Here is a 144,179-nt window from a genome sequence, read left to right as displayed (position 1 = left end):
CCTTTTTTAGCATAAAATTAATTATGCATAATTAAATTTTCTAATGATATAAATTTATCCATAGCTTCCTCACATTTTCTAAGAAATGATAATACTCAAAATTCCACTTTTGATATAAAAGTTATTTATGCATAAATTTCATTTTCTAATGATAAATATTTTACCATAACTTTCCCATATTTTCTATGCAACGAAAATGCTTAAAATTTCACTTTTAATATAAAATTAATTATCTATAATTTAATTTTTAATAATAAAAATTCTGCCATAGTTTCCTCGCATTTTCTATGAATTGAGAATGCCTAAAATTACACTTTTGGAAAAATAAAATTTATTATGCATAAACCTTCATTTTCTATTGATAAAATTTTACCATAACTTCGCTACATTTTCTATGAAATAATAATAATACTCAAAGTTCCTCTTTTAGAATAAAAATTATTTATGCCTAAACCTTCATTTTTTTGGATAAAATTTTACCATAACTTTGCTGCATTTTTTGAGAATACTCAAAAATTCTACTTTTAATATTTACTCCAAAAATTATCTAAAATATGGTGGGATTTCCTCTTTTAATCTAAAAATTCATTATGTATACCCAAGCTTACATTTAAACCTCTCGTTTATTTTAAAAAATACCCCATTATCATTCCCATATGAAAATAACTACAAAAATGTTAGCATAAACTTCAACTTAAAATAAATAATTCTAAATTTTCTAATCATAAAACAAGCTTGAATGAATTAATCCTTATTTTAATTACAATAAAAATCATAAAAATGCTTAATCTCTATCTCTAGTTTATTAAGCCTAGAGTTTTGGTTAAGAAAATGAGATTAATGCTAAGATTCATCCTTCCAAGAAGGATTCAACCATAAAGATGAGTAATCTTTCTAAAAGAGAGATTTACTAATCAAAAACTTATATTTAAGTATAAAATATTAGCATTAATCCATTTAAGCATAAAATATTAGCATTAATCCATTTAAACAACATGAATCACTAGAAGCTTGGTTTTAAGAAAAAACCATTGATTAAATTGCTTCCCAAGTATTAGAGAGGTTGGGAATAAGATTACCATTGAAAAAGATAGAAAAACACCATTGATTTAAGCTTACCCTTGGTTTTTGGCTTGATTCTTTAGAGAGAAGTGATGCCCATAGGAGAAAGCTTGGCCACCAAGATGAAGAGGGTACTCTCCAAGAGAGGATGAAGATTAGTGAAGCTCCAAAGCTTCCCAAAAAGAGGCAAAATAGAGGGATAATAAAATTATACTAATTTGAAGATTATAATGGCATTTAAATACACAAAGATGAAAATACAAAGGAATGAGGGTCAATTTAAAGGTGAGGGAGGCCACCAACCAAGTCCAACTAGGATCTAGAGGCTTCCATCTCCAGTTTGATCCATTTTGGACAAGTTTTAGACTAGTTTGGCTCACATTTTTTTATTTGGTTTGGAGGAGGAGAGATGACAATATCTCATTTTTTTGAATTAAAAATGCCCCCTTGATGTGATTTCTAGGCGCCTCCTTCATGAGCCCTTCTCCCCATTCTGAATGGTAAAAAATTCCATTTTTTTACTAAAAAAAATCCTAATTTTTTACTTAAAAAATCCTAAATTTTTACTTTAAAAATCCCATTTTTTACTAATAAACCCAATACTAGAGTAAACTCTTCATCTTATGTGAGAATTTACTCATTTTTGAGGGATTTTATTTTATTCTTTACCTTTTTCTTATTCCAATACTTGGATTAACCTTATTGGCCTTTTTTGAACACTATTTGGACCTTAATCAAAATTTTCTGAAATTATATACCCCTAGGCCAAGATGTCCAATACACATATTCAATTAAATTTCTAATGCACATTGGAAAATTCTTTTTAAGATTCTGTTTCAAGGGATCTCTTCCTATTGATTGGGAAAAAATACTTATCTAAAAATATTTCAAAACTGTATTATCTCTCTCTAGAATAATTTCTCTCTCTAGACCAAAAACAAAGGAAAACAATGATTTCTTGCATTCTAAATTAGGGGATGATTACAAATATTGAAGGAGATGATGTGAATGAATGTGGAATGATGTGAGATGATGTGAGTTGATGTGAATTGATGTGGGATGATGTGAATGAATGTGGGAATGATGTAGAATGACGTGAATGTATGTGAAATGATGTGGGATAATGTGAATGATGTGGGATGATGTGTGAATTGATGTGGGATGATGTGAATGAATGTGGGAATAATGTAGAATGACGTGAATGGATGTGAAATGATGTGAGATGATGTGAATGAATGTGGGAATGATGTAGGATGATGTGAATGGATGTAAATTGATGTGAGATGATGTGAACGAATGTGGGAATGATGTAGGATGATGTGAATGGATGTGAATCGATGTGAAATGATGTGATGTGAATTGATGTAGAAGAATGTGGGATAATGAGGAATGATATGGGATGATGAGAAATGATGAGGAATGATGAGAACTGATGAGGAAAGATGAGAACTGATGAGGAATAATGAGAACTGATGAGGAAAGATGAGAATTTTATTTGGAACTGTACTTGTATGTGAAACCTATTTTTTAAAGATTGTTTTATGCCAAGAATGCTGGGAAAGCATTTTGACTATCTTGTGGAATGAGGTCATGGGGACCTAAGTGAAAAGGTTGCAAAACGGTTGACGGAGAGTCAATGAAGGAAGTCTCACGTGGCAAGGTCGGCTGAGGTCTTGACCAGCCTCGGTTCGATTATAATGGTGAGCTTCCGATAATACGGTGGATGAGGGACCAAGGAAGCGTGAAGCGCTAGGTGACCTACGAAGGAGCCTAGAGGGTGCTGACCATACGGTGCTCGGGCTTGCCCTGAATACCCACGCGTGCGACGAGGAAGAAAAATGAGTTAGATTTGTTTTTGAACATGGGCATGGATCTGGTTGATTGGCCTTGTTGTTCCTCAACGGATGAGCTTATGGCTCTTTTGCATGGATCTTGTTGGTTGATCTAGTGATTGTAAACTGAGAGTCCATATGGATTTTATGTGATTATACTCCTAGGTACTATGGGCTAGGAACTATTGAAAAGGCCCCTGAATGAGCAGGTGGTGAGCGTTCCGGCTGTCGATGATGCCATAGGTACGTTGAGGAAGAAATGACTGAAATTTGGATTTTATAGTTGGAAAGTAGAAAAGTTGGAAATTGGACCTGGAAATGGAATACTGAGGATTATGATGGAAACACTGTGGTTTTATTTCAATGCTGTTCTGGACATAGTTGAATCTAAGAAAAGGCAATTTTGGGTGTGTAAGTGGTTTTATTTCAATGCTGTTCTGGACATAGTTGAATCTAAGAAAAGGCAATTTCATATTGGGTGTGTAAGTGGTATGTCTATTTAAGTTTTGCATGAGAGCCTACTAGGGGGCTTGGAAACTCTTTTCCCTGGTACACCTAGGACAAAACATAACCAAATTTTTATAATGGATCCTATTAATACAGTGGTTGGGCGGTTGGCTAACCCATGGGATTGGATGGGGTTATAGGCTGGACTGATGGGCGGTTGGCTAACCCATGGGATTGGATGGGGTTAGGCTGGACTGATGGATTCCTATAGTAAAATTCAATTCTGTTCAAGTTACGATAGTTGAAGTAAGTCATAGGATAATCCTTGTTATATGGAAAAGAATCAACATGATTGTGCCTCTTTGATGGGGAAAAAAGCGTTGGTCTCTATGAACCAAGTGCAAGTTCCTTCTTTGATTCGGCCATGTGACCCACGGGTTCAGTCAGAATACAAAGGTTAGTTAAGGCCCTTGACTATGTTAGAAGATTTTTCTTGGAGGAATTGCCTATGCTTTCTGGGCGAGGGAAGTTTTTTCCGGGTTTGGTTTTGGAAGAGCCGTCGGATTAGTCTCTTGTCCGGACATTCATGGGCAAGGCCTCGACTAGGAAGCTCTGCCCTGCGTGCAAGGTTGCTACTTCCACTGCCAGCACTCCAGAGTCAGAGGGGGCAGGGATCTCACACAGGTATATCACTAGAAGAGTCAAAGCCATCCTCACCTTAGCCCGAAGAAAGCATCCCCTCACCTACCAACATAAGGAGGCTGCAATAGCTTTTTGGAAGCACTGGAAGATTACTCCACGGCTCTCCACAAGCACTATGATCAACTCAAAAATCGGCTATTCACCATCATGATGTTCTCCAACGAATAGCAGAGCAACAACCAGCAAAAGAAAGGGATGACATCCACCACCAGCCAAACAGCATGGGAAGAAGCAAGTGCTACCTCAGGATCTTTCTTCCAGATGTCCGCTTTCGGGAATTAATCATTGGAATTCATCTCATGGAAGGTATCCTTCAATTTCCACCTTCTGGATCTCAAAGTCCAAGATGTACTGCCATGACCATGACCATGACCGAAACTCGCCTAGAGGATAAGAAGCAATTAACATTCTAGAATTTGTTAATAATTTTGGGTTTGAGTCATTGGATTGGGAATCTAACCCACCGAGCGTGCCAAGTGTTAGCCGTAGGCTAAGGCTTCCGCGGACTACGACTGCAGACGGCCGGTTAGCCGCCCTACCACAACTGCAAGTCTGTAGCACTGGTTAGCCGCCCTACAGTCATACAGTCAACTGCAAGTTGGCAAGCTAAAGGTCATTATTACTCAGCAACGCCTCCTGCACGCCTTGCTGGCACATCTTACCATCCAGAGAAAATCTTAGTATTGACAGATGCAGCAAAGTAAGTAGTATAAAAGGATGAGTCTTGAGCCTTGCAAAGGCTGGCTACCAATTTTGTATCATTGCTCCTCTTATAATATATATATATATATATATATATATATATATATATATATATATATATATATATATATTGCACGGTTGTTGTTCTTTTTTTTTTTCATTTTAAGCTTCATTGTACACGAGTCATCATGTTATATTTTTGAGTCTTGGATGTCTGTGTCCGGTTGTTAGTTCCCGAGCAATTTACTATGTAGTAGTCTGTGTTTTCTTTTTTGTTGTTGTTGAGTGAGTAGGCAGTCCAGTAGTTGTTCTAGTAACCCGTAAACTGTTTTTGTTGCATGATTCAATGCTACATTAGTCTGGTGTATGTTGCACGCATAACCAGTGAACTTCAGTAGGTTGCCGAGGAAATAAGCGATCAATTTCCTTGCTAACATAACCTTTTATCAATGCACCCTCCAACTAGACTTGTGTTTCTATCTACTAGCCACAGTCCTCCACACCCAAGCAAGCCCATCCAGGTGCACACCTTGCTTGTGCACCCCCACACCTTGCCGACTACAACCTATAGTCTCTGTGTCCACTGAAGTACTATGCGCGTCACCCCATCACCTACTAGCATGCATGTGCCACCTCACGTTGTTGTATGTGCCGCTTGTAATGAGCCTCATGCCCACGTGCCTTAGCCTCCTCATGCCTATGCCACGCCCCTTGCTCTTGTCTGTGCCTATATGCCTATATGCCTATATGCCTATAGCCACCTAGTTGGTGTTGCTTCTCCATAGCCGAGCCTCACGCCCATATGCAAGCGGCACACCAATAACCACCCATGAGTAGATGGAGAGCATCCAATAATGCAATGAATGCATAGCAAGCATATTCACACATGCACCAAGCAAAGGTAGTAAGTTCCTATCATATTGGAATTATGGGGTAATTCATTTAAACTCAAAGATGAATTTTTAGATAAATTTATTTATTTATGAGAAATAATTAAATGTTAAAAGAGGAATTCCTATTACATTTGGAATTCCATCATTTAGATGGACAAAGAGAAATTTCTAGCATATTGAAATAAGGGATATTTTAAAAGAATTTATTTTATAAGAAATATTTGATGGGAAAAAAGGAATTCCCATGGTAATTGGGATCCTAGAAATTAAATGGGAAGAAGAGGAATTTTTAGTAAAAATTTGATTTATGAATATTTTACCATAAGAGGAAATATGGGTAGAATTGATTTCTACAAATCCCATAAATTCTTTTATTCAAAAGAAGAATATTGAATATAATTCAATTGAGGAATTGAGAAGCTAGGAACTATCGAAAAGGCCCCTGAGTGGACAGGTGGTGAGCGTTCTGGTTGCCAATGATGCCATAGATATTTCGATGAAGGAATGATTAGAAATTAAGATTCAATCGGATATTTTGGAGGATTGTGATCAGTGATACTATGGCTTCATTAAATGATTGTTTTAAAGATAGTTGAATTTGTGAAGAAAGTAATTTCATATTGGGTGTGTAAGTGGTGTGACTAGCTTTAAGTTTGCATGAACATCCGGCTAGGGGGCCTGGGAACTCTTTTCCTCGGTACCCGGGACAAAACCTAACCAAATTCTTAATTGGATCCCATCACTACAGTGGTTGGGCGGTTGGCTAACCCATGGGACTTAGGCTGGACTGATGGATCCGTAAAATGAGACTCAATTCTATTATAATATGATAGATCAAGTAAATCTCGGATAGTAATTGTTCTATGGATAAGAATCAACGGCTGTGCCTCTCGATGGGAAAAAAAGCGTTGATCTCTATAATCCAAGTGCAAGTTTCTTTCTTGATCTGACCGAGTGTCTTTATAGGTTTGGTCGGATCAGTTTAGTCAGTAATGACTACGTTAGAGAAAAAAGATCCTGGAGGAATCGCCCGTGCTTTCCGAGCAAGGGAAGTTTTTTCGGGTTCGGTTTTGGAAGAACTGAGGGATTAGTCTCTTGTTCGGATATCCGTGGGGTGAGGCCCCGAGTGAGAGGACCCTGCACCGCGCAAGGAGTGCTACTTCCACTGCTAGCAACCTCGAATCCGTTGCGCGAAGGAGACAGGGATCTTGCAGCTGGTATCAGAGCAATAAAAATTTATGAAGTAACAGTAAAAGGTTGGAATTGTGTGATGAAATTCATACAAATTGGTATTCAGACTGAAATTCGTAAATTGGTAATTGGGTCTTTAGATGGAAGTACCGCAATTGTATGGAATCCGCCGTGACTTGCTTGAGGCCTAGACATGATGGTATTTACCTTATAGTTCCAAGGACCGTAACTACCCATATATACCGAGGATATAACTGCAACTCTTTACTGGTAGTATATATGAGTAAATCTAAGACCTTGAAATTATAAGCAAAAATGCTATCCAGATGATGAATTCGAATGTGGTTGATATGATTTTAAAATTCTGGTTGAGAATTGATGAGTTGATTTGGATTCTGATTGGAAAAAGATGATTCCTGAATTTTGGTTAAAAAGCGTTAAGTTGAGCAAAAACCACAATGAGGATGAATAGGACAAATCCGTGTGATAATGTTCGAACTGGAATGATGATAATGACTTTAGCAAATCACTATAAGATTAGTGGATTGTGCTGTCAGATTGCTATTGTCTAACTTGACCCGGTGGATCAAGTTAAGGGATGACAAATTGAGAACTTGCTTGACTGAAATTCCCGTGGAGGCATGTTCATCAGAAAGAAATTTTTCGGTCTAATGGACCATTATTGTGTTAAAAATATGAACGATATGATCCGAATGAATTGTTATTTAATGATGAGTTCTATATAAAGGATATTTATCCCAGGATTCTGTTGGGTTGACTTGAATATAAGGAACCCCAGAATAAGTTGGATCTTAAGGGAAAGAGTTGTCCTCTACTTTGCGAGATGAGGACATCTCGCGTTTTTTAAGTGGTGCAGGATGTAAGGTTCCTCCCCCCCAGCTTTTGAGGTATACATGAGTAAGAACCTCCCTTTTTGATCTTATAATTATTTCCCTCTCTGAAATAAAAGAAAGATTCTATTTTACCCTGTTTTTGACCTAGAGAGAGAAAATATTTAGAGAGAGATAGTCCAAAATTGAGATATTTTTGGATATAAAAATCCTCCTAGTGTCTAAAATGGGTTCCCCTGAAACAAAAATTCAAAGAACTTTCCAATGTGCACTTGGAATTAATTGGAAATAGGTATAAAGGACCTTAGCCTAAGGGTCTAGATTTTCAGAAATTTTTGGATTATGGTCCAATTAAGATTCCTATGGGCCAATAGGATCAATCCATGTGTGGAGAGGAGATAAATCCAATTTGTAAAAGAAGATACCCAAAAATGAGTGAATGCCTACATAAGATGAAGAGTTGACTATGTACAAGGTTTATTAGTAAAAGACTATGAGTATTATAAGATATTTTGGGTATAATGATTCGATGTTGACACATGTGTAAGGAAGGGGAGTCCATTCAAAGAGGCACCTACTTCACATGCTTGAATGAGTTTAAACTCAAAAAAATGTGATATTTTTATCTCTCCTCTCTCTTGGATCAAACCAAATCAAAAGGGAACGAAACTAGGTCCAAATTGTAAGATCCCTGTTCCCACCGAGCAACGGATTCAGGATACTGGCAGCGGAAGTAGCACTTCTCGTGCGGGACAGGGGTCCCACATTCGGGACCTCACCCACGGATATCCGAATAAGAGACTAATCCGTCGGTTGTTCCAAAACCGAACCCAGAAAAACTTCCTTTACCGGAAAGCACGGGTGATTCCACCAGGAAAACTTTTACTCTAACGTAGTCAAACCCTTACTGATCAAACAGATCCGACTGCATCTATAAAGATACTTGGTCAGATCAAGGAAGAAACTTGCACTTGGATCATTGGGATCAACGCTTTTTTCCCCATCAAAAGGCACAGCTGTTGATTCCTATCCATAGAACAATTACTATCCGGGATTTGCTTTATCTATCGTAGTAACAGAATTTGAGTCTCGATTTACGGATCCATCAGTCCAGCCTAACCCCATCCAGTCCCATGGGTTAGCCAACCACCCAACCACTGTAGTGATGGGATCCAATTAAGAATTTGGTTAGGTTTTGTCCCGGGTACCAAGGAAAAGAGTTCCAAGGCCCCCTAGCCGGAAGTTCATGCAAAATAAAACTAGTCACACTACTTACACACAAAATATGAAATTGCCTTTTCACAGATTCAACTAGTTTTAAAACAATCCTTTAATAAAACCATAGTATCACTGATCACCATCTTCCAAATTATCCGGTTGATTTAATTTCCCATCATTCCTTCATCAGAGTATCTATGGCATCATTGGCAACTAGAACGCTCACCACCTGTCTACAATAGCTCCTAGCCTATAATACTCGGCAATATAATCACTTATCAAGATGGACTCTCATTGAAGATCAGCAAGATCAACCAACAGATCCATATAAAGAGCCATGGACTCATCCTGAGGACCAGCAAGGTCAGTCAACCAGATCCATGCCCGGTTTCAGAAAACAACTCTTACTCCTTGTTCCAATATCTTCCTCGACGCACGCGTGGGTATCCTGGGCGACCCAGAGCCCGAGCACCGTATGGTCAGCACCCTCTAGGATCCTTCGCAGGTGACCTAGCGCTTCACTCACAGGCCGCTTCCTTGGCCCCTCATCCACCGTACCGGAAGCTCACCATTTTAATCGCACCGAGGCTGGTCAAGACCTCGGCCGACCTTGCTACGCGAGACGTCCTCCATTGACTCTCCGTCAGCAGTTGCAACTTTATCAGTTAGGTCTCCACGACCTTAATCACAAGATGGTCAAAATGCTTTCCCAGCATTCTTGACATAAAACAATCATTTACAAACAACATTTACAAACAGTCACAAAATACAGTTTCTATATCGAATTCCGTCTTTCCACATTATCATCAATCCACATTGCTTATTCCACATTCCAGTTATATGTGTACTCATCCCATCACATCATTTTTCCATCTCATCACTTCAGATTCCTTCACATCACATATCATATATTCACATCCATACATATATCCACATCCACATCCATACATCCACATCTACATCCATGCATCTATTTTCACATCCACACTTACATGCACATTCATGCATCCTCATCCATACATCCACATCTACATGCACATTCACATCCATACATCCACATCTATATGCTTACATTCACATCTACATGCATACATCCACATCCCATCCATGCATCTACATCGACATCCTCATTTACATCCATACATCCACATTCACACTCACATCTACATGCATACATCCATACATACACATCCACATTTACATCCATATTCTCACCCTATCACAACCCATATACATCTTATCCCATCACATACACTTCTTACCTCATCCCATACACATCCTATCACTTCTTAACTCATCTTATCACATCCTAACTCATCTCTTATGCATACCTCTATGCTAAAAGTAACTCTTTTATAATAAAATATTCATCTCTTATGCATACCTCTATGCATGAAATTCAATTATGCTAAAAGTAACTCTTTTATAATAAAATATTCATCTCTTATGCATACCTCTATGCATGAATTTCAATTATGCTAAAAGTAACTCTTTTATAATAAAATATTCATCTCTTATGCATACCTCTATGCATGAAATTCAATTATGCTAAAAGTAACTCTTTTATAATAAATTAATCATCTTCTATGCATACCTCTATGCATGAAAATCAATTATGCATAATATAAAAATTAATTTCTCTAGGATTACAATGTATATCTTTCAATTAATCTAGGATGATAATTCCTAGAATATGGTAGGAAATCCTCTTTTCATGCTTTGAATGAAATTATTTTATGTGTAAATTTTTATAAAATTTTGCCATAGCTCCGCTACTATAACTAATAAATCTCAATTATTTTAAAAGATAGGTTATCTTTAAGGGAATGATTAGAATGATCCCTAATTGGATCATTAACCCTTAATGGATTAAATAAAAAATAATCATAAACTAAAAGCATAGATAAAAAAAATCATTAATTTGTTCTGAAGTATAGATTAATCTTGGATTAAGGAAAAGCTTTATGAAAAACTTCATTTGGATTAAGAATGGGTCATGAGTAGGACTATTTCTTAAGTGAGAGAGAAAAAAAAACCATTAGAATTAAACATAAATGAAAATTTATGTAATTTCTTACTATCATTAATCAATTAACTTTAATAGCATTCAAAAACCATACCAATTAAGCTTCTCAAGCTTAAGAGGGGTTGAGAAGAGAGAAACATTGAGAAATTATAGAAAAGATCAAAATTCACCATACTTACCTTACAAATTGCTTGATTCTTTGTTCACGGTAGAGGTCCCCAACCAATCAATTGGTTTAGTATGTTGATGGAGCCACCAATGGGAATTGAAGAAAGAGAGAAGTGTCAAAAACTAGTGAATTATTAAAGAATTCATAGTTCTTGGCTTAGGTGGAGTAGAGTAACAATGCATAAGACACTATATATTTTCAACAAGGGGGAGGCTTCTATTTATAGGAAAAATTGAGCTCCTAACCAAACAAACTGATTCTAGAATTTTCCAAGTCAGTTTGGTCACTTTTTGACCATTTTTAGGTCAGTTAAGCTAACTTTTTGGAACTAGACTTGAATGAGGAGAGAGGAGAGATGAAATATCTCAATTTTTATGAGTTTAAAACTCATTCAAGCATGTGAAATATGTACCTTCTTTAAAGAACTCCCCTTCCTTACATATGTGTCAAAATGGAATCATTATACCCAAAATATCTCATATTTTTAATATTGCTCATAGTTTTTTACTAATAAACCTTGTACATTTTCAACTCTTCATCTTATGTGAAATATGCACCTCCTTTAAAGAACTCCCCTTCCTTACATATGTGTCAAAATGGAATCATTATACCCAAAATATCTCATATTTTTAATATTGCTCATAGTTTTTTACTAATAAACCTTGTACATTTTCAACTCTTCATCTTATGTGGGCATTTACTCATTTTTGGATACTCAATTTATCTCATTTTTTTGATATTACTCATAGTTTTTTACTAATAAACCTTGTACATTTTCAACTCTTCATCTTATGTGGGCATTTACTCATTTTTGGATACTCAATTTATCTCATTTTTTTGATATTACTCATAGTTTTTTACTAATAAGCCTTGTACATTTTCAACTCTTCATCTTATGTGAGCATTTACTCATTTTTGGGGTATCTTCTTTTATAAATAGGATTTATCTCCTCCCTACACATGGATTGATGCTATTGGCCCATAGGAACCTTAATTGGACCATAATCTAAAAATTTCTGAAAATCTAGACCCTTAGGCTAAGGTCCTTCATATCCATTTTCAATTAATTCCAATTGCACATTGGAAGTTCTTTTTGAATTTCTGTTTCAGGGGAATTCATTTTAATAAGGTGAGATAATTTTTTATCCAAAAATATTCAAAATCTGAATATTCTCTCTCTAGGTTAAAACAGTTAGAAACAAGGTCTTTATATTTCTGAAGAGGGATTGATTACAGGGGAAGATACTAGACATCAAAAAAGGATTGGGGGAGGACTCTTACATTCTACCCCACTTAAAAAATGCGAGATGTCCTCATCTCGCAAACTGGGATAATTTCGCAAGATGCACGAATATGATACTTAGAGAAAAATTTTAATCAAGATTAACCACCAAGAAAAGTCTTAAAGAGAGCAAGATTCAAAATAAGAACAAGATTTAAACTTTATTCATTCTCGGAACTTATACAGTAAAGATAGAAGAACTCTTTACACTTCCATAAGCCCGTCCATCATATGGTCACAAAAGCAGCACTCACAAGCTGCGCATGTATAAGGTAACTCATCTATGGGAATAATTCTGTTGGTTATTGCCGCACCTATCTCAGTGGTATGAGGTGATCTAACAAAAGGACCTCTGAGAGGCAAGCCAAAAACGGGGTAAAGACATATCTTCTGATGAGGAAGAAAACACGCCAGTAAGAAGACCCGCTCAGAAAACCCAAGATGTCTTGATCTCATGACGCAGTAGTATCGGGGACCCAAACCTAAGGCTTCAATAACCATGGCCAAGCGGACATTGTTACGAAAGTGCTGCTGACCCCAGGGTGTTACCCTAGTTATGTCTTGATAGGTCCGCCATTTGGTCTGAGCTACAGAAGTTCCTAGGTGAGGAAAAAGTGAGCGCTCATACTGTTCTATAAAATCCTTCTTCACAGACTCGCTTGCGTCTTGAAGGTGAGAAATCATCATGGATAAAACTAATTCTTGTTGCCAAGCCATGAAGGAGATTAAGAAAGAAGGAGATCGATGGGAGTAAGATTACTGTGAGCGACAAGTAAAAGTTACGACTTATATAAAGGAAGGAGCTAGCGTAACTTAGAAGCCAACGGTAACTTGCCACCACTGAAGTTTTACCGTCTTTCCATGATTTGGGTTTGGCACAATTTTCTATAGAAGGCATTAAGAACTTTGAGATGAGGAGATAAAAGAAGCTCGTAAGCTAAGTCACTTACTTTCTTTGAATTCAGATAAGGCTCACAATATCTGGGGGATAACTTCTTAAACTCCCCAATAGATAAAGAACTTTTTTTGGGCCGTACTCGAATGAAGACCAAAACCTTGGTATCCAAAACACCGATTTTTACTTCTGAACTCATTGTTCTGAATCCTTAAAACAGGTGGAACTCCTGAGAAGTATTCTAGGGAAAGGGTCTTCCTTTTTTAAACAGAATCTTTCTTTTATTTTAGAGAGGGAATAATTATAAGATCAAAAAGGGAGATTCTTACTCCTGTATACCTCGAAGGCTGGGGAGGAATCTTACATTCTATCCCACTTAAAAAAGTGCGAGATGTCCTCATCTCGCACGGTAGAGGACAACTCTTTTTCTTCAGATCCAATTTTATTCTGGGGTTCCTTATATTCTGGTCAACCCAACAGAATACTGGGATAAATATCCCTTATATAGAACTCATAATTAAATAACAATTCATTCAGATCTTATCATTCATATCTTTAACATGATAATGGTTCATTAGACCGAAAAATTTTCTTCTGAACATTCCTCCACGGGAATTTCAGTCAAGCAAGTTCTCAATTTGTCATCCCTTAACTTGATCTACCGATCAAGTGTTAACAGTAACAATTTGACAACACAACCCACTAATCTCATAGTGATTTGCTGAATTCATTATCATCATTCTAGTTATGAATATCATCACAGGGACTCGTCCCATTCCTCCTCATTGTGGTTTCATTATATTTTAACTAAATTTCAGAAATCATCATTTTTCAATCAGAATCCAAATCAATTCATCAATTCTCAAACATAATTAAAAATCATATCAACCACATTCGAAATCATCATCTGGATAGCATTAACGCTTATAATTTCAAGTCTTAGATTTACTCGTATATACTGTCAGTAAAGAGCTACAGTTATACTCTCGGTATATACGATAGTCACGACCCTTGGAATTATAAGGTAAATACCATCATGTCTAGGCCTCAAGCAAGTCAGGGATTCTATATAATTGCGGTACTTCCATCTGAAGACCCAATTACCAAATTACGAATTTTAGTTTGAATATCAAATTGTATGAATTATATCACACAATTATAACCTTTTTGTGTTTCTTGATAAATTTTTGACATATTTGTCTTCTCAGTTGATCTTTATTAACTAAATGCTCTGATACCAACTGTAAGATCCCTGTTTCCACCGAGCAACGGATTCAGGATAGTGGCAGCGGAAGTAGCACTTCTCGCGCGGGACAGGGGTCCCACATTCGGGGCCTCACCCACGGATATCTGGATAAGAGACTAATCCGTCGGTTGTTCCAAAACCGAACCCAGAAAAACTTCCTTTACCGGAAAGCACGGGTGATTCCACCAGGAAAACTTTTACTCTAACGTAGTCAAACCCTTACTGATCAAACAGAACTCCCCTTCCTTACATATGTGTCAAAATGGAATCACTATACCCAAAATATCTCATATTTTTAATATTGCTCATAGTTTTTTTACTAATAAACCTTGTACATTTTCAACTCTTCATCTTATGTGAAATATGCACCTCCTTTAAAGAACTCCCCTTCCTTACATATGTGTCAAAATGGAATCATTATACCCAAAATATCTTATATTTTTAATATTGCTCATAGTTTTTTACTAATAAACCTTGTACATTTTCAACTCTTCATCTTATGTGGGCATTTACTCATTTTTGGATACTCAATTTATCTCATTTTTTTTGATATTACTCATAGTTTTTTACTAATAAACCTTGTACATTTTCAACTCTTCATCTTATGTGGGTATTTACTCATTTTTGGATACTCAATTTATCTCATTTTTTTGATATTACTCATAGTTTTTTACTAATAAACCTTGTACATTTTCAACTCTTCATCTTATGTGAGCATTTACTCATTTTTGGGGTATCTTCTTTTACAAATAGGATTTATCTCCTCCCTACACATGGATTGATGCTATTGGCCCATAGGAACCTTAATTGGATCATAATCTAAAAATTTCTGAAAATCTAGACCCTTAGGCTAAGGTCCTTCATATCCATTTTCAATTAATTCCAATTGCACATTGGAAGTTCTTTTTGAATTTCTGTTTCAGGGGAATTCATTTTAATAAGGTGAGATAATTTTCTATCCAAAAATATTCAAAATCTGAATATTCTCTCTCTAGAATATTTTCTCTCTCTAGGTTAAAACAGTGAGAAACAAGGTCTTTATATTTCTGAAGAGGGATTGATTACAGGGGAAGATACTAGACATCAAAAAAGGGTTGGGGGAGGAATCTTACATAAATCTTGTCCAAATTCAACCAAACTGAACCTGAAAAATTCTAGAAATTAGTTGGACTTGGTTAGAGGCCTCCCTCTTCTATAAATAGATCCTTAGCCCTTTGTAAAAAAATATGAGAACTATACTATGCCAGTATTATGCTGAAATAATGATAATTTTTACTATTCTCTAAAATTCTCTCCAAATTGAAGAAATTGGAGCTTCCCTCTTTCTTCAATCTCCATTGGTGGCTCCATCAGCATACGAAACCAATTGATTGGTTGGGGGCCTCTACCGTGATCAAAGAATCAAGCAATTTGTAAGGTAAAGGGTGAATTTTGATCTTTTTCTATAATTTCTCAATGTTTCTCTCTTCTCAACCCCTCTCAAGCTTGAGAAGCTTAATTGGAATGGCTTTTTAATGCTATTGAAGTTAATTGACGAATGGTAGTAAGGAAATACATAAATTTCTATTTATGCTTAATTTTAATGGTTTTTATGTAATTTCTCTCTCTCACTCAAAGAATGGTCATTCCCATGACCTATTCTTAATCTAAATGAAGCTTCTCATGAAGCTTTTCCCTAATCCAAGAATAAATTCTATGCTTGTTTAATTGGAGGCCAAATTAATGGCTTTTTATGCTTTTAAGTTAGTTATTTCATGAAAATTTATGATTCAATCCATAATGGGTTAATGATCCAATTAGGGATCATTCTAATCATATCCATAATGTTAAAGTTCATTCTTTTAGAATAAATTGAGATTTATCAGTAATAGCAGCGGAGTTATGGTGAAATTTCTGTAAAAATTACACATAAAACATTTTCATTCAAAGTATGAAAAGAGGACTTCCTACCATATTCTAGGAATTATCATCCTAGATATACTGATTGATTCTCATTGTAATCATAGAAATATTGATTTTTAGGTTTATGCATAATTAATGAATTTTTAGATAAATTTTATCTATGAGAAATAATTAAATGTTAAAAGAGGAATTCCCATTACATTTGGAATTCCATGATTAGATGGGAGAAGAGAATTTTCTATCATATTGGAATTATGGGATAATTCATTTAATTTCAAAAATAAATTTTTAGAGAAATTTATTTATCTTTGAGAAATAATTAAATGTTAAAAGAGGAATTTCCATTACATTTGGAATTCCATCATTGAATGGGAAAAGAGAATTTCTTATCATATTGGAATTATGGAATAATTTATTTAATTTTAAATTTTAATTTTTTAAATAAATTTATTTATCTATGATGAGAAATAATTAAATGTTAAAAGAGGAATTCCCATTACATTTGGAATTCCATCATTGGATGGGAAAAAGAGAATTTCCTATTATATTGGAATTATGGGGTAATTCATTTAAACTCAAAGATGATTTTTTAGATAAATTTATTTATCTATGAGAAATAATTAAATGTTAAAAGAGGAATTCCTATTGCATTTGGAATTCCATCATTTAGATGGACAAAGAGAAATTTCTAACATATTGAAATAATGGATATTTTAAAAGAATTTATTTTATAAGAAATATTTGATGGGAAAAGAGGAATTCCCATGGTAATTGGGATCCTAGAAATTAAATGGGAAGAAGAGGAATTTTTAGTAAAAATTCGATTTATGATTATTTTACCATAAGAGGAAATATGGGTAGAATTGATTTCTACAAATCCCATAAATTCTTTTATTCAAAAGAAGAATATTGAATATAATTCAATTGAGGGGAATTGAGAAGGAATACGGAACGAGTTGTCAGAAAAAGAATCTTTAATTAGGCCAAGCAATTGGCTGAAATTTAGAAAAGGTCCTATTATCGACATCAATCTAGAAAAAGCAATTAAATGGTAATAGTATGTGACTGGATGTGATAAGAAGAAAATAGGATGTGATAAGATGTGTATGGACAGTGTGATAGGATTAGAATGGATGTGTGTATGGATGTAGATGTGGATGTGGATGTGGATGTATGAATGTGGATGTGGAAATGGATGTATGGATGTGGATGTGGAAATGGATGTATGAATGTGGATGTGGAAATGGATGTATGGATGTGGATGTGGATGTGGATGTGGATGTGGCAGTGATGTGTGTGAACACACTTAGGACCGCCGGGGCACTTTTTCCCTCTTTAGGAGGTTTTTTTCCCCCGGCTTGTATATACGCCCATCATTCTAGGGCTAACTTATCTTTTGTACATTGACACAATCTAATACACTTTGTGTTGTGTGCATTCTTGCTTCTTCTTCTCCAAGCTTTGTGTGCTTTCCTGTAACCCTAATTCCAACAATTGGTATCAGAGCAGGCATCGGCTCCCAGGGCTATGCCGCCAGCACCCTCCGACTCACGTTCTCTGATTGAGGTGAGCTTTCACGAGCACTTGCAGGTCCCTATACACATCTGAGGTCGTTTCGGGCTCCCTTTTTGCATTTCAAGTTCTGCACAGGTGTTTTCGTCATTTTCTGCAAAAATTTTGACAGTGCAGTTTTCTGCAAAACAGGCATATGTACTCTATTATGGACCGTGCTACATAGCACGAGTTGTTTTCTATTCAGTCTTTGCTTCATTACAGGTAACTTTTGCATCAGTTTCAGTCAGTGGCCATGGCTGATAACAACAATGATGTATTTCGCATGTTGTCTGCTACTGCTGAAGACAAACTGGATGGAGACAGCAACTACCCACTTTGGGCATACATGATGCAGCATGTTTTGGTTGCAAAAGGAGTGTGGAACATTGTGCAGGGTACGGATGTACGTCCAGGTTCTGTGGATGTAGGATCTGTTGAGGATGTTGCAGGTTCTAGCAGCTTTACTGTTTTGCTGCTGTTTTACCCACTGCTGAACAAGCTCGTTGGGATGGTAAAGATACGCAGGCTCATGCCTTGATTGCACTTTCTGCCAAACGTAACATCACCCCACATATTCGTTCAGCTAAAACAACAAAACAGGCTTGGGATATTCTAGCTGGTTTGTATGCAGGTCATAACGAGGCAAAAATCGCTTACCTGCGTAAAGAGCTAGAATTGAAGATTATGCAAGAAGATGATGACATGAATGTTTTTCTTGCTGAGATTAAAGATCTCAAAGAACAGTTGATTTCTACAGGTGAGATTATTCCTGATCATTCTCTTGTGCAGACTGTTCTTGATGCTTTACCTGAGACATATCAGACTTTTGCTTCCACGCTGATGCTGTCAAGTATGATACTTTAGTCAACAAGCTCTTGCAAGAAGCGCAGTCCAGGCAAAACAGGGCCAGGCAGCGTGCAGTTGATCAAGCATTTATTGCTGCCCAGTAGTAGAGAAGAAGTGGTAAGGCAGCCCCTTCCACTGTTTCTTCTCCTATTAGTAGGTCTGCAACTTCTTCTCCTTCCATAGGTAGCAACAATAAGTCTGAGAAGGCTCTTGATGATAAAGGCAAGAAAAAGACCAGGTGCAACTATTGTAAGGCAAATGATCATGTCATTAAGAATTGCCCTAAACTAAAGGCTAAAGAGGCAAAGAAGAAAGAGTCAAATGCAGCCACAATAGCGGATGCTTCTACAAATGTAGATTCTGCAAATGTTGTGCAGGATACAGAATGGGCGTTTAGCGTGTATTGCCAGTATGACCCATCTGTACATGATGCATGTTTGGCAGTTTCTGTTGACTCTCATGTTTGGTATTTTGACAGTGGTGCTACAAAGCACATTTGGTGGTTTCCTAGGCCTAATGTTTATATTGCAAGAACTTTAAAGTAGTGAAGTTCTTTAAAGTACTGTGAAGTACTTCACCACTTTAAAGTACTTCACCACTTTAAAGTACTTCACGACTTTGAAGTAATTTAAAGTGGTAAAGTTTTTTGAAGTACTTTGAAGTAGTAAAGTCCTATAAAGTATGTTTTGTTACTCTCAAGTACTTTCTGGTACACTTTAAAGTCTTTCAAGTGTTTTTTAGTATGGCAAGCACTTTTAAAAGTGCTTTTTGGCACTCCAAGTGCTTTCTGGTACTGGCAAGTACTTTCAAAAGTGCTCTCTAGTACTTTTTGAGCTCTTTCTAAAAGCACTACTCAAGAACTTTCAAGTACTCCAAGTGCTCCAAGTGCATTTTGGTACTATACATGCACTTTTCAAGCACTCTTCAAGTGTTTTTTAATATTCTTCAAGTCATAAGTTGTGTTATGTCATAAATGATATCCCACTTACATAGCTCTCTTCCCTAAACTGTGTAACTTCCGTTGGTGTTTGGTATGACAAGAAAAACATGATCTTGTAGAATCTGAAGTTGAGGAATTTTCAAACCACAGTGTATTTGTTGGAAACGACAATTCAGTTCATACAATGTGAGGAGGGGTCTCTCTTGGTACCCTCACCCACTGCGAGAAGCGCATCTGGTTACAAATCTGTCTATGTTGATGGCGACTATGTTGTGTGTGGGGAACCCTTGTCAAGTGATCACATGGCAGGACTTTTCATTCTGGCCTGTAGGACACAAGTACTATCCTTTTTGCTTTTTGGTACTATGTATAACAAAATTGACATGCGCTCACAGCAAGTGTAGAGAGCTCGTATGTGGTCATTGAGGGTGAGTTTTTTATTGCTAGTCTTTGTCTCTACGAAGTCACAATGAATTCGTACGTCATGTGAATTATGTGCACACATCCTTTAACTTGTGCCACATGCACGAATGCAAATGAAAATCCTCATGGAGGAATCGAGAACCACATCTGAGTTTATCCACGAACTACTAAAAGTGGAGGTGAGATACTCAAAGTGGATGAAGAGGTTGACAAGACTATAGAAGTTGGTCACGAACAACAGCACAAAGGTATATATTGAACACCTCAATGGCATTGATGTAGAATGATAACATGTTGAAAAATTGATTGTGTTATGTCAAAAAATGCCCCTAGACATGTGGAAACTACAAGCGTAGTGAAGGACAAAGACGATGGTCAAGTGGAAGAGACCATGTTTGACATTGCTATGCAACGTAAGAAGAAGCATAAGGGTGCACCTGGACAAGTTAAAGGATCGCAGCCAGTGAAAACCAAACAAAGTACATCTGTTGACCCTCCTAAACCCTGTGCATGCAAGAAGCTTTAACCTTCTTGCACAATGTACTCCTGGCTAGAATGAAGCTTGTGTTGTAACACTTTATGCATGAATATGAAAATTTTTTGCCAGACACTGTGTATGCCATTTGGTAAACCCTTTTATTCTCTGTTAGTACCTGCGTGTTGTACTATTTATGATTGTAATTTTTTTTCAAGGCATTTGACCAAGTGCCTTTGTTGTTGTAGTTAAAATTCGAGCGATTGGTAGCAAACGTGACCCACCCATCCAAGAACATATGCATATCGAAAGGGTGCTACCTAAACCTCAGCCTAAGAACCTTGCAGGAAATGTAGGAAAGCCAGGTCTTCCTGCGCTGATCTTGGATTTGAACAGTGTTTCACCCATGACATTCGCAAAAGCAAAGAGCCTCCCAACTTATCATATGCCGATTTCGATGTTGTGAGGCATGAATCCAATGTGGTTCAATATGTGAGGAAGGATGCCACATTCTTCATCTTGGCTCTTCAATCCAAATAGCAAAGGTGTTCATATGGAGTTGCTGCAAGCTGGCAAACTTGCAAAGAAGGATTGATTTGTGTTTACCAGCTATAAAGGACAGGTTGGCCGGGTGGGTGGGCCAAGAAATATGTGGGGTTTCTTACTTTGAGTACAAGGGGAAAACCAGTTTTTTTCAAGACCTTGAGGAGATTCTAGGCTTTGTTACTAGAGTTCAGCAACAAGAACACACTGCTGTTGGATGATAGCCACTATAAGTGCTATACAAACCAAGATGGAATATACGTTATCTTGCCTACTCTTGAGAAGCAGACAGAGTCACAGTGGATTAATTTTTTGAGAAGGGATGTTTTGGATTTTGTGCATAGGTGGGTGGAGTCAACTGAGCATAGGGCTCTTGTAGAAGAGGATGTTTCAATGCAAGATCACAACCTGATCAAGTTCAAGCGATGCAGTACATAGAAGAACACTTATGCTCTGGAGATCACATATTGTCCTATGGAGAGTGGATGCACAAGGGAGTTGTTAGACGGTGATAATGTGGTAGACCAAGTGCCATGGAATGTCAGTTCCCCTATATTGGCTTATACTTTTGTTGTACATGGATGTAGTGCTCTACAGCACTTAGTCACTGAATACTTTTGTTGTCATGGATGTATTGCTCTACAGCACTTTGTCACTGAACATATGTAAATTGTTTACATGGATGTAGCACTTTTTGTGCAGCATATTGTTGGTTTTCCTTTGTAGTCTCGGTGCAAGTCAAAAAATGGTTCTCCTTTATAGTATTCTTTGTACATGGATGCTGCACACAGTCCTCACATTCGTTTTCTTTACTAACTTCGAGACGTGGTTAGGATCTCTTCAGTGGGTGGATCTTGTTGTTTGCTTCTTAATCTCCCTTTGAATTACGATACAATTGATTTGCTTCCAGACGTGGTTAGGATCTCTTCAGTGGGTGGATCTTGTTGTTTGCTTCTTAACCTCCCTTTGAATTACAATACAATTGATTTTGTAGTAAACTTTTTGCGCTGATGGCAGGTAAACTTATTACGTTGATGACAAAGTAAACATACTGCCCTCGATACAAATGATTCCACTGCATCAATGACAAGTAAACTTAATAGGCACATGCAATTAATTACCTGCTCCCTTACACAACTAGAAGGTAGATTACATCTATGGCAAGTCTTCAAAAGTCATGCTATTGTATATGTTCTCGTATACCTCACTAGTTAATCTGTATATATTTGGCTCGCCCTCCACAGGATACAAGGGAAACTTAAGGCATCTAATCAAGTGTGAGTAAAGGATGTCAAGAGGTTTATTGTCGATTAGGATGTATAGATCACTATGACCCTCCATTCTATCATAGAAATGTCCTTCAACCACAAAGGAGTCCTTTTTTATGCGATTGTTCCATGCATCCTTCTCGGTCAACCGCTTGGTGCAGAGCACTTTAGAATGTAGAAGTCCATGCCCTCTTCCTCGGCATTGACTGCTGCAAAGTTATGCCCTATACGTAGGGCATTTCTCAGATAATTGTGGTGACCAGCATACATAGGCACATTAGCACCACCATCATCACTTGAAACATCATCTGCATCTTCATAATGTTCTTTTGGTTGTATCCTCAAGTACCACCACATTTCCACATATGCTTTGTTTTGGCATCTCCTCCACTGACCGTGCACACAAGCATCACAAAAATAAGACAAGTTTCTACATCTCAATACATGCCTATCTATACTTGAGTAACCATTCACACAACGTAAAGAGCATGATACACTCACACGCATGCAATCCCAATGTATATCTCTTTGTACATCACCAACCTTGATTTTCAAAAATACCTAGTTCATTCCTTTCGTGGATGACATGTGGTTTCCACTATTGCTCATTGCATTGAGAAATTCCACCACACTTGTTGCATTGTCTAATGTCCATCCATCTGGCTTCACAAGCATCTCTTTGAGTGGAATGCCGAATTCTCTAGTCATGTACATAGTAGGGACTCCCAAGGAGTTGTTAGGCTGTGAAATGTGGATTTTGCTTCTGCACATGTAATACCACCTATTTCGGGAACACAGATTTTACAATTATATTTACAAGCCAATCCATGCTGTCTAAAACTCCCTTGCCGCATTTGATTGAAGACATCTTTAAAATACACAACCTGCACATGATACTCAAGTATTTGGACCTTCAATTTGTGCACAAAATAAGGCTTGAGACCCTCAAAGCATCTAAGGCAAATCTTCACGTCAGGATGTTTGTCTTGAAATCTTCTATAGAATTCCACCTGTGCCAAGATACCAGTGTAAATTTATAGTTAAACAAAGAGATCACTCTACAAGAGTTGTTTGCAATTGTAATTACAACTTGCATCTAAGAGAACTCTGGATATTATGTGAGAGTACCCTAGAGTGTGCTTGGGAGTACTTGGAAGTGCTTTGGAAAGAACCTAAGAGTACTTCCAAAAGTACTTGGGAGTGCCTGAGCCCACTTGTAAAAGCACTCTAGAAAGTGCTTGAGACCTTTTGTTGAAAGTATTCCAAAAAGTACCTAAGAGTACTCCAAAAAGTGCTGGGAGTTTCTGAGAGTACTTGGAAGTACTTTAGAAAATACCTAAGAGTATTTGTAAGTACTCTAGAAAGAACCTAACAGTACTTGAAAGTACTTTAGAAAGTCCCTAAGAGTACTCTAAAAAGTGCTTGTTGGAAGTTCTTGAGAGCACATGGATATAGTTTAGAAAGTACCTAAGAGTACTTGGAAGTTCTTTAGAAAGTATCTAAGAGTACTTGTGAATACCTGAGTATAGTTGGGACCTGAGACCACTAGAAAGAATTCCAGGATGCACTTGACAGCACTCCAAAAAGTGTTTGGGAGTGGCTGTGAGACCACTCCAAAGTAGTCCAAAAAGTGCCTATGAGTACTCCAGATAGTGTTTGGGAGTGGCTGAGACCACTCCAAAGTAGTCCAAAAAGTGCCTATGAGTACTCTAGATAGTGTTTGGGAGTGCTTGAGAGTACTTAGAAGGAATTCAAACATTGATTGAGGATTCTTAGGGGTACTAGGTAGCACTTCAGGAAGTACATAGAAGTCCTTCAGACTAAGAGCACTCTAGAAAGTTCTTGGAAGTGAATGAGAGTACTTGTAAAGATTCTAAAAAGTACTTGAGAGCTACTAAGTGTACTTGAGACTTCCCACACATACTTAAAAGAACTCCAAAAAGTACTTAAGTGCTTAAATGGGAGAAAAAAGTGGATAAGAAAGCTGTACAAGCTTTGCAAAGTGCAAAGTAAAACACAATGCCACCTTAGCAAAGTGTTTGTTGAGAGGATTTCAAAGGTAACTGAGAGCACATTCAAGGATAGATTGCATACCTGAGGCAAGTCAAGTAGATGCACTGGCTGCATCATAAACAAGATGGTTTTTTTTAAATGAGGCATAAGGTTATAAGGTAGGGGTAAGGCCATGTATTTAGATGAATACTAAATCTTAAATTTAAGTTAGGGGGAGGGGGCCTTGGGGGGGTGATTTACAGTAATGATTTCCTAGTACTTAGCATCTATTTCTTAGTAGCATGCATGAAGTACTTATGTTCTCTCAATGAGGTTCAAAGTAACATACTTTAATCTAAGAAGAGGGGGTGCATAAATGCTAGAGAAAAAACATAGATATAAGGAAGGGGGGTGAGTCATTTTTAAAGGTATCCTTTATAAGCTTAAATAGGGGGAGTATTTTATCATCTTATAAGCATCATATATAGGGGGTTTTCTTGAGGTTCATGCACACAGGTGATATCCCCCTTTATTGTGAGTGAATCCCCTGAGATCAAAGCTCTCAAAGATAACAAGGCTACCTCAGTATCTAAATTCCCATATGAGATGATAATGAATAGATTTGGATGTCCAATTGAATTGGTCTGTTGATCAACGTAGACACTTCTTAAATGATATCATCCGGAGTCTTACAGAGATCATATGGTTATTCAACAAAATTCCACTATTTATTATCTGCAAGCATTAGACAAGGTGGATTCAAAAACCAAGTATTGCAAAAAAACTTAAAAAATAATTGTTAATCAAAATCGAACGGATTAAGATCAAAAGTTATATTTAGCACTATGGGCATTTTTATAGATAGCTCACAAGGACATGTTCCATACAATGGCCAAGATTTATGAGGTAAAATCGGAGTTCAAGATCAAATTCATGGTATAGAGGCTTGGGCACAGAGCTTCCGAAGAAACTGCTTCGCACTGTATCACATCTTTACGTTATGTGTAAGGGTAAGAAAATAGCATGTATATTTCTGCTTTGTGGAATTCTACAAACCCTTTGACTTTGTGCCTCACCATACTTATTTGGAAGATTGCAAGGTCTCCATTTTTCCATTGGACATGATATTGGGCATTGTGGCTTTATATGAGGCAATGGCTGGCAGAGTATGGGCACCTCAAACATGGTTGCCTACACTCTCCCACACTATTTGGTATGTGTATTGATTAGATCTCACCCATTTTGGACAATTGGATGCACTCCATAGGTTTTATGATGAGAGAGATCTCATTCATTGGAGTCTAAGTGGAGATTTTTTCATCTTATATGTATACCTTGGGGTTACTTCTTAGGCCCTAATTTTCCATGAGATCAACTATAGATGCATATTTCACGAGAGGAAATGCATCCTAGCTCGCTTAGAGAGGCAGTGATTCCAAGCCTATTTCCATGAACCCTTCACCAAATGTTCACTATTTGATACCTTGGTGCATCCAACAATGATTTATGGGCCCCCCTTCTAGGGACAAAATCTTAGTGAGGAAACCTGGAAGAGCATAGAGAGATTCTAGGTGATGATGCTCTCATGTATGATCAAGAGAGCCATCTATGCCATATGAGAGTGTGTTAGCAGAGTTTAGACCAATTCCTTTGGTCAAAAATGTCCTCTTTCACATTATACTTATATTCATCATGTAACATACCAATGTATTCTTTCTAATTGATGTAAAGTAGCTCCAATTATAGAATGACACTCAATGTGTAAAGTGATGAGACTCTATTGCCTTATTAATCTTTAAAATGAGTGATGATTAATAATTGGCATCCGGTTTTTTGAGTCTTTTGAAGCAAGCAAGGGTACACATGTTTTATTGTCTACTTAGTCCCTCAATCTATCACACTAGTTTCACAAATATTTATTGGTCGCTATGATCTCATGTGGTATTATAGAGAGAGAGAGAGAGAGAGAGAGAGAGAGAGAGAGAGAGAGAGAGAGAGAGAGAGAGAGAGAGAGAGAGAGAGAGAGAGAGAGAGAGAGAGAGAGAGGTTATCATCCACTCAAAGACTTAAAGGGTCTATGAGACCAAAAGGTTGTACATACCATATGCAAAAGAAAAATAAATGTATGTCCATGTCTCAATCACAACATATGCAGAATAAAATCATGTCTATCGAAAGAAACAAAATCCACATAGTAATGACATCCTCGAGAGCGAAGCACAGTGATCCTTTATGAGAGCCAAACACGTGTACACCATCGTAGACCTGCACTGGTCATGTTGTCATTCATGTCGTGCCACTATAGTTGGTAGTTATGACCACCTTGTTGGCTCTATCACTGTCTCTCAGAGTGCTACCTCATCAATATCTCTTTGTGTGACAAGGAAAGTGCATTAAATACATGCCTAAACAATCGTTGGTCCTCATATTACATGACCCTTGAGAGGGGGATGAATCCATCCTGGAAGAAACGATGAAATATCCCTTAGATTTTATAATAGGGTGGGCATCTCAACAAATATGTGCTCCTCGCCTTTCACCTCACTACTGGTGTGTACTCCATATATGCCCTCCTCTCTGGCAAACTCGACCCTAAGATGATGAGAAGATAATATCATGCGATGGCCAACCATTTTCCCCATGACATTCCACATGTACATCTCCAAGTTACATGGCCTTCAATAATGAACCCATCCTCTAAAAGCCTTTTCAAAAACTCTTTGTAAAACTGGGGCTTTTGTTGTGATGAGCGGTGGGGTGGCATCCGGCTTGTGTGGAACTCTAGCAAGTCCATCTAAATGAGACAGTGGATTTCTTGCCATGATAAGGGGAAAAGGCAATCCATTTGGAGCTCATGCCCATCAAACCAATAAACCACACTTTTACATGTCCATCGCGATGCATCTACTATCGACTGACTCCAGGGCCAATCTTTGGAGCCACTCAATCATCAATCAATCATGCTCATCAAACTATTCAACCACATGAGGAGGGCACCACAATTTGCTATGTCCATCACTCACAATGTATCTACTATTGATGACTCAAGGGTTGTTGACTCTTCCTCATACATGAGAGCATCATCACCTAGAATCTCTCTATGCTCTTCCAAGTTGCCTCACTAGGATCCCATCCCTAGAAGAAGGAGGGCCTATACATCGTTGTTGGATGAACCAAGGTATTGAGAATAGCCAACATTTTGGTGTGGGGTTCATGGAAATAGGTTCATGGGAATGGGCTTGGAAGAACTACCTCTCTACGCCACATCTCTAATAAGAAGCAAGCCTAGGATGCACATCCTCCCGCCAAACATGCATTGGTTGTTGATATCAAGGGTAGTCTAAATGAGCTAGGATGCACATCCTCTCACCAAACATGCATTGGCTATTGATCTCAAGTGTAGTCGGGCCTATAAAGTAAACTTTGACATACACATAAGATGAAACAATCTCCACGTGGGCTTCCATGAATGAGAATGATAAACTAGATGTAACCCAATATAATGAATTGGAGACCATGATCTTGGTTTTTTCGAGAAGGACCATGAGGTCTCCCACCCATTCTATTGTACATAGATGATGTTGTTCTGATCTCAACCTCTATAGAGAGGGATCACAAAGACATTTGCATGCACTCCAAAGGTTTTATTGATGAACCGAAACATAAGCTAGTGTTAATCCCATTTTGGATTAACAAACATGATCCTCAATTGAGGACATTAATAAGTGTCATGAAACGGCACTATAAAAGTTTTACATTATGAGATATTGGCCACCCAAGGCCTAGTAATTACCTTTTAGGCACCCAAGTGTGAATAAGGGCCAAATGTATATAAGGCATTTTCTCATAATAATGAAAAGACACAATTTCCTTTGTGCTATAGAGAGCTCTCCCTTGTGTCTTGAGAGAGATTGAAGGAGAGAGAGCACTCTAGCATTGTGCCTCTTTTATGCTTGTGTGATTCATGCTTGTCAGAGAAAGTGAGAGAGAGTGTGATTACCTTATGCTATGGTGCGAGCGACTCTACTGCGATGATCATGTGGAGGTGGAGCTTGGATCTTGGAGCTTAACAAGCGAGCTTGGAGGCCTCAAGGGACTCAAGTCTGAAGCATTGGTAAGTGCCCTACGACAGTTGTCATCTATTTCTCATCCTTTAGGTGAATGTGTACAGTTTCCTCTTGGAGGTGTGGTAGCCCATAACATTTTTGGCATCGTTGCCAAGGAAACACCTTTGTTTCTTCCATCCTCTTGGAGTTTCAGCTCCCATTGCATAGGATTCATTATTGCCCTTACATTTTGGTAGTGCATTGTGTGGAAAATGAGTGGATAAGATGTGTGTGGTGGGAAGAAATTATGATAAATTTGTTGTGATGTTGTGTATGTTTGTGGTGGAGTGGTTTTAGGATAGAGCTTCACTCTTTGTTCTTGTTAATTTTAATATTTGCATCATTGAAGCACCAACGTGAATGAGCAGGTTTGTGTTTGGTTTTTCTTCTTTGTCAAAAAATTCATAAAAATCAAAAACATAAGGAACCATTAAGTGTGCCAAGAACTTGCATTCCATTCCTTAGGAGTGGCACAATTGATTTGGTATCAATTGGATAAGTATTAAGCACCCAAGGTCATAACTTTCGATGTAGGAAGCTCCACGTGAAACTGCAGAAAAACATTCATGCCGTGAACCATTTCTTGCAATTTCATGCCGTGAATCGCTCATGAAATCAGTGCCGCAATTAATGCCAAAAATCACGGGATTTCCTTGCCAAAAATAGACAACCTTATCCTGACACCTCTGACACCATGAAGTCTGCCAAATTTTTTGAGCACGTGAAAGTTCAGCAAAGCGTTCACAACGTGAAACCTTCTGAAGTTTTTCACGGCATGAAACCCTTCCTAGTTCACGATGTGAAACCTTTTTGAAATTGTACATGGCGTGAAACCCTTTCTTATTCACGGTGTGAAACCTTCTCTGCAGATTCACGGGTTGGCCAAATCCAACGATTAGTCGACCAAGGCCACAAGGGTCGGTAAAGGAGAGCAGCCTATATCAAAAAGAGGGGATCTCACTCGAAAGGTAAATTTTTTTGAGCACGTGAAAGTGCAGGATAAAGTTCACGTTGTGAACCATTTCCTGTAATTTCATGCCGTGAACCATTCTCTGTAGTTTCACGGCTTCAACAAGCACAAGAAGAGGCTAAGTCTAGAGAGGCCAAAGCCAAACAATTACTGCACAAAATACTGATACATGTCAACATGTCTTCTATGACCCTTTTGGGACGAAGGGGAACTAAACATTGAGCTAGCACAACTCAAGGTGGGACTTTCTACAGCTAAAGGCCATGCAACAAGCATTGCATTAATAGATACAGGGTCAAGTCATAACTTGATCTCATATGAAACCTGGGTAGCATTAGATAAACCGTACCTTGAACCCATTGATGTGCAAGTTCGTAGCATTCACTTGATAACCACAAAAGCCGAGGGATTTTTAAATGTTAACATTTTCATCAAAAATAATCCCTTGGTCAGGAAGGTGTTTGTCATGCGCCTGCAGGTTTCATGGAAAAAGAGATGATTCTAGGACATTCTTGGATTTGTGCCAGTAAATGCAATATCCAATATCCAATGGGAAGAACGAACAGCATTGCTAAGCACATGCAAGAAGGTCATGTCCATACCCTTATGGAACTTGATAAACAAGGGGAAGCATATCATAACTGATGAACAAACAACGAGTGCAATGCAACACCTCAGAGGACAAAACCAGCAACCGTTCCGCGAAGCTTACCCACACAATATCCTACATCTAAGGGTACACAGAAGTGGGTGCCCAAGAATCAACTAACAGATCAACCAAACAAGATGGACACCATGAATGATATAAAGGACCTAAGAAGAACCTGCAAACAATTCAAAAGTCAGACCTTGTTGACTCAAACCAATTGGCAGGACTCCAAGCATCTGAATCTAAGACCTCAACGAGCCTGAACCGGAAGAACATATGCAGTTGGCACTGCTACACCAGACCAACCCAAGTTAATAGCTGAAGATGTACACGAAAGGAAAGCCATCTTGATGGAAACCAAGGATATAATAAAGCAGATGAAGAAAGATCACAAGAAGAGAACAGATAAAAAGATGAGGGGAGTGCTTACCAATGTTGCTGCTGAGTCACAAAGACTACAGGAGGAAGTGGCCATAGAAATCCGCACTTACCAAGAGGCACTAAAAGAAAATATTCTCAGCCATACCACACAAGAACCCCAGCAACAAATTACTCCTCCAACAAGCCCAGCCCAACTTATATTTACAGACTTATCTCCTCTCTCAAAGACTCAAGTCTGGTAGACACGCCAACAGAGATAGCTCCAAAACCAACAACGCTAATACAAGCTGAGGAAAGAAAAGATGTGGAAGAGGCCCAAGCCCCACAGTACAAGAACTAGAGGCCCCCATGGAAGCAAGTAAAAGACAGAACTCTAGAGCCATCAAGTATACAAGCAAGAGGAGAAGATTGGAAGATGAAGAAAGACTACCCCAGCTGGCCTCCCTGCAGAACATCGACTATCAACAATTCTTGCAGGAGACCGTGGGAGGCCTTGACGAGCTACTCAACCAACCACACAGATTGGGCTGGAGAGACAAAATCTAGCACCAATGCAATGTGGGAGCAGGAAAAAAGTTTGGCGATGCCACCTTGTGACAACACATGCTCCACAACCGTAACACTGCCCTTTGGAAGCAAGTAAAAGATACATCCACACAAGTACAAAGAGGCAAACTTGGAAGCAGCTAAGAGAACCCACAAAGAGGTCATTATAAAGAGTTTGAAAGCTACAGAGGAGCAAGAGAAAAGGTACAACGCATTGGAGAATATTAACATGGTATTAAGCTAAACAATAGTACAAAGGATCAAGGAGAATGATGATCTCAATGCCAAATTGGAACAAGCAAAGGAACAACTCCAGAAAGAAGTCAACAACACAAAGGAACTCACGACACTCTATGCACAACAACTACAAGACTTCCAAACCAATGCCAGGGCCAAGGAAGAAGCATTGCAACACCAAATCACGCATCTAACAGCACAACTCAAAGCAAAGGAGGAGAGGGCAAACCATCTACAACATGAAAGGGAACAGACCAACAAGTCTCATGCAGAGAAGATCAAAGCTCTTAATGAAACAATAAGTGCAAGCCAAGCAGAAGCACACAAAAATGAGTTGGCACACCAAGTGACAATGACACAGCTTACAAAAAAACTTCAAGACACTCAGAGGTTGGCGGCCCAAAGACTCCAGCAGATTACCGAAGTTCAGGCAAGGGAAGCGGTGAGCCCAACAAGAAGATGCAACATGAAGATTTGAAGATTTGGATGCGGCAAGGATGGTCAAAGAAACGTCTATTTCAAACCTGCTTAGCAACACAGATTCCTGCATACAAGAATTAGAGCGCTAGCTCATAATCTAAGAAAGAAGTCAATGGCCGAAACCCAGTGATGATCTTCGTCTCCTCATTGAGCGCGCCTCCCGAGTTGGGACAGCTACCAATAACTCCTTGGGCCCCTCCTCATTGAGCGCGCCTCCGAGTTGGGACAGCTACCAATAACTCCTTGGGCCCCTCCTCAAACTCTTTCTTTGTTTTTGTCTCTACACTAACCCTCTCTCTACTTTAATATGAATGCTAGTTAAAAGAAGATGGACACCGCTGGAATTTCAGGAAGCCAAAAGGTGTGACTTGCATGTGTGCTACAACTTCCCAATCTTTATACCAGCAACATTCGCACACATTCAGGAACAAAGACAACAGATACTTACATGGATCAAAGCATGGGCGGAATTCCAAACCCCGCTATTGTAGCTAGCGTCAGATTTTTTAAATTAGTGCTGGTGCTCATAGACCAACCAAAGGAGCCTTATGATGGCTATATGAAGTAGAACACCTGAGGTTTGACATGAACCAAGGGCCATCAGATAGGGAAATCATGCTTTATAAACCACCGTCTTCGATGTCTTCCAGGATACATTCATATCACTTTCGAAGACATGGTGGATATAGGATTCTGGAGATCCCATTCGTCGGCATTCCCACGTACACTCAAGAAACTCCAATCCAAGAGGAACTTCTACCGACATGAGTTCGGTGACCAGGTCTTAAGACCTCGGTAACAGGTTCTGCGGGGACAGAACCTACATCAAGAAAAGGGGGGATGTTAATCCCATTTTGGATTAACAAACATGATCCTCAATTGAGGACATTAATAAGTGTCATGAAATGGCACTATAAAAGTTGTACATTATGAGATATTGGCCACCCAAGGCCTGGTAAGTAAGTTTTGGGCGCCCAAGTGTGAATAAGGACCAAATGTATATAAAGCATTTTCTCATAATGAAAAGACACAATCCCCTTTGTGCTATAGAGAGCTCTTTCTTGTGTATTGAGAGAGATTGAAGGAGAAAGAGCATTCTAGCATTGTGCCTCTTTTATGCTTCCATCAGATTTGCACAAGAAGCCAAAGCTCCAATGAAGCTAGATTGTCACCCGGTGATCGCTCAAGCTTCCTTCGGGGAGTAGAAGTCAAAGTCTCTGGGATTATTGCACGTAAATCTGTCCACGAACCTATGTAAACGGGGTTAAAAGCGGTGGATAGTCCTAGCGTCCGTCTAGGAAGCTTAATCGGGGTAGAGCGCATCGTCAGTACGTCGTATCCACTTTGCTTGGCTCATCTAGGGTAGTGTGATTCATGCTTGTGTGAGAGAGTGTGACTGCCTTGTGCTATGGTGCGAGCGACTCTACGGTGACAGCGTGGAGGTGGAGCTTGGAGGTTGGAGTTTAACAAGCGAGCTTGGAGGCCTCAAGGGACTCAAATTCAAAGCATTGGTAAGTGCCCCTACGATAGTTGTGATCTATTGCTCCTCCTTTAGGTGAATGTGTAGAGTTCCCTCTTGGAGGTGTGGTAGCTCCCATAACAACTAGTAGTGAACATGCACCCCCAAATCTGTCGACAAAGAGTGAGATTTAAATATTCCAAATAGTGTGGGAGAGAGTAGGAAACCATGTTGGTGTTCAATCGTATTGCAAATATTCCCAAAGAACCCCCCTAGTGTACATACCCTGCCAACCATTACCTCATATAAAGCCAAAATGCCCAGTATCATGTTAGATGGAAGATGGAGATCTTGCAATCATCCTAACAAGCACGGCAAGGCATAGAGTCGAAGGGTTTGTAGAAATCCACAAAGCAACAATATACATGCTATTTTCTTGCCCTTGTCTCCTCTATGATAACCCGTAAACAAGATGTGATATAGTGTGAAACAGACTTGAGGTGTATAGGTTATCTAGACACACGTACACACACTTGTTGAACACTCTAAATTTGCATCAAGGAAAAGTGTCGAGATTGGCAATGCCAAATTGTTGAGGTTGAGAGGTGAGGTGTTTGGTCAAATTAGTTGGAGAGTTGTTTAGTATCACACATCTAATTTTACATTCAGGAGTTATGTTAAAATCTGCAATGTAAAATAAAGCTTGAGTTATTTGGTAGAGTGTGTGAATGTATCGTAGAGGTGCAAGTGTAGAGGTGCAAGATATTATCTTGTGTGTTGTGTGTGGAAAGATAAAAATGCCACATAAGATATTATGTTGTGTGTTGTGTGTGGAAAGATAAAAATTCCACATGAGATATTGTGTGAATGGTAAGAGCCACATAAAAGAATGTGAAAAAGGGATTGTCACATGGCATGATGATGTGTAAAGGAGATTAGGCTAGAGGCTATCTATATTAGAAGCCTTTCATTGTATGGTTAATAACATATTATAACAAAAGGTATTGCATGTGCCTATCTTGTCCACCTCTCATTAGTGTGCAATTAGCATTATGAAGTTTCTTGATTATTATAAGCCTCCTTAAGCATATGGTTTATATGTGATTAGTACTAAGCGTAGTATGATTCTTAGATTCTTAATACTCTTAATGGCACATTTTCTTCAATCAAGCATTAAATCACAAAAAATCAAGAATGTGCGCAAAAATTTAGAGTTCCTAATTGGCCTAATTAAGCAAAAATTGGGCAGAATTGAAACAATTGATGATGAAATTAGTACCTAGGGAGGTCATGGGACTTTCATCTATATACATGGAGGGTTTTACTTCCTTCTTCCATCACCCATCGATCAAAATCAAGAAATAAAAGAAAAGAAGAGAATTACAGTTAGCAAAAACCACACAAAACTCCTACTCTAATCACACTATCACCACACTTATCACTCCAAATCTCTACAGTTAGTCAATCTACCACACAAGTTTTGCAACTCATGGACAAAATAAATCAATATATTTGGATTAATAGAATGCTCAAAATCTACTCTAGCACTAGTTCTACTCCCTGACGGTGGTGCCTCGTGTTAAGGAGAAGTTGTAGTTTGTGTCAACAAAAGCATCATAGACCAAAAGTATCAACCTGTCTAAAGCATGAAAGTTCATTGATGGCAAGAAATGGAAGCTTCAAGGGTGTCAAACCCTTGAGCTCTATCAAACCCATTGATGGCAAGAAATGGAAGCTTCAAGGGTGTCAAACCCTTGAGCTCTATCAAACCCATTACTTAAGACGCCTTGTAATCCAACCATAAGATAGGGAAGCTAGAAAGCTATCTCTCCACGTACTCTCTCTCTCTCTCTCTCTCTCTCTCTCTCTTCACAACTAGCAATCACAAGACTTGAACAGTGGAAGCTCCAAGCTCCCAACATGCACTCACACACTCACCCAAGCATGTAAGCAAGTAAGCAAGATTCATAGCATGGACACGCAAGAAAAATGGAAGAAACAACAAGACACATGAATGTTGGAAAAGAAAACTGTGCCCTCCTCTGGTTGACACGCGGCAAGGCTAGATGGCTCGAATTATCCCAATGGCTTACCTTTATATGAGGCAATGGCTGGCAAAGTATGGGCACCTCAAACATGGCTACCTGCACCCCACACTATTTGATATGTGTATTGATTAGATCTTACCCATTCTGGACATTTGGATGCACTCCAGAGGTTTTACGATGAGAGAGACCTCACAGTCATTCTCAGAAAAACCAAGATCATGGTCTTTAAAAAAATACATCCTATAGGGTTACATTTAGCTTATCTTTCTCATTCATGGGAGTCTAAGTGGAGATTTTTTCATCTTATATGTATACCTTGGGGTTCATAGGCCCTAATTTTCCATGAGATCAACTATAGATGCATATTTGGTGAGAGGAAATGAATCCTAGCTCGCTTAGAGAGGCAGTGCTTCCAAAGCCTATTTCCATGAACCCTTCACCAAATGTTCACTATTTGATACCTTGGTGCATCCAAAAACGATGTATGGGCCCCCCTTCTAGAGACAAAATCTTAGTGAGGAAACCTGGAAGAGCATAGAGAGATTCTAGGTGATGATGCTCTCATGTATGATCAAGAGAGCCATCTATGCCATATGAGAGTGTGTTAGCAGAGTTTAGACCAATCCCTTTGCTCATAAATGCCCTCTTTCACATCATACTTATATTCATCATGTAATGTACCAATGCATTCTTGCTAATTGACGTGAAAGTAGATGGCTTCAATCCACTCTTTTCCAAACATCACGATATCTTGGAGGGTGCTCACATGTATCACAAAAAATCTACACTTCAACAAATAAAAACTATTGTAGATGATTTGCTCAAAAAATTAAAACACACAACAAACTAACTTCACATGCTAGATCAATATAGGATTCCCATCAAAAAGTGAGTGAAAGCTTGCATAAGGCTAAGGGCTATGAACAATTTGAGAAAAACACCATAATCTTTTGACTTTATGCTTATTGGTCACTCAGACACATAAGTATTTAATGACTCCGGAGTGGGTTGGCCTAGGAATACCCAATGTCACCCATGATAGAATGTTGTGGCTTGCTTCTATGATGATAGATGTTAATCTTGTTTCCTTGTTTATTCCAAGAGAAAAGTCAAGCTAGACTTTAACACGTTGAGTTTTGGGGATGAATTAGGCTCCGATTATAGAATGACACTCAATGTGTAAAGTCTTTAAAACCAGTGAGACGATTAATAATTGGCATCCAATTTTTTGAGTCTTTCAAAGCAGGCAAGGATACACATGCTTTATTGTCTACCATGTCCCTCAATCTATCACAGTAGTTTCACAAATATTTATTGGCCAATATCATCTCATGTGGTATTATAACGAGAGAGAGAGAGAGAGAGAGAGAGAGAGAGAGAGAGAGAGAGAGAGAGTATCATCCACTCAAAGACTCAAAGGGTCTATAAGACCAAAAGGTAGTACATACGATCCATGCCTCAAAAATCATACCATATGAAAAAAAAATGTATATCCATATGCAAAAGGAAACCATCTCTATCCAAACAAACCAAATCCACATAGTAATGCCATCCTCGGTTGCGTTCTCTATCAATTCGTAAAGACAAAAGATGTATGTGATCATCTAAAAGAGTGCATCAAGAACTAGTAATGCCATCCTCAAGTGGTGGTGGCAATCTCTATCCAATTCGTACAGATAGGAGATGTGTGTGGTCAAAAAGTAGCGGAGCATGCGTGATCCCTTCTGAGAGCGAGACACTTGTAGGCCATCGTAGACCTGGCTGGTCATGTTGTCACTCATGTCATGCCACTATAGTTGGTAGTTAAGATCTCTCAGAGTGCTACCTCATTAATACCTCTTTGTGACAAGGAAGGTGCAATAAATACATGCCTAAACAATCGTTGGTCCTCATATTACATGACCCTTGAGAGGGGATAAATCCATCCTAGAGGAAACAATGAAATATCCCTCAAACTTTATAGTAGGGTGGGCATCTCAACAAATATGTGCTCCTTGTCTTTCACCTCATTAGTGGTGTGTGTGGTGTGTGTGGTGTGTACTCCACATATGCCCTCCTCTCTGGCAAACTCGACCCTAAGACGATGACAAGATAATATCATGAGCTGGCCAACCACTTTCCCCATGACATTCCATATGAAATGCTCTAGACGTAGATCTTCACAATCTCGTGCCTTGCCATCGTGAGCTTTAATAGAGCCCTTTGACATTCAAAATGATATATGATGTGGGGCGTTGGAGCTATGACATATGAGCTGTGGGCTGACCTAGGACATCATAATGTTGTCGTGAATAAGCTTCTGAAAGGAAAGAATCGGTGATTGGTGTTAGGTTTTTCTTTATCCTCTTGCTAGGAATGCATACTGCTTCTTACGAGTCAAACAACGACAGATTTTATGCATCTCATATTTCCAGATCAACCTATGCTCTCTTTCCTATAGGAGCTGAAATCGTGTGTTCCTGCATTTGTCCTCATACCACCCATTTTGTGGCTACAATCCAATGAGGGGTTTGGCTGTGGAGAAGATGGTATAAAAGCTCACATGAGCAATCATGGATGATTGAGGAGAGCTATGATGTAGCCTGAGTATGGGCAATATAAGATCAAGTGCTCGAGTGTGGCAAGATGGATGGAGTCAAGTGCAAGAGGATAGATGGCAATGTACGATAAAGTGCTCAAGTGCGGCGGGATAGCCTCTTAAATGGAAAGCACGCAAGTTAAATGGGACATCTCTTTATATATGACTAGCTCATGCATGGCTCCTATGCCTCCCACACGTAGTAATATGTCCTACATCCTAGGATATATGCTGCACATCCAACTCTCCAAGATCCATCTTTGAGAGCAAAACAGTTTCTGCATGAAAATCATACATCTACACTAAGTACGAGAGACAATACATGAAATAGGCAGTTCAGGCATTGAAGCTCTGCACACTGTCAATCGGCATGAAAAATATAAATGGTAGAACCAATTAATGTTGGAAAAAACCACCTAAGGTAAAAGCCCCGATTCAAGTACACCTAATCACTCCTCTTCAGTATGTACAAGCAAACATCAAGATAAATGAAAAGGTGTTTTACAGTTGCATTTTCTAGAAGCTAGCATGTTTTCGGTAGGAGAACAGAATGTTTCTATTCGGCATTGGTGAGAGGGATGATCATGATGAACGAAAGAAAGCAAAAGAAAGCCAAGTTATGAGCATGTAAGTAGCAAATAAAATTGAGCCATGTCTCATTTGTCTTGAATCTATGTTGGATGTTATTTTTTTTGCATTTCAGCAAACTTAGGGCTGCATGTTGAATTTTTTTGTTAATGTTATGTACAACATTGAGGACAATGTGGTGAAAAAGCACTAGCCCAAAAAAATGGCCAGCAACACCCAGTATTAAGGAGTGCACTTGCAGACATGCATTGAAGACTTCAGTCCTCCCTAAGCTACCTTCATAAAAAAAATTTCGTAAGCGTAACTGTAGCTCGAGTCTTTACATGTCTTAGCATAATTGCACCGTCTGTATGTGAAGAGCCAATAACCTAGAAGTGTGAATTTCTTAAACTAAGCACTTCAATTACAAAAACACATTGAAGAGTGAAGTCGCTGCCTGCTAAATTTAGCTTAATGAAAATGAAGCCCACTTAAATTTTACAAGGGCCTAAAAGAAGTGATTTCTTTAGTATGCCTCAAGTTATGTTTCCTCTCTTTTTCACTACTGTCAACCATGGGACCCAGGTAAAACATTTGGAAGAATTTCTTAGACCGCATGAGCACCTTGGAGCTTGACAAATTCATTAGGCTGTATAAACAAAGCAGTCCCAAAGTTTTTTTGAGAAGAATTGTAGTGTTCACAAAGGTACAGATTGCAGCTCCCTAACCACTAAAAAAATATGTTCACGGCAACTGTATGTTGCAGCTTGCAGTTGTCTAATTGAGCTTCAAATCAGCTTAATGCAGAGATCCTGCAAGGGATGTGAACTCTCCTCCTCCAAATGGGACTACACACTACAGCCCCGTACTTTGTCAATGAACAAAGGTATCAGCAAGGAGTCACATCCCTTACAGAGATCCAGCAGGGATGTGAACTCTCCCTCCTCCAAATGGGACTACACACTACAGCCCCGTACTTTGTCAATAAACAAAGGTATCAGCAAGGAGTCACATATCTATTTCTTGACACAAAAGGAAGAGCAAAGAGCAGGGGGAAGAACACAAATCGAATGAGGCCCAGCAGGAGTGCTGGATATCCTGGTCTTATCGACAAAAGGCAGGCCCAGTGTGGGTGGCCTAACATATCCTGCAACTAATGGAATGCAGGCCATAGAGATCACCACTCTCCCTCCCGAATTCCATGGCATAAAGAAACAACCTTTTCTCCTTCCTGCAAGCATCCAGTGGTCAGGGTCGACATCGACCTCATAAAACAGCTCTTCCATATCATCCTGCCAAAAATGCCAGCAGTTACTATGCCTCTCTTACATAGCAGAATAAAAGGGAAAAAAGCCAAATTACTAACAACAAGAGAAGGGTTCTCAATAAGTCTGCCTTCAATTTGAAAGACATTAATTTAAATATTTTGAAAAATGCATGATCGAATAGAAATAAATGAATTATTAGTTATTTGTACTAACAAATTTTCTTGATTAAAACAAAGAATTTTATTTGAGGAATGTTAATTTATTGATACATACATTGCTTTTTCTTTTAATTAGCATAGACTCATCCAAAAATAAATAAATAGAATTTTATTACGTAGGTTGACATGATCATATGGCTTCTAAAAGACACACTAGCCTTGGCCCATTCTAGGTTTCATTTTCTAGGTGCCAGTAGTATCATCTTTATTTTTCATTTTCTGGTTTTTTATCCAGACATTGTATAAGATCCACCATGATGTAACTTTTTGGTCTCATAGGTCATTATGGCCTTTTGAAGACGTTAATATAACATTTCATTTCATTTCATTTCCACCCCCCCCCCCCCCTCCCTTAGAAATGAGGTGCATAAGAACAACAGCTCCGATGAGACCCAGACCAAAAAGCCCTAAGAGTGCTTGTATCAAACCATCCTGGAAATTTTCCATGTGGCAAAGCATGGAGAGGTTTGTTTCTTAATCCCTGCAAAGGTGATACCGTGCTCCAGATCTCTTCAGTGGTAAGAGGCTCCTTCGGAATAAACTGCATGTAAAGTCTACCCACACAGTACCAAGATAATACACCACCATCCATATGCTACTCAATAATTTAATTTTTGATGACCTTTTCTACTCTCGTCTGAGCATGGGACCTTCATACGTTATGTTTAAAAAAATAGAACACTAAGTCGTGCACCATAGTAAAGTAAGCATAAAGAGCAAGATTTGATAGTGATAGATTTCTTTAGAGTGCTGGTGCAGGTAAGTGTGTGCACCCAATATACAATCCATACTTCATAGCATTCTGAGGGTGGACCAGAATGTCTTCACAACTGAACCCCTGCCTTCTCCCTTCTTTCCCTCTAAAACTTCCTCCTAAGTTTCCTATAGGGCATCTCAACTTCTCTAAGGGATGTCCGCTTCGAGGTGAAGCATAAACTTGCATGGGTTGTACTAAAAACTATCCAATGCATCTCGTTTAAAAACTTCCCACTGCGTTACTTTAGAGTGCTTGTGCAGGTAAGTGTGTGCACCCAATAAACAATCCATGCTTCATAGCATTCAGAGGGTGGACCAGAATGCCTTCCCATCAAAACCCCTGCCTTCTCCCTTCCTTTCCTCTAAGCTTCCTCCTACGTTCCTGTCCCTCATAGGGCATCTCAGCTTCTCTAAGGGATGCCCGCTTCGAGGTGACAGCATAAATTTCCATGGGTTGTACTAACAACTATCCGGTGCATCTCGTTTATTAAAAACTTCCCACTGCGGTGAATTTTTCATCTGTGCTCGCTGAAGCTCCCGCACTCCCCCCCCCTGCTCGCGCTGCCTGCACATCTTTCCCCTCACCCACCCACGCGCCCCCCTCTCCCCCCCCGCCTGACCTTGCTTTTGCGCCACCCCTCCGCCTGGCTCTCTCGCGCTGAAGCCCGCCCCCATCATCTCGCCATCGCGTCCCCCTCCCCTCTTCAGCGCCCCGTCCCCCCCCTCCGCCAGCCCTCGCTTTCCCCCCTCCTCTCCTTTCGCCGCCCCCCACCCCCCCCCCAGGGTTTTTCCCCCCCTCCGCCAGCCCTCTCTTTCCCCCTTCCTCTCCTTTCTTCGCCGCCTTAACCCCCCCCCCCCCCCCCCCCCCTCCCCTTTCTCTTTTTCTGGTTTTTCCGCCCCCAAGGGGTTCTTTCTTTTTTGTTTAACCTTCCGTCTTCCCCCTCCGCCCTTTGTGTGCAGCTAGGTTCTTGCAGGTCCCTCCGCATTCGCTCCGCCTTCGCCATAGCTTCAGACTCTGATGGAGGCTCCTCCCGCCCCACCTCAAAGGGACTCTTCCGCGGCCCCCTCGACCGCCCTTGAGGATACCCCCATCAGGCTTTCTCTTTCGCCAGAAGACAAAGCGAGCCTCGCCGCAGAGGTGGAACGCCTCGAGGCACATTCCACCATCTGCCGTATAGTCGGCACTCGCCCCAGCAGAGGGAGATCCGGGATCTTCTCCAAGCCCGCCTTCTTGCAGATGTGGGCAAGATCCTGGACGTTCAGCTACTGGGCCGTGGACACTACCAGATCGAGTTCGAGACTGCCCAGAGCGTGGCCCAGGTCCTAGCCATGAGTCCCCTTGACATCAGGGGCGCTCGGGCATTCTTCAAACCTTGGCAACATGGCTTTGACCCAGCAGCGGCCGAGCAACGAGAGCGCCTTTTCCATGTTACAATTTGCTTCTCTGGATTCCGCCGCGAGTACCTTCCGCTCCTTTCGAGGCTAGGAGCACTGGTGGGCTCGGTGCTCGAGACTGGCCCCACTGCAGCTTCAGTGGTCGCTAGAGCAGCTGGGCTACCTTCGGTCAGAGTTTTGGTTCCTGACATCTCTTCCCTTCCGAAGGTCATTCAGCTACCTCGGATAGGGGGGGATGGATTGATCAGAGAGTGGAGTTCTCGGGGCTCCTGAAACCAGTGCTTTATTTGCAGACAGGTCGGCCACCTGGCCAAGGCCTGCCCTCACAGGAGACCCCGACCTGTACCGCAACAACAGGCCCCTGATGGCCCGCCCACAAATGCGGCTCGGCAGGCAGCCTCCGGGACACCTGCTCAGCCCACAGAGACCTCGGAGTGGCAGCCTGGACAGGGGCGCCGTCGAGGGAGACAGCCCCAGCAGCACGCCCAGAGACCGATGCAGCAGTAGCCACAGTCTCAGCATCACTGGGTTCCCGTGAGGAACAGCTTTGCTCCCCTACAGGAGGAGACCCCAGCGCCGACTGAGGACCAGGAGATTCCAGCACCCCCTCCTTCGCCCCCACCCCCCCTCCCCCGTCCCCCCCTTCCGCCTCGCTTCCACCTTTGCCTCCTCCCATCCCCGCTCCGGTTTCGGCAGCGGCTCCTCCCCCACCCCCTTCTCCCCCCCTCCTCCCCCCCCCGCTCGCCTCAGCTACTCGGGAGGCCCTGACAATCCCCTGGCGTTCACCTGCAGTCCGGAGGGCTCCAAGCACCGACCTTGCTCGAGCACCGCAGAGGAGACTTACCATGCCGATTCAGGCTTCACGGATATCCTCTATCCGCAGTCGGCTGAGTCGTCTCGACACTAGACAGCGCTCGGAGGCTTTTGATTACTCCTTACTTACCGATCCTAGTCTCGCTGAGGACATTGAGAGGATATGGCATGTAGTCAGAGCTCTGACCAGGATGCGGCAGGCCAGTGTGCCCAGGGACTCATCGAGCTCAGCTGTTTTTTTTACGCTGCAGCCTTGACACGGCTGGGAGAGGCTCACAAGCGAGAGCGTTGGCTGAGATGTAGCCTTGCTTCGCTTCAGCGCCTTCCAGAGCAGCAGCCTACATGTGAGTGGGTGGCGTTCCAGCTGAGCCAGGCACGCCAGGAGGTTAGAGAGGCAAAGGAGCAGAGACATGAGTTTTACTATCGCCGCCAGGCCTCTCAGTGGACGCAGCTTGGTGATAGAGTGACTGGGGAGTTTTTTGAGATTACTGGGCCCCGCCATGCTCGAGCAGGAGTCCGCCAGCTTGGGAGGCCGGACGGATCGATAGCTATTGAGCCCGAGGAGATCAGAGCCATTGCCACTGGGTTCTATAGAGAACTACTAGCAGCGGAGCCAGCCATTGAGGCTCGGGATGCTTGCAGACAAACTGTGTGGGCCCATGTGCAGAGGAGGGTCACAGATTGTATGCGTACAGTTCTGGGTGAGCCTCTCTCAGAGGTTGAGCTTGCTGAGGCCTTGAGGGCCCTTCTGCGCCATAGTTGCCCAGGGGAGGACGGATTGACGCCTGCCTTTTTTATGCGCTATTGGGACCTTTTGGGGCCAGGCCTTTGCCGGGGCTTTCAGTATGTTTTGGACACTGGGGTGATGCCACAGAGTTTTTCAGAGGGCTTGATCTTTCTTATCCCCAAGGGGGAGGGAGTATCAGATGATATTCGGCATTGGAGATCTATTACGATCCTCAATACTGTCTACAAGGTCTTAGCAAAGGCCTTGAGTTTGGGGATCCAGCCCTTCCTGGGGGAGTTGATTCATGCTACCCAGACAGGATTCGTCCAGGAGCGTAGTATCCTTGACAACATTTTCACCTTCTGGGAGGCGACGGCCCGAGCTAGATTTCTTGGTGAGGACTTGGTCGTGATGCTTCTCGATTTTGAGAAGGCATACAATAGAGTTGATTGGGGTTTCTTAGAGGGCACTATGCTTCACCTGGGCTTTGAGCCAGGTTGGATTCGAGGGGTGGCGGCTCTATATTCCACAGCTCGTAGCCAGGTGCTGATTGCAGGAGGACGGGGGCCGAGTTTTGAGTTGACCAGATCAGTCCGTCTCAGGGGTGTCCTCTCGCCCCGTTTCTTTTTCTCTTCTTTGCTGAGGCTATGAGCATGTATCTGACGGTAGAGGAGGTTGGTTTGAGAGGAGTCCAGCTCCCAGTCCGGGGGGAGGACTTGCTCGATGCTGAGTTTGCTGATGACACGGGTTTATTTTTGCATGGCCAGGAGGCCAATCTTCAGCGGGCCGAGCAATCGCTTTAGGTTTTTAGTGCAGCTTCGGGAGCATTGATCAATTGGCGCAAGACAATGGCCTTTTGGATCACTAGTGCTCCCACTCCGGCATGGAGCCCAGACCCGGGTTTTAGATGGATTCCTCCTGGCACAGTAGTGCGATATTTGGGATGCCAGATTGGACTAGATTTCTCACCTGAGCAGCAGATTGCCCCGCTTCTTCTGAGCATTCGGAGGAAGCTTTTGTATTGGAGTACAGCTCGGCTATCCTTGGCTGGGAGGGTGGTGGTGGCAAATCAGGTGTTATTAGCGACCATGTGGTACATTACGTCTTGCTGGATCTTCTCAAGCTCTTGTATCAGCCAGGTGTACAGAGGCTGATCAGGAACTTTCTTTGGTCTGGGCGGGATGGTCAGCCAGCCCGGGCAAAGGTTGCTTGGGCAGTTATTACACTTCCGTTGGCCCAGGGAGGCATGGGCATTATAGATCCAGTTGATCAGAGTAGAACCGTATTGGGGAAGCTTATTGTTCAGGGGCTGCTTCCACGCGGCGCTAAGCCTTGGAAAGAGCTTCTTTTGCAGCGACTACAGGCTCAGGCTCCCCCAGCAGGGGGCACTTGGGCACCAGAGATACGATGGATCTTCATAGAGATGAGGAGGACAGGCCTCAATAGAGGATGGGAGGACAGATTTGCCTTGAGCATCCTGAGAGCTTGGGAGTTGCTGAGACCGGGGCTCTCTCAGAGACCTCCTTCTTGTGATGAGGAGCGGGCCAGACAGCCGCTCATCTGGAGCCCAAGTGCCCCCTGCTGCATCCAGGTCATATGTTGGGTTCTCGACCTCGTCTAGCTTGGGGACCATTGGCGGCAGGCCCAGCACGTAGTTTTGGAGACTGGCAGGCCTTCTGCAGTCTCCCAGAGGAGATCCAGGTGGAGAGGCTGAGTCACTTCAGAGGGGGGTTGATTCTGAGGGATGACATTCAGGAGGCACTCACAGAGAAGTGGTTCACGCCTCTCGAGCCCGTGGCCCCACGGTGGATGGGAGCCTTTACTTAGTTGGAGATCCTGATTGCTGTCAGAGCTTGCACTGAGGATGGCAGATGCCTCTACTATGAGATCCAGGATGAGGGCACGCTTCAAAGAGTGGAGGTGGAGTCACCTTTGGTTGCAGAGTGCATCTTTCGGAGGATACGGGTGGTGGCCGCCGCTTCTCGGAGTGGCATATTGACCCAGACCCTGCAGATGTGGACTCTGATTGGCGCATATGGGCATATGCAGCGCGTCCCTTGGCCCGGCTCCAATGGGACCCAGGCGAGTACGAGTGGCATGATCCTTATGCATCCCTTGAGGCCACAGAGATCACCTTTTTCCAGTATACTGTTCGGTTGGGGCGACATATTTTGACGGCGAGGAGGATGGTCTCTCCAGCTGCATCAGGGGCACTGGCGGCTTCAGGGACTCTCTCAGGAGTTCCTGGAGGATTTTTGGACCAGGATCTGGACTAGTCGACAGGCACGCAGGATCTCGACTTTCCAGTGGCTGGTCGCCCACAGGGGCTCTGCAGTTGGCACCTGGCTGATCTACAGCGGTCTCCCGGCGGCCTGCGTCCAATGCGGCCACCCTAGGGAGACACAGAGACATTGCCTATGGGACTGCCCTCAGGCGCAGCAGATTTGGTTGCGGATGCTGCGCATTCTGGCCCCCCTTTCTCCAGAGGGTATGTATACGTGGGGTGCCGCTGCTTGGTCGACTTCGTCAGGGCCTGCTATGGGCTATGAGACGGAGCAGGATAGCCAGGCCATCAGATTCATTAGGGGCCAGCCTCACCTTGTTCCTTCACCGGACTTCTCGTCCGCCGGCTGGACACAAGAGAGGGATCTACGATGGGAGCTCCTCAGCAGCCGCACCATATGGTTCACCTGGAGGGCCCGGTGCTTCAGGGCCTTTGAGGGGAGACTGGAGCCACCAACAGAGACTGTTTAGGGGATTTGGCAGGAGTTGATCCACACCCTGCGAGGACAGTATGACCGCATCCAGGGCGATTCGGATGAGGCAATCTTGCGGCGCCAGGTCTTTCACACCACTTGGCGCTCTATACCCTACACGGGGGGTCCCCCCGTTGGCACTACAGGCCACCTGTTTGGCTTTTCCCCCCTCCTATTGTATGATATAGCCTCTCAGTTCTTTGTACTGATACTTGTACTTTTCAGCACCTAGGGAGAGTCTCCCTGGCTGCCTTGTTTTGTTCTCTGCTCTGTTTTCTTATGAGCAGAGAGGATCTTTTGTAGCCCTACGGGCGTTTTTTATATAACTAATGAAAGGATCTTTTCTCGGGAAAAAAAAAAAAACTTCCCACTGCGTAACTTTACCTTAAAACATGAACCCATTAAGACTAGCTCCGACAAACCAAGTTGCCAAATTTGGCATACTTCCTTTCAGAAGCTGCCAACCGTGAACGTCCGAACGTCCGAACTTTGCATGTTCTATTCCTTTATGCACACTTATGTGCATAGAAGAAAGGGCCAAGGATGGGACGCAGAATCACCTTGAATCAAGCTATGACAAAATCTTACCAGTAACTATTTCTTATTTCTTGAAAAAAGGCATGTTCATATGAATATAACTTTTCAAAACAGCTAATAAAAGTAGAACAAATACCAGCTTTTCTTCAGAGCTTGTGTGTACAAGCTTGCAGGTTCCTTGTTTGATCCTTTCCACCCTCCATTGTATAGATATCTGCTCCCCTACACATGGATTGTCACAGGGAAGAGGAAGCATTCCAACGGCAAGTAGTGGGTCTAGGATTGGCATTTGTAGAACCAGTGAGCTTCTGAACTCCAACACTATATCTTCCCGAGTGTCCGTAACAGCTCCATTGCTAAGACACTTGTTAGGGGAATGTGCACCCAATGTTCTATCCCCCATGATTCGATAGTGTATGATTAACGTACTTCCAGCATCTGATTGGCCTTGTAGCAGAGTGATTCCTGCAGTTCATGCCTTCAAACTTCAGTTGAGAACATGGAACCTACACATAGCGGTTGAACATATATAGGAACATTACCATCTTGTTTGTTGGCTGTCTCTAAGCAAGCTGTGAACAGCAATGCAGATTCTGAAGATGGAGCCATGACAAGTGGCAATATGCTGGAAGGATATGGCCTGCCGTTAGCACCCGCAATGTGTGCAAAACCAGGTTGCACCTCCAGCTGAGCATCTACTATTGTGATTGATGCATTTAACTGAGAAATAAGAGTCACCTGTATGGCCAGTAGATGATACAACACAAAATCTGAAATCAAGTAGCCATAGAGCCAGAGAGACAAAATATGAACAGCCAAGAAAATATAGTAGATATACATACAGTAGATGGACTTACCTTATTTTTCTTTAAATTCATCATGGAGATAGACTAGCCTTCAATACATTATTTGTGTTATGACCCTGTGTTTTCCTCTGGACAGTAAGCAGGTGGGCATGGGCAGGGGATGGACAGTGTGAACGCATCAACTTGGAATCGAGAAAAAACTCATGTGTGGCCAGCCAAAGTGTGAAGGGGACAAAAGGATTTTAAAGTTTATAAGGTTTTAAAACCTTTGATGATAAAATAATAATTTTTATTTGGAGGATGTGCTTTTGCTATTGCTTTTAGTTTTTGGAGAAAAGCAGGTTGAGGCACCTCCTTCTAAAGAGGGGTGGCGGAATTCGAAGAGGCGTGTGGTTGGTTCTCCTTGGACAGCTGGTCGCCAGAGAAGCACAAGCGATAGGTGTTGGCGCCGGCGCGAGAAGAGAGAAGTAGCATGGTAAAAAGCAAGGCGTTGGCCGGGGGTGCACGACAGTAGCCAGTCACGAGGGCTGAGAGGAGGCATCATGGGTGGGGGTGCACGGCAGCAGCCAGTCGCCAAAAAGCAAGTCAAAGCAGGCGTATCTCAGTTTTGGGAAGGCGGTGCAGGGGATGGGCACACAGCAGCGAACCAGCCGGGTGCTGGCGGACGTGGAGCAGGCCGCATGCTGGTGGCGGCTGACTGTGTGTGTGGAAGCAGCCAGGCGGGCGGTTTTCTGCAGCGTGAAACAGGCCGGCATCGTCATCATCACCTTCGCCCCCCCCTTTAGCATGTGCCTTCATCTACCTTGTGCTAGAGTTGCACCGGGCCTCGTGAGCTTGAGAGGCTGCTCGGCGTTCTCTGGATCTATGCTCTCGGGACTGTGACTGAGAAGGCGAGATGTGGCTAAGAGGCAGACTACAGAGTCCTGCAGCGTGAACCTTTATGGAGACAAAAATCTGTTCGTCTGGAGTGCTACAGTGTTTGGTTCAGAAAACACTTCATGGGAAGGCCACGATGGAAGCTGTCTTGAAAGCCCATTTCATCTCCTTACGAAGAGAGCAAGGGTGCTATGAAAAGTGTCTTGGCTAGCAAGTGGTAGGACTTGGGGTGTTGAAGTGTTTTGTGTGCGAGTGTTCGTTTCACCGCCCGTCAGATTTCTGAAGGCCAGTTTCATGGTTCCATCGCCAGGACATCGTCTACTTTCTTAAGGAGGTGAGCCCGTGGTTGTCACATCAAAAGCTTCAACCTGTGGAAAGTGAAAAGGAAGTGCAGGATTGTGTGTCTTTGCCAATATGAGGTAAAGAGCAAAAGCTAAAGATGAAGCTCAGGAGAAAAGACACCAAGGACAGGAAGTAGTTGGCCAAGAACAAGAAGCAGTTGAAGTGTTATGGTGCAAGAGATGGGTTGAAGGCTATGGCTTTCGACACTTTGTCACCAGTGGTATCTTCACGAAGACTTTATGAGATTCGGAAGGCAGCTTCTTTCTATGTTTAGCACTCGTGATCTACTATGCTTCATTAGGGACTTGTGCTTACCACTTGGATAGAGTGCAAGCAGGTTTTGGGTGCCTGAGGATGTATCAAATGAGGCTCAGATGGAAGTGGAGGAACTTGATGAGGTTCTTATTCCCGAGCAAGCACATAAGGAAAGAAAGGTACAAGGTAAAGTTTCCCGTCGCTATCTTGTGAAGTTCAAGAACTATTCACCGATGGATGCGAAGTGGATGGAGGAGGGTGACTTAGCAAATTCACCTTAGGTATTGCAGCTTTATCTTGATGCCATTAAGTTGGAGCCGACTCTTGTTACGGCTCATTCAGGTTCAGCAAAGCATGGGTCTGGAGCATTGCCTAATGCTCAAGAGGGGGGTAGCACCTCCGCTCCCTTGTTATACAGACAGGCTCAGTTTTCATCTAGGAGTCGCTTGGTAACATCTTTGTATTCACCCGAAGGTACTGAGGCTGACAGTACATCTGCTTATGGGACTTCTATGATATTGTGTACTAGTCACATGAGATGGAAAAGTTGGGTATGGTTCACAGTCGGCCGCACCTTGAACTATAACTGCAACTATGGATAACTCTTTCTACATCTATGGGTAACAGAGATGGTTTTTGCCTTTGGAACTAAGGTATGACTGAGGAAGATTGGGACATTGATCTTTGTCATATGGTTCTGGTTGTTCTTGACCACAGGATCGGTCAATTGGATATTGAGATGATGCTATTTGTGGAGTTGGTCTCCTTTGGAATGGCATGGTTTGGTTGAGCTCAAAGTCTCCAACAACCTGAGCTAACACTTCGAGACTCTATGAAGGGCATAAGTCTTGCGAGCAGTCCTAGAGTTGGTTTGGTTCATGGATATATGGATCGAACTCTATTTGTGCACGTATGTATACACTTTTTGAGGTATTATTGTATTCTGGTGCCATTGAATCCTGGTACCCTTGAGAATACATTGGGTAATACTCTGGATTGAGTGGTGTGATGCATGTATATTGATATGATACATTAAGTACTTTATTATGTTCATGGATGCATCACTGAGTGTGACTCCTGCGGGATAGCCATGAGACATACGTGGAACGTACTTCGTGGATGTATAGTTTAGATACATTGAGTGCTTTCATATGCTCATGTTGTAACATCAGTCATGGGTCCTGCAGGATATCCATGGCTGTAAGCATAGCAGCCAAGTACGGGACGGGACGTATAATACGGCAAAGTATAATACGCGTATTATACGTCTTTTTCGCGGGGCCAAAATAAAAAACGCCATTTTTTTTAAAATAAAAAACACTAGTTTAATTACATTTGGTCGAGACATGTCACATACATGTTTAAAGTTGAAACTTGAAGTGTTGAACTTTAAAAGACCAAAGAGTCAAGACTCAAGGATATTTAAGAGAGGGCGGCGTGTCATGGCCCTGTGAAAATGGAACAGCACAAGTGTGGGCATGGTGGTTGCTAAGTCAAAATATTGAATGATTCACATGTGGGGTGCCCGGACAAAGATAATGATGTGTGGACATCCCTAGGTGTGAAGGGGGGAACTAGAACATTAACATTCTAATGTTATATGTGTGGTTGCCCCTAGGCCTTAGTGGCCCCTAGGGAACTTTAATAACTATTAAAGTTGGGGCCCTAGGATTAATATGGGGAGGGGGCAACTCCACTTTTGGAGTGCATGCCTCTCTCTCTTCTCTCTCTCTCTTCTTTTTGGAAAGGCGTGTAGCATACGTGCTGGTTGCAAGCGTGGAGAGCAAGAGGGAACAAGTCGATTGCTGTTTTTGCTGATTCTTGCTGCTATTTACTATGCAGGCCTGCCCGTACAGTCCATGTGTGCATGTGTACGGCTGCTGCAGGACTGGCAGCTGTCTATTCTGCTGCAGGTTACACTGTTGGTGCACGCGGCGCTGATAGGCTGAGCAGGTACAGGCGGAACTGTGTGCTCTGACAGAGGCTGTACTGCAGGTACAACCGTACGGACAGCAGGTACATGAATCTGTACGACTGCTGCCAGGTGGCATTGCTGCAGGTACAGAACTGTACAGCAGGTACAGTCGGGTACAGCAGGAGCAGGCGCACCAGTACCCTCAGGCGACAGCAGAACTGTCCGTACAGTTCTGTACGGACAGATTCAGACACGTGTGCAAGGGCTGTACGGACTGGTACAGTGCAGCTTTTATGGTCTGAACAGTCAGGTACAACACTGAATTGGATGCAGAGAGGAAGGTACAGACAGGTACACCCACACGTGTGAAGCAAAGTTGTTGAAACAAGTGTGCAAGTACAGACTGGTACAACCACTTCCTCCGGTGCAGATCCACGAGCTGATTTTGGTAAGCTCTGAATTTGTTCATCTATCTCTCTTTCTATTGCCTTATGTCTGTTGCAGATTTGAGCTATCTGGCCCCTTGTGAGAGGAGGGGTATGGCAGATTGAAAAGGGTGGAGACAGAGATTGAACAGTGAATGTATGTTTGTGCTGAGATGTTGAATCATGTGCATGAGATATGCCAGATGTATGCTCATGGCTGCCCTGCTAAATGGTCTTGGCTGATCAGAGGGAGGCACATAGTGTTGCTATGAGACACAGATGTGTGTGTGTGAATCCTCTGTGCTAAGAGGTATTGTGGGCTGTCAGATTGGACATATAGGTGTATTCTCTTGGCTGATTTTGTTGTACTCAGCCTTTCATATTTTTGAAATTGAATAAAGAAATACCGCAAGGGGCGCCAAACTTTGGGGCCAACAGGTGTCGCTTTATTTTCAGATTTGGGACACTCTAGCTCCAATCTATTTTGTTTTCATATCTAGACTACAAGTGGACGGGTGACTGCTAGTCTACCGCACTTTGGTTTCTACCAGAGGCCGGTTTCAAGGTTCCATTGCTGGGGCCAATCATCAACTTTCTTAAGGGGGTGAGCTCGTGGTTGCCTCAAGGAAAGCCATTGCTGAAAAATTCAGCAACATGTCTGATACAGAAGATGAGTACTTCTATCATGAAGAGGTATGCATAACGGAATGTTTGGAAATATGGCTGGAATGTATGGCATGCCAGGTGTGGGAATGGGTAATGTTGACCCAATGATGGGCATGAATGTTGGGGGCAACAATCTTGCGAAGCCACTTCCATATGATAATCTAACGCCTATGGGTAAGGCGAAAGATTATAAGGAAGGGGGAGTTGCAGTGAAGTTTGATACATTCAGTGGAGCCAAAGATAAATTAAAAGCACTTACCTTTTTACAGCAGTTTGATGCTACTTTTTCTGGTGGGAATTACACAGAGTCCTCTAAGGTGAGGAAAGCTGCCACTTTTCTCAAGGGCAATGCTTTGCAGTGGTGGTCTACTCTTCTTTTGCAGGGCATAGCACCCACTACTTGGGTACAATTTAAACAGGTTTTCTCTTCCGTATGGCTCACATCTACATTTGAGGTGGATGTTATGACCGCATGGCACAAGTTGGATGCTTCAAAATGTGAAAATTTGGAAGATTATAACAAGAAGTTTTGGGAAGCTTTACTCCCAGTGACTTCTTACCGTGCAGTGCCTTTGTCTGAGCAGGTAGAGAAGTATTGTTGTGGGCTGCCCAAAGAGGTGCGTGATTATTGTATCAAGACTCGAGTAACGAACATGTCACAGATGATAGAGAATGCTATGACAGCTAATGCGTTACTCACTGGAGGATCATCTAGGTTTAAAGGAAGTAAGAACTCGAGCAAGAAAGCTGAAAAATCTAGGCATGCTTCTCGTGATGCTAAAGGGTCTTCAGAGACGAGATACAAGAAGTTGCCAATGCCCAAGAGAACTTCTGAGGAAAGACAGGCTTTGAGAGATGCTCGGAAGTGTTTTTTCTGTACAGAAGAGGGACATATGTCATTTAATTGTCCCAAGAGAAAGTCCCAAAAGGACTCTGACAATAAAGGAGAGCCCAAGTCAAAGAAACCAAAACCTTCTGCAAGGTTAGTTCCTGATCTTGTTGGGGAACAGCCAGGTGGTGAAGAGACAGAGTTGTGCAGGGCATGGGGCAAAGTGAGAGATCAGAATGCCTTGATATTCTTTGACACAGGTGCTAGAGCCAACTTCATTTCACCAGATTTGGCTGGCCGATTGGGGATTCGTGCAGAGGAGATGGGGCCGTTACATGAGGCTAACATGGCTTGTCCAAGGTATGCAGAACCCGTTACTCCTATCATTGGGAAGCTCCGGCTTCATTTGCAGGGTTATGTGGACAGTGAAGAGTTTTTCATCATGCCTCTGGATGGCTTTGTTGTTTTGTTGGGTATGCCATGGTGCCACAGAGTACATGCAGTGGTGGACACATACAATAGGAAAATCACTCTGACTCATAGAGGGAAAGAACATGTATTGGATGTGAAACTTAAAGAGGAATCTGTTCCTATTGTATCTACTTCGGCAATTTCATCAGTAATGAAAAAGCATCTTTCCGCGTACTTGATTTATGTAAAGGATGCACAAGATGATGAGTCTAAGTCTAATTTGTCTATGTTAGATAAGGACAGGACTGATTTCTTATGTGGGTTTCAAGATTGTTTTTCCGAGTCATTGCCAGGAGAACTTCCTCCTGAGAGGCCAAAAGATCATGCCATTGATCTAATTCCTGGTAGTACTCCACCGAATAGACCGCCGTACCGTGTTAGTGCAGCCCAACAGGAAGAGATTTTGAGTCAGGTGCAGGAGCTTTTGAATAAAGGGTTGATACAACCTAGCTCATCACCCTTTTGCTCACCTGTACTCCTAGTGCAAAAGAAGGATGGTTCTTGGTGCATGTGTATTGACTACAGGGCGCTGAACAAGAATACCATCAAGAATCGATTCCCCATACCGAGGATCGATGACATTTTGGACCGCTTACAGGGCTCCACAGTCTTTAGTCGTATTGACTTGAAAAGCGGGTATCATCAGATACGAATTAGACCCGAGGATGTGCATAAGACAGCGTTCCGAACCACGTTTGGGTTGAATGAGTTCTTGGTTATGCCCTTTGGTTTGACAAATACACCTGCCACATTTAACAGAATGATGGACAGGATTTTCAGGCCTCATAGAGCGTTTGTGGGCACATTCTTTGATGATATGATTGTGCATTCACAAACTGAGGAAGAGCATAGAAGGCATTTGGCCATTGTGTTTGCAGAACTCAGGAACCATAGGCTGGTTGTTAATGGCAAGAAGAGTGAGTTTTTCTTGCAAGAGATACATTTCTTGGAGCATATTGTGTCTAAGCATGGAGTCCGTATGGATCTAGCAAAGGTGGAAGCAATTCTTAATTGGCCAGATTTGAGGACCGTGCATGATGTACGCAGCTTTCTAGGATTGTGTTCCTATTACAGGCGGTACATACGGTATTTTGCTGAAATTGCTTCGCCTCTTCATGCCTTAACAAAGAAGGCAACTCCATTTAGATGGGCTGATTAGGAAATTACAGCATTCAAAAAGCTCAAAGAAAAGCTTACTTCGGATCCAGTATTGGTGCTACCGGACCTCCGAAAGGCTTTTATTGTCCAGTGTGATGCATGCGGAAGTAGCATTGGTGCAGTTCTCATGCAAGAGGGACATGTGATAGCCTATGAGAGTAGAATATTGCAAGATGCCGAGAAGCATTTATAGGTTTATGAGAAAGAGATGTAGGCTGTAATTCACGCTCTTTCTACATGGAAACACTACTTGCTTGGGGCTGATTTCACTGTGCAGACAGATCATCAGACCTTGTGTTATTTCCTCACACAGACTAAGCTTTCAGAGAAGCATATGCGTTGGGTAAACTTTTTGTCTATGTTTCACTTCCAGATTGTGCATGTGGAAGGCAAAAAGAATGTAGTGGCAGATGCTTTGTCACGCAAGCCACAGGTCTCTGCAATTTCACTTGCTTATCATCATGAGCTTGATGAAATGAAAGAGCAGTATGCCCATGATGAGGACTTTGAAAAGTTGTATGATCAGATGTCTGAGGGTCAGCGGCATGAGCATTACACTCTCAGAGATGGATTTTTATTGATGCATGGCAGACTGTGTGTTACCAGGCCATCGTGACTCAAGGTTATGATTGAAAGTCATGCTCCACCGTATGGAGGTCATCGGGGTATTGACGCCACGGTAAAAGCAGTGGAGACTTTCTTTTATTGGCCAACCTTGAGAGAGATGTTGATGCCTTTGTGAGGCAATGCATCATATGTCAGAAGGTAAAGTTTGACCGTCAAAAGACACCAGGGTTATTACAACCTTTACCTATTCCCGATAGACCTTGGGAGAGCATTGCCATGGATTTTATATTTGATCTTCCACGGACACAAACGGGCAATGATGGCATTTGGACTATTATATGCAAGTTCAGTAAGCAGGCCCATTTCATTCCCGTGCGAAAGACGATCAAAGTGCATCATATGGTGAAGTTGTTCATGGCGAACATCTTCAAGTATCATGGCTTGCCTACGTCTATCATTAGTGACCGTGATCCACGGATGACGAGTTTGTTCTGGAGAGGGTTGTTTGACAACATGGGTACAACTCTCAAGTTTTCATCGTCATTTCATCCACAAACAGATGGTCAGTCGGAAGAGGCTAACTCTACAGTGTTGGATCTTCTTAAGTGTTATGTGTCAGAGCACAAGCAACAATGGGAAAAATATCTTCCTTTGGTAGAGTTTGCATATAACAACACTGTTCATACCTCGACAGGCAAGGCGCCTTTTGAGATTGTGGAAGGAGGGAAGAAGGTACCACCCATTTTGCATACAAAGGATAAGATCTTTGAGGCTGATCAGTATGTGGAAAACATGGATGAAGCTTATCGGAGAGTTAAGTTGGCACTCCAGAAAACTCAGCAGAAGCAAAAGAAAGCCGCAGACCGTCACAGACGTGCTCTAGAGTTTGCATTGGGTGATTGGGTTCTTTTGCGCTTTGAAAAGGCTAGACTCAAGAAGATGAAGGGTAAAGAGCGCTTATTCCCTAAGTTGAGCATGCGTTATTATGGGCCTTTTCAGGTATTGGAAAAGATTGGTGAGGTAGCCTATCGCTTGAAGCTACCAAATCACTGGAGGATTCACAATGCTTTTCACGTGAGTCTCCTTAGACCTTTCCGTGGGGATGTGCCTGAGGATGTATCAGATGAGGCTCAGCCGGAAGTTGAGGAACTTGATGAGGTTCTGATTCCAAAGCAGATACTGGCACATAAGGAAAGAAAGGTACGAGGTAAAGTTTCCCGTCGCTATCTTGTGAAGTTCAAGAACTATTCACCGATGGATGCGAAGTGGATGGAGGAAGGTGACTTAACAGATTCACCTCAGGTTTTGCAGCTTTATCTCGATGCCTTTGAGTTAGAGCCGACTCTTGTTGTGGCTCATTCAGGTTCAGCAGAGCATGGGTCTGGAGTATTACCTGATGCTCAAGAGGGGGGTAGCACCTCCACTCCCTTGATACAGACAGGCTCAGATGACATCTAGAGGTCTGTTGGTGCAGTTTTTATCTCACCCGAAGGTACTGATGGCTGACAGTACATCTGTTTATGGGACTTCTATGATATATGTGTACTAGTCACATGGGATGTTGTGGTTATGTATGATTCACAGTGGTATACAACTTGGACTATTACTACGCCATTGGTTTGTAGTGAATGATGTTGATACATGTGCATGGCTTAGAGAGATTGGGACGCTAATCTTGCCATATTGTATATTTCACTTTGGATATTTTGCTGTATCACCAGAATGCAATCGAGGACGCTTGCCATTTCTCAAGAGGGGGGTATGTCATGGCCCTGTGAAAATGGAACAGCACAAGTGTGGGCATGGTGGTTGCTGAGTCAAAATATTGAATGATTCACATGTGGGGTGCTCGGACAGAGATAATGATGTGTGGACATCCCTAGGTGTGAAGGGGGGAACTAGAACATTAATATTCTAATGTTATATGTGTGGTTGCCCCTAGGCCTTAGTGGCCCCTAGGGAACTTTAATAACTATTAAAGTTGGGGCCCTAGGATTAATATGGGGAGGGGGCAACTCCACTTTTGGAGTGCATGCCTCTCTCTCTTCTCTCTCTCTCTTCTTTTTGGGAAGGCGTGTAGCATACGTGCTGGTTGCAAGCGTGGAGAGCAAGAGGGAACAAGTCGATTGCTATTTTTGCTGGTTCTTGCTGCTGTTTACTGTGCAGGCCTGTCCGTACAGTCCACTTGTGCATGTGTACGGCTGCTGGCGGCTGTCTATTCTGCTGCAGGTTACACTGTTGGTGCAGGCGACGCTGATAGGCTGAGTAGGTACAGGCGGAACTGTGGGCTCTGACAGAGGCTGTACTGCAGGTACAACCGTACGGACAACAGGTACAGGAATCTGTACGATTGCTGCTAGGTGGCAGTGCTGCAGGTACAGAACTGTACAGCAAGTACAGTCGGGTACAGCAAGAGCAAGCGCACTAGTACCCTCAGGCGACAGCAGAACTATCCGTACAGTTCTGTACGGACAGATTCAGACACGTGTGCAGAGGCTGTACGGACTGGTATAGTGCAGCTTTTATGGTCTGAACAGTCAGGTACAACACTGAAGTGGATGCAAAGAGGAAGGTACAGACAGGTACACCCACACGTGTGAAGCAAAGTTGTTGAAACAAGTGTGCAAGTACAGACTGGTACAACCACTTCCTCCGGTGCAGATCCACGAGCTGATTTTGGTAAGCTCTGAATTTGTTCATCTATCTCTCTTTCTATTGCCTTATGTCTGTTGCAGATTTGAGCTATCTGGCCCCTTGTGAGAGGAGGGGTATGGCAGATTGAAAAGGGTGGAGACAGAGATTGAACAGTGAATGTATGTTTGTGCTGAGATGTTGAATCATGTGCATGAGATATGCCAGATGTATGCTCATGGCTCCCCTGCTAAATGGTCTTGGCTGATCCGAGGGAGGCACAGAGTGTTGCTATGAGACACAGATCTGTGTGTGTGAATCCTCTGTGCTAAGAGGTATTGTGGGCTGTCAGATTGGACATACATGTGTATTCTCTTGGCTGATTTTGTTGTACTCAGCCTTTCATATTTTTGAAATTGAATAAAGAAATACTGCAAGGGGCGCCAAACTTTGGGGCCAACAGTTGTCGCTTTATTTTCAGATTTGGGGCACTCTAGCTCCAATCTATTTTGTTTTCATATCTAGACTACAAGTGGACGGGTGACTGCTAGTCTACCGCACTTTGGTTTCTACCAGAGGCCGGTTTCACGGCGTTTGGTGTCCGACCACCCATCACACATAATAGTACACCCATACCTTGCCCATGCCGCCCGTATTGGTGCTAGCTCCTTCTCAATGTCCATGACCTCTGCCTTCAATTCTTTGGTGCGAAGAATCTCATATGATGGAGGTTTGAATGGGGGCCCCGCATCCGCCACCGCACTAAGCATGTGTAGAAAAGCCGGCTTGCGAGCATGGTCAAAGGGCACATTGCACTCGAAGAAGTATTCCCGAACTCTTCGTCTTGCATTCTCATGGCACATTTGGAGGTGGAGGGCTTGTGGTGAAAGATGGATGTGCACCACCGCTATGTGGATGAGAAGAGGCTGGAGCTCGAGAAGAACCGGCAACTGATGATGCAGGAACATCCCGTTGTGGTGAAGTCTGGGAGGAATCTTTGATGGAAGGTGCCGTACCTTGAACCTGAACTCGGGCTCTCTTTCTGGCACGAACAACACTTGGATCTTCACCCAATTTCTGAATGACATCGTCGGGAATGTCGTCGGGACACACATCAATTCCCTGGCTAGTAATGTGGAGAAGGTGAGCTCTAACACGCGGTGCACTGCCGGTGTAGACAATGTTGCAATGCTTGCACCGCCAATTTTTGTCAGCCTTGTTCTCGATCACTTCATCCCATACCGCTAATTTCTTTCTCCCCATGTTGCGTCTCACACGAGTGCCGCCGCCCGCGTAGCCTGTAGGTAGTAATAAGTATGCGTGTGTGAGTGTGTGTGTAGATAGTATGTAATATGTATTGATCTTCAATCAAGAGAGAGAGAGAGAGAGAGAGAGAGAGAGAGAGAGAGAGAGAGTATGTAAGAGTCAAGACTCAAGACAGAGAGAATCTTCAATCGAGAGAGAGAGAGAGAGAGAGAGAGAGAGAGAGAGAGTGTACTATAATCCGAGGCATCTCTGATCCTGGTATCTCATGACTCTAGAAAGTGGTCCGAAACCCTCTCTAAACAGGCAGTGAAAACGGCCTCGTATCTCATAATATACTGGACAGTGACATATGTAATGTAACTCTGTCTCTGGCTCCATCTGGCATAGCTGACAAATCCTGGCCTCAGCTGGTACTCCTCTGAATCTGCCAGTCTCAATCTCTAGCTGGTGTGAGGATGTGCGCATCTGATCAATAACACACCGTACCCCATGAGAAAGATGAGTATCCATGTACCTGGGTCTAATCACAAACCCATCCTGCGTGAGCTGGAGAAGATAATCTCTATAGAAAGCCATCTTCGTACCAAGCTCCTGTGTCGGCTGTATCCATGTTCTCCTAGTGTCCAGCTGAATCAAGTCCTGCCTGATAAGTCTGGTAATTTCTGCCCATGTGAGAGAGAGGGAGGGTGCATCCAGGGAGTACTGAAATGGAGGTAGCCTTTCCATACTAAAGCCATGCAACTGGAACCAAGCTGTCATCTGTGCATACCAACATGATCCGTCTCCCTGTGATGCCAACTGTCGTGAAAACTCCAGGGCTAAGCGAGCATATCTGTCTCTAGGGAGAGCCCAAGTGCTATGTATAAAGGAGACTGATCGAGTGAGTGCCTCTACCACCAATGGGGGGGCAGCCATCTCTGCACGGATAATATCATGTGGTACGGAGGCCTTGGCCCTAATCATCCGGGAAATCATAGCAACCGAGGGCCTCTCCATATGTCTCCATCCATAAGTGCTACCAGCTCGGCTGTGGTGATCCACTGAGGGTCCCCATATCTCCACTCCATACAACATGGCTGAAGTGACCAAAGTGTCAAAGAGCCAGAGCTTTGTTCGAGGTTCCTGAAACTGAACCTGCGAACACATCCTCTCTAGTCTCCCCAATGCTGCATAAGCTCTGGTCAATCTGGTCTCCGCTGCTCTCCTCAAGGAAAATAGTGGGCCACTGAAAACCACACCAAGGTAAGTATATGCATCTGTATACTCCACTGTCTCCTGACCATATGTAAAGGTGGGTACTGACCTCCTAACCCACTGTGCTGTGGTGTTAAACACCATCACCTTGGTTTTACCAAGGTTAACAGACAATCCACTGTCCTGTGCAAATGTGTGCAATGCATCCAAATGACGCTGCATCCCCTCAAGAGAATCTGAGATCAGCACAATATCATCAGCATACAATAACAGCGGAATCCATGTCCCTGCTAGCTGTGCTCCTCTGTCACCCTCCCGCTCTACATAGTCTGAAACCTCATCCACGTACATCCCAAATAAGGTGGGAGAAAGGGGGCAGCCCTGTTTCACTCCAATAGTGGAGTGAACCATCTCATATATACCCTGAGTAGTACGTACCTGTCCCACAACTGTCCTGTATAAAGCCATGATTCCCCAAATCAGCTCTGTGGGCACTCCCATCTCCTGTAGTCTGCGCATCAGTCTGGCTCTCGGTACTGTGTCAAAAGCTTTGCGGAAATCCACAAAGCAACAATAAATCCTCCTGCCATATAATCTGCCCTCCTGAATAATAGCTCTGAGTGTCAAGATATGGTCAAGAGTGGAGAAACCTCTCCTGAACCCTGCCTGCCCTGATGCACGTATGCCCTCTCTCTTTGCCCATCTACTCAACTCCTGCTCAAGAATAGATGCATATAATCTAGCCAATGTGTGACCAATCATGATGGTACGATAATTCCCAAGAAGCATGGGATCCCCTGACTTGAAGATAGGCACAATCGTGGACATATTCCAAGTCTCAGGAAAACCCTCACACATGGCTCGGTTAAACATCATAGCAATAAGCTCTGCAAGCATATCTCTGGCATGAATAAAGTGCTCTGCTACCAAACCATCATGATCATATGCTCTCCCAGTCCTCATGACCATCCCGCCCAGACCAAAGAAAGTTCCTGATCAGCCTCTGTAGCTGGCTGATGCAAGAGCTCGAGAAGATCCAGCAAGACGTAATGTACCACATGGTCGCTAAAAGCACCTGATTTGCTACCACCACCCTCCCAGCCAAGGATAGCCGAGCTGTACTCCAATACAAAAGCTTCTTCCGACTGTTCAGAAGAAGCGGGGCAATCTGCTGCTCAGGTGACAAATCTAGTCCAATCTGGCATCCCAAATATCGCACTACTGTGCCAGGAGGAATCCATCTAAAACCCGGGTCTGGGCTCCATGCCGGAGTGGGAGTGCTACTGATCCAAAAGGCCACTTTCTTGCACCAATTGATCAATGCTCTCGAAGCTGCACTAAAAACCTGGAGCGACTGCTCTGCCCAATGAAGATTGGCCTCCTGGCCATGCAAAAAATAAGCCCGTGTCATCAGCAAACTCAGCATCGAGCAGGTCCTCCCCCCGGACTCGGAGCTGGAGTCCTCTCAAACCAACCTCCTCTGCCGTTAGATACATGCTCATAGCCTCAGCAAAGAAGAGAAAAAGAAACAGGGCCAGAGGACACCCCTGACGGACTGATCTGGTCAGCTCAAAACTCGGCCCCTGCAATCAGCACCACCTGGCTACGAGCTGTGGAATACAGACCCGCCACCCCTCGAATCCAACCTGGCTCAAAGCCCAGGCGAAGCATAGTGGCCTCTAAGAAACCCCAATCGACTCTATCGTATGCCTTCTCAAAATCGAGAAGCATCACGACCAAGTCCTCACCAAGAAATCTAGCTCGGGCCGTCGCCTCCCAGAAGGTGAAAATGTTGTCAAGGATACTACGCTCCTCGACGAATCCTGTCTGGGTAGCATGAATCAACTCCCCCAGGAAGGGCTGGATCCTCAAACTCAAGGCCTTTGCTAAGACCTTGTAGACAGTATTGAGGATCGTAATAGGTCTCCAATGCCGAATATCATCTGATACTCCCTCCCCCTCGGGGATAAGAAAGATCAAGCCCTCTGAAAAGCTCTGTGGCATCGCCCTAGTGTCCAAAACATACTGAAAGCCCCTGCGGAAGCCTGGCCCCAAAAGGTCCCAATAGCGCACAAAAAAAGGCAGGCGTCAATCCGTCCTCCCCTGGGCAACTATGGCGCGGAAGGACCCTCAAGGCCTCAGCAAGCTCAACCTCTGAAAGAGGCTCACCCAGAACTGTACGCATACGATCTGTGACCCTCCTCTGCACATGGGCCCACACACTCTGTCTGCAAGCATCCCGAGCCTCAGTGGCTGGCTCCGCTGAAAGCAAGTCTCTATAGAACCCAGTGGCAATGGCTCTCATCTCCTCGGGCTCAGTAGCTACCGATCCATCCGGCCTCCCAAGCTGGCGGACTTCTGCTCGAGCATGGCGGGGTCCAGTAATCTCAAAAAACTCCCCAGTCACTCTATCACCAAGCTGCGTCCACCACTGAGAGGCCTGGCGACGATAGTAAAACTCATGTCTCTGCTCCTCTGCCTCTCTAACCTCCTGGCATGCCAGCCGATGCTCCCGCTCGCGAGTCTCTCCCAGCCGTGTCAAGGCTGCAACGTGCAAAAAAGAGCTAAGCTCGATGAGTCCCTGGGCACACTGGCCTGCTCCATCCTGGTCGGAGCTCTGACTATCATGCCATATCCTCTCAATGTCCTCAGCGAGACTAGGATATGTAAGAACCCTCTCTGGGATCCTCAACTGCAAGCTGGTCTCCCGTGTCCTCTCCTCAAGTGTCAAAATAACTCGCGCATGGTCTGAAAAAGAGGTGCCAACGAGAATGCCAACGGAGCCCCCTCGCTCCCCTAACCTGTCGCCCACATAGAAGCGATCAATCCGTGATAGATTAGTCCCTCCCTGCCGGCGATCCGAACGAGAGAAACTAAGACTGTCCTGAGAGCAGGAGAAGGCCCCATGCTGCCATGCATCAGTGATCCTCAGTGACATGCAAAATCGCTCCCAAGCTGCAAGCTCCGTGCCGTGCACAGTAACATGACTGCCTCCCACCCTATCGGCCAGGTCCTCAAGCATGTTGAAGTCTCCCCCGACACACCAATGTGCGGCCTCTGGCAATGCATCCGTAACCTTAGTCCAGAACTCTGCTCTGGCACTAGCATGGTTGGGCGCATAGACATTGAGCATGCCAAAGAGCTCATCATGCGTCCTCAGAATGACATACTGTGCTCTACCAGGCACAATGATCCCGCGATCCACAATGGCCTGCTGCCATACATCCGCAATGACCAGCATACTCCTCCCTGCCCACCCAAAGGGCCAAACCCTGCAGACCAAAAGGTGTCCCATCTACCAGGCATCACCGAACCATATCTCCAGATCCTGCTCTCACCCAAGTGGTGCTCCTGCATCATCAAAATATCAATACTGCCCCCAACCAGGCATCTCTGAAGCTCCTGCCTCAAGCAACCACGATAACGTATATAATGTGCTCCGCCAAGGCCCTGTACATTCCATGAGATGATCCTCATGGATGACCTGCTCAGGTGGATGCTGTCTCAGCCGTACGGCGGGCCTTTGCTAGCGGCTTGGATGGAGAATAGTCCCCATCCGAGCGGCTACAAATCTGCCCACCCGGTGTGCTGCAAGAATCACGGATCAGGCGCCAGTGGCTGTGTCCCATGGCGACTGCCTCCTGCTCAGACAGAGCAACCTCGTGTATGCATACATATCCAGGGTCGCGTGCTAAGTCTGCCACTATGCGAACGACCAAATGCCGAATCCCTGAGGCATCCACACTCCCGGGATCCAAGAAAAAATGAGCCAACTCCCATAGTCGGCCTATCACATCTGTCACCTCCAGATCGCTCACATGGTGAGAAAACTCAACTGCCTGAGTCTTCAAAGTGCTAAGAGCGAGCTCCAGAGTCCACTCCCGGTCGCATGGGCCACAAAGAGGGAATGAGAAGGCCATTGCTGAATCAAGTGCCTCCTCCCCGCGGGCCGGAGGTATCACTACATGCACTCTGATGGGTGCTGGCTCATGGGGGCCCTCTGCTCCAAAAAGCCGTGTGAAGGAGTAATCAAAAGCCTCCGAGCGCTATCTAGTGCCGAGACGACTTAGCCGACTACGGATAGATGATATCCGTGAAGCCCGAATCGGCATGGTAAGTCTCCTCTGCGGTGCTCGAGCAAGGTCGGTGCTCAGAGCCCTCCGGACTGCAGGTAAACGCCAGGGGACTGCCAGGGCCTCCCGGGGAGCTCAGGCGGGCGGGGGGGGAGGAGGGGGTGGAGAAGGAGCCGCTGCTGAAACCGGAGCGGGGACAGGAGGAGGCAAAGGTGGAAGCGAGGCGGGAGGGGGGGACGGGGGAGGGGGGGTGGGGGCTAAGGAGGGGGTGCTGGCATCTCCTGGTCCTCAGTCGGCGCAGGGGTCTCCTCTTGGAGGAGAGCAAAGCTGTTCCTCACGGGAACCCAGTGATGCTGAGACTGTGGCTGCTGCTGCATCGGTCTCTGGGCGTGCTGCTGTGGCTGTCTCCCTCCACGGCGCCCCTGTCCAGGCTGCCAATCCGAGGTCTCTATGGGCTGAGCAGGTGTCCCGGAGGCTGCCTGCCGAGCCGCATCTGTGGGCGGGCCATTAGGGGCCTGCTGCTGCGGTGAAGGTCGGAGTCTCCTGCGAGGGCAGGTCTTGGCCAGGTGGCTGACTTGCCTGCAAATAAAGCACTGGTTCGGGAGCCCCGAGAACTCCACTCTCTGATCAATCCATCCCCCCCCTATCCTAGGTAGCTGAATGACCTTCGGAAGGGAGGAGATGTCAGGAACCAAAACTCTGACCGAAGGTAGCCCAGCTGCTCTAGCCACCACTGAAGCTGCTGTGGGGCCAGTCTCGAGCACCGAGCCCACCAATGCTCCTAGCCTCGAAAGGAGCGGAAGGTACTCGCGGCGAAGTCCAGGAAAGCAAACTGTAACATGGAAAAGGCGCTCCCCTTGCTCGGCCCCGCTGCTGGGTCAAAGCCATGCTGCCAAGGTCTGAAGAATGCCCGAGCGCCCCTGATGTCAAGGGGACTCATGGCAAGGACCTGGGCCACGCTCTGGGCTGTCTCGAACTCGATCTGGTAGTGTCCACGGCCCAGTAGCTGAACGTCCAGGATCTTGCCCACATCTGCAAGCAGGTGGGCCTGGAGAAGATCCCGGATCTCCCCTCTGCTGGGGCGAGTGCCGACTATACGGCAGATGGTGGAATGTGCCTGGAGGCGTTCCACCTCTGCGACGAGGCTCGCTTCCTCTTCTGGCGAAAGAGAAAGCCTGATGGGGGTATCCTCAGGGGCGGGTGAGGGGGCTGCGGAAGAGTCCCTCTGAGGTGGGGCAGGAGGAGCCTCCATTAGAGTCCGAAGCTATGGCGAAGGCGGAGCGAATGCGGAGAGACCTCCAAGAACCGAGCTGCACACGAAGGGCGCAGGGAGAAGGCGGAAGGTTAAAAAAAAAAAGAAAAAACCCCCAGGGGGCGGAAAAAACCAGAAAGACGGGGAGGGAGGGGTAAGGCGGCGAAGAAAAAACCCGGGGGGGGGGGGGGGGAGCAGATCGAAAGGAGGGGCGGTAGGAATGAGAGGGTTGGCGAAGGAGGGGACGGGGCGCTGAAGAGGGGACGGGGGGCGTGAAGGCAAGGAGATGGGGGCGGGCGCTTCAGCGAAAGAGGGCCAGGCGGAGAGGAGGCGCATAAGCGAGGGCAGGCAGGAGGGAGAGGGCGCGTGGGAGGGAAGGGGGGAAGGGCGTGCAGGCAGCGCGAGCAGGGGGGGGGGAGCAGGAGCTTAAGCGAGCGTCTCTAGGAGAGTTTTAAGTTCAACATCTCTTGTTAGCCTCGAGACGAGACATCATACTACTTACAGAGACACACTAGAGCCCAGAGAAGGGGCTACCCAAAGTAGAGGGTTATCAGTGGGAGTCTACACACAAGGGGACCACACAACAGAGCACATCGAGAGGATCTGGAGGTATAGCGGTACTCTTCAGGCGAGAGCTACATGAGCGCCTACGGGTGGTAGCACGTGACCAGGAGGCTAGATACATGTGGATCAGACTGCAGCTCTCGACAGAGAGGGTGTTATACATTGCTCTATGCTACTTCTCTCCTAGAGGATCGAGATATGCCATGACAGCAGAGGAGGAGAGTAGAGAGGAGAAGGACACAGAGCCATTGGGAGAGTCACCATATGCAGCCCTTTCAGATGAGATCATACACTACTACACAGAGCCGACAATGCGACATTTATGATTTCGAGCACCCCGAGGTGATGCACACACTAGAGGTGGAGGACACGGGAGCTTGCAGGGTGTCAGAGGACATGGGGCTGGATAACACGAGATATGGTCATCACCTACTTGAGTTGGGAGCCCGACACCATCTCGTTATTTATAACGGGATGAGACAGTGGCAGGATTCAGGAGCACTAACATGCTTTCCACGATCAGGGGGGTAGCACAGTGGACTACATCATGGGGTCCATGGAGACCACACAGGCAGTGACATCTTTCACCATCCCCCCTGTCCTATCGGTGCGGATCACACGTACCTCTTGCTATCACTGGCGACCACACAGGCAGTGACATCTTTCACCATCCCCCCTGTCCTATCGGTGCGGATCACACGTACCTCTTGCTATCACTGGCGAGCTCCACACCAACACCCATAGAGCCCACACAAGCATCGCATACCACTTTCTACTTCACCCATGACATGGCAGACATATATGAGCATCATGTATATCACAGGCTACTCCAGATGGATCCCCTATCACCCCTAGACACACTCACCACTCAAATGTCATCTCTACTACATACGACCGCCACCCGCAGCTTCCCCCATCATACACACATTGCACACACAGATACATCTGGGAGCATGCCCTAGAATCGGTGGTATGATGATGAGTGCAAAAAGCTATACAAACACCTCCGTGCCTAGAGAGCACTGCGGACCATTACACAGAGACAGGCGAGCCGATAGATACGGACCCTCACACGCCGTAAGAGGTGTGCATATGAGGAGGCACAGTACCAGGATATGTACCACCTTCTCATGAGCAGAGATACAGCCACTACATGGCGCAGGATGAGAGAGCCTCGCCCTCGTACCCTGATTGAGGATCCACACACATGGCACACATATGCAAAGAGCCTCTACCATATCCCTCAGCAACCGCCCATACCATAGTCACAGGAGCCCCGCCCTACCACCACCTCTACTTTCTTTACCGCCTCGATGGTAGAGAGAGCTATCCGCCGGTTACAGCATGGGAGATCGACTGACCACACAGGTATACAGAGTGAGCATCTTATTTATGCAGCTGACACACTGGCACCCTTTGTTGCTCACCTCTTTAATAGGGCACTAGTGGAGGGCCTACCAGCTGAGTGGACTATGCACACCATCGTGCCTCTCCACAAAGCGGGAGACATGCTAGATCCCAGCAACTACAGGACTATCATGATTGGTCATACATTGGCCAAACTTTATGGCGCAGTGCTCGAGGCAGAGTTGAGCTCATATGCAGAGAAGGAGGGACTGCGAGCACCAGGGCAGGCTGGATTCCGACGAGCTTTCTCCACTATTGACCATATATTCACTCTGAGATGTCTGATTGATCAGGCTAGGGCGCGAGAGAGGAGATTATATTGCTGCTTTGTGGATTTCCGCAAAGCATTTTACACGGTGCCACTGGAGAGACTCTTCCAGCACCTTCAGTCAGTGGGGATCCCATCAGAGATGGTCTGGGGCATCTATGCTTTATATGAGCAGGTCCTCGAACGCATACGATGCCCCGGGGGGCAATCTGATGTTATTGCTAGCACCATAGGTGTGAAGCAAGGATGCCCACTCTCTCCTACACTATTTGGGCTATACATTGATGAGGTGGCTGACTTCATTGTTCACGGTGGTGGGGACGGGGTAGACATCTCAAGTACCACAGTCCACATTATGCTATATGCAGATGATATTATTTTGGTCTCTGAGTCGCAGATAGGACTACAACATCATCTCCATGCACTCGATGACTTCTGCACACAGACGACAGGACTTACAATGAACCTTGGGAAAACCAAGGTCATGATTTTCCACACCTTAGGGCCGGTTCGGCGACAGGCGCACAGGCCATCTTCACACTAGCACGAGGATAGGTAGAGGCGGTAGACTCATATGTGTACTTGGGGATTACATTTGCGACTCCGCCAGGAAGATTTACTATGGCACAGGCAGCCAAGGAGAGACTCACACAAGGGTATGTAGCTCTGGCCATGCTAGAGAGACAATGTCACCAGGCACACTTCTAGGAGCCCCGCACGAAGGGGTGGTTGTTTGACACACTAGTCACCCCTCCTTTGATGTATGCTGCAGCAGTATGGGCACCTGGGCTCGCCACCTCCACATGTTCTCAGATAGAGAGGCCTCAGATTCTCATGCTCTCACGGATGATCCGCAACAAACCCTCTGTCCCACATGACATTGTCCGAGCGGAGTTTGTTGCACCTCCTATGCTAGTAGAGGGCCTCTTCCAGACGATCTGCTTCATACAGAGGATCAGAGATATGCCATCAGATCAACTCTCACATAGAGCTTTTGAGGCGTCCAAGAAGTTTACAGAGAGTGGAGATAGGAGATCATGGTATTCACAGATGATACAGTGGCTCACTCAGCATGGTCTCAGCATAGATCACCTGCCACATTTCCAGTATGATATACATGCACCACACATGCAGCTCTCTCACAGTGAGAGGAACAGAGTCCTTCGGCAGGATTTATGGCAACGATACACTCAGGAGACTTGGATTACACCCCGTCAGCCTCTACCGCCGAAGATGCTATACTACATAGATCAGTTTATGCATATCTCAACGCATGGATTCATTCAACGACCCGGATATATGGATGTGTACACGCCTCACAGTGCCCGAGTGGCGATTGGCCAGCTCAAAGTGTCATCACACCAACTTGAGATTGAGGCAAGTAGGGCAGCACATATCCCCAGAGCAGAGAGGATATGCAGACTATGCCAGAAGGAGGTTGAGAGTGAGGAGCATTATGTATGCAGATGCAAAGCATATAAGGTCATTAGAGAGAGATACACCACCATCTTCAGCGGACATCCCTCACTCCACAAGATCATGGAGTCCGCAGACCAACGCAGATTTGGCCAGTTCTTGCTAGAGACAGCACCACAGAGACAGTGCTACGGACTCATACCACAAGGAGAGGTGGGCAACAGCTCCAGCTCACTGTTTTCTTCCAGAGATCTATCCCAGTGCCTACCTTGACACAGGAGGGGGTTACACTTCAGCGCGCTGTGGACCTCTGAGCCAGACGGAGATCGAGAGCACCAGGCTACCAGATTCCCAGACTACATCAGAGGGAGATCACAGAGATACGGGCTCGACATCAACACCATATCCAAGAGCGGCTCGCTCAATTACACACAGTACTCCCTCGCTTTGCCCTCACCGACAATAACAGCAAATACATCACCCTCTGGTAGCAAATCTGTCAGGTCATCATAGCTGGCCACGAACGCGGGACCTGTGTGCTCATCGGACAACACTAGATGTGAAGGATGCTCGGGGGAGAGGAATGTCTGTATCCATGCATCTACTCATCCTTTCGAGGCACAATGTGACCAATCGCCATCCATACATGCTCCACAGAAGCATGCAAACCAACATGTGTAAATTGTGGGGGCCGCCATGCACGTGCTCCTAATGTGGAATGTAAGCCCAAGGTGCCAGGTATTCGTAGACTACGCAATGGGCGAGCCCAAGATCATGAGGGACTCACTGCCGAGTACATCTCGCATGCCCATGATACCCTAGCGCCCCTACTAGCCTACATGTTCAATAGAGCCCTTTGTGAAGGATTTCCACCCACTTGGTCCACCAACACCATCACCCCCATCCTCAAAGCCGGAGATCCACTTGATCCTTATAACTACAGGACGATCATGATTGGCCACACATTGGCCAAGCTCTATGGATTAGTGCTAGAAGCGGAGCTCAATTCATTTGCAGAGAACCAGGGATGCAGAGCCTCAGGACAGGCTGGCTTTCGGAGGAGCTACTCTACCCTTGACCACATCTTCACCCTCCGTGCCTTCATCGAGGAGGGTAGAGCACGACACCAGAGGATTTACTGCTACTTTGTGGATTTCCGCAAAGCTTTTGATACTGTACCCCGAGCCCGCCTCTTACGCCGTCTATAGGAGATCAGAGTCCCATCTGACATGGTTTGGAGCATCATCGCCCTCTATGAGTCCATCACCGGACGAGTGAGAGTCCCAGGAGGTACATCACAGGAGATTTCCAACACCATTGGGGTGAAACAAGGCTGCCCTCTTATCACCCACTCTTTTCGGCCTCTACATTGATGAGATCTCGAGCTTCATTGATGGATTAGGCGGGGCTAGTCCCACACTGGCAGGCATATTGATCCCCATACTATTTATGCATATTACATCGTCCTCCTCTCAGACTCAGCCGAAGGGCTTCAGAGACAGTTGGATGCCTTACATGACTTTTGCACTCAATGGGACCTCTCCGTTAACCTTGGTAAAACCAAGGTAATGGTCTTCAATACCTCTCGCCCAGTCACATCCAGATTGAGCTTCACATATAGAGGGGATCCTGTGGAGATTGTCTCATCCTATGTCTACCTTAGTGTCACTTTCAATGGCCAACGCTTTACCATGCTTCCCTCAGCACATGCCAGAATGACCCGGGGATATGCAACCTTGAGCTTACTTGAGCGGCAGTGCTTCCAAGCACATTATTCCGGGAGCCCAGGACAAAGGGCTAGCTTTTTGACACCCTCATCACACCAGAATTGATGTATGGAGCAGCTTTTTGGGGGGCAGATTTATCCGATGAGGATTGGCAGCGAGTTCAGAGGCCCCAGGTCATGATGTTTTCCCGTATGATCCGCAGCAAACCATCAGTCCCACACCAGATTATCCAGGCAGAGTTTGCTGCAGCCCCGATGGTAGTGGAGGCACTCTTCCAGACAGTCACGTACCTTCATCGCATCAGTCACATGGATCCCCATAGGTACCCGAGGCTTGCCCTGGAGTCCTCCAGACAGCTAGCAGTCGAGGGGCACTCTAGAGTATGGTATGCACTGGTTTCCACTTGGTTCTCAATATACGGGCTCTCCATGGACCGCCTACCCCCCCTTCAGTACAGTTTGGACTCCCCTTTTTTCCGGCTGTCTCACGAGGATACCAACCGGGTTATCCGGTCAAATCTTCTCAGCCTCTACACACATTGCACATGGATCACACCCCCGGAGCTCCCCACAAGTATGCACTTTTACAGAGACCACTTCCTCACACTCACTGAGGATGGATTCATCCAGCAGCAGCCGGGCTACTTGAGTGTTTACATGTCCCATGCCATGCGGATTGCGATTGGCCAGAGACGGGTTTCTTCCCATTGCCTCAAAGTGGAGACAGGTAGAGCTAAGCGCATCTTCAGAGCCGGGAAGCTCGTACGAACACCCAGAGAGGAGAGGATCTGCCGACTATGCCACACAGAGGTTGAGACGCACGAGCATTACATATGCCGCTGCCCAGTATACTATGAGATCCGCAGGAGGTTTCACTGTCTATTTCGTGAGGGATTCGGTCCACTCTCCAAGATCATTGACTTCCTGGACCAACGTTACCTGGGTCTCTTCCTGCTTGAGCTCCGCAAACACAGGGACACCTTCTTGAGACACAGGCCCCAACCACCCCGCCCCCTCCCTCAACAGCCAACCATCACAAGTTTCTTCCGGTCCCAGGAGGTGGAGAACACCGACATAGTGGATCTTGTGGACCCTCCACGAGCTGCTCTCAGCCTACCTCGCCCAAGAGGAGTTACCTCGGACCGAACCTCTACACTCCAGAGTGCCCGACGCCCTCGACCCCCCCGTCGGCCACGATCACCTCATCAGCTCCAGATCCAGGACATGCTCCACCACCATCGAGCTACCTTTCCACGTGACATAGCTGAGGGAGACCTCTCGGCCATACTCTCGTCAACCCCATGCTTGACATTTTGGAGAGTGGTATACTTGGAGCTAATGTTGCTCCCATGTTTTTATGTTCTTAGTATTCCATGACGAGTTTCCATGGACAGTTTTGTATCACCCCAGTGAGAGAGCTATATTTATGTTTTCATTCTGTTTTATTTTCCATTCCATGATGAGATATGCCATGGACATTATTGTACCACTTTGGTCTCATAGGCCCATTGGGTCTTTAGTAGACGCTTAATATATCTTTCTTTCTTTCTTTCTCTCTCTCTCACCCCGCCATTTCAGATCTGCAATCTCTCTCTCTCTCTCTCTCTCTCTCTCTCTCTCTCTCTCGCTTCTTCCATGGCTTCCCCCTTGCGCAACCCGACGAAGGCGACCTTTATGGTCACAAACAAGAGGATAACAAATGTGGAAAAGGAGATGAAGGAATGGAAGGCGGAGATGGAGGGATGGTGGAAGGAGAGAGCCAACTTTCTCCAAATGGTATTCAATGAGGGTAAGCGGTGGAAAGAGGAGAAGGAGGACCTCATAGCAGAAGTCAAAGGCCTTCACGGGGAAGTCAACACGCTCAAAGGTATAATTTCAGCTCTTTAGAGGGAGCTTGCAGAGGCTAAGGCACATGGTGGACTTGAAGAAGGTGAAATTCAGCCATCCATGATAGAAGAGCTCAAGGTTATCAAGGAACAAGTACGGGCAATTAAGGAAGAAGAGAAGCAACACGAAGCAAAGACTTCTTCATGGGTGGAAGTCATCACCAAGACTCAAAGGAAGATGGATGAAGCGGAGAAGTGGATAGAGGTCGCCAAGAAGGGTAAAGGTAAGGAGATAACAACCCCTACACCTACAATCATTAACATGACTTTGGAAGGGAAACAACAAAGACGTACACGTGCTTTGCATGTGAGGATTACCGGCCTTAAAGACGGGGATAAAGTTGAAGAGGAGGTGAAAGAGCTTATGGTGTTGATGGGGATTGACAGTCCGGCACACGCAAAAAGCCTGGAGAGTGAGCAAAAAAAGCGGAGGCAACGGGGAAACATCAAAGGAAACAGCTCTCATACTTCGCTCCCCCTCTATTGAGGCGAAGAAGGGAGTTCTTGAAGAGGCGACCCACTTTAAAGAATACAGGCATTTTTCTTGGTATTATTCGAGCAGAGCTGGCGGCTGCCCCTCTGGTGATTGAGGCTCTTACGAGATCAGTCTCCTACATACATGGCTTGTGGGATCTCCCCCGAGACAGATATGCACGCCTCGCCCTTGAGTCCTCCCGACAGTTAGCTTTACAGGGAGACACGGCTTGTTGGTATGGACAAATGACATCTTGGTTCCAGGCACATGGTTTTAGCATGGACAGATTGCCTCCCTTCCAATATTCTCTAGAGGCACCCTCTCTCACTCTCACACGGACAAAGATTACCAGACTCATCCGTCAGGATTTAGTTCAGCTGGACATTAGGAGGACATGGATACAGCCGACTGAGGAGCTGGGCACGAAGATGGCTTTCTACAGAGAGCATTTTCTTCAGCTCACAGCAGATGGTTTTGTGATCAGACCCAATTACATGGATGTACACTTGTCTCATGCAGTACGATGTGCTATTGGTCAGATTCGCACATCCTCACACTAGCTTGAGATTGAGATTGGCCGATATAGAGGTATACCAACTGAGGCCAGGATATGTCGAGTATGTCATGGGGAGCCAGAGACAGAGCTGCATTATATATGCCATTGCACTGCATACTATGAGATACGTGGTCGTTTCCACTGTTTATTCAGAGAGGGTTTTGGACCACTTTCCAAAGTCATGGGGCACTAGGACAAGAGGTGTTTGGGATTGTTCTTGCTTGAGCTGCGGAGATATAGAGATAGCCTGCTTAGGCGCACAGAGAGCTAGACTCAGAGGCACATTAGAGACTTCTTTAGTCCAGCCATCACTGCGCCAGATGGACCACAGCAGCAGCAGGACATGGATACCGCCCACACCAGCGGTACACTGATTGATCGTGCGATTGAGCTTGGGTGGTCCAGACGCCCACGACTACGAAGAAGGGCATCCCAACATAGACGGAGGTTGCAGCGGTGGATTCGGATTCTTCTTGCGAGACATGCGGGACACCCAGTCAGGGTGCTGACCACAGAGGATATTGAGGAGATCCACCAGCGTCCGATGCGGCACATATTATGAGATGGAGGCACCTCCATAGTGTAGGCCCCCCGTGCCACATGATATTGTATCCTCTCACTGTACTCCACTCACCTCCATAGCGTACCCCCCCCCCTCACTATATTCACACCCTATAAGGGTTTATGTTTACCTTCCAGTTCCAGTTTCATTTTCTAGGTGCCAGTAGTATCATCTTTATTTTTCATTTTCTGGTTTTTTATCCAGACATTGTATCAGATCCACCATGATGTAACTTTTTGGTCTCATAGGTCATTATGGCCTTTTGAAGACGTTAATATAACATTTCATTTCATTTCATTTCTCATCCACTAAATAGCATGGATATCTTCGATCCCCCATAGCTGTTGCTTCAATTATGTGCTAACCCTAATTCCAACAGTTAGGGTTCTCTCACCCACGATGGGCAACCATAGGTGAAAGGAAAGTTGTTTGAGTATATACCGAGAAGTAGAATTCTCGATAGTTTCTTGATTTGTATGGGCTCGTAATGCCTTAGTTGAACAACTTGGACCAAAATTCTCCTTGATTACTCGGACTCGTGGTAGAACAATTTGAAGGAGTAGATCCAGACCATTGCAAGGGTGATCTGAGAGAGGGGACCCAAGAGTGGTTGATCTCTTGGAAGGTTCAAATGGAGAGACACACCTTGGAGACATAGACCTTGGTGTCACATCTGGTACATGATATTTGATAAATTATTGTTCTGGATATTTGAGTGGATCTAGTTGTAGATGGGTGATTTCCTTTTGGGTAAAATCCCCAACCTATAGAGACAAATTTAGTGTAGACCATTGACCCAGCTGACCATAGAATCTTAACCTTGAATGAACTTTTGGATGCAGATATACTTTGGTGTTTATTCTGTGACCCATGTGTTGCAAAGTGGGAACCCACGTCTTTTGTGGGGATCCTAGTGATCGAAGGATACTTGGTGTGAACCAAGAGAGGATGTATCGATAGCATGACTTCGATAGTGCTATGTATACTATGCACTTATCTAATCTCATTTTGCCGACGGAGTTCCTTTGTGCATCCAGGAATAACATTGGTTAGTCATGGATAGATAGATGCCAATCAGGAAGCCCCGACAAAGGAAGTTTGTCAGGCCTTTGCTTCAATTGCAATCCGTGTGTGTCACAACCGAGTGTTAGTCACTAGATTTGTGACTACTTGTAATTACTTATTATATTCCTTCACGATCATTGAGCTTACCTGTTTTGAGTTACCAACAGTAACCATAGATCATGTATTTGATCGAGCGCATTTCTTGGATGTAGTGCACAAGATCTCATGGGACGACTTATTCACTCATCTTTTGACATAGTTTCCAAGCTTTAAGCTAGGGATTCATTGTAGCTTCATGTTGGTAGTTATTTTTTATGAGTTTTGACTCATGAGGGAAGCATGTCTTGACTTTTGTCGAGAAGATTATACACATGAGGTTTCTCTGTGTCCATGGATAACTTATTATTGTCAACATGGTGAGGATGGGCCATTGTGCCATATTTTCCTTGAGATGCACTAGGTTTACTGGTGATTATACTTCTACTTTTACAATGTGTAGATTTGGGTTCTCAAAAGTAGAGATCCCTTTATAGATCTACCCAAGGGAGACAATGGACATGATGTGCACATGTGTGATATACACAGCATTTATGGTATGACCTATACTTGATTTTCTAGATGCCTTTGGCTCACATACATACTCTAGCCTAGGCTCATGGCATTTTTTGTGGAGCTCTTGCATGCTATAATGGTAGCAAGTTTCCTTAGGACGCATTTTGGATGTACCTTTGTTTCGTCTCAGATTTCGAGATGAGCTCTCCGAGGTAGCTCTCCCTCCTCAATGATGTGTTAATGCGTGTGCATGGCATCTAATAAAGAGGCATTCCAGGTCATTAATAAGGAGATAGCATAGTGAGGTGGCATGCCATGTCATCAATGATGAGGTAGCATAGTGAGATGTCATAGTGACGTGGCATGCCATGACATTAACGATGAGGTGGCATATAATGAAGTGGCACATTGTGGTTGGATGCATGCTATGTGTTCACATGGGCACATGCATGGACACTTTAGGGATCTCCACCTGGGCTTGGTACATTACCTAACCTAGGTTACCAAGCCTAGTTAGGCTTGGAAGGGAAAAGATAGGGTTCTTGGATAGAACTTGATTATCCGGCGTTCTTGGATAGAACTTGATTATCCGGCAGAGAGGGCCTAGGCATCATCAACCCAACCATTCAGAGTTGTGCCCTGTTGGACAAGTTGATTGTTAAAGGACTTCTTCCAGGCGGTGAGCCATGGAAGGAATTCCTCTTGGCCAGGATTTCAGCCTGTACACTGAGCCTGGAGGACCCTTGGCCACAGAACACTAGATGGATTTTTACGGAGATGCGGGCCTGTGGCTTTAGCCCATCTTTTGAGGAAAGATTTGCTTCCAGCCTATTACGAGCTTGGGATCACGTCAAGCCGGCTCTCCAGCACTTAGTTCCGGTAGCCTCCGAAGAGGTCTTCAACAACCCTTGATTTGGAACCCCCTGATCTGTTTACCTAGTGGCCCCATGCTCGGGGCTCGGCCTCATGTATCTTGGGGAGTGTTGAGCACGGGACAAGCTAGGTCCCTTGGAGATTGGCTTGCATCAAGACAACTTCCACTAGTGACTCAGGAGAGAGGCCTGACTGGGATCCAAGGAAGAGACAGACTCAGCCTCAAGATCAACTCTGCCATTCTTCCAAAGTGGCTTACCCCTATCCCTGACCCTATTCCCCCACAATGGAGGTCTTCAACAGCCCTTGATTTGGAACCCCCTGATCTGTTTACCTATTGGCGGGGCTCTGCCTCATGTATCTTGGGGAGTGTTGACCATAGGACAAGCTAGGTCCCTTGCAGATTGGCTTGCATCAAGACAACTTCCGCTAGTGGCTCGGGAGAGTGGCCTGACTGGGATCCGGGGAAGAGACAAACTCAGCCTCGAGATCGACTCTGCCATTCCTCCAGAGTGGCTAACCCCTATCCCTGACCCTATTCCCCCACAATGGAGGTCTTCGACAGCCCTTGATTTGGAACCCCCTGATCTGTTTACCTAGTAGCCCCATGCTCGGGGCTCGGCCTCATGTATCTTGGGGAGTGTTGAGCACCGGACAGGCTAGGTCCCTTGGAGATTGGCTTGCATCAAGACAACTTCCGCTAGTGGCTCAAGACAGAGGCCTGACTGGGATCCGGGGAAGAGACAGACTCAGCTCGAGATCGACTCTGCCATTCCTCCAGAGTGGCTGACCCCTATCCCTGACCCTATTCCCCCACAATGGTTGGGAGTGTTTACCAAGCACGATATTCTCCTAGAAGTTCATGGCACGGATGAGAGCTCCGCCTTGCTCACTTTTTCGATTGGACCTCAAGGTAGATTAGAGAGATCAGAGTCCCCCTTGGAGGACTTCAGTGAATGCACGTTGTAGAGGGTGAGGATGATCAGATTCCATGCATATGAGTGGCACATTGGCCCACCTCCGACCAAGGTGGCCAAGGAGAGATTCTGGCGTTTATGGATCTGGGAGAGCAGATCCACCCACTCCCCCCGACCTTCAGGCGGATGCATAAGCCCAACTGAGAGGAGTGACATTAGATAGAGCCACCGAGCTATGCAAAGCCCAACGCCCCCGACATAGTAGCCGCCACCCACGCTCACAACACCTCAGGAGGATCAGAACCATCATTTCCCACAACCAGAGGACTTTCTCCCGCCCTGTCAGCCTCACTACATTGGGTACCATGTTGCAACGCCATATGCGAGATATTCTTGGCTTTGTTTCTTTCACGGATATTTTCTTTTAGTTTTACTTTCAGTAACATGATGATGTATTCCATGGACATGATGTAACATTTTGGTCTCATAGGTCATTTTGATGTGTATGATGCTTACCTTTGTTGCTGGAGTTTTCCTCCCAGATGTTATCCATTAGGAGCTCCTAGTATCGTACTTTTCCTCATAGTTGTTTCAGTTTCAGTTAGTTGTTTAGTTGTTTTTAGCTTTTCTTCCATAGACATTGTATCAGATCCACCAATTGTTGTAACCTTTTTGGTCTCATAGGTCATTTTGGCCTTCTAAAGACGTTAATATATCATTTCATTTCATTTCTCTCTCTCTCTCTCTCTCTCTCTCTCTCTCTCTCTCTCTCTCTCTCTCTCTCTCTCTCTCTCTCTCTCTCTCTCTCTCTAGTGACATCATAGTGACATCAGCTATGCTTTATGGAGTGCAAATATGGGGACCTTCAGTGGGCCATCATAGCGCAGGCGGGTGGAGAGGTATGGAGAGGCCTTTGGTATCTATGATTACTAGGATTATAAGAGCCAAGGCCGTGGTACCTCATGAGATTATTCGAGCAGAGCTGGCGGCTGCCCCTCTGGTGATTGAGGCTCTTACGAGATCAGTCTCCTACATACATGGCTTGTGGGATCTCCCCCGAGACAAATATGCACGCCTCGCCCTGGAGTCCTCCCGACAGTTAGCTTTACAGGGAGACACGGCTTGTTGGTATGGACAGATGACATCTTGGTTCCAGGCACATGGTTTTAGCATGGACAGATTGCCTCCCTTCCAATATTCTCTGGAGGCACCCTCTCTCACTCTCACACGGACAGAGATTACCAGACTCATCCGTCAGGATTTAGTTCAGCTGGACATTAGGAGGACATGGATACAGCCGACTGAGGAGCTGGGCACGAAGATGGCTTTCTACAGAGAGCATTTTCTTCAGCTCACAGCAGATGGTTTTGTGATCAGACCCAGTTACATGGATGTACACTTGTCTCATGCAGTACGATGTGCTATTGGTCAGATTCGCACATCCTCACACCAGCTTGAGATTGAGATTGGCCGATATAGAGGTATACCAGCTGAGGCCAGGATATGCCGAGTATGCCATGGGGAGCCAGAGACAGAGCTGCATTATATATGCCATTGTACTGCATACTATGAGATACGTGGTCGTTTCCACTGTTTATTCAGAGAGGGTTTTGGACCACTTTCCAGAGTCATGGGGTACCAGGACCAGAGGTGTTTGGGATTGTTCTTGCTTGAGCTGCGGAGACATAGAGATAGCCTGCTTAGGCACACAGAGAGCCAGACTCAGAGGCACATTACAGATTTCTTTAGTCCAGCCATCACTGTGCCAGATGGACCACAACAGCAGCAGGACATGGATACCGCCCACACCAGGGGTACACTGATTGATCATGCGATTGAGCTTGGGTGGTCCAGACGCCCACGACTACGGAGGGGGGCATCCCAGCATAGACGGAGGTTGCAGCGGCAGATTCGGATTATTCTTGCGAGGCATGCGGGACACCCAGTCAGGGTGCTGACCACAGAGGATATTGAGGAGATCCGCCAGTGTCCGATGCGGCACATACTATGAGATGGAGGCACCTCCATAGTGTACCCCTCCGTCCCACATGATATTGTATCCCTTCACTATATTCCACTCACCTCCATAGCGTACCCCCCCCCTCTCGCTATATTCCAGTTCCAGTTTCATTTTCTAGGTACCAGTAGTATCATCTTTATTTTTCATTTTTCTGGGTTTTTTTATCCAGACATTGTATCAGATCCACCATGATGTAACTTTTGGTCTCATAGGTCATTATGGCCTTTTGAAGACGTTAATATAACATTTCATTTCATTTCATTTCTCTCTCTCCCAGTATAGACGGAGGTTGCAGCGGCAGATTCGGATTATTCTTGCGAGGCATGCGGGACACCCAGTCAGGGTGCTGACCACAAAGGATATTGAGGAGATCCGCCAGTGTCCGATGCGGCACATATTATGAGATGGAGGCACCTCCATAGTGTACCCCTCCGTCCCACATGATATTGTATCCTCTCACTATATTCCACTCACCTCCATAGCATACCCCCCCTCGCTATATTCCAGTTCCAGTTTCATTTTCTAGGTGCCAGTAGTATCATCTTTATTTTTCATTTTCTGGGTTTTTTTATCCAGACATTGTATCAGATCCACCATGATATAACTTTTGGTCTCATAGGTCATTATGGCCTTTTGAAGATGTTAATATAACATTTCATTTCATTTCTCTCTCTCTCTCTCTCGGAGGAACTACGGTGGAGGTGGTGAAGAAGCACAAACCCCCACATAGCATCATACATGAGACTCTCGAGGAGCAGAAACGCAGGACGGATAGGCCCCTCCATGTGCAAGTGCAGGGGCTACAGGCGGGGGCTTCCCCCAAGGAGGATGCCATGACGCTTTGCCAGATGATAGGAGTGGACGGGATAACCCCCACCTTTGTAGATACATGGAGGGTAGGCAAGGATATGACACAAGAGCGGGCCCTCATCATTAGATTCCTTGATGCCACCAACAAACATGCCATCTTAGATAGACGTGTTTCCCTCAAGGGCACACAGGTGTACATGGGAGATGATCTCACCCCAGCACAGGCGGCACAACGGCATGAGGCGATGGTGACAGTTCATGAGGCCCATAGAGCAAGCAAGTGGGCTATCTACAAAGATGGTAGGGTCATTATCATTGAGCGCCGTCCCAAATAGGGACACGGTGTCTATGAGACCAGACACTTGAGGTTACAGAGCCAATAGTCATTACATTACAAGAAAATACTGAATAAAATAATCTTTTCCAGCTTTAGTTAGAAACCAATAAAAGAAGAATAAAACTATTTCGATAACCAATCTCGACGATCAACATGCAAACCTCTTTGAGTTGAATTTAACATACTTGCAAAAGAAGTGTGCAATCATTGCCCCTTGCAACCACCCGAGAAACAGTTCGCAGGGGATCCAAAAATTGAACCGTTAATGTTCTGCAAAAAAACAACCCACACATGCACTATAAATTCAACCAAAGAATGGAAATAGAGCTTTAACATTGTCCATAAGCAAGCACATTGAAATCGATCTTTAACATTGTCCATAAGCAAGCACATTGAAATCGATCTTTAACATTGTCCATAAGCTAGCACATTGAAAAAATTCATCAAAGCTAGCACATAGTTAAAATTATGAAAATCAAATTTTAGTATTTATGGGGCAGTTTGGTATATTGTAGGTTTAATTATGATGGATTGCATGAAAATTGGGCTCAAGTGTTTTTCTTAAAGGTCGTAAGGTCACATGGCCAAGGTTACATGAAAAACCTTAGAAGCTTCAAGGTCCCACCATGTATGTGGTTGTTTTAGGAAAGGAAAGGGAGACTGTTTTTTCCCAAGGCTAACCAAGGTTGAGACCTTCAAGTTAGGTTAACCATAGCCTAGGGGTAAGGCATCTTAGGTGGGGGTAAGTAGCTATTATGAGACGTGCTATATTTGGCTCTTAGTTTATTGAAGGCCTATATAAGTGACTTTATGAGTCATTTTGGGGGAGAGTTCCTCCAACCTGGACTTGCGGCCTTGAGACTACTCCATGCTAGCATCCAATGGGTGTGATGCTACTATCCCACTGTGGTCGGGGGTGAGCCTAAATGGCTCTATGGTTGGGTGGTTAGTTAGATGCTTGAGTCTTTATGTATTTTTTCTATTTGTTTATGCTTAATCGCAGGGTCTATTAAGCTGGGGGCTTGACATTGGTATCAGAGCTAGACCTGCTGGAATTAAGGGGAGGGGAACACTCCGGGAGGAAAGAAGAAAATACATCGCGCGGATCTTCCAGGTTCTAATCTGTGGGCTGATTTTTGTCTTCCAAGGGCCGGTGGTATGGGGCACTTTGGGTGGAGGATGGAGCAGAGTTAGAGGTGAATGAGGAAGACGCTGTGGTTAGATGTGCGTAGACAGTTCTTGGAATCGATGCATATCTATGGAAAAAGAAAGAGCTTTTGTCACATTTGGGTGTGCTTTCCCTGACAGTCCTCATATTTATGTGTTTAGAGGTGAAACCGTAAGTCTGAGTCATGTTAATGCTTAAGAGAGTTTGTGACTGTTTGCTGAAACAAACAGAGAGCTGGTCGAGTTCTGGAGAAGGCTATAACTTGTGTGCCTCTTAGTTGTGTTGGGTGTTTATGCTTTTTGGGACTCTTCTGCATGCTTTCCCTGTATACAGCTGTGAACAGCCCCGACTGTGGGCTGCCGACTGAAAGCAGAGGGGAGAAAACCCTAACATGGCTAGTTTACAGAAGATGCAGGGCTGAGAAATCTAGCCTGCCAAAATCTGCCATCCAGCGCTGATTGCTGAGACACATGGAAAGGGCTAACTGTGACACGTGGATACACAGTTCAGGTCCACGTGGCAATCTACAGAGTGGACAGCAGGGCTGAATAATGGGTGCACTACAGGGATGACTCGCCACCTAAAAAAGGTATGTGTGGTTGCTACGTTTGTAAGAGGACCTCCCATGAGAAAAGCAACCTTTTCTTTCTTGTGATGCTGCTTCAATACATCCTCAATGACCTCTTGTGCTATTGGCTGCTGTAGTTCTGGATGGTCCGTGTTCCTTGGTGCACCAAATTGAGCAGAACTTTCAGCAGTGTATCTGAAAGAGAAGACTTGATCAGTCGAGTGCCTTGTGATAAACAAGTGCTTTCTCACATTTCAAAGCAAAAAGAAGCTTTTGAACCTTCTTGGACTGCAGAGTACGTCCCTTGCCAAACCAAACAGTGTGTCCAAATCAATGAATACGCCTGCACCGTTGGGAGTCCATTGCCTATATTTGCAATCTCCTGTACTCTCTGATGGTAGATAGGGTTGGCATACAGAAAAAACTCCCCTAATAACTCAAGGTGAGTCGGTCCAGGAACTTGGAAGAGAGTCATGACTCAACGAGTTCCCCGTACTGTAGCGCGCCTCTCTGTGCCTGCGCACCTGTGCGCTGCCCACCTTCCCTATGCTACCATTCACCTCGCTCCCCTCCTGCCACCTTCCCTGCGCACCTGTGCCCTGCCCACCTATAACTTGGTTGAACACAATGCTAATCAATACACTTAAATACACTAAGATTTGATGGAGACTTGTTCAAATACAAGAAGTTTGCTGAATTGACAAGAGACACACAATGAGCCGGAACGACCGACCCTTCTGTCAAATAAAGTATATTGATCTTGGGAGAATCAAGTACATAGTGTCAAGGGCATTTCTGACCAGATTTCCATACCAATGCATATGAATACAGTATTGCAAACAAGTGGTTGTCGATGTAGACTTGCAACCTACACTACCCTCTCAAGTGCCCATGTTGTTCCACCAACACATGGTAGCAACAATCTGCAAGAGAGCACGTAGGACAAGATAACACTACACAGGATATGTGATCTTGTAATCCGGTTCCTCCCTCCTGCTACTTGCTTCCATATTCAAGCATAAAAGCTTACTAATTGCAAGTAGAGTCGATGACAGCGGAAGTCTTCGCGATGGAAGTCCTTGGAGTGATGAGATCTTCGATTTGTCGCATTTCTTTGCCACAAAAGCCTTCAAGAGGATGAAGGGAACCTTGGGAAAGCTTTCCCTATGGTTCAACTTGAGAAAGGAGGACTGAAATTAGGGTTTTCAGCAAAAAGACCAGAAATTACAACAATAAAGAGAGCTGTTTTGCTGAATTTCAGTCATTGATAGTGTGTAGCAGAGTGATTAGCATCCGGAAACACACTTGGAAGCTTGTGAAACACCTTAGCAAGCTTGGAAATGGAGTTGGGAAGGAGAAAGTGCAGAAAATGCAGCCCAACAGCCCTCATGAAGGAGGCGCCAATCTCTAGAGAGAGTAGGAGGAGTGAGGTGGTGAGTTGTCCAATGTAGGTCGATGCCTCTCTGTATCGGAAGCTCATTGGTTCATTGATTTGGTTGCTAAACACCAAATTGGACTTGAGCTTTCCCGTGGGGTTGTTGAGCTCGTTCATGCAGACACCTTTGAAGACTCATTGGGACGCAAGATTGAGAATCTTGCGGTATCTACAGGGTACGAAGGATCTTGGACTCTTCTATGACACTGGAGGGGAAACGAAGGACCGAGTCCGACTCCAAGGCTCGAGTGACTCGGATTGGGGAGGAGATCCAGACACGAGGAGATCTACATCAGGCTATGGTTTTACCCTCGGCTCAGGAGCTATTTCATGGAGCAACAAGAGGCAGCCAACTATTGCCTTGTCGTCTATAGAGGCAAAGTATTGGGTTGCTTGTGGTGCTGCTTGCGAGGTTGTGTGGCTGCGGCGGTTGCTTGGCAAGATTGGGTTTCCATAGAAGGAGCCCACAGTCATCCAATACGATAACCAAAGCTGTATCGCTATTGCTCGGAACCCGGTCTTCCATGCTCGGACCAAGCACATAGAGTATCACTTTGTGAGAAGATTTTGGCTAGTGACATCTTGCTTGTTTATTGTTCCACGGAGAACAATGCACCGGATCTCTTCACAAAGTGTCTACCTCAAGCCATGCTCCGGCGGCACTCCAGCTCACTGGGGTTGGTTCAACATCCCAGAGCTGAGAGGGGGTGTTAGTAGTCATCTCCTGTCTGTACATTACACACTAGGGCCTCTCTTGTCGGTGTGCCCGCCCAGTTAGGTGTATCTCATTTTTTCCCTATTTTTCATGTATTTTCCCGTATTTTTGTGTGGACATGAGATTGCAATGCTACCCGACTTGCTCCTCTCTGCTAGCCGACTGGACATCTGTCTCACGACCTGCTCCTCAGTGCTGGCCGACTGAGTTTGTTCTGGCCGACTATGTTTTTCAGGTCGTGAGCAGATAGGGTTGTTGTTGGCTTGTTTTGGGCTACCCGACCAACAGCCCAGGGCCATATATATTGAGGGCCTGCCCCGCACACCTTTTTGTATCACATTCCGGGATTTTCTAGTGTATATAGCAGACTACAACAGAGGATTAGGACCATACTAGCACGGCATGGGAGACGTCCAGTCAAAGTACTCACCATGGAGGACATTGAGGATATCTACGATCGACCGATGAGAGACATCTTTGGATAGTGATGTATATGATGCTTACCTTTGTTGCTGGAGTTTTCCTTCCTAGATGTTATCCATTAGGAGCTCCTAGTACCTTACTTTTCCTCACAGTTGTTGTTTCAGTTTCAGTTAGTTGTTTAGTTGTTTTAGCTTTTCTTACACAGACATTGTATCAGATCAACCAATTGTTGTAACCTTTTTGGTCTCATAGGTCATTTTGGCCTTCTGAAGACGTTAATATATAATTTCACTCACTCACTCACTCACTCACTCACACACACACACACACACACACTCTCTCTCTCTCTCTCTCTCTCTCTCTCTCTCTCTCTCTCTCTCTCAGGCCGGTTTCAGGAGAAGATTCTCTACTTTGGATCATATCTTTACCCTCAGGGCTATCATTCAGGAGGGCAGAGCACATGGGAGGAGGATCTACTGTGGCTTTGTGGATTTCCGCAAGGCCTTTGACACAGTGCCCAGAGCTAGACTGATGCGCAGGCTGCAAGACTTGGGGGTTCCATGTGAGCTCATTTGGGGTATTATGGCACTTTATGAGACAGTAGTTGGGCAGGTGCGGACTTCAGAGGGTCTCTCCCAGCCAGTACACTCCACTATAGGGGTGAAACACGGCTGCCCGCTCTCTCCGACTCTATTTGGACTATACATTGATGAGATCTCTGATTATATTGGGACACGAGGGGACAGAGGAGCCCAGTTGACTGGCACTTGGATACCTCTGCTCTTATATGCTGATGATATTGTGCTTATAGCAGACTCACCAGAGGGTTTGCAGAGGCACTTGGATACTTTACATGCTTATGCACAGGACAGTGGGCTCTCAGTTAACCTTGGTAAGACCAAGGTTATGGTATTTAACACTACAGCTCGGTGGGTTTGGAGATCAGCGCCTATTTTCACATATGGGCAGGAGACAGTGGAGTATGTTGACTCATACACATATCTTGGAGTGGTGTTCACTGGGCCCACATTTTCCATGAGGGGGGCAGCAGAGGCGAGATTGACTAGAGGATATGTAGCACTAGGAGGTCTAGAGAGGATGTGCTCACAGGTACAGTTTCAGGAGCCGCGCACTAAGCTGTGGCTTTTTGACACACTAGTCACATCGGCTATGCTATATGGAGTACACATCTGGGGGCCTAGCCTAGATCGTCACAGTCGATCAAGATGCACATACGATGGATGGAGATTGATGGAGAGACCACTTGTGTCCATGATCTCCAGGATGATTCGGGCTAAGGCCTCGGTACCCCATGAGATTATTAGAGCCGAGATGGGAGCACCACTGATCGTAGTCGAGGCTCTTGCCAGATCAGTGTCCTTCATTCATAGCACCTGGGAGCTTCCCCGACACCGGTATGCACGACTTGCTTTAGAGTCCTCTCATCAGCTAGCCATGGAGGGAGACACTTCATGTTGGTATGCGCAGATAGCATCCTGGTTTGAGCTCCACGGGTTCAGTTTAGACAGACTTCCACCCTTCCAGTACTCTCTGGAGGCACCCTCTCTCACCTTGACACATTCTGAGATTAGTAGAGTCATCGTACAGGACCTCATTCAGTTGGACACTAGGAGGACATGGCTAGAGCCCTCACAGGAGTTGGGGACGAAGATGGCTTTCTATAGAGACCATCTTCTCCGCACCACTGAGAATGGCTTTATACTTGGACCGAGCTACATGGATACCCATCTGTCTCATGGATTGAGGTGCGCCATTGGGCACATCCGCACCTCCTCACATCAGTTAGAGATAGAGACAGGCAGATTTAGAGGCATACCTCCAGGGGACAGGATTTGTCAGATTTGTTGGATAGAGCCAGAGACGGAGGAGCACTACATCTGTCGCTGCACAGCATATTATGAGATTCGAGGGCCCTACCATTGCCTTTTCAGAGAGGGATTTGGACCACTGGCTAGAGTCATGGACTATTGTGATCAGCGATGCTTGGGTTTTTATCTCTTGGAGATCCGCAGGCTCAGAGAGTCCATTATCAGGAGCAGATGCCCGACTGGCAGGGAGTCCACACAGAGACAGATTACTGACTTCTTTAGAGGGACTACCCGAGGGGACACATAGCCGACAGCCCGGCAGTGGACACCCCGTGGGACTCTAGTTGAGAGAGCTATCCAGTTGGGCAGATCTAGACGCCCGAGGGTTCGCGGATCCTCACATCGGAGACGGTGTCTACACCGGAGGATTCAGAGCAGCATTGCAAGGCATCGGGCTCGTCCGACCAGGCATCTTACTATGGCAAATATCCAGGCCATCCGGCAGAGACCCATGCTAGAGCTCCTAGGATGATTACAACTATAGCCATATACTGTTGTACTCACTATCACTTTTGTACTCCCCCATATTCATGTGTTCATGTATCCATGTACTCATGTACCCCATTTTGACTAGTAGCATTAGCTTCCCACTCTCCCTAGTTGCTGCTTCCGGATGCCCCCTATTGATGTATTGTGGGGCTAGATACTTACCTTCAGTTCTTTCTTTTCTTTTCCAGACAGTGTATCAGATGTCACATGGTTGTAACTTTGGTCTCATAGGTCACTTTGGCCTTTTGAAGACGTTAATATAACATTTCATTTCATTTCATTTCTCTCTCTCTCTCTCTCTCTCTCTCTCTCGCTCTCTCTCTCTCTCTCTCTCAGGATATCCGCCATCGACCGATGAGAGACATCTTTGGATAGTGATGTATATGATGCTTACCTTTGTTGCTGGGGTTTTCCTCCCCAGATGTTATCCATTAGGAACTCCTAGTACCTTACTTTTCCTCATAGTTATTGTTTCAGTTTCAGTTAGTTGTTTAGTTGTTTTAGCTTTTCTTACACAAACATTGTATCAGATCCACCAATTGTTGTAACCTTTTTGGTCTCATAGGTCATTTTGGCCTTTTGAGGACGTTAATATATCATTTCATTTCATTTCTCTCTCTTTTCTGCGTTTTGCTCTCTACAACAGTTGTCTTCATTTCCGCTATGCACTCTGACAGGACACACAATATCAAGCTTTAAGAGGCTATTCACACACCTAAGCACACTAACTATTCTAACAGGTGGTTCACACACATAAGAGTCCGAATATCAAACAATCCCCCCTTCGGAGAGCAAAGGAGGTGAGACCCAACACGAACCTTCTAACCCATCACATGCCTTGTCACAGCCAACTCATCATGCACACCTCCCATGTCATGATAGCCCTCCATCACATAATGCAATCGAGGTAGCAAGGCCAACACTTTAGTCACCCCTTAGCTTCTAACTAGGACACAAAGCCTTTTATAACTGAAGGCACACACAGAGACATAAGTACAATCAGATTTTAGGGGGACTCCCCAGGGCAGAGAACCCTTATTGACTCTCACACACATAGAAGTAGCTAGAATGCCCAATCATAGTCACTTGGGCTGTTTCAATGGTTATTTCTTCATCTTCAACTGGCACCACTCTGTGACTTGCTGTCATCCTAGCAAGGTGGTCTTTACTCCTGTAGATTTTGAGCGTGAATTTAAAAAACAGTGGTGTATGTCTCGCAGGACATGGGTGGTTTAGACATTCAGGTGCCGAGCAATACTGATGGATACAAATTCGGTGCAACGTTTCTGAGTATTATTCTTGGTTCTACTTTCTTCCTTTAGGGAGCATTGGAGCCGATGCAAGCACTTCTTGTGCTCCATCTGAGCCAATACATTAGTGGTTGGAGTTTGGATAGCGGAGTTTTGCTCAGCCATTCTATGGAGTGTTCTTCTTGTGGGCTTGCAAAGGATACTCAGTGGTTTGCAATGTTTTTTCTTGGACAGTTGGACAAACGGTAAGTGCTCTATCGGTGAAATTTGATCATCAGCAGGCTTCTTTGTAGATCTTTATGCTAACAAGGCAAGGACAGAATGTGGGCCTTTGCACTAGATGCAAAGTGGTCTCGCAATGTTCGAGAACTTGGGTATCTTGTATGAGCTCTATATGGACATCGTGCAGCTAAGGACAACTGCAATATGCAAGTAGGGAAGAATGTGACACACCTACGAATATGGAGGGTTGAGCCAGACATCAAATAGCAACCACGGGCAAAGTCAGACAATGCAGATGACACATGGCACTACCACATGGCAATCATGACGTGGAGGTGGTGATGTGGCAATCGGGTACAACTTGCCAACAGCAATACCATTGGCCAACTACGAGCATTGGTGCATATATATACGTGGGTAGCCAGATCGTCATATTGATCTACTTTCCTAAATGTTGGACTTGACAAACCGTTTCACTGTAGAGGCGAAGTGCTAGCCAGGAGTGTACATTAGTACATAGAGCTGTGACTTGACATCTTCATTTTCAGCATTGGTACACATATATACGTGGGTAGCCAAATCATCATATTTATCTGCTTTCCTCAGTGTTGGACTGCATAAAGCGTTTCTATGTAGGCGAAGTGCTAGCCGGAAGTGTACACTAGGCCATAGAGCTGGGATTTGACGTCTTCATTCTAACCACATCTTGTACTTGAATTCCAATCCTATTACTTCTTTCTTGTACATAATACAAAGAAGTAGTTTAGGACTTGTGTGTTCCGTATGTGTGATTCCACTGCACTCTTCTTTTTATCTCTGGAAAACCCTACCACATAGGTGCAAGTGTTCTACACTCGAGACCCGGGAGAGTCCCAAGACTTGGACTTAGCAAAAAGTCTAGTAATATAATGGGAAGGAGATTCCTAAAGATGGAGATGTTCATGCCATAGAGGATAAAACCAATTCCAGTGCGGGAGTGTCACGAACACAACTACACAACTCTCTCAAGAGGAGTTCCAAGAGCCAAGCAGCCTCGCCGGTCAATGTTTCAAGTGCACATTGCGAAGGATTATCCTAGAACCTTGGAGGAGCAGTCCAAGAAGGTAGCTTCTTTAGAACCAAGTGTGAAGGAGATGCATGTCAGCTTTTTTCATCTCTTTGGTTGAGCACACACCCCAAGGTGGAGCATGCATTAGGCCACAAGCACATGAGAAGAAAGCTTCCATCAGGGAAAGTCTTCACAATTGCTGATTGCAGAAGGTGGAGAATCTTTGGCTTTAGTGACGCTTCAATTTCAGGGCTAGTACAGGACTCTTCTCACTTGCCGATTGCATTGGGTGGAGTATTCTCAATGTATGTGTCACAGAGGCACCACATATGAGGACACGTCACCGGGTAAGTCTTCACCTCGGGGGGTTATGCCAATATGCATGTCTTCACACTGCACGAGACTGTACCAACAACAATCGGAGTTTTTTCTTCGGTGTATCGGCAGATGTATTACTTGGAGTATGCTCCACAAGACTGGTGGTTTAGACACCAGCACCTTAGTGCATATATATACGTGCATAGCAAAATCATCAAAGTCGTCTGTATTTTCTCAGCACAAGTTTTCAGCAGAGCGTTTCTCTACATACATGGGCTGGCCAAGGAGATTTTCAGCAGGTGTTGGCTGCGAGTTGTCGTGTACAATCTCAGCAATCTATTGTACCAGAAATTCAGTTGTATTACTTCTTTCTTGTACATAATATAGAACAATAGTTTAAGGACTCTTGTCTGTGTTGTTGAGTGTGTTTGATTCCACTGATCTTTTCTCTCTCTCAGTTTCACTTACTAGGTTTCCGGTTTCAGTTTAAGTTTTGTTTCAGTTTTCCATGACGATGATATTCCATGGATACTTGTAATCATCTTTTGTCTCGTAGGCCCATGAGGCCTTTTGTAAGACATAAATATAACTTTCTTTCTTTCTTTCTCTTCTCTCAAACTCTAGCACATAGGTGTGAGTGTTCTGCAGGAAAAAATGATGTCAAAATTTTCAGAAATTACATTAGTGTATGCTTTCCAAGCTAGAGAGCCACGTGTAGAGCCACCCATGATATGCGACAAAGTGGGCATCACATACTTTGAATCCCAAGAGAAGGGCCATGTACAGGCTGATTTTCCAAGGCTAACCCAAAAGAAAGCAGAGGAGAAACCAAGGGCTGATGTCTCTGCAGGAGAGAAAGAGAAAGAGAAGATATATTAACGTCTACAGAAGGCCAGATTGACCTATGAGACAAATCTGTATACAACAAGTCCATGTCCTGAGTATCATGGAAAGAAAAACTGAAATGAAAAGCTAATCCTAGTCATATGCAGCTCACTATGCAGTCACTGTCTAGCATGCTATAGATGTACAATCATGATAGGTGGTATACTACTAATTCCACCCAGTGGAGATGGTGGAGAGAGGATTCACAAGGAGAATGGAGAAGTCGTGAAAACTTTTACATTGGAGTAAAACTAGTGTGTAGAGTGGCATGTATACTGTGATAGCTAAAAGGAAGCATAGATGCCTGACTTTAAAAAATAGAAGCAAAGCATGTGTACTCATGAGATACTATTGCCAACACAAACACCAAACTGGAGAACGCATACAACTATATTTAGCACACAAAAGCGTAAGCCAGTCAGAGCAGCATCATCACTCATAGGGAGCATCCTTTCCAAACATCAATCCAGAAAAGACTTTTAATAAGATCTAATACACTGTGCAAGGTGCTCACACAAAGAAATCAGACCTCTCATAAAATCTGCTAAGGGCTGCTCCATACTCTAGCTTCAAATCCAGCTTTCTTACTCCGACAGACTGACTATCCTTCAGCGAAATGGAGCCTTGTTTCTTACTATCTTGTGAAATCAAAAGACCTGCTGCCTTTTCATGGGCCACAGAATGTTCTACCATGGTGCCATTTGTACTATAACTGCCAAAAGTCTTTGCAGGAGATGAAGGTGGTGAAGGAGTGTGTAAACCAACTCTGGACCTATCCTGAACAGCTTTAACCCTTAGCCACACCACCGATGCCTGCTCACTAACCCAGTCAGGAAGCGATAATTTTCCAGCTTTCATGTCCAAAAGCTGCTTGTCCTTCCCCTTGACACCGTAGCCATTTTCTAGAGCATTCTGAGTGTGGCTGGTCTCCTTTGAAGAATGTTTTTGAGTGCTTCCTTTAAGTAGCTTGGCCGCTTCTTCAAGTTCACAAAGCTGTGGATCATCAATATGCAAACCAGCTCCTGATGATAGGTGTAAAACAGAACCCTTAAGGGAATAGTCTATCGGCCTGATGATCAAGCCAAGCCATTGAGGCTCATTCATCAGCAATCCCCATGACACTACACATGTGATCTCTAAAAGAGGCCGTGGCTCTGACACCTGTTTTGCAATGGGCATAAACATGACTGTTTAGCATATAAGCACTTGAGTTTAGCATAAAGCAGATGATTGGAACCCCAAGAGGCAACAAAACTATGATGTGAAGCATGACAAACTGTAGATTAGCATATCATCATTGTGCATTTACCTGTAAGACAGGTCTCAGAGGCCTTTCCAAGCTCAGAAAATCATCACTCTCAGGAGACCCACCCTTCGAGCTAAGTGCACTTGTCATACAGTAAGTATGTGACCGAAGTCTCACTTGTCCCAACTGGCCTGTCAGGACACCTAAGACATAAGACCCTGGCCGTTGTGGAGGCAAGACCATCAGCACATTGTTTTTGCCTGGTTTTAGACAAGGACCCTGTGCACTCTTCACAACCTGAAAAGAAGTGTTTAAAACTAGTTAAATGGTGATCGCACAGACCAAGCCAGTAGTACTTGGGGAGGACAAAATAAACAGCAGCATACCTTCACACCTTCTTCTGGAGTGAATGTTGCGATCAGAGTGGCACTGAGGGCATCCAGCGTCACCTCTCCAGGAAAGCCACTCCACACAGAGATTGATAGGTTTCCAGGATCCCCTTCACAAAGCTTAAGCGGTGATCCACCCCTTCCTGAGAAGGTGATAAGGGTAGACACATCCAAGGAAACTGGATTCTTCAATGCACTGTGCGCCAATCTGAGCACTTCTGACTGTATGGTGTGCCGTTCATGATCTCGCAACAGGTCCCTGTCCAAAGACAGTAATTTAATACAAGAGAGTAGGTACCCAGCCAGGTCTCCAAGCTGTTTCTGGCACTCTGCAAGATTTGGGAGAACTTCTGCTAGTAGTGCATGCCACCCATCGCCGGCATACATTGCACAGACTTTTTCATACAGCTTTGCAGCCGAGTCATAGTTGCCATGCAGGTAGTGGAAGGCGGCTACCTCACCATCTAGCACAACACCATGCCTTTTGCGCCAAGAACGATGATAGTTATCTGCTGCTGCTCTTGTAAGCTCCATGTAGAGGTCCTGTCAAACGCACAACAACATTAAGTTCTCAAATTCCCGAGTCCAATAACAGTTCTCAATGTTGAGCATACCTCAAACTTCTCAACAGAAGAAAGTCCGGCACTGAGCTTCTCATCAGTGATAGTGTTTTGAATAGCAACCTCAGCGGCAGCACATATCTCAGGCAATCGCATAGGTCGATCAATACGACCCGAGCTTGTACCTGCATTTCCAGGACTCAAAGGTCCAAATGACACTGATCGAGCCGGAGTAGTTGCTACAGCACGGGGTGGAGAGGTTAAAGAAGCAGCACCATCCAGAGTAGTTGCTACAGCACGGGGTGGAGAGGTTAAAGAAGCAGCACCATCTCCAGCTGGGCTGCCACACATGCTAATATCAGCATAAAAACATCCTTGCCAGCACTTTCTGACACATCAAACCCCACCCTTGACAGCGATTTAGCATCAAATAAGCGGCATTAAATGCAAAGAGACGAACCACAGAGAGTTTCCACACCTCTCTTTGATACTTAAGCGTGAATCTACCAGCTCCGAGAGGTTACCAACAGAGAGTGCAGCCCTTCTTCTATTGGCATCCCTAAGAAGCAGTGAAGGAGCAAGAGGGAGCGCCTTTCTTAAGATCCCAAATGGTCTTGGCTTTTCATCTGAAACCTGTACGAGCAGAGAGAGTACACAGTTTTTCAAACGAGGGCATTCAGCCTCTTATAGAGGGTTGTTGTCGAGGGATTGAGCATACACTCCACCTGCTCTTTCAGTGCAATTCGAGCAGCTGCATCAGCAGGGATAGAGGGCCAAACTACTGGCTTGGGCCAAGGAAGCATGCTTAGAGTTGCACTGCTCATGGTCACAAATGGTACACTTTAAGACCAAACAAGTGAGCAAAAAACTGAATGACAAGAACAAGGAATAAATTTTCAAGCTTCAAACACCCCCCGACCCCACCACCAGGGTGCCCAATACCTGTTGCAAGGGCTCCTCTCTATACTTCTCCCATAACCTATAAGATCTGCAAGCCTCATCAGCTGTTTCATTCATCAAAGAATAAAGAGAATATTAGGAAAATATGAAAAGGACTCTCTCAACAAAAGCAAAATGTAGAGAAAAACCTTATTCACCTCGCAAAAAACAACCACAATACCGTATCCATATTTATGTTCATGGAGAGAGAACCCTTCATGCCTAGCATGACGCCGGAAACTACATCCAGCCCCCAGTTCCACAGCAGAACTGGCTCCAGGCCTACCAAGCAGTTCCTGCTGGGATTTAGGGAGCTGGAGGTTGTTCCCTACTCCATGAAGTCGAGTGGTTAGTGTATATTCAGGTACAAAAGGCAATCCGAACCTTCACTCTTGCTAACGAATACAGATCCGCTTGAAGTCGGTAAAACTCTTTCTCCACTTCTGCTGTGATCAACCTTGGGGTGAGTCTTTTTCCTGTCTCTTTCACCAACACCATGCATGCTGTGATCACCCATACTTCTCTGAGACAGAAGGGCAGATTTTTCTGGCTCCATGGCACCTCATGTAAGTGGCCCAGCAACTTTGCCTTATGAAACTCTTCAGAGAACACAAATCAAGCGAAAAAAGTAATGCATAATTTTGAGCTTCTAAGCAGAACTGATCTCACCTCATGCTCAGACAAAACCTTTGAGAATGAGATAATAAAAGAGAATCCTCTGGCAGCAACATCTACTGGGCGACCCAAAATGAATAGCAACTGCAAATTTAAGGTTCAACTTTTTTGAGTTTATAATGAAGGTCTGGACAAACAAATGTGAATGCCATAATGCTGCATCTATAACCTCTTGTAGAAGACAAACATTGCATAGCACAATATGACTTGTTTGGCACACACAAGGCTATGTGCTCTCAATGCTAGGCAGGCTAGTTTTCTGTCCTCCTTCGAGAAGGCTCTAACGATTGGCTGATCTTGTGCTGAGTTTGAAATTGATTCTGGCTGAATGGAATGGAGCAACTGGGGGGGGGGGGGGGGGGGGTAGGCCACTTTATACCCTCCCCTGCTGCTGGTGGTCAAACAGGTCAACAATCAGCAAAAGTTGGAAGAAATCCCCCTTTCTCCCCTATTACAGACTGTTTCCCCTGGCCGGGACTTGGGCACCTGGTCAGGGCTGTTTTGATCTCCTGAAGAATGGCCCAAACCTGCCCAAAGACTGCCAATCAGCACCCTCTTGCTGTACATGGTGTCTGAGCTGAGTTTGTTATCCTTAACTTCTCCTCTTGTTCCCAACCTGTCACTCTCATAGGCCAACTGCCTCAGGGCCATGGAAACCCATCACGGGTGTGCACCATGCACCTATTCTATCTTTGTGCATCCCTGATCCTCACCTTCACTCAAGGCTTATGTTCTTGTAGAATAGGGCTCACAAATGGTAACTTTCCGCTAAACCCTAACCATAGTCCCCAGTAGTATGATACACAACAAAAACTTTGTCATTTATAGCAAAAACCTAAAGTTGCACATCTCCATCATTAGAAGTTGTCTCAGACAACTAAACATTACCTGTGCCTGGCGCGCAAAAAGATATTGTCTGAAATCAAACTCTCGGAATGTATCATCTTCAATGACTTGATTCAGAGGTTTTCGATGCGGATCCAATACAGCAGCTGAATCATCACCTGGGTCTTGTCCACCAAATTTCCTTTGTTTCATTGTTGATGCATTGACTGCAAAACAATTATGCTAATCACAGATTAGAAAGGGATTAAAAATGTGATTGGCATCTAAATTGAATGCATGAATTGTCTTTCAATCAAAACTCTTTCCATTCTGTGAAAAGCATGATATGTACAAGCAGAATTGCAACCTACTGGTTATATCTAAAAGCTTTTTTACAAGAAAGCTAATTATATTAATCAGAAAAAGCGAGCCTCAGAAGAGGAACAGGCTACAAGGAAAGGGGGCTCCGTTGAACGGTCCCATGTTTTTTTGCCGGGATGTCGCACAGCCCAGACTCCGTAGGGAGGCAGCAGTCACTACCATACCGAAAACAAAGAATTCTTCAAACCTTCAAAAAAGAATGCAGATCCGTGATCTCGAGTTAAACTTTCAGAAGGCATACAAAACTGTCCATGGAAACTCATCATGGAATACTAGGAACATAGAAAAATGAGAGGAGCATCAACGGCCAGTACATGGTATTGAAGGCGTCTTTCAGATCTTACAGATTAGTAGTGCTATGTGTGAACATGGGCTAACCAAGGGCACTTCCCCCTCGACATCTAGTGTGAAAAGATACTACTCTTTATACCTTGTACTTGTACTTCATTTTCTTATCACTTAATATACGTGCAACTACTTCTCCCACTCCTGCTCCCAATCGTGTTGCTTCCTATGCGTGTATGTGTGTGTGCTTCATTGCTATTCATACCCTAACTCTAGCATCGAAAAGGGCCAACATTTGGTATCAGATCTTCTGAATCTGCTCATTTTAGGGTTTCAGCAGTTTAGGGTTTTTCAGCCTGTTCTAGGGTTTTTTCTCTAAATCTGACCAAACCCTTCATGTAGGAGACTCATAAGACCATCCCGAATCCGATTCTACAGGTGCTCTCAAAAAACCCTAATTTTTCAGTTGTACAAACAGCCCATACAGTTGTACGACCAGCCCTAAAATCAGATCTAGCTTCACAGTTCCAGGCATGAGCCTCCCTATGGAGTGACAGTCCCATAGGCAAAACACGGCACGAATACTGGCTCTTCCATGGCGTGACAATCCCATGGGTCGAACACAGTCCAGGTCATACACAGGTGGCACCAGTCTGGCTCCCGTCCATGTCAGCAAAATACTGGCCTCTTCACATGAGACACCGGCCTGGCCTCAACAAGTGAACGAGAGACAAAAAACTGGAGATGGACCAAATGGTCGGCCAATTGGTGACATCCCCCCGGGCTTCTAAAGAGTTGTCCTCAACTGAAAAGCCTCAAGATATGCCTGCAACAACTGTGGGTAGTCAACAAAATAGTCCTAATTTACCCATTTTGCATCAATAACGAGGAGAAAGCTTAGGATATGATCCTTCTCGTCCTGGCCTCTTCCGAAGCCTAGCCTTCTCAAATTTGAGCAAAACCCAATCACCTTCTTTGACTTGCATGTCTCTTCTATGCTTGTCAGCAACCATTTTATGCTTATCTTGTGACCTTGCAATGGCTGTCCGTACCTGACCAAAGGCTACATCCAAGTCACGAACATATTCATCAGCTGCAAAAATCTCATCCTTTGTACGAAGGATGGGTGGCAATACCACTCTGCCATAAATAATCTCAAACGGAGCCTTTCCCGTGGAGGCATGGATTGTATTGTTGTAGGCAAACTCAACAAGTGGAAGATACTTCTCCCATGCAGTCTTTTGATCTGCCACATAACACTTCAATAAATCCAACACTGCTGAATTTGCAGCTTCACTTTGGCCATCCGTTTGGGGATGATAAGCTGATGAAAACTCAAGTTTAGTACCCATATTATCAAATAAAGCCCTCCAAAAGAGGCTTGTAGTTCTGGGATCTCTATCCCCAACAATGGATTTAGGCATACCATGATGCTGGAAAATATTAGCAAGAAAAAGCTTTACCATATGATCAGCTTTAATGGTTTTCTTGACGGGCAAGAAATGAGCTTGCTTGCTAAACCTATCCACAATGGTCCAAATAGCATCATTCCCATGCTGGGATCTAGGCAAATCCATAATAAAATCCATAGTAATACTTTCCCAAGGTTGCGAGAGAATAGGCAATGGCTGAAGCAAACCTGGAGGTTTTTGCCCGTCAAATTTCACCTTTTGGCAAGTAATACATGCATGTACATAAGCCTCAATGTCTTTACGCATGTTTGGCCAAAAGAAATATCTCTGAATCATGCGTGTAGTAGGCATGATACCTCTATGACCAGCATAAGGTGGAGCGTGATATTCGTCCATAACCTTTGGACGCAAATCCTTCACCACACATAGGCAATTATCCTTCATAAGATAACCCTCATTGATAACATAAGAGGCATGTGAATGACCAGCCATCAAATCAGTCTATATATGCCAAAAATCAGCATCCAAATGATACAAATCTCTCATAGCAGATAAGTCTCCATGAGAGGCCACTGAGACTACAGCTACATAAGGCCTCCTCGATAATGCATCGGCCACCACATTTTTCTTTCCTAGAGTATGCACAATCTGAAAATGAAACATGGAAAGAAAATTTGCCATTCTCATCTGCTTCTCCGAAAGCTTTGTTTGAGATAGAAAGTATCTCAAGCTTTGATGATCTGTCTTGACTACAAATTCAGCCCCAAGAAGATAATGTTTCCATATCTTTAAGGCATGAATTACAGCCAAGAGTTCTTTCTCATAGATATCTATATGAAGCTCAGCATCATGCAAACAACGGCTCTCGTATGCAACTGCATGCCCTTCTTGATTTAGGACAGCTCCTATACAATCACCACAAGCATCACATTCAACTACGAATGACTTGTGCAAGTCAGGAACAATCAATACTGGACCACATATAATAGCTTGCTTGAGCTGCAAGAAAGCATTCTGTTCTTTTGAAGTCCATTTGAAAGTGATTTTCTTCTTTGTGAGATCATGTAGAGGAGTGGCAATTATAGCAAAATGCCTTATGAAACGCCTATAATACGAACATAATCCCAAAAAACTACGTACTTGATGTAAGTTTTGCAATTCGGGCCAATTCCGAATGGTCTCTATCTTTGCAGGATCCATTGTAACTCCATCCTTGGATACGATGTGTCCCAAATAATGAATCTCTGAAAGGAAGAACTCACTTTTCTTGGCATTAATGAAAAGTTTATGCTTCCGCAACTCTTCGAACACTATGACCAGATGAGTTCTGTGTTCTTCCTGTAAATTTGCGATGGGATCGGAATATCCTATCCATCATACGATTAAACGTAGCAGGAGCATTGGTGAGACCAAAAGGCATTACCAAAAATTCATATAGTCCAAAGGCTGTCTTGAATGCAATTTTATGGACATCTAGTGGCACCACTCGTATTTGGTGATAACCACTCTTCAAATCAAGTCTGCTAAAACAAGCCGAGCCATCAAGCTTATCCAAAATATCATCAATTCGCGGAATTGGAAATCTGTTCTTGATGGTAAGCTTGTTTAAAGCTCTATAGTCCACACACATGCGGAATGAGCCGTCCTTCTTTTGAACAAGAAGCACAGGAGAGCAATAAGGTGAGGAACTGGGCTGAACCAAACCTTTCTCTAAAAGCTCGTTTACCTGCTTCATGATCTCTTCTTGTTGTGCAGCACTCACTCGGTATGCGGGTTTGTTTGGTGGAGAACTGCCTGGCACAAGATCTATGCGATGAATCAGCAAAACAGTCGTTGAATGGCCTTTGGGGAGGTAATTCATCTGGCAATGAATCAGCAAAACAGTCGTTGAATGCATGAAGAAAATTCAGCCTATCATTAGACATAGCATCCACATTTTGATGATTCGGTACAAGGCTATCACGAACAAAAACCAAGTACGCAGAAAGACTCTTTTTCATTGCTTTATTAATTTGGATGTGTGATACAAGTGGGATGGAATCCCCTTCTTTGCCAGCATCAATAAAATGCATGTGGCCTTTATGCATAAAAGAAATCATATTGGTCTTGTACTCTTTGCGGAGCTCAAGCCTATGATGCCATGGCTTGCCCAACAATACATCACATCCATTTAGTGGAGCAACTAGGAAATGTTCATTATCAAGGTAGCCCTGAATATGGATGCGCAACTTCCCTATCAATGGGGTAACCTGCACCTCTTTACCAACAAATGCAGCTTCGGCTTCAATCTAAGGTCCCATGTTCTCAACCTTAATACCCAATGCAACTGCCGTTTGCATAGAGATAAAGTTATCGGTTGCACAGTCATCAAACATGAATAGGGCGGGCTGATCCTTGATTTGCCCCCAAGCCTTGCATACCATTCGCTCTTTTGCATCATGACTTGTATTTCCTTGCACATCAAGAACTGCATGTACAGTAACCTTGGTGTGCTTATCCTCGTGCTCAGGTTTGCGATCTGGACATTGTCGAAACATGTGGTCTTTGCTACCACAAGAAAAACATTTTCCCTCCTTGGCATATTGCTGTCTTTGCTCCGGGGTTAAGCCGAATTTGTTCTTCCTTGGGCCCTCATCTTTAGATGTGGTATTTTCAGCTTTACCACCCTTGTGGCTCTCCCGGGGCGGATGGAAGTCCAATACCCATGGTGTCTGTCTGTGTGCAGCTACTAGTGGAGGATACCAGGGATGCAGCCGCCTAGCTGTAGGAGCACACACGCAATCGCCTGGCTGTAGATGAACACCTTGGTTGCAAAGAGGAGATGGAGCAGTTCAGTAACGCCTGGGTGCAGTTCAGTAACACTTGCAGGAGAGCAGGTGGTGTACACTGTAGGCGCTTGTAGTGAGCAGGTGCAGCCTGCTGGACAAAAGTGAAACAGCCGCTTGCAGGGCAAAAAGAGCAGCCGCCTCTGTGTTGCTGTATCGCTTGGCTGCAGTGCACAGCCACCTGGCTGTAGCCTGAAGAGGAGATGGCCTGGAGGAGCAGCCGGCTGTAGAAGAGCAGAAGCGTAGCCTTCAGGTGGTGGCAGCCGCCTGCTGAGTAGGCAGAGCAGCCTGCAGGAAAACAGGCGCAACCACCTGTATGGGAGGAAGTGCAGCCGCTGTGCAGGGGAGGCAACCGCCTGTTGGAGAAGAAAAGAAGCAGCTTGCTGGAGAATACGTGCAGCCTGATGAACACCGCCTGGTTGCCTTGGTTGGTTAAGGCTCAGCTGCCGCCTGTAGGCTGAAACGCAGCCTGCTGAATGTGGCAAGCGCAGCCTGTAGAGAAGCAAAAGAAGTCACCTGCTGGAGATAGCATGCGCAGAGATGGTCGCCTAGTTGTCCTCTCTTACGAAGATGGTGGAAACGTTCGCCGGTGTCTCCATGAAGGGTGGTCGCCTTTTTTTTATGGGTGTTGGAGAGGAGTAAACAAATAGATTTGGCTGGCTCCCCCACGTTTGCATGTGGGCGGCCAGTTCCATGGGGGTGTGGGTAGGTGACCATGCACCCACCCCCACACACACACAAGTCAAGTGTGGCTCCCCACCTTGGCCCCTAAGTGCTTAGTGGGTGCCCACTTTTAAGTGTATGTGAACATACTACCTTATAAATCAAAAGGTTAGAGATTAAAGTATTAAACTAACATGTGCAATATACTTACCACCTGTTCACATGCAACAAAACTCGTCAGAAGACAGAGCAGACTTCACGACTCACTGGCAGGCGTCCCCGCTAAGTAAGTAACACGTCAAACAGGCAAACACAAAAATGCAAGTCATGCGAAAACAGTTTAAAACATGCAGAACATGAGTGCATGTGCAAATAGTATCATGGACATATCTCCCGTTCATGGAACAAGTACAAAATATCTGTCGGCATAAAAATGGCACGACGTAAAACATAAATCCTGGTCTTGACAGTCCCATAGGTAAGACACAGTTCCAGGCACAAGCCTCCCTATGGAGTGATAATCCCATAGGCAAAAACACGGCACGAATACTGGCTCTTCCATGGCGTGACAATCCCATGGGTCGAACACAGTCCAGGTTATACACGGGTGGCACCAGTCTGGCTCCCGTCCATACGACACAGTCTGGCTCCCGTCCATGTCAGCAAAATACTGGCCTCTTCACATGAGACACCGGCTTGGCCTCAAGTGAACGAGACACAAAAAACTGGAGATGGACCAAATGGTTGGCCAATTGGTGACATCGCCCATGATAAGGGCAAGGGAAAAGCAAAGAGTGGCTATCAGCCCAAAGCTGATTCTGGATAGCCATCAAACAAAGGCAAAAGTGATGCAAATCAGCCCAAGAAGGGCAAGTGTCACTACTACAAGAAACTAGGGCACTACATTAGTGAGTGCAAGAAGAGACAAGCTAAAGAGAAGAAAAGAAATTAGGTTTGTTTGTGGACTCTTTCAGTATGCCTATAGCAAAGGCTGAGGATTCAGCTCACTTTGTGCAGGATGATTGGGCATTCTTGGTATGTAGCTATGATGCATCACAGGAGCACTTGTCTTTCAATGTGAATGAGAAACAAGTCATTTAGTACTTTGACAGTGGGGCTTCTAGACACATTACATCAAAGAAGGATTTGTTCATGTCATTGAGGGCTTCACCAGAAGGGAAGAAGGTCACATGTGCAAACAATTCTTCATATCCAATACTAGGCATTGGTGAGATTATGCTCATAGTTGCAGATGGTTCAGACCTATGCATTTCAGATGTGTTGTATGTGCCTGGAATCAAGAAGAATTTGCTGTCAGTCTCCTCTTTTGCTCAAAGAGGCTATGCTGTGAACTTTGAGGATGACAAATATACATTGAGGGATATTGAGGAAGACTATGCAATAGTCACTTTTGGCACATTGTACCAAGGCTTGTATCATTTGGACACATATGAGAAGAATGGATACAATGCATGATTGGCCACCACTTAGACTTCTACCATACAAGAGGCAGAGTTATGGCATGCCAGGTTTGGGCATGTAAATTTTGGGAATTTGATGTTGCTCCAGTGGCATAAAATGGTGCAAAGTATGCCATATGTTGAGCTGCCACCTAAACATGTATGTGAAGGGTGCATTTTGGGCAAGATGCACAGAAATGCCTTCCCCAAGGATGGATCTATAAGGGCTGTCCGGAAATTACAGCTCATACACACTAATGTGTGTGGTCCCATGTGGACACCATCATTTGGGAAGCATCTATACTTTGTACCATTCAATGATGACTATTCTTGGGTTTACCCTTTGAGGGCAAAGTCTAAAGTTTTCATATGTTTTCAGCATTTTGTTGCTAAAGCTGAAAATGAGATAGGTTGCAAAGTACAAACCCTCCACTCAAATCCAAGGGGGGAATACATGTCAAATGCAATCAAGGAATATTTGGCAAAAAAAGGCATAAAGCATCAATGTACTTTGCCTTACACACCACAGCAAAATGGTGTAGCAGAAAGGAAGAACAGGTCATTGATAGAGATGGCAAGATGTGTGGTCAAGAGCAAGAATTTATATACCTAGATGAATCCAAGAACATGCCCAAATTCACCTTTTAGGAACGTGCATGTTATATACTCATGGTAATACTACGACATCCCCACTAACGTCATCAATGCCCAATAGTGGGTGTAGAACTCTGTATCAAGATATGCTCTCACACACGCTTTGTGGAATCATAAGTATATTAGATTTACAAGATGACTATCCAAAGTAGATAGTCTCAAAGTACATCAACTAAAGATGTCAATATAAGACAAATATACATCATGATCTATTTGGTCAACCTGCATGCAATCGAAGAAAGATTGATGCAGGGAGTACCGAAAGAAAGAAAAAGCAGAAAAAGCCGCATTACCGAAAACTCCATGGTTGCGAACTTTCCATAGTGTCCATAAAGCCCAGTAGCGCACCCATGAGAAGAAAAGAGTGAATTCTGGTCTGGGCAAATGAAGACCAAATAGCCAGAAAAACTTTCCAAATTTCATATTTGGAAATCTAGCCCGCAGAAGCTCGATGATAGGAAGAAAAAACTGACGAGAAGAAGGACAGTTCCAGAAAATATGAATGACTCTCCCTGGAAGCAGAGCATCTATGGCAAGTGGATGAGGATATATGTCTGCGTGCCAGAAACTGTCCTGAGGGAATAACAGCCAAAAGAACGCGCCACAAAAAAAGCTGTTGTCGAAGAGGAAGCTTCGAATGCCAAAGAGATCGCAATCGTCTTTTCCACCACAAAGACGACCGATGCATATGCCAGAAGAGATTTGCCCGTTCAGAAACCCAAGGCAATGGCAACAAATGTTTATACAGACCAGCAACTGTAATATTAGATAGCCTCAAAGGATGGCATGAAGAATCAAAAGAGGAGATAGTCCAATCCTGTAGGCGATCTCGAATTTCCAACAGTGGAATCGGCAAAAAAGGCTGAAGCATCTCAATTATATCACGCCAAAGACGACGATAGTGAGGTCCCAAGCCATAATGTGCAGCAGCCTGTGGAAAAGAAAGAGGGGAGCCATCAGGATGGATGACATCTCCCACAGAGGTAACACCCTTTGAGTGGAGAAAATATGAACGCCGGGGTTCTTGCACCGCCAGGGGAACTGAAAATGCTTTGGACCAATGGATGCTCTCAGCGCGGAGAGAGTTGCCTTGTAAGGAGTCACGACCATTCCATTTTAAATTTGAAAGGACAAGCTTCCAATCAGCAAGTAAGCCAGAAATGAAAGGACAGCCCTTAATTTTGCCAGTAATGTAACCAAGAATAAATTCCCAATGAGTAGGTTGCCAATGGCCAAAAGCCGAAGTCGTCAGATGAAGTAATAAATGACGGATCATCGCTGTCCAAGGCTGAGTGCCTTCCAGAAATTGAAGCATTAGTTTACCTCTGTGGGCAAGAATATGCACCTGTAAATTAAGGATATTCAAGCCTCCATGCATTTTAGGGGTACACAAACGATTTGCCGAAAGCAAACGTACACTCTTTTTCCCCTGCTTCGATCTCCAGAATATCTCCAAGATGGTGGACATAAAGAATTTCAGCTCCCCCTGAGAAAACCTAATGAGAGGAAGGTAGAACTGAATATAGGCAACCAAGATGGATTGGAGAATCCGTAAACGAACATGCAAAGGCCATGTTGCAAGTTTCCCGTATTCCAACTTTTTCTTGAGCTTTGCCAAGACCCAATCTGTTTGTTGACGGCGAGTGACTGTCCATCCCAAAGGATATTCCAAATGCCGAATTAAATGAGTGGAGTGAACTATTTCCCCTGGCCATAGCAAATTATGCCACTGTTTTGAATGCAAAGGCAGCAATTTAGATTTCTGAAAATTGATTTGTAGGCCAGCCGCAAGTGCAAACAAAGAAAGAGCCTGCATCAAAGTAGAGAGATCCTGATGTGTATTGCGAGGAAGAAAAAAAGAATCGTCAGCATAAGCTTAAGCAACCAACTGACGTCTATTCTGAATGTCCAATCCATGAAGACTGCCAGTATCAACCAAATGATCCATATAAAGAAGCATGGGATGCGTCGCTATAGCATACAAAAGAGCACTTAAAGGGCATCCCTGCCTAACTGAACGATGCAAAGTCCATGATTCTGAGAGATCTCCTGACAATATACAAGCCGCCTGACTATCAACATAAAGCCAGTAAATGATATTCTGCATTTTTTCTCCAAATCCCAGAGCACGCATGGTTTCTTGAATGAACCCCCATTTAATAGTATCAAAAGCCTTAGCAATATCCACTTGCAATAATAAGACCTGCTGCGTGTATTTGGCATATTCAATGCCGATATAAGCATTTGCAATGTTATCTGTAATGTGCCTGCGAGGAATAAATCCATACTGTGCAGAATGAAGTCCATCATTCAAGTAACCCTTAATGCGATCGACAACCATTTTACTGATAATCTTGTATATCACCGGCATAAGGGTAATTGGTCTCCAGTCTGCCAAAGACTGACATAAGTGTTTTTTAGGCAACAGCTTCACTAATCCTTTTTTCCAGGAAGCTGGCATTTGCCTTGTCTCCCAGGCAATGTTTACCATACACAGCAAAGGTAATTTGAGGGTGTCCCAATATGCAAGAAAAAATTCAACTGTAAGGCCATCCCATCCTGGAGCTTTCCATCGGCCACAAGATCTGATTGCATCATACAGTTCTTGTTCAGAGAATTTTGTTTCTAGTTGTTGCGCTTGAGTAGCAGAAAGGATGGGGGATACATGCTGTAATAACCGATGACGTGCATCATACACTTCCATGGCGTGAGAATCATCCTCATCAAATTGAGAGGAGAAATGGGCAACACAAGTCGCAGCTAATTGTGCTCGGGTGGAGGTCCACGTGTCATCTGAAATTAAAGTGCGACATATAGATGTAGCTTGTTTTCTGGAATGTAAACTCTTGAAAAAAATTTTGGAAGAGCAGTCTTTGTCCAAAAGCGCCTTTTGTCGTGCCCGTATCTCCCATTTGACAAGCTTTCGATGATCATTTACCTGAATACAGTGACGAGCTTGACATAAAGAAGTGGCTTCAGCCAAAGTTCGAGAGCGAAGATGACTAAGCTCAATTAACGATTGGCATGTTTGCTTAGCATAAGCAACAGTCTGTCTCCAACCTTTCAGATACTGTTTACCATAATCACGGATGACTAATTGCATGCGAGCAATAAAAGCTGTCCATGCATAATCCAAGTCAATGAAAGATTGAGGAAAGAGTGGCTGACAGGCCTCAAGTATCAGTGCTTTGAATGCATCATGCTCCAAGTAACTATTATTGATGATAAGCAACCTTCGAAGTGGCAATCTGTCAGCGGGCATGTCATGCAGATGAACTTTGAGCCATAAGGGTACATGATCTGAATATGTAAATGTATAATCTAGCCACAATTTGGTTGTGAGAGTATCATAATGAAACGGATCAAGCTGATACCATCGATCCAATCGAGCTTTGTAAGTGGATTGAGCATTATGTTGGAAGGTATACCCAGGCATCAGAGGCTGAGATTCTTTCCAAATATCAATCAGATTAAGCGTTGCTACAAAATCTGCCCACGAAGACCTCTCAGTAGCAAGCATATGTGTACGACCGGATGTATTATCACCAGGTTGAGGGGCATTATTGAAATCTCCACATATGAATGCTTTCTCTCTCCAAGGGTACAATTTCATTTGTTGCCATATCTGTCCTCTAGCCTGAGAGGATTGAGGTGCATATACCGATGCAAATTCAAAGATTTCACCCTGAATAAAGCACTGCATAACCATCCATCTGCCTTGGAAGTCATTAAATGCCATGACTGGCTGCAAATGATGTTTCACAAGAAAAAGTACACCCGAAAAGGCATGGTGGCCTGCATAAAAAATATCATAACCGGCATAATGGCCTTGCTGTCCAGCATAGTGATGTTAATTGTGTTCCTGAAGAGCAACGATATCTGGCTGCATATGCTTCAAATATGCCCAAACCATCTTCCACTTTTTAGGGTCACACAAACCCTGTACATTGAGAGTCAAAACTGTGATATATGACATCATATTTATAGTGTATGTATAGCATGAACAAAAAAGTAGCTCAAGCTTGCATTTCCTCCACAGGGTCTGCACCTCGATCAGGAGGAGGAATATCTGTGAGACGGGTGGCTAGCAAGCTAGCAGCCTCTTCTTCGGGAAACAGAGTACGACCTGCAGTTACAGTAGCCCAGGTGATGCCAATTCCAGAATTTTCTTCCGGGATATGTCCACTGGAGGAGGCTCCATTCCAAGTTCTAGAAGGTAAAGGACGCCTGGGGATAATTGTCATGCGTGGTGGCTGAGAGGTTTCTTGAAGTATCTTTTCTTTTCCTTTTGGTGAAGAAGTAGAGGGATTAGCCACAGCTACATTCATATCAGAAGAGACTGGCACTTTGCCTTTTTCTTGAGGCATAACAGGAGTCTTCATACTTTTGTTTTTAATCCCTGAAGGACCAGGAGTGTCCTTAATTTGCATTGGGATGGGCAAGGCATCAGGCGGCATCTTATGAAGGACCAGAGGGCATTGAGATGCCATATGTCCAAACTTTTTGCACTCAAAGCATGCACCTGCAAAAAGACCCCATTTGAGTCTGAAAAATGCACTCCCCATGGAAACGTTATTTATGGTAACAGCATAAGATTCCGAAGTGGGCTGATCTGTGTCCCATAAAATACAGAATCAATTTGAGTTGCCATTTGGTCTAGGAGGGCATACAACCTTTCCTAGAGATGCTGCAATTTTAGGTAACAAGGAGGCCAAACATTGGGGGAAGTCCACCACTTCTACCCAAACAGGACAGCGATGCTTAATCAAAGCCTGATAGTCTCTGGTGGGGGACCATGGCAATACATGAACCATCTGTTGTCCATAGAAGAGAGGGGAGTGTTCTAAAAGCGTTTGTTTATGGTGCTCATCCACCATAATGACCTCAAAGAAACCTCTTGCCACATAGTGGACTTTGCGAACAAAACAACCACCCAATGTCCGTGTTAACCAATTCCCGACATCAACAGCAACGGGCATCCTGCCTGGAAAAAAGATAATCACAGCATGCTTCGCATATTCTCGAATGGGATCTATGATTTCATCCACATCCACTGCAAGCCCCACCATAGGAACAGGATCTTTCCAATTCTTGCGTACACACGCACTCCACACACACACACACACACACATAAGAGCATATATTCACACAAAGGCCTTCGTACTCGAGTTTCTGTCAAACCTCCAGAGATGCAGAGCAAACTCAACCATAATGAAGCCTCGCACTAAGGGAAGTAGCAAATAGAAAGAATTAGTATTTGCCTCACAAATTCTGGATGGAGTCAACAATGTGTGACACACACACACATAAGAGCATATATTCACACAAAGGCCTTCGTACTCGAGTTTCTGTCAAACCTCCAGAGATGCAGAGCAAACTCAACCATAATGAAGCCTCGCACTAAGGGAAGTAGCAAATAGAAAGAATTAGTATTTGCCTCACAAATTCTAGATGGAGCCAACAATGTGTGCTACACATGTTTTGATCTGGATGGAGGCAACAATGTGTGCTACACATGTTTTGAACAGGTGCCCTACGAAGGCTTTGAAGAACATCACTCCTTTTGAGGCCTAGTATGATAGGAAACCTACGATTAACTCTCTCAGAATTTTTGGTTGCCTTGCATATGCTCATGTGCCTTCACAGCTTGGAGGCAATTTAGATGACAAGGTAGTCAAATGCATATTTGTGGGCTACAGCAGTGGTAGCAAGGGATACCATCTCTACAATCCATGCAGTCAAAGGATTTTTGAAAGTAGAGATGATGTATTTGCTGAAAATTCAGCATGGCCACTTACAGAGTTTAGCAAAATGGTCCACAGGATATGTTTGAAGGGCTGATCCCATTTGGCATAGATGGAACATCAACCAACCGCAAGAATAGCATATTGGACAGCATATGGGTACTGAAAACCAGCCCCCAAATCAGCCTATTACTCCTCATGTTGTACAGGAAGATGTTCAACAAGAGCGGACAGCCGTGCAAGAAGCTAGAAAAGTGCCTTGTTGGCTGGTTCATACTTTGCAAGAGAGCAAAATTTCAACTCCTCTACCTGGGAGGACACGGGCTGGCTCTAGAAGTGCTCAAGAACACGAAAATGTATTATGCATCAGTACTATTTGTGATGTAGATGAGCCATATTCATTTGAAGAGGCTCAAGAGAATGAGCATTGGATGGAAGCCATGCAATCAGAGATCAAGACTCTCCGTAAGAACAACACTTGGGATTTGGTTGGCTTGCCTCCACGCAAGAAACCCATTGGCACAAAATGGGTATACAAAGTCAAACGAAAATATGATGGTACTATTGAGAGGTACAAGGCCCGTCTTGTGACCAAAGATTATGCCCAACAAAAAGGCATAGACTATTATGAGACTTTTGCACCTACTTCTCGGCCTCAACTATTGGATATGTTGTTGCGTTGGCTGCCCATCATGGATGTAAAGTGCATCAATTGTGTAACGGAAAGGCACCTGTAACACGGAAATCTTATCAACCTTGAAAACTGATCAAACACATGAACATGCCAAAGAAGAGAGAGAACATAGTTGCGAGGAAACGCGTTTCCTTCAAGGTAGGAAACTTAGAAACGTTTCTAAAACGTTTCCTTGTAGGAAACGCGTTTCTTTCATGCATTTTTTTTTAACTTGTTTTTTTTTGCCCCAAATCCAATGTCTGAAAATTGCAACCATTTTGATAAAGACATTACTCTCTTTGTAAATTGTTACAACTTACATGTAGGCTTCAAATTGATGTTTCCATGTATTCTATGCATTCAATGTTATTTTTACATATTTTATACAGTATATATTTGAAATTTTGTACATGCAAAAACCTGTAGGTAGGAAACTTTGGGCTGATTTTATGACACCCATTTGAAACGCGTTTGAAACTTTTAGAAAATCCGTTTCAAACAACCCCCTAACTACTATGAGAGAGAAGAAGACAACTCTTGCATAGTACACCACACTAGTGGACGGCCCCGCCCCCCCCCCCCCCAAAGGTTAGATTACCAAAAAGGAATCTTCTTCAAAGACAACCTTGCGGGTGCCCAGGGATTCTCCGCTAGCTAGCACCTAATTCTTCAAGTACAAAATGAAAACATATGCTGAATTCGGCGTTCCTTCATAAAACAAGAGAGCTTTCCCGACTTAGAGCACATGCAAGACAACCATGGACAGCGCACAACATTCCCACATCAGCCCGGGAGAGCCCTGTAAAGTCATCTCCAACCTTGCCAAGCCAACAGAGCAAATCTACCAGCCTCAAGGAGGCTGAGCCAGCAGGCGATCAGCCCTCAAAGCTCCGTGCAATAGTCGACCAACTGTCAGGAGTCTCAAAGGAAGTTGGCCAGCAGAGATTTACATGCCAGAAGACAACCAGCAAAGAGAATTCCCCACACAAATCGACCAGCCTTCTGCTCCAAAAAGATGAGTCAACCAGCAGCTTTTCAGGTCGGCCAGCACAAGGGAAGCCTCTCGTTAACCAGCCACCTGGATGAAACAGATCTTGACGACCAGCAGTAGACAGCTCAAGATCAGGTCGGCCAGCTTCACCATCCACCAGTAAAACAAGCAATCAGCCCAAATTCGACTTCTCTCCAGTATTAGAGCTTGTCCGCCAGAAATATCTAGGCGTGTGCTTTTAAGGTCCAAAAGGAGGCGCCTACAAGCAATTCAGCCCATAAACTGCTTGATGCCCAACCTTTAGCCGCCACATCTATTAAAATAGTCCTGCCCATTGTGTACAACTTATAAGTTTGCTCAGTCGCTTACAAGTAAGTGTGGACCTACATCCATCTGCTCAGTTGTATGAAGTATAGTGTTCAAGGATCTAAAATCCTTCCAGAATCTTCCCAAAACATAAGTACAGATAATCACTAGGATAGCTAGTCCTGGGAAAACACATCATGTCAACCTCAATCAGCCATACATGTATTGTCACGTCACGCTCCATATGCCACACAAACACATGCACAATATTTTAACACCCCCTCTGCAGCTCATAGTGTGCAAAAGTTTGTAAAAGGTAAGCTGATGAAGATGTAATGCCCTATTAAACAGGTGTGCAAGAAAAGGAGCTAAAGAATCTACTGCATATATGAAATGCTCACCCTGCAAGCCCATATGGTCAGCGGCCCGTCCATGCTGTAGGCGGCGGATAGCTTCCTGTACCATCGAGTGGGTAAAGAAGCTAGCTGTGGTAGGTCGAGGCTCCTGTGGTGGCTGAGGTATAGGTGGCTGCTGTGGGGCATGGTATAGACCCTCTACATATGTGTGCCATGTCTGTGGGTCTGCAATAGGTGTCGGGGTCTGGGGCTCTCTGAAGTGCCGCCATGAGACAGGGCTATCTCTACTCATGAAGAAATGAAAGATCTCTAGCTCCTGTGTCTCTGCGAAGGCCCGCCTTTTGCGGCGAGTAAGTCTCCTCATCTCTCTCCTCGACTCCTGCTCTGTGAGTGATGGCTCCCAAGGCTCTCTGTATGCAGAGCCGTGAGTATAGGGCTCTGCACTCGTCATCATACCATCTGTTCTGGGGCATAGTCCCAGGTCTCGCAGGCTCTCCTGAGTGTACACGATGTGGGAAGCTCTGTAATGCAGCCGTGTGTAGGAGTGATGCGAGCTGGGCTGTAATGGTATCCATAGATGCCAGGGGATCCATGAGTGGGAGCCCATCCTCTACTCTGCCAGTGTATATGTCTGCCATGTCGTGTGAAGTAGATGGTAGTGTGTGGCGTCGGTATGTGGGGGGCTGGTGATACTGGTGATCCGGCTAGTGAAAATGCCAAGTATGTATGATCTGCCCCAATAGGACGAGGTGGAATGGAGAATGAGGTGACAAGCTGTGATGCCTCCAAAGACCCCATAATGTAGTCTACCACCGTGCCTCCGGTCCGTGTGAGCCCTCTCTCTGGGCTCTGATGTGTCTCTGTCAGAAGTATGATGTCTCTCCCCACCATAACATGCTCCAGTCGTCTAGGCTGCACCCATAGTGAACCATTACAGTTCCATACTGCTATGTGTATCTCTGTCAGTGGCTTGGTCTGTGTCCCATAGGCCCCAAACCGCTAATCCATGGGCCGGCCATCAATGATGACCCGACCATCTCGATAGAAGGCCTTCTTGCCTTCTCTCCTCGCGTGTAAGACTCGTGGCATGCAAGTTCTCCTATGCTCAAGCTGCATCCTCGAGAGATTTGTGGGGATAAGCCAACTCATGATGATATGAGTGTGTGACTCCCCTATCACACATGTATATTGCACTAGTACACATAGTGCACTTAGTACATTAATGTACTAAGTGTACTATGTACTATCACTTATGGGCTTGTACACACTATAAGGGTGGGCATAACGCCTTTACCCCAACAACCTCCCACTTAAAGGCAAAGTGCCCTTAAATGAAGGAAAAGAAAAATCAGCATGTACATGATAATATACAAGGCCATATCAAGGCTGAAACTGGCCTCATCCAATGCCCATCAAGTGTCTGCAATGAGCAAACCGCTCCGGAGGCAAACTCTTCGTCAACAGATCAGCCGGGTTGTCATCCGTATGAATCTTAACAAGCTGAATTTGCTCGTTCTCTATCACCTCTCTGATGAAGTGATACTTCACATCCACATGCTTCGTCTTTGCATGAAAACAGGGTTCTTTGCCAACTGAATGGCACTCTGACTGTCACAATGCAACAATGAAATATCCCCTGTATAACCCAAATCAACCACTAACCGAGATAGCCATAATGCCTCCTTGCAAGCCTCTGTGGCTCCAATATACTCGGTCTCTGTAGTAGATAAGGCTGTGCACTTCTGCATCTTGGATATCCATGACACAGCACCTCCTGTGAATGTAAATACATAACCGGTAGTAGACTTCCGGTTATCTGGATGACCGGCATAATCCGAATCCATGTAACCATGCACTAATGCATCCTGTTTGCCAAAACATATGCACATATCCTGTGTGCCCTTCAAGTATCTCATGACACCTTTCACTGCTTCCCAATGCTTCTTGCCAGGGTTGGCCATGTATCTAGAAACCACTCCCACTGCAAATGCAATGTCCGGCCTAGTAGCAACCATGGCATACATGAGACTGCCACAAGCTAAAGCATACGGAACCTTGGCCATGTCAGCCCTGTCTCTATCCGACTGTGGGCTGTCCATAGCACTGAGTTTCACATATGGAGGCAAAGGAGTACTAGTCTTCTTCCCCCCGTCCATATTGAACCTCTGCAAGACTTTGCCAATGTATTCCTTCTGAGACAAATACAACACATGCTGGTTTCTGTCCCGAAGTATCCGCATACCCAAAATGTGATTTGCATCACCCAAATCCTTCATATCAAAGGTTTGATGCAGCCTCTGCTTCAAGGTATCCATCTCCTTACGAGATTTCCCGGCAATCAACCATAAAGACTCTTTTTCAGCTTGCATACAAGCTTCTCCTTTCCACTCACTGCATAACCCTCTGGCTGCTGCATATATATCTCCTCATGGAGATCACCGTGAAGAAAAGCAGTCTTCACATCCATTTGAATCAAGTCCAGATCATCATGCGCAACCAAAGCTAACACAGCTCTAAGTGTGGTCATTTTGACCACTGGACAGAAGATCTCCTCAAAGTCCACACCATATTCCTGCTTAAAGCCCTTAGCCACTAACCTGGCTTTGTATCTTGGCTTTGCATCAGGTGCAACTTTGAGCCTGTAAACCCACTTGCATGGCAAAACCTTCTTGCCTGCAGGCAAATGCACCAACTTCCATGTTCCATTTTTGTGCAGAGAATCCATCTCTGACTTCATGGCACGCTCCCAAAGAGCCTTGTCTGCCCTCTATAAAGCCTCCTTATAACATGAGGGCTCCCCACAGTCAGTGAGCATCAAGTAGTCAACCCCTGGAACAAACCTGTCAGGGGCTCTGGAGGGTCTAGTGGACCTCCGTACCCAATGACCATCATTTGCAGGTTGCTGTCCAACCTGCATATCACCCATTGGTGGCTCCTGTTCCATGCCATAAGGCTGAAATATCATGCCCGGTATCTCCTCTAACTGTGGTATATCCATAGGGATATCTTCTGCCATCTCTGGCTGTCCATTTGGACCATTTTCAGCACCATTTAAGGGCTGGTTTTCCTGCTGTAATGGCTGATTTACAGCCCTTTGTTGTTATCCATGATGTCCATCATCATCAAAGATGACTCTGCTAGGCTCCTGTTGCCTTGCAGGCTCCTTATACATGCATGTTTCATCAAAAATGACATCATTGCTGCGTATGATCTTTCTATTCACGGGATCCCAAAGTCTATACCCCATTTCACCTCTGTCACCATATCCTAGGAATATGCATTTGTGAGACTTAGGATCAAGTTTGGTGCGCATTTCCCTGCGTATGTGCACGTACGCAACGCAACCAAACACTCTCAAGTGCTTGTATGACGGAGGCTTCCCTGTCCATACTTCCTCTGGCACTTTCCCACCAAGCCTCGTGTTAGGTGACCTATTTATAAGGTGAACGGCTGTCATAACAGCTTCAGCCCAAAAACCATGAGGTAATACAGCATGTGACAACATAGAACGGACCTTCTCCTGAATGGTCCTGTTCATCCTCTCTGCTGTCCCGTTTTGTGGAGGATCATAAGGAGTAGAGAGCTCCCTCTTGATGCCTTTAGCATCACAAAAGTCCTGAAACTGTTTGGACATGTACTCTCCACCATTGTCGGAACGCAAAGCTTTCAGTGTTTTGCCAGTTTGATTCTCAACAAGAGCAACAAACTTCTCAAACACTGAGAATGTATCACTCTTCAAACGAAGAGGATAAACCCACACCTTGCGTGTGGCATCATCTATAAAAGACACAAAGTATTTTGCCCCTCCCAAAGAAAGCTGAGGCATCTCACATACATCTGAATGCACAAGCTCTAACTGAGCATCTTTCTGTCCAAGAGCTTTCTTGTGGGGGCACTGTAGTTGCCTACCATATATACAATGCTCACAAAACTGAAAACTTGAAAACTTTAGAGAAGGCAAGTAACCCAAACGAGACAATTGCTCCATTCCTTTGACACTCATGTGTCCCAACCGGCTATGCCACATAGAGATTTCCGGTAGCTCGGTTGCATTTACATTAGCATGGTAACAAACACCTGCATGCATAAAGTAAAGAGTGTCCACCTTAGAGCCTCTGGCAACAACCAGTGAGCCCTTACTAATCTTCCACTTTCCACAACCAAATGTGGTAACATAATCAGCATCATCAAGCTGTCCAGTAGAAAGCAGATTCTTCTTGATCTCAGGCACATGCCTGACATCATGGAGCATAAGCTGTGAGCCATCTAAAAACACAAGCCTCACATCACCTCTGCCAAGAATCTTGCATGCATGGTTATCACCCAAATAAACCACTCCTTCATTGCCAGCAGTATACCTGACAAACAAGTCTCTGCAACCTGTGACATGAAAGAAGGCACCTGAATCAATGATCCATGAGTGCATACCATGACCACCAGTAAGAAGTGAATGGGCATCAAGTGAAGACGTAAATAGGACCTCATCCTCACTGCCACCTGCATGTGACACATTGATTTCTTCAATCTTGACTCCACTTTTGCCCTTTGGCTTTACATCTTTGGCTTCATCTTTCTCTTTGTCTTTGCCTTTTCCCTTTTCCTTTTGATCATTTTTCCATTTGTAGCATTGCTTTTTAATGTGTCCCTTCTTGCCACAATAATGGCATTCCAAATCCTTTTTGGAGCGAGACTTGCTCCTTTCCCTTTCTTGGCTTTTTCCCCTTTGCTGGGATCTCCCACGTGCATTCATTGCATTGGACTTTCCAACAGAGTTGTTTTTCCTGTTCATCTCTTCTTGAAGAAGAGCACCCTCAACATCTGCATATGACAGCATAGCATGCGAATTGCTAGTGGCTGTCCTGAATGTGTCCCAACTCTCTGGCAAAGTGCATAACAGAAAAGTGGCTTTGAACTCATCGTCCATTGCCAACTTTTGATTAATGACCTGGCTGACAATACCATTAAACTCATTTAGATGGGCTGTCATAGACGCCCCTTCCTTCACCTGAAGACCTATGAGTTTCTTCAACCAATACACTTTGCTTGAGGCACTTTGTTGGGCATACAAGTCCTGCAATCTATGCCACATTCCCCAAGCTGTCTTCTCTTCACGAATGCTGAAAAGTAAAGAATCTGACACAGATAACATGATAATAGATCTTGCCAGCTCATCCATATCTTCCCACTCTTCAGCAGTAAGAGAAGCGGGCATTACACCCCTTTCTTTGATAGGCTTGTGCTGCTTCTTCTGGAGCAACACATTATAGCACTGGGTTTGCCAAATATCATAGTTATGTGAGCCTTCAAGCTTCTTGATGTGAAGCAATGAAGAGCTCTCACCTGTGGTTGCCATAGCAATATGCAACCTGTCAATGCCTGACTCCCTGCAAAATGTGCAAACACTGCACCAAAAGCACACACAGTGCTCACAGTTGTTCTCCCAAGCTTTATCTCCCACTACGGAAGCAAGAATGCAACTTTTCTCCCACTGTTTGTGATGAAATCACCAAAATCTGGTTGCTGCAGATTTTGGACAGCACCTTAAATGTGCTCTGTTGCCCTTCCAAAGTACTGTACAGCAGTACCAAGTGCTCACCAATGATGTACCGAACCTGTACCGGCAAGTACAGCAGCTAAAATTGAACCTTTTTCTTACTCAAATCAGTGTACAGCCATGCCAAAACTTGCACAAAGCTGTGCCAAATCTGTACCAGCAGGTACAGTAGCAATAAATGCTCTTCTGGCTGTCCAAATGAGTGAAAATCAGACTTTTACAGTCCCGAACACTGCATACAACAGTCCCGAACAGAAATTGGGCAAAAGCCCCTTGACTGCAAGCTGATTTCTGAGGATTCAAGGCATAAATGTCTTGCCTGTTGTTTTGCCAAGCTCAACAAGCATAAAATCTTGAAAAGCCCCTTGAATTCAGATCAATTGCTAATCATACATGGTACATTGACGTACATGAAGGCATCCAAAGTCTTCACGATGCTTCCCCCTGGCATATATACATCCAAATAATGAAAGCCCCTTGATTTACAGGCACATTGAGTGCTTGTAAGGCATCAACACATTATCCACAGCATCAACTGCGAGTGCCTGCATGCAAATCAACCCAATCGGCACAAAAGCCCCTTGATTTGCACTGCAATTTGCTGCAATTTTGCCCGAATGTGCGATTTTTCACATCATACAGCATGTATGCCTGCTTAATTGCACAATTACATCAAAAGCCCCAAATTTTGACATCCAATTTCCTGCAAATTGATCCTGATTGTGACCAATGTCACCCAATTTTGCCAATTTTGCTCAAAATTGAGCAATTCGGCACTTGTACCTGCTCAATTGATGATTGTACTTGCTCAATTGCAAATCCCAAAAAAAAATTGAAGCAGAATACCTTGTAATTTCTGATTTTTTTTTCTTTGTTGCAGAAGGGTTGATGAATTTGGTGCTGATGCTTATGCAGTTGCTGCGCCGTCTGTACCATGCTGCTCGTCCAGCCCCGTACTAAACATGCTGTATACCAGCTCGCCCAGCTTCGTACAGTACTCTGCTGAGTACTGTAGCCGTACAGTCATCCATACGGAGAAGTGTCAAAGAAATTGATGCCGTTGCGAGCTGCTTCGTGGACAGAAGCTATTGCGTCTTCCTCCTTCACTTTCCCGAAAACGTTACCAAGGGGGGAGGCACCAAAGCCAAGCTTGCTGACAAGTAGCCCCGTGCGGCCAAGCTCGCTGAAACCCTGTTTGTGCGCGCTGGCCTTCGCCTAGTGGCTAACGCTCGCCAGCCGATTAGCGATCAAACGCCTTGGCTTACGTGTCCGCCTGGCTCGCCTTACACCACTGTTTGTGCGCGCTAGCCTCCGCCTAGTGGCTAACGCTCGCCAGCCGATTAGCGATCAAACGCCTTGGCTTACGTGTCCGCCTGGCTCGCCTTCGCGCTACCAGCCATCCTATGCTGTCGACCGACGGCGCCTTGGCTTACGTGTCCGCCTGGCTCGCCTTCGCGCTACCAGCCATCTTATGATGTCGACTGAGGTGCGCCTGTTGTTGGTGCGCTGAAGTGCGCCTGCTGATTAGCGCTGACACGCCTTTCCCCACTATAGCGCTACAAGCTTCGCTGCTCGAGCTTACCTTCATGATTACATGCCTGCGTAGCCTTCGCTTGTAATGGGAGCCTACAAATACAGCATATAGAGCCGTCAATTTTGCTGCCCTGCACTGGAGGTGTGTGAAGCGAAGGCTACAGAGATGAAATAAGTGGCACTTGCTGCTAGCTCTGATACCAGTTGAATGGGAGTTAGAATTAGGGTTAGAGTACATGTGGGAGACATACACAGAGAAACAAGCGAGAGAGAGAGAGAGAGAGAGTTGTGGGGATAAGTCAACTCATGATGATATGAGTGTGTGACTCCCCTATCACACATGTATATTGCACTAGTACACATAGTGCACTTAGTACATTAATGTACTAAGTGTACTATGTACTATAACTTATGGGCTTGTACACACTATAAGGGTGGACATAACGCCTTTACCCCAACAGGGTGTCAACAAAGCAGTCAGCATAATCACTTAAGAAATTGATCTTATCTTGATCTATGGAAGTCACAGAATCATGTTCAACATTATCACATACAAAGACCAAGTAAGAACAAGCTGATTTCTTTATTGCCTTGGAAATAGAAATATGGCTTGCAACTAGTATGGTACTCCCAATGGTACCCGCATCTATACAAATTTCCCTACCCCTATGAATAAATTTTACTTTCTTCTCCTTATGCAAAATCTTGGGATCCAAACAATAATGCCAAGGCATCCCAGGTATCACATCACATCCCATAAGCGGTGCTACCTGGAAGTCTTTATGATCCAAATAACCCTGAATCTGAATACAAAGCTTCCCTATGATGGGAGTGACTTTAACTTCTTTGCCCTCAAAGGCGGCATCTGCATGAAAATCCATGCCCAACTCTTCGGGCTTTAACCCAAGTGCAGTAGCCATCTGAATAAATATAATGTTATCTGTAGAGGCATTATCAAAAAGGAACAAGGTTGTTTGATCCTTCAACTTGCCCCAAGCCTTGCATAAAATTATGCTCTTAGGTTCATGTGCAGTATTACCTCGTAAATCGGGTATGACATTCACACTTGGTTTTGCATCCTGCACATTATTCTTTTTGACATTCTGAGGGCATTGAGATTTCATGTGATCCTTTCGGCCACATAAGAAGCATTTCCCCTCTTTCATGCATTCGAAAGTATGTTGTCTAGGCCGGCTTGAGTCCTCGCCAACTGCCAACAATAAGGTGTATGGTCCGGTAGGGATTGCCCAGTCTATAGAGACTGGAAGGCCGAATTCCAGATCATCGGCATAATAAAGTAAAGGAATAAGAGAGCCTGGATTTGGCTATGGATAATTTTGAACATTGTATCTATTTCTTTTATTAAATCCTTTGTTTGTAAGCATTGTTGTATCATTGTTAAAGGCTGTTTAAACGAACAATGTGTAAGGATATTAATTAAAGAACTTGTCTATATATGTCACATAGCATAGTAGGACTAATTAGAAAACAGAATTGATACGTGAGTTGGGTGGAAAGTGGAAGGATGGAACGCCCTAACGGCACTATCCTATGGACGGGTGGACCCGATTAGTCAGATTGCTTTCCAACATATTGATTGGAAGTTCTACGTTAGGTATGTAGGTTCTTGAGCCACTCTACTCTAGAGGACTAGGCCAGCGGTTGTGTCTTCCATAGATGAGCAAAAAAGCGTTGTTTCTAGGAATCAGAATAGAAGTTGCCCGAATTAAGGTCAGTCACTCTATGAATGATCTGATTTTTAAAGTCATTTAGAAAACCATGCTCCCCCTGTGGGATAGAACTAGGTCTTACCTACAAATCGTATCCTTGTATCTTTACATGGTCAAGATGTAGACGAGTAGGAATTTTTTCTCTAGTTAGACTTAGTATACTATCTTATGGTTTCCCCTATTCAAGAGGGGGGGAACCTTACACCAGAGGTGCCCTACACATGGACCAGTAATTGGGATGGGCATGATAGTTACAAAGATGTTTTTGGACCTGTAAAGTGCTGGCCGACCTAAAAATGACAAGCAATCAGCCAACTATGAACCCTATATGTAGGAGCTCCCCGCCCTCACTCAAGCCTCTCTCATGTGTTGGCAAGAACCCCCGTATAGAGGCAACCTAATGCAGCTCTAAGCATGAACGCAAGCATCTCGAGAAAGAAAGAAAGAAAGTTATACTATACGTCTTCAAAAGACCATAAGGTCTATGAGACATAAGGGGTTACAAAGATTATGTGTTACAAAAAGACTAGTAAAAACAAACGAAAAAGATAAAATAATGCTGCCTAGCTAAAGCCCCAAGGCTTTGGCCCTCAGGGCATGTGTACATCATGTAGCTGATGTGTCCATGCCATCCACATCTACATCTATGAGGTGAGACATCCATCGCTGGGGGAGGGGGGGGGGGGCTAATACCGCTCAAGTATGCACCGGATCTGGAGCTGCTGTGTCAAGAGCACAAGCAAGCTATGAAATCAACAAGACATCTTTTGTATGCACAGTAGGTTAGCATCATGCATGAACCGGATCTAAGTCTAGATCCGAAAACCATTGTACATATTCAAGAATATACAGTAGATTAGGGTTACATCTCTTGTATTTTGTGTATTTGCTAGTACAATAGATTTAGGGTTGATCTCTCTTGCTTAACGTTAATGAGGATCATGTTGGCACAATGCATATGATAATGGTGCCCACAAGGATACCCACAGTCATCTCTATCGTGATTCGCAAGCCCACTCATCGAGGTAGAATGGGTCAAGGTGGGCCAGTTCGTGTCCTAGTCGCCACAATCAAATGTGGAGAAGTGGAGGCTTTGAGAAGTAGACGAACTTTGGGAAGTGCAGAGAGGAGGCTACCTCCTGGTGATCCTCAGGTGACTCAATCAGGCACCTCCCCCCCCTCCCCTTCTTGCTGCACCTAGAGCCAGAGATGTGTACGGTCTCTCTTCTTGTGGTGATCCTGCATATTAAGGAGACCAATTCAATCACGTTGAAGAAACCCCTTACAAAATGATCAGACATTCAGCAGAACAAGCAACTCCAAGTCGTCATCGGCATATCAAACGTAACAGATCCTAATGAAGTCTGGGTCATGGTCCAGTCGAGGCGCCGAGGGCCGGAGGACGATGTCCTAACCATGAGACGAAAGGGACTTGGCTTTATCATTCCATAACCGAAACTTTGAAAACCTGCTCTAGACAGTAGATACTAACGTCTGTAGGACCGAACCTAGGCTGCCGAAGGCAAGATAAACTAGGTTGTAACAAAGGAAGAAAATGGAATAAATGAGATATCAGATGCGATGATTGTGTTACCATCCTCTCAAACCAAAATGTGGTCTATGGGACCTGTTGGGAATAAACGATAGCATACAAAAAGTGCACATGGCATGCAGTATGCACAAGCCAGCTGCATGTGCAAGGGTGCAGGACGGCGCAGGACCACCCATGCCCTTGCTTGTGCCTGTGCAATCTTGGGAGCTTCACTACAATCTTGACTTGCAAATGGGTTTTACATAGCTATGCAAAAAACCATAAGTCTTGAAATTCTCTCGACAAGTTAGATCAATGTCTAATCTAGATTGTTTACAGGTAATACGTGGTGCAAACCTGACTCCATGTAGCATTGCTCTAGTTCATCATATTCTCGTAAAGCATCTTCTTGTAGCTGTGCCATCTGAAACATAAATGCTAAACTTTCCTGCAATTTTAATGCCAGTCAATAATCAAGATCACAAATTACTATTAAAAATTTATTTTGAATAATTTTGTTATGTATTACCTTAAGAATAAAAAAGTTGCAAAAACTCCAAGCTTGAGAATAGCGATTTTCAGACAGATTACGGACTTCCTCCTCGTAGAATTGGGCACGCCTATCTAATGTGACCCGAATACACTCTACTATTTTGCTTTCAACATCTTCCCAGAAAGCTGCATCTGCTACATGCATGTCCAATTTACAACACCTAATAAAGAAAAAGATTAATCAGTCTTTCTTTCTTTTAGGGAGAAAGAAATCAGCTTCTGGGGAAAATTTCAGTAAATGCACACCCAAGTAAAAGTGATGATGCATGTATATCAAATAGATACCTTTCACTTTCAAAATCCGGCAGATAGAGCATCCAAGATGAGCCACATGCATATGTACATGTGCACATTCATGTTTGCACAGATACATAGATCCATCCATCCATCCATATATGCATACATACATCATAGTTGCATGAAACGACTACTGCCTATGCAACAAACACTGCCTTAAACTAGGAAACATAAATGGCCAAGAAATGGCAAGTCTTTGACATTACATAATATACATGAAAGATAAAATTATAAAATCAAATAGAAATAGAGAAAAACCGTGAAGTGGATCATAATTTGGAGGAGATGGCAAGGAAATCTAGTAAATCCCAAAATTTAGTAAGGAAAAAAATTGCAAGGGAAATCTTGAGAGGACACTATGAATGGGAAACAGAAATGGTAACAGAAACTCCAGAGAAATTGCAGTTTTTGCATTTTTGGCTAGGAAATAGCCGTTTCATGATACATACATGAATGGGAAACAGAAATGGTAACAGCAACTCCAGAGAAATTGCAGTTTTTGCATTTTTGGCTAGGAAATAGCCGTTTCGTGATGCATACATACATACATAGATTGAGTGTGTCTGTGCATGCATGCATGTGAGCATGCATGTGTGCATATACACATACATACATACATACACAAAGGGATGGATGTGCATGGGTGCGTGTGTGTGTGTGTGTGAGTGTGATTATGTGTTGATACCAAATCAAGAATCAACTTTCTCTTTAAGAAACTGCCAAAAGGGAAATTCTGCGGAAGTGGTAGAGATCATCAAGTGGCAAAACACAACATTTGTACGGGACTATCCTAGTTTGTTGCACCATAGGATAATGGACACAAGATGCATGAAGTCACAAATATAATAACTCCAATATTCACAAAATGGGTATCACTTTATCAACTTCATGTATGCATAGCATTGCCACGTAAGATACAAAACAAGAAACTTAAACAGAGTCGTTTACCTCTCACGTTTTTTGTTGCTGAAATCCACCTCAAGTTTGTTATAGATCCTTTTAGTTAGCTTCCCTGCTTGATCATTTGCTAGTTGTGCCTTGGAAACAAAGACAATAAACCATTCTCGCTCCTCATTTTGAGTTATCAACTTCAAACGTGGCTTCAAAATTGTCTTGTACTCATCAAGGTCCTGATCCCAAAAAATCCCAAGCATTTAAATGTTAATGGCTTGTTCTCAACGTTCCCATAAATCACAGATACTTTCCAAAAACCCACAAAAAATCCCTTGTAATTGAAGTCTTCGAAGACATTTTGAAAAACTGATAAAAGGTCAAAAACCCACAAAAAATCCCCCTATAATTTAGGTCTTCAAAGACATCCTATGAAACCGGCCTTCAAATACTTGACGGGCAATGAGAAACAAACACTCCCACACAAAACACTTCAACACCTTTGAGGACCTGGAAAAGGAAAACAAACAGGGGGAGCTAGAGTGCTCCTGCAAATAGTACACGGACACCGATTGGCCCCAAAACGCAGTGGCGCCCCTTGCGATATTTCTTTAATTGATTATAAGAGAGCTTTGATTACAATAAGGCTGGAAACTCAGTCGTCAGAGTAGAACCCTTGAAGCCTCCAAAGATCCTGCATCATGGCTTCTTGTCCACTCGGCATCCACAAACAAGTCCAGCCATTGTTCACATCGAAAGACTCTCTCACATGAGTCCTGTATACAGAAGCTTTCCTCCTCGATCAGGGCTGCCACCACTACCCATAGTCTCACCCTATGAGCAGCACACATCCCGATACTTCCAGTGCTCCTATCTCACAGCATAGACTCTAATTTGTTTCCAAAAGAGAACTCTCGTTAGCACAGCATATCATAGAGAAGGCACACCTGTACAACACCTCCCTACTTTCCAAAGGTCTTCTCCAACTCTACCATGGATCCCTCAAACCCTTTCCCAAACAGCAGTAAGGCTGTACCAAACCACATGTCCTTCCCTATAGCCATAGCTTGCATGTAACTAATCTCCTTGAGAAACCTACAACCTGTTCACATGAATCCAAAGACATGTTTCCACATGAAGCCAAAGACATGTATCCCATAAACCATAGGCCTGTTTCCTGTCTCTTCTTAAGATACATCCCTGCTGTACACGCAGCCAAGTGTCCATGCATACAGCTGTAAACACAGTCCACAAGTTCGTCCAAAACAGCCCCGAAGCTTTCCCTGTTCCTGCCCTCCAAGCCGCCAAACCCTTCCTCTCACAAAGGGCCAGAGGAGAACCTCCGAGACAGAGGAGAGAAAACGCTGCCAGTCGAACATTGATGTTGCAGCGAACGCGTACGTGTGTTCGGGGAAGCAAAACTCTAAGGATCAGACTCCTAGTCGTGAGATAGGAAGAGAGATGAGTTTTCAGCCTGTCTTCTCCTGTGCCACCTTCCATGGCAGAGAGAGAATAGTCTTGCGCTTCCTAGAGTCCGCCTCTTTTCAAGAGAGAGAGGGCGAGAGAAGATGTGAAAGAGAGAAGGCTGCACCCTGTTTCCAACACCACCTGCAGTCCTCCAACGCCGGTTCAGTCCTCTCCTGCAGCCCAATTTGCACCTACGCAGCATACAGCCCTGCAACCGCCTTCCCTCCCAAAAAGCAAGCCTGTCCAAGATATTCTGTTGCGCCTGCGTATGTTCCAGCGCAGCCCTGTGTGCCTGCAGATCAGCCCTCCTGTGCGCGCCTTGCTTTTCACCAAGAGAGAAAGGATACGCCCTGCACTGTAGCTCTGTGTGTCGCCTATGCTCCCTGGCGACCAGCCATCCAAGAAGAAGTGCCCCCACGTCGGCTCTTCCACCCTCCTCCTTTTCAACAATACGAAGGCGTCTAGAAAAAACAGCCCGCTTTTCTCCTAAAAAGCAAAAACAATAGAGAGAGGCATGTCCACCCTCCAAAAGAGTTGAAGTCTCTCAAATTTTCTTTTTGAACCATTAAAGGTTATAAAACCTTATAAATTAAAATTTCTTTGTCCCAAAGGTTATAAAACCTTTAAACTTTAATTCTCTTTGTCCCCTTCACACTTGGGGTTGTCCACACATGGGTTTTCCTTTTCAACTCCAAACTGATGCCATTCACACTGTCCACCATGTCCCCGTGCCCACCTGCATACTATCCAGAGAAAAACACAAGGTCGTAACATACCCCCTCTTGAAAAATAGCAAGTGTCCTCAATTGCACTCAATGGCACAGTAAGGCATCTTATGAGCAAAGACTCCCCATATGACAAAAGCAATGGCCCTCAAGTGCATCTGGGTGATGAAAGAAAAATCATCCTCCACAATAAGGTCACACCGTCACGTCAAAGTGACGAACAACTCTTGCTTGTTCCTTCAGAACCTGGAGCAAAAGTCTAAAACCAAGTGGAAACACGTAACCTATGTTAGCCAAAAACAAAACCATGTATCATTCTACATATGACACACATATGCATTCGCAAACAATATGCTCCTCAAGATGCTCTACCTACTCTAAAGTAACAGTCTTAGGGCTACTCACAAGCCTTACGCCCATGGGCATCCCGCAGGACCCACGACTAAAAGAAAAACGTGAGCATATGAAAGCACTCCATGCATCCAAACAATACATCTACTAAGTACTTCCCACATATGTCTCATGGCCATCCCGCAGGAGTCACACCTAGTGGTGCATCCATGAATATAATAAAGTACTTGATGTATCATACCAATATACATGCATCACACGACACAATCCAGAGTATTACCCAATGTATTCTCAATGGTACCAGGATCCAATGGCACCACAATACAATAATACCTCAAAAAGTGTATGCATACATGCAGAAATAGAGTCCGATCTATATATCCATGAACCAAACCAACTCTAGCACTGCTCGCAAGACTTATGCCCTTCATAGAGTCTCGAAGTGTTAGCTCAGGTTGCTGCAGACTTTGAGCTCAACCAAACCATGCCATTCCAAAGGAGACCAACTCCACAAATAGCATCATCTCAAAATCCAATTGACCAATCCTGTGGTCAAGAACAGCCAGAACCATATGACAAAGATCAATGTCCCAATCTTCCTCAGACATACCTTAGTTCCAAAGGCAAAAACCATCTCTGTTAACCATAAGTGCAGACAGATTTTTCCATAGTTGCAGTTATAGTTCAAGGAGCCATGATTATTTCTTTACAATAAGGCTGGAAACTCAGCCGTCAAAGTAGAACCCCTTATGCCTGCAAAGATCCTGCATCATGGCTCCTTGTCTACTCGGCATCCACAAACAAATCCAGCCATTGTTCACATCAAAAGACTCTCTCACATGAGTCTTGCATGCAGAAGCTTTCCTCCTCGATCAGGACTGCCACAACTACCCAAAGTCTCTCACCCTATGAGCAGCACACATCCCGATACTTCCAGTGCTCCTGCCTCACAGCAAAGACTCTGATCTGTTTCCAAAAGAGATCTCCCGTTAGCACAGCATATCATAGAGAAGGCACACCTGTACAACACCTCCCTGCTTTCCAAAGGTCTTCTCCAACTCTACCATGGATCCCTCAAACCCTTTCCCAAACAGCAATAGGGTTGCACCAAACCACATGTCCTTCCCTATAGCCACGGCTTGCATGTAACTAGTCTCCTTGAGAAACCTACAACCTGTTCACATGAATCCAAAGACATGTTTCCACATGAAGCCAAAGACATGTATCCCATAAACCATAGGCCTGTCTCCCGTCTCTTCTTAAGATACATCCCTGCTGTACACGCAGCCAAGTGTCCATGCATACAGCTGTAAACACAGTCCACAAGTTCGTCCAAAACAGCCCCGAAGCTTTCCATGTTCTTGCCCTCCAAGCCGCCAAACCCTTCCTCTCACAAAGGGCCAGAGGAGAACCTCCGAGACAACGATGAGCCAGCAAGAAGAGGAGAGAAAACGCTACCAGTCGAAACACTGATGTCACCGCGAACGCGTACGTGTGTTTGGGGAAGCAAAACTCCAAGGATCATACTCCCAGTCGTGAGATAGGAAGAGAGATGAGTTTTCAGCCTGTCTTCTCCTGTGCCACCTTCCATGGCAGAGAGAGAATAGTCTTGCACTTCCTAGAGTCCACCTCTTTTCAAGAGAGAGAGGGCGAGAGAGAAGATGTGAAAGAGAGGAGGCTGCATGTCACCAATTGGCCGACGATTTGGTCCTTCTCCAGTTTTTGTGTCTCGTTCACTTGAGGCCAGGCCAGTGTCTCATGTGAAGAGGCCAGTATTTTGCTGACATGGACGGGAGCCAGACTGGTGCCACCCGTGTGTTAGCAGGATGGTGTCGTATGGAGGGGAGCCAGACTAGTGCCACCTGTGTATAACCTGGACTGTGTTCGATCCATGGGATTGTCACGCCATGGAAGAACCAGTATTCGTGCCGTGTCTTACCTATGGGACTGTCACTCCATAGGAAGACCAGGTTTTTATGTTTTACGTCGTGCCATTTTTGTGCCGACAAATATTTTGTACTTGTTCCATGAACGGGAGATATGTCCATGATACTATTTGCACATGCACTCATGTTCTGCATGTTTGAAACTGTTTTCGCATGACTTGTATTTTTGTGTTTGCCTACTTGACGTGTCACTTACTGAGCGGGGACGCCTGCCAATGAGTCGTGAAGTCTGCTCTGTCTTCTGACGAGTTTTGGTGCATGTGAACAGGTGGTAAGTATATTGCACATGTTGTTTTAATATTTCATATTCTAACCCTTTGGTTTATAAGGTTTTAAATTCACACTCACTTAAAAGTGGGCACCCACTAAGGGGCCAAGGTGGGGAGCCACACTTTAGTTGTGTGTGTGGGAGGGGTGGGTGCATGGTCACCTACCCACACCCCCAAAGAGCTGGCCGCCCACATGCAAGCGTGGGGAGCCAGCCAGCACTATTTGTTTACTCTTCCTTCAACCTTAATAAAAAAAAGCTCTACCATCGCCCTTGGGGAGGCGATTGGTGCGCCTCCATCACCCTTGGTTGTGTTGCGCTTCATCTCTTGCTGACGGCTGAGCAAATTCAAAGGCTGCTTTTCCTCTTCCGGTTGCATCCAGGCGACTACAGCTACACCACAGGCGGCTGTTTCTTCAGCCTTGAAAACGGCTGTTTCACGCTGGTCCAACAGGCTGCGCCTGTTTGCTACAGGCGCTTACACCACCTGCTCTCCTGCAGGTGGTTGTACTGGTTTTGGCGGCTGCACCAATTCTCTTACAAGGTGACTGTTTACTTGCTGCAGGCGGCCAAAACACACAGCATCCAAGCGGCTGTTTCTCTCAGGCTGCGCCCACTTCACCTTTAACAACTTACGGCTGCACACAACCAGGCGGCTGAGGCCTATAGACGTGGCTGAACTTTCTGCACTATTGGTTGCTGCGCAGCATACTTCAGCAGCCAGCTGCGTAACCATCACCAGCAGGTTGTACTGATTCTCCAACAGCGTGCACCCTCACCTGTATAGGCGACCTTGCTCCTGCAGCCAAGTGGTTACGCCTCTCACAGAAAGCTGCCTTCCTCATCCCATACAGACTGCTGTGCCCCGGTGTTTTTCTCAAGTAACTGCACACATGGGTATTGGACTTCCTTCTGCCATCCACAAGTAAGTGAATTTTCAGATTTAAATAAAGTACTTTGTGTTAAATCTGATAAGGGATTCATCCCCCACGGTAACACCCGTTCGGTGCCGGGTAGTCCAAGCTCTATTGGAGAACCTCGGTCCAAAGGTGCTGAGATCAGGAGAGCCAGGCGTTAGTACGAGAGCGCCTGTTTGTGCGTGGTCTCGGAACACCAGTGAGGCGCTCTCCGCGGAGTCCAGTGAAAGCACAGACCGTAGAGACTGGACCACGCTAGTGGTCGTTCTGCTTCGAGCATCTACTTCGAACGTCGACTTCGAATCTATTTGTTTGGTACTGTATTCATATGTACATGGACATCATCTGGTTCTTGGAACCCATGGAGCATTGTATTTGTTAAATACTCCCAATAAATATATCATATATTGAGGGGGGGGGTCGGCCCGTTCCGGCCCCAGTGCTGGTGTCCATCTTTCCATTTCATTTCATTTCAATTTCAAGTTGAATTAAGTTGTCCATTTCAAATTGTGGTTTTAAAGTTGTGCTATTACGCGTGTGGGTGTCCAACGGAGTCTTCCCACTTGACGGGATCGGTTTCACTACACCTTGTTTCCAACGCCACCTGCAGTCCTGCAACGCCGGTTCAGTCCCCTCCTGCAGCCCAATTTGCACCTACGCAGCATACAGCCCTGCAACCGCCTTCCCTCCCAAAAAGCAAGCCTGTCCAAGATATTCTGTTGCGCCTGTGTATGTTCCAGCGCAGCCCTGTGTGCCTGCAGTTCAACCCTCCTGTGCCCGCCTTGCTTTTCACCAAGAGAGAAAGGAATCATTCATGACGAAAATAACGCACAACATAGAAGATGTGCAGAAAAAAAAAGAGAAAGAAAGATATATTAAGCGTCTACTAAAGACCCAATGGGCCTATGAGACCAAAGTGATACAATAATGGCCATGGCATATATCATCATGGAAAAGGACACAGTATTGGGTCCCAAATACCTCTTTAGGGCCCCTACCACACGAATGGTGTATTTGCTTTATTAGAATGCCATAAATCTGAAAATAAAGACTAGTTCTTGACCTGCACTCTTCACCTTGGCTGGAGCACTTCCCCTTGGCTGTCCTGGCCCTTGGAGAACACCTGCCCTTTGTGAATTATGAGATAAAGGGACTGTTTTCTGCCTTGGGTATTTATACCCCTAGAATATGCTAGTCAGCTGGCCCAAAGAGGGGTCGGCCTGTTCTGATTCTCCCACGACCTGTTTTAAATGCAATAAATGCCTTTTAAAACCAACATTTCACACTGGCCATTGTCTGGCCCACCTTGCGCATCATTCTGGCTGCTGGGCAGCCTTGCGCAGAATTCTGGGCAGCCCCCTGGCCCTGGCCGACGGTGCTGGGCAGCACCTAGGCCTAGCCGCTTGGCTGGGCTGGCCCATAGGGCCCCGTCGGCTGCCTGGTCAGGCCCCTTGCGCTGGCTGACAACCTGCCCAGCCCTTCAATGGGCTGGTGGGCAAGGCTTGGGGCCTTCCTGGCCCCTCTTGGGTAGCCTAAGCATAACCAATGCCCACATCAAGAGCATAATACTCTCTTCTAGGGTAGCCCTATGGGCAGGACCCCATCTACACGCAATCCTACATGCTTCTACAGACGCCTAGTGTCCGGTCACAAACCCAACACACGGATCATCTAACATCATTCCAGAGGGAGACTCATAGTACGGACTAGCACTGCTTCGTGTGCAAGACAATGCAAACCTGACCTTGTATGCATAGAGTGGAACCCTGGCTGACCCATCCCGGACTAGGCTCACATGGGACTAGTTTCCACTCCAAGTCCTGCATCTTCTTGTTCAAATATGTCTACGTGGCGTCCAAGTGTAACACGCGGAAGCTCTAGGAGTCTTCTTTCAGCCCTAAACACCACTGAGAACAGGCTGATGCATAAACGCAGACAGAAGGGAGAGTAGAGAGAGATAGAAAGTGTAATATGCGGAAGCTTCGGAGAAGGATCGGTACTTCAAAACTCAGAAATCAGCACTCTTTTCGCGACGGAATTAACGCACAAACTGAAAGACGATGTGCAGAAAAATAGAGAGAGAAGGGGGAGATGGAGAGGACACAGTATTGGGTCCCAATTACCCTCTGTAGGGCCCCCACCACGGATGGTGTATTTGCTTTATTAGAATGATGTAAATCTGAAAAACAAATACAAAGTACTTGACCTTTTCTTGGCTGGAAAACCTGCCCTTGACCTTCAGTCCTTCACCCCTTTGCTTTAGCAATGTTCTTGGCTGTCCTTGCCCTTGTTTGCTTGGAGCACTTGGTGAATTATGAGATGGATTCATGGATTATGGGCTGGAGTATTTATACTCCACATAGCATCCAGTCGGCCAGTTAATAAAAGCTCCACGACTGGGTATTTTCCAATAAAGTGTTTTCACACTACTGGCTGCTGGGCAATCAGCGCATGGGTGTGGGACTGCTCCCTACACCTGGCCGACTAGCTGGGTAGGGTATTAGACCTGTCGGCTGCCTGTCCAGCAGCTTGAAAGCTGGCCGACAGCCCCTTCCAGCCCATGCCATGGCTGGTGGGCACAGCCTGGGCCCTCCTAGCCCCTTGGGGGTGGTTCTACACCTCCCCCATGCCCACACTACAAGTGCAAGTGCAAAATCTTCTCACTGGGGTAGCCCTATGGGCTGGCCCCATCTCTACATGCAAACCTACATGCCTACAGAGGCCTGGCATCCAGTTGCAAACCAGATACACAGAACATCTGACATCATTCCAGAGGGAGACTCACAGCGCGGACTGGCACTGCTTCATGTGCAGGACAGTGCACACCTGACCTTGGACTCATGTGCACGACAATGCACACCTGACCTCGGACGACTGAGATGGATCCCTGGCTGACTCGTCCCGGACTGGGCTCACATGGGACCAGTTCACCATCCCAGGTCCTGCACCTTCTGTACAGAAATGTCTACGTGGCATCCAAGTGCAGGATGCACGTGACAGAAAGAGAGAGATGCTGGAAATTCAGTATATTCATATGGTACAAAAAGGTACCCTAATCTACAGCCATAGGCTGCCTTCATGAAAAAGGTGTAAATCACCAAAACAGTCCTAGAATCTGGACCCATTCCATGAGGGAATGAATGACTATCACAATGAGCACCTACACCTATTTATAGGCTTCTTGAACAAATAAAACGTTGGCCGGCTGCTGGTCGGCCAGCCGACTGGGCATCATCCATATATCTTGAAGCGCTTGCAGCCGACCCTAATGTGTGCAGCCGACAACATCCCTGGTACAGCCAACAGAGCCTCCCATCTTTTCCATGCCCTACTCCAAGTCCAACACTGGCCCAAAACTGTAGCATGCTCCTAAACTTTGGTCTTTTTCAAGCTGCCCCTGCTGGACTAGCTGAGGAACTTGTCCATGGGCACACATGCACATGACATCCCCCTCTGCTAAACTTGATGATGGGATTCCAACTTTTTCCTTGGATGAGTGTCATCATCCCATTCTGATCCGAGAGTCCCTCTGTCATCCATCCATCCCTGGCAACCCTTTTCTCTGAAAACCCGACCTGGTCTCCAAAACCACTCTAACTCTGAATAAGATCTCTGCATCTGTTCCCTCCAGTCCCCAATCCGTTCCTACCCTGACTTTGAACACTATCTTGGTCTTCATTCCTGAGAAATGAGTCTGGCATTCTCACATCACCCCTTGGAGAATAATCCTCCCTTGGGACTGTTGCCCGAAAACCTATCTGGCTCACAGGATTGCCATCCCCTCTGGCTTTATGGAACACCACCAACAAACCTCCGGGGAGCTCTTCCCGTTTTTGTGTTCCTTGCCTTGGGCTTCGTATCCTTGTACTTTCCTGTACCTTGGACCTTTACACCATCATATGGGACTGAATCAATGTTTAGCTTTGCTGAGCTTGATGCTCTGATACCAATGTAACACGCGGAAGCTCTGGGAGTGTTCTTTCAGCCCTAAACACCACTAAGAACAAGCTGATGAAAAAACGCAGACAAAAGGGAGAGTAGAGAGAGAGAGAGAGAGAGAGAGAGAGAGAGAGAGAGAGAGAGAGATGCTGGAAATTCAGTATATTCATATGGTACAAAAAAGTACCCTAATCTACAGCCATAGGCTGCCTTCATGAAAAAGGTGTAAATCACCAAAACAGTCCTAGAATCTAGACCCATTCCATGAGGGAATGAATGATTATCACAATGAGCACCTACACCTATTTATAGGCTTCTTGAACAAATAAAACGCTGGCCGACAGCTGGTCGGCCAGCCGACTGGGCATCATCCATATATCCTGAAGCGCTTGCAGCCGACCCTGATGTGTGCAGCCGACGGAGCCTCCCATCTTTTCCATGCCCTGCTCCAAGTCCAACACTGGCCCAAAACTGTAGCATCCTCCTAAACTTTGGTCTTTTTCTGGCTGCCCGTGCTGGACTAGCTGAGGAACTTGTCCATGGGCACACATGCACATGACATTGAGCCATGCTTGAAGCGGTGCAAAAGAGTCTGTTTTGGAACCATCACTTCAGCTTCATCAACTATGTCTGGTTCCCCTCTCACATGCACTCTGCGCACTGTAGTGCATGGTGACAAGATGGCTCATCATCATCAGTGCAACATTGTACATTATTAGTACACTTTAGGATGATAATTGTCATACGCCGTGACCCCATTGTAATCCTCAGTCCAGGATAAGTTAGGCACAAGCTACGTAGGTCATTCCTCAGCCTTAGACAGTCAGTCAGTCAATCCAAGTCCCTTAACCCACTTGAAGAGATGCATTCATGCATGTAGAGTTAGTAGAAGCCTTAAGGTTTGCATCAGCTCATGGTTGCATTTTGCATATCATTCATCCCATAGGCACATAAGACCACATAGACCATGGCAGAAGCATTAGAATATTACTCAATATTATTCCAATATTTTTCCCATAATTTATAGCATTTAATTGGCATTTTTACCTTATTTATCCATTTATACAGAACATGATGCAGTCGGCCAGCTCTGTAGCCAACCGAGAAGGCAGTGTGAGAATTTGTGTGACAGGATCCTTAATTACGAATACTTCCGCTGCATGTTACATTGGTATCAGATTCAGCTTGTCCACACACCGCATCCTAGCGTGAGAGCATCCTTGGATGGTCAAATTGATTTCCGGCACGACCACCGACTTCAGCATCATGTCTACAAAGGAGAGTACCCATCAGCCGGAAGAAGTCTCCTCCAAAGGAGACCTTGCTCTTCTGACTACCGCAGACACCATAGCTCTACTTAGAGCTTAGAACCAACTGCTCATGGAGCGTCTCCAACTCTTGGAAGCATCAGTAGCACAACCTTCTCCAACTCCAGCAACCCCCGACTACATCTCCCTCTTCTTTCAGATGGAACAACAAAGAAGAGAAGACGAGGTTCGACGAAGAGAAGAAAAAGCAAAAGCTGAAGTAAGAAAGCAACAAGAAAAAGCAGATAGACGGGACTACGAGGAAGCCCAACGCAAGATCGAAGAAGACCGGCGTCAAGGTGGACTCGCCACTCGGGAGTACCAACGAGAGCTCGATCGAGAACGTATGTTACTCGAGCACCAAAGGAAAAAGGAGGCCATGCATATTAGATATCAGGATCTCTCTTCAATTTCCCCAGCCTTAGGTGCCACCAGCCAGCAGCCCGCGACATTGACTACACTCATTCGAAGTCAACCAAATTTTAGTAAGCATGATGGTAACTGTGATCATTTTGCAGTTAATCAGTTCATTCATCAATTTATTGCTCATTTTCCATTAGCTAGGATTACAGATCCTCAAGACAGAGTCCACGTAACGGCTCCCCACCTTAAGGGTGAGGCAATCACTTGGTGGCAGCATTGGTCTAGTCTTCATACAAACCAGACCACGGGTGTCACAGCTTTTAGCTGGGATACATTTGTGCATGACCTAAAGACCAGATTTCTCCCGCCCCAGTATATGACCAGCCTGGCAGATGAGTTTTATGGACTCAAACAGAACAGGTCACCAATGCTTCAGTTTTTCGAAAAGGTTATAACTTTAGCACAACAGTTAGGGTTATCTGAGCAGGCCAAGATGGATCAATTCATTCGTGGATTAGATCCCAACATCCGGTTCACAGTTCGCAACTTTGAACCCAGTACATATGACCGAGCTTTGAATCTTGCTCAAAATGAAGAAATGAAGATGAACAAAGGCAAGCCCAAGCAGTCGTTCACAGTCCAGTACCAAACCCCAGCAGCAACAATCTGCTACACAGCCAGGGAAAGGTAATGCATCTTCTGAAGATGCTAAGAAGGACGGCAATAATAGCTCTAGTTCAAGAGGTAAGAAGGATAAGGAATCCAAGCCTAAGAAAACCCCTAAGGAAAAGGCTAAAGCGAGCATCACTGGAGGCTATCTTCCTCCAGAGGAGCAAAGGAAATACTAGTCAGAAAACAGATGCTTTTTCTGTCATACCATAGGACATGGTAAGAAGGATTGCCACTATTGGCAAGCGGAGCAAGCCTCCAAAGCTCCTTCTGCCACAATTGCCACAGCATCTCCAGCTCTTCCAGCCCCTGAGACCGCCCAAGAGATCCGTTCTTTCGTAGGTCTTTGTCAAGCCTTCAGTACCCATGTTCACCAGTTTTCCAACCTTGCAGCACCTTTCACCGACTTGCTCGTAGACAAAAAGTCTCAGTCTCACAGGCAAGGCGCTTGATGCATTCCGTGCACTCCAGAAAGCTGCCTCAGAAGCGCCTGTTTTGAAGTTAGCATCTTGGGATAAACCTCATTCTTGCATATCTGCAAGGTTTATCATTGGCTGTTGCAACAATCTCTTATGCTTGTAAGGACCTACGGGCTTCCCTCGTGCTCATTTTCAGCAATAATCAACTGTTCACAGCCTTCTACAGTTTGTGCTTTTGCCTACAACCTGTGTTTGCTCTTTCTTTCATCTAAAGCATATGTTGCCACCACATATGCCTTCTAAGAGACTGTTCCCACATAGAAGACTTATACATACTAGCGATTGTTCACACAAATTGGAACCGCTTTATTCAAAGCCAACATACAGTGCTAATTTACACACCCACCTAGCCCTTGTTTATTCCCACATTAATCACTATTAATATTTAAAAAGTATAGTGTGTGTGTGTGATTTCTATCTGTGTGCCATTGTGTCTCCTACAACTCTTAACAGCATCTCGGGGTCGCTCTAACATGATCTAGGCTATCATTGTCTTATATGAGTCACTTTATTGGCATGGTGAGATGATCGGGAGGGCTATCTGAGGAGGTCTCTGGCACCATCAAAGTGAAACAAGGATGCCCACTATCTCCGACCCTCTTTGGACTTTACATACATGAGATCTCAAACTTCATTGACAGAACCGGAGGCGGAGGAGCTTTTCTAGGAGGTATTCTTGTTTCCATCCTTTTATATGCTAATGATATTGTACTCATTGGAGATTCTGAGGAGGGGCTACAAAAGCACATGATACTTTACAGGATTTTTGCACACAAAGGGGCTCTCAATCAACCTTGGGAAAACCAAAGTTATGGTATTCCACACCTCCTACTCAGTTGCAGGCTGTTCAGAGATCGCTTAAATGGGTAGCAAGGTTGAGGTGGTGCACTCATGTCTATCTCGGATCTACTTTCACTAGTCCATGCTTCTCTATGAGACAAGCAGCACGGGATAGACTCACTAGAGGATATGCAGCTCTAGCCTTATTGGAGAGGGGCGCATTTTCAAGAGCCGAGGATGAAAGGTTGGCTTTTTGACACCCTAGTCACCCCGGCACTTATGTATGCGGTTCCCTTCTAGGCACCAGATTTATCCCTGGTAGATTGGCAGTGCATAGAGCATCATGATCTTAGCATAGAGCATCCTCAAAACATACGGGGAATGAGGAAAAATGAGAAAACACCTATACAGAGTGGGCACTATTAGAAGTCATCATTTTTTCCCCATTTTTCGATGGTGTGGGAGGCTGCCTTGTGCTGGCACGACTACTTCATCCTCTTTAAGGACAAACCAGTAGTAAGGGAGTTGGACATGCCAACAAGGCAGACCAAGATCTTTTGTTGGTTAATTGCATCTGTTGTTATCTCATACTTTATTACCATTGCAAAAAGATCTAGAAAAACTGTAACCTTATATTGCAAAAACACTTGAGTGCAAAGTCAGAGCAGCAAGTACCTCACAGGTTACGAGAACCACAATGGCATACGGTTCATGAAACCAGAATGGAGTTTGCTCTTGTGGAATTCGGCTACGCAGACGCGAATCAGTTGTAAGGATGTACTCCACTGGGAGTTTGTCCAAGATAATAGGATTGCGAGCCTTGCTATTAAGGCATGCTTTTCTGAAGGGGACACGGGCCTCAAAGCCTTCTTTCACAATCGGCCACAGATCATTGACATCCTCAACTGCAAACCAACATGAAACATTAACAATTTCAGATGGCGCCAGAAATAAGAGCTCTCAAAAAGCCACCACGGACATCTCAAAACCCACTATCATCCTGAGCTTTGAAGAGTGTAATTTATGTGTTGCTTGCTCAAAATGGCATCCATGAAAACTATGTAAATAAATAACTACTATGCTGCCAAAAAAAGGGTCCAGCCGCAGCAGAGGCAGAGGCAGCGGCAGAGAGCGTGAAATTACTCAAGCTTATGATCTCAAGTGTACTCCAAAACATCCTACGGCAGAGTCATAAGAAAACGAAGAGATCGGACGGTCCAAAACAGAATCCTTCATAGCTTAGAATCCTTGAATTCGCAGAGCTAGTCATAGCCCTGGGATTGATGATTGATCAAATCAAATGGATGAGAGAATGCAAGGACTTACTGGCCACGACCAGGCGTTCGGATGAGCTTTTCATAGATTGGAGGTGCGTCAGCAATGCAGCCATGGGGGCCAAAAGGGGAGAGGGGTGGGATCAGCCAGGGTACATCTTCATGCTTTGCGATCGCCACGAGGCTTCTTCTTCCTCGTCCTCTTGCTGCTGCAGCAGCACCAGCAGGTGATAATTTTGATCGCACCAGAAAGAAAGCAAGGGCTACAAAGTCTGTAGCAGAAGATCTCTCATCAGAGACCTAAGATAGCTACAGGGGAGTGAGAGAGACCTGTTTTTTGGCAGCAAGGGTAGAGGATGGAGAAGTTATGTGTTATTAAGCTTTTCACGAGCTTTGGATGCATGACATAGCATCGTTGTTTTCTCCTTAGTTTAGATATCCTAATGTCCTTTATGCTTAAACCCTTCTTCCTTGTTAGTGGGAAGCTGGATTACTCCATCGGCTCACAACGAACCTCGTCGACTAGCCCACGGGCGCGTAGTCTAGTGGTAGAACGGTCGGGTCCCATTATAAGGGCCTAGGTTCAATGCCATTAAACCCTTCCTTCTTCATTAAGGTTTGATTCCACCTTAGGTTAAATGATTATCACGCCAACTCAAGGTACCATTCCAACAATTCCTCCACTAAGAGTGATCTTTCTTTAAGTCCAAGCAGTCCCTTTGTACTCTAACTAGGGCTAGGTCCACAAGTTTCCAACATGAACCTTGTGCACAACACATGGAGAGTGTTGTGTCGTTGCATAGAGCAACAAAACATGGTGGGGCTACTCAATGGATGTTATGTTGCCTCTCCCAAGTCAAAACTTGTGAACTACTCCTAACTTCAAATTCATCACAAAAATCCTAGCAACACCCAACTTTGAAGAAGCCAACTACTCGAGGATCCTTCTTAGACTCTCCTACCAAATATGTGGTGTATTGAAAGGACTAGGACATTGAAAGGAGATGCCTTTTGTCCATGCAATGATCCTCTAAAGTTCTGATCTTAAAAAAATAATCTTGAAGGTTATAAAGTACCTACTCCCATCTAAGGTTCTTGATTATTTTTGAAAGGTTTAGTCCTTAGCTACTATGGATGCTTGTAGATTGAGTAGTCACATCTTTGTCCATCGTGCTCTCTAAGGTTTATCTATTTTTCAAGAGGAGAATCTTTGAGGAGTTAAAATACTTGCTCCTATTTATGCATTGCCAATTTTATTAAGCTACCAAAGGTTAGTTCTTATCTTGACCACTTGGTTTAATTATTCATAGGTTTTATATAGTTTCTAGTTCTTTGTCCCGTCATACTAAAGAAAAGAATCTTCAATTCTATTCCTGGAGATTCTTGGTTTTTCTTTTTCGTGTATTCATGAGTGGAGAGCTACAAGTGAGAGTGGAGAGCTATAGGTGAGAGTGGGGAGGAGCGATAACTGAGAGTGGGGAGGAGGGTTTGCATGGTATAAACCACCCTTAAGATTCGTTGGTTTTCTTTTTGGTTTGTTCATAAGTGGAGAGCTACGAGTGGGAGTGGGGAGAAGGGTTCCCATGGTGTATTTCCATGGTATATACCCATCCTGTTATCTTAGAGACCACTGAGCTGCAAGTCAGGACTTGTTGATGAGGGATAATCTAGCATTTGAATTGTTTGTACACACATATGTCAATTAGTGAACTTCTTACTTCTCTCAACAATTGGAGTACCATTAGTATCAAAACCAAGCAATCGTATTGATCACATAAGAGTATCAAAACCAAGCAATCGTATTGATCACATAAGAGTATAAACTTTGTGGCTGAAAAAAAAAACATCAATTTAATCCATCAATTATATGATCCTCTAGATGAATAATTATTAACTTTTCCATAGTGTTGATTGTGGTATTTAGTTATATGATTCTCTAGAGGTTTAAATAATCAGCTTCTCCATGGTGTTGATTGTTGTGTGTTCTTTATTGTTGTTTACTCGTGTTTATTCATAACATTCATCGGAGGGTGTTTTCAAGGTTATAAACTCCATGACTGTAAATTACTTCTATAAGAATATGATTTGTTGTTTATATGATCCTTTTTAAATTTTAAAATTATTATCTTTTGTGTGGTAATGACTGTGGTATTCACTCATTGATGGTAATGACTATGGTATTCTTTTTTGTGTGGTAATGACAGTGGTATTCAATCATTCGTGTGGTGGTATTCAATCATTAGTGTGTCTTCTTTGTTGTGTTGTCAAGTGTTAGTTGAGGGTTTGCATGGACTTTGGATTCATAACTTTCATCCAAGTGCTTCTTTTAAGCTATTACAAAACAAGGATCGTACTAACTAGCTTGGGGGTCTACATGGACTTTGGGTTTTAAAATTTCATTCAAGGTTTTTCTTTAGGCATTTGCCATAGGTGGGGGTTTCTTAGAGTATGGATTGGTCAATATGGATACCATATCAAATTTAATAAAATAACATTCTAATGTTTAACAATCTCTCAAAGCTCAACTAAAAGAAGCCAAAAAGGTTATTCCAACAAACAAGAGTGGCATTGCTGCCAGGTGGTCTACAGCAGCATGTACATGCACTCGATGATTTCTGCACACAGAGGGGTCTTACTGTGAACCTTGGGAAAACCAAGGTTATGGTCTTTCATACATCGAGACAGGGCAGGAGTGAGCTGACATTCACTCTCGCAGGATGCCAGGTGGAGGTGGTGACATCATACATGTACCTAGGGGTTACCTTCTCTACAGAGCCACACGCTTCACCATGGGTTGAGCAGCCAGAGCTAGATTGACACGGGGATATGCAGCATTGGCTATGGTAGAGAGATAGTGCCACCAGGCGCATTTTCACAAGCCCCGGGACGAAGGGGTGTCTATTTGACACATTAGTCACACCGGCATTGATGTATGGAGCAGCGGTATGGGCGCCAGGCCTTTTTACCCATTGGTGGACACAGATATAGAGACCACAGGCCCTCGTGATGGCACGCATGATATGCAGCAAACCGTCAGTACCTCATGACATTATCCGAGCAGAGTTTGTTGTGCCTCCTATGATGGTAGAGGCCATATTTCAGACTATATGCCTGCTAGACAGATTCAGAGAGATGCCACAGGATAGATTATCATACAAAGCTTTTGAGGCATCTAGACAGCTGGCTAAGGCAGGAGACAGAGGATCATGGTATGCACAGGTCACACATTGGTTCTCACACCATGGTCTAGACATGGATCATCTACCACCATTCCAGTATGACAGGGATGCACCACATATCCGTCTCTCTCATAGTGAGAGGAACAGAGTATTGAGACAGGATCTATGGCAGCTCTATACACGAGAGACATGGATATCGCCTACACAGCCTCTTCCACCGAAGATGCTATACTACAGAGATCACTTCATGAGTATCACTGATGATGGATTTATAGAGAGGCCTAGATACATGGAGGGCTTTTTACCACACGGCTCCCGAGTGGCTATTGGTCAGCTTAGAGTTTCATCACACCGATTGGAGATTGAGACTGGCAGAGTAGCACGGATCCCCTGACGAGAGGAGAGGGTATGCAGATAGCATCTTGACAACAATTGCCTTTTGAGAACTTGGATCGTAAAACTTGTAACCCTTTGAGTTTTCAGAATAACCAATAAAAATAACCTTCAAACCTAAAGATTCTAGCTTGTTTCGTGTCTCTTTTGGGACATGAATATAAGAAATACACCCAAAGACTTTGAAATGTGTAACACAATGAGTTTGGTCTGTCCAAGCTGTGATTGGAATCTTACTAGAAGGTGCAGTAGTTGGAAGATGATTTTGAACAAAAACGGCTGTCAATACTGCTTCTGCCCAAAAAGAGCAAGATAATCCAGAATGAATAAGCATGCATCTGCTGTCAATACTACTTCTGCCCAAAAAGAGCAAGATAATCCAGAATTAATAAGCATGCATCTGATTGCATTCAAAATTGCACGATTCTTTCGCTCTGCAACTCCATTATGTTGGGGAGAATATGGAATGGTATACTCATGGTGGATGCCGTGGTTGATGCAATGATATCACTTTGAAGAATTTTGACTCTTTGACCAGTGTGATTCTCCACAGATATTTGGTACCTCTTAAGTATGGTACAGGATGGAGCTAGCTAGGTTGCATATCATGATTGTATGGTACAGGATGGAGCTAGCTAGGTTGCATATCATGATTGTATACTCCATGCATATAGCTTTGCATTCTCCTAGTAGTAGAGCTCCACCCCCTTCACCACTCATTGTACTTATTACACACCCAGATTCAGCTTTTTAGTTCAGTACTTTTTCATTTTGTTGGGATGACAGAGGATACCCCATATAGGTACTCCGATTTGTCTCATAGGCCGAGTTCGGTCTTTTGGAAGACGTTAATAAAATCTTTCTTTCTTTCTTTCTTTCTGTCGCCTCCCTCTCTCGCCTACTGCCCCGCTTTTGCCGACGCTCTCTTTGTGATTCCGCCTCGCTGATTTGCTTCACTGCTTGCCGCCCTCTCTCACGCCCATCGCTTCCGCCGCCCTCTCTCACTCTCTCTTCGCTGTTCGCCTGCCTCGCCTGGGCTAGCCCCGTCCTCTGCCCTCTCTCTCTCTTTGAACCTGTGTCACCTCTCCCTCTCCCACCTACTGCCCCGCTTGCTGACGCTCTCTCTCTGTGATTCCGCCTCGCTGATTCGCTTCACTGTTCGCCGCCCGCTATGCTGGCCTGACCCTGTGCCCCCCTTTCCCCACCCACCCTTGCTCAGGCCCCCAAGGCAACAACATAACTCTCTCTCTCTCTCTCTCCTCCCTGCCTGTGGTGAGAAGGACTGCAGAGTAATTTGGAGGAATGGCCCTGAGTCTAACTCGAGGCCCTCGAGATGGCAATGAAGGCACTAATCAAGGAGAACAAGAAGACATCCAATTCCAACCTTAATGAGGTGGAGAACAAACTACACCGAGAAGGAAGAAGGGGAGATCACATTAGGAATTTTTTGGACCCAAAGAGGGCCTCTTGGATTAACTTTTGATTAGGAATGGACCAATAGGAAGAGGTCTGAGTGTACATTTTTGACTTCTTTGACCCTAGGGGGCCTAGGCTTTGGTTTGCTAATGGGGCCTAATTACTACTCTTGTCCCCCTACCTCTTGGGCCCAAACTTAGAGGTCCCCCCACCTAGAATCGCGCAGATTAAAAACCCTAAAAATTGAAAATTTTTAATTTTTTTCCCAAAAGTGTGTTTTCCCTTTCAAACTTCCCCCCAACATACTCTAGGTTTGGAAAGCTCATTTTGAACCTCTTTCTTCCTCTTCTAAGCTCTCCATTGCCCGTAGAAACTCCATACCTCTCAAGCTCTGCCTCCTTGTCAAGCTCCCTCAGTCTCAAGCTCCCTCTCCCTCTTTCTTCCTTTTCTAAGCTCTCCATTGCTGCTGCTGAAACTCCATCCCTCTCAAGCTCTCCCTCCTTCTCAAGCTCCCTCCCTCTCAAGCTCCCTCCCTCTCAATCTCCCTCTCTCTCCTTCTCAAGCTCCCTCCCTCTCAATCTCCCTCTCTCCCTCTCTCTCTCTCAAGCTCAATCCCTCTCCATTGCTGTATGCAGAAACTCTATCCCTCTTTAGTCTACTCTAGGCTCAGGAAGCCTATTCTCAAACTCTGACCCTCTTTTAAGCTTTCCATTG

General features: G+C 44.6%; 1 protein-coding gene and 2 pseudogenes across 6 annotated transcripts; 2 read left to right on the top strand and 1 right to left on the bottom strand.

Moving 5' to 3' along the window:
- Positions 1-38,920: 38,920 nt before the first annotated feature.
- Positions 38,921-139,087, bottom strand: CLUB (TRAPP II complex TRAPPC10/CLUB). Of its 6 annotated transcripts, none has more exons than XM_086786761.1 (19): positions 138,530-139,087; positions 137,879-138,108; positions 124,050-124,231; positions 122,782-122,965; positions 122,610-122,700; positions 96,218-96,381; positions 95,324-95,413; positions 95,039-95,200; positions 94,658-94,719; positions 94,441-94,531; positions 94,194-94,348; positions 93,770-94,055; positions 93,153-93,698; positions 92,830-93,063; positions 92,050-92,681; positions 81,296-81,380; positions 47,493-47,688; positions 47,087-47,415; positions 38,921-39,772 (listed from the first exon to the last, which is right to left on the bottom strand). In XM_086786761.1, exons 1-19 carry the CDS (start codon positions 138,591-138,593, stop codon positions 39,497-39,499), a joined length of 4,059 nt encoding a protein of 1,352 aa, XP_086642887.1. In that variant the 5' UTR covers positions 138,594-139,087; the 3' UTR covers positions 38,921-39,496. The 6 variants fall into 6 exon arrangements, with proteins under 6 accessions (XP_086642887.1, XP_086642889.1, XP_086642888.1 ...); XM_086786763.1 differs by having other exon boundaries at positions 38,921-39,711; XM_086786762.1 differs by having other exon boundaries at positions 93,770-94,050; positions 94,240-94,348.
- Positions 66,928-68,316, top strand: LOC147609699 (uncharacterized; annotated as a pseudogene).
- Positions 68,537-69,636, top strand: LOC147609698 (uncharacterized; annotated as a pseudogene).
- Positions 139,088-144,179: the final 5,092 nt, after the last annotated feature.

Source organism: Cibotium barometz, chromosome 50 (assembly GCF_041138505.1).
Source record: "Cibotium barometz isolate CiBa-2024 chromosome 50, ASM4113850v1, whole genome shotgun sequence".
Taxonomy (NCBI): domain Eukaryota; kingdom Viridiplantae; phylum Streptophyta; class Polypodiopsida; order Cyatheales; family Cibotiaceae; genus Cibotium; species Cibotium barometz.
Note: the sequence above shows the minus strand (reverse complement) of the source record. Positions and strands in the feature narration are given on the sequence as shown.

Bases quoted from the DNA above. Each gene is read 5' to 3' on its own strand.
- CLUB (XM_086786761.1), bottom strand. From the start codon at position 138,593: ATGGCTGCATTGCTGACGCACCTCCAATCTATGAAAAGCTCATCCGAA. The intron at 94,056-94,193 runs GTGTGGAAACTC...CATGTGTGGCAG, and splicing joins CGCTTAAGTATCAAAGAGAG to CCCAGCTGGAGATGGTGCTG. The intron at 47,416-47,492 runs GTAATGTTCCTA...CATGAACTGCAG, and splicing joins GACAGCCAACAAACAAGATG to GAATCACTCTGCTACAAGGC.